General features: G+C 39.6%; 1 protein-coding gene across 1 annotated transcript; it reads right to left on the bottom strand.

The window, feature by feature from the left end:
• Window positions 1-25,396: 25,396 nt before the first annotated feature.
• Window positions 25,397-103,924, bottom strand: TNFRSF11A (TNF receptor superfamily member 11a). The gene is made up of 10 exons (XM_075212948.1): window positions 103,348-103,924; window positions 47,445-47,529; window positions 44,470-44,595; window positions 41,279-41,422; window positions 37,855-37,948; window positions 33,746-33,831; window positions 32,677-32,781; window positions 29,140-29,192; window positions 27,624-28,215; window positions 25,397-26,052 (listed from the first exon to the last, which is right to left on the bottom strand). The coding sequence occupies exons 1-10, from the start codon at window positions 103,414-103,416 to the stop codon at window positions 25,658-25,660; spliced, it is 1,749 nt and encodes a 582-aa protein (XP_075069049.1). The 5' UTR covers window positions 103,417-103,924; the 3' UTR covers window positions 25,397-25,657.
• Window positions 103,925-144,179: the final 40,255 nt, after the last annotated feature.

Here is a 144,179-nt window from a genome sequence, read left to right as displayed (position 1 = left end):
CAGCCACAGGTGGTGAAAGTGAGAAGAACAGGTAGGAGAGAGCAGCAGAGTGTGTGAAATGTTGTGATTCTAGTAGGGACAATGGCAATTTTTGGTGAGTGTTGTGCCCAATGTAAGGTGCAGGCCAAGACTGAACTCTTTCTGTACACACTGCATTCTTTCTATACTACACTGTGGTGCTAGATGTCCTGAAAGTCAGGAGTGCTGGGACATATTTCACGCTCCGGTGAATTCAGGACCTAGTGATTTTGATGTGCTAACCACGCCCCAATGGTGCATTTCCACGCCCCCAATTCTATGACCACACCCCATGCGCTATTTTTTTTAGCTTCCTCGACTATAAGGGGGCCCCATGAATTTGTTGTACCGGGGCCCTGAATTCCTCTTGGCAGCCCTTTATGGCAGGGACAGTTTTCAAGTAGCTCCCTCTTCTTGAACTGAGCAGTATGAAATGAGACATATCTCTAGACTGTCCTTGCAATCAGGACAAAGACATGGCAGCACAGATCAGTCTCCCACTAAAAGTGCCCAAACTCCACATCCTGGCACCTACAGTCTCAGGGGCACTCTCATTTTAAAAGGGCGAGGCCCCTCTTACAAACAATGACACCCCTTAGAAGTTACTCTATGATGGTCATGTGTGACCACCAGACAGTAACACTCTACACTACAGAAAATTAAGTGCCCTCTGCTGTGGCTCCTTAATAGTTATTGCTTGGTGATGACATGTGATTAGCAGACTAGAAGTATCACCTATGTGTGTGGAGACAAAAATGTGAAGAGACGCACTGTGCAATGATGTAAATATTACATCACACGTCCAACCTCATATCACTGTACTACCATCCCTTTCCCTAAAGTAAACTTCAGTTTGCAGAATACAAAGACTTGGTGCTGGTCATCTGCACATATAACATTCTGAAATCCTTTACCGATAATTGGCATATGGTAACCAATACTTCTCAATATCATAAAACCACTCAAAATTATGCAAAAAATAATATGTGCAAACTGCCCACAGTTCATACACAAGGAAACTCCAAACATATAACGAAGTTCACAGTTCATAACAGCAGTCTTCTACTTCAATAATTTCCAGAATATAAAACCAGCAGTAAGTATTTGTATTCTGCATTAGCTATTCCATTAGCTATAGGATTGCCTATATGTGCAGCTGCAGAAATGCATGTAGCTCATAATTGGAAACATTTCCATCTATCCATTATTCAGGGATTAAAAAAAATTAAACATATCTATCACATGGAATATTTGTTCATACTACATGGGATTCTCTTTTGGTCACACTTCTAGTTACTATAGAACTTGATCCCTCCAGTAGACCTTTCTCTGTCTGTCTGTCTGTCTGTCTCTCTATCATTTATTTATAGATATACACTGTATATTTATTATACTGTTTGCATGTTATTTAGATTTTATTCAGCAATCATGTTTTTGCATTGCTTCAAAAAATCTCTTAGAAAAACATTTGTATGCAAAAGCCATAACACCAATGTTTCTGCAGCAAATTGTCAATGTATGAGGAATGGGTAATGAAGCCTCAACATATACATCATTATAATCCAACCCAAAAACCTCCTACATGAGCCTCTTGATTTTATCTTGTCTATCTGTTGAACACTGTAAACAGTGTTATTGTACTTAGTCGACTGTAGTTACTGGGCCTCACTTATGAAATGCATAATGGCTCAGTTTTAGGTTCAGAGTGAAAAACAGGCTGCACCTTAATAAGTGCTTGACGAACCATTTAGGCATACCAAGGCAACACCAAGGCATTTTTGCTGCACTTTCATTTGCACATTAGAAAGTATTTATGTGCATATGTCCAGTCGGATGAATCTCAAGATGCGCTCAAAACCAGTACCATCTACACCAAGCATATATCTGTTATGCTCAAGAATGTTCTCTCAGTCTAGATTTACAAAGGCCTAGCAAGGCACGGAGTCTAACAGCCCCCCGGTCTTCTCCAAGAACCACTGCAATGTGGGATGGGATTAGCTGCTAGGAGACTGCAGGTTGCGGCCTTTGGTTCAGTCCCTAGACATGAGAGGAATAGGAGAATTGGCAACAAAGCAAATAAACAGAGGAAGTACTTTGGGAGATGCTTGAGTGGAGAGATGATCGGTACAGCTGACACTCTGCAGAGAGGAGATCCAGAAGAGGTGGTCAGAAAACAAGCCGGGTCCGGTACATGATTCAGATGGCCGACTTCACACAGGGATGGAGCAAGAGAATAGTCAGAACGGTAGCTGGGTTCGCTACAGAGGTCAGTTGACTGAACAGCAGAAGGAAGATCCGAGGAGAGTTAACAGCAGGCAAGCCGGGTCTGGCACACAGGATCGAATCGGCAGACTGTTGTCAAAGATATTTTATTTTGGATGAAGACAATTTATTAATATGAAAATATTTACATTGTTTTATCTTATTTTAGTATATCATTTATATTTGATGTGGTTTTATTATGTCAATTGGATCCTAGCGTGTGAGCTGATGAGAGGGATATGAACAGGAAGGAGTTAATTCAAAGAACAGATGTTTCTAATCAGAGATGGTGGACAAAGACTTGTATGAATTTCTCCAAAATCTCCATTGAATCCAGGGGAGCAAAAAGGACCTTTTGGTTACTGATAAAAACTGTCTGGTCTGTGAACGGGCAGAGTTTTCAGAGACTGAAAATGATAGTGCTATTATCACAGCGCAAGCTTTTATTTTGTAAATAAACAGTGATATAATTTTATTCTTAAAGTTTCTTTTGCTGAAGAAATTAAATTATTACTTTAACAAAATTGGAAGCACTGCTGAGATAAAATCTCTACATAATTTGATTTGGAAAAGACATTTGGATTTCTAGTTTTGAGATGTATGGTCGACGATTTTCTCTTTTATAAAGGAAGGTAAGTTATTGCCGATCCTTTTGAAATAGAAAAAGAATGTACACCATAGATTGCAAACTGGTTATTTTGTGTTTTTTCCCAATGAAATTTGTGTTGCAGAAATGAGAACTTTTAGCTTATTATTTTTGTTTATAGTAACTGTTTTAGAATTTAAAAGTATGAGTTTAAAGTGTTACATTTTTCTGTCTGCTACTTTGCTAAACAGTACATCATATGTATTTCTGTTATTGGAATGTAGGCAATATAAATAATATTTGCCTGAGTTCAGGGGAAGCTGCTTTGTGAACTGCTTTGTGTTAATGAGTGTTGAGAAGTTAAGAGATAAAATAAAGAGTCAATAAATCTACGTAGTCACTGAATACATTGTTGAGATTGAGGTTATCTCTCAGACGTGAGGCCTAATGGACTTTCTGGATAGTGGAACTGCGGGGCCACTATCGATTGATTGCGCAGTGCGGGACGCATTCAACTTGAGAAAATTGGACTTGCGTACTGCAGGGTCCAGTTCTTAAAAAAATAAAAATAAAGATGAATATAAAATATAATGAGCGATTTATGTACTGCGGGGGATAAATCCTCAGTGAAGTATGAGAAATAGATTGTCCATAGATTTAGATAGAAAAAGAAGTTATATGCTTGTAGAACTGTGGGGCTACAAAACAAAAATGTGTTTTTTGAGTGATTTGTGTAAGGCTGTATGAATACGACTAATCATTGTGATAAGCAGTTTCCAAGTGCAGGGTCCTTTGATAAAAATATTTTGGATAATGTGCAAACAGAAATTGAGAAATTGAAATATCAGAAAACAATTGGCATATTGAAGTATTGTTTGACAGAGTGAAAGGGCTGATACAAAAAAAAGTGTTTTACAGTCACCTGAATCTGATCTAGGTGATTCTGAAACTGTTATGTCTGAAAAGACACAGGATAACAATAAAATAGTTGAAAAATTATCCCAATACAAATAGTTTAATAGGGAGTGGCTGCAATACCAGAAGTAACCAATAGATGGCGCAGGGGCTGCTTTAGTATATCAGAAATAGTTAAATGTAAATTTAATTTAAAAAAAACAAAAAAAAACCCATATTTGTTCGGTTGTCAGAAATTTATTATGGGTCTTGGAAATTTCCATGCCACAGGGACATTGTTCAATTTTGTGATAATTCTAATTGCTGTGCATGAATGACACTTTTGATCATACTAAAATTACTAATATTTAATATCATGATGATGATGATGATGATGATTATGTTGCTAATTATGTATTTTCTCCTGTGAGTTGATTAATATAAACTTTTCATGATTAAGCTAAAGAATAGTAAATATTTTAAGGATTATTATGCATAAGATGTAGCTAAAATGTCACATTAGATGGGTATAGGTATGTATATATATATATATATATGTATATGTGGACATAGCAGAGCATAGATATATGTCTGTTAAAGTGTGGAGCTGAAGTGATGGCAGAAACTTTGAGAAGCATTCTTCAGAAGGTTTTTCTAGGGGTGTGATTTTGTATTTATCTTATATGTTGATAACTTACTTTTGTTTTTTGTTTTTTTACAGTCTTTCTATACACTCATTTTAGCTGTTAATATTCCTATATCAACATGGCTACATGGTTTCCAGAAATAAACTGCAATTTTGCCAGTTCAGGTTAAGTATTTGGGTTATTGCTTGACCCAAGGACTGACACATCTTTCCTCAGAAAGAGTGCAAGTTATTCTGCATATGCACTTTAGATGTTGAACTATTAATTTTATTGTCTGATTCTTCTGAGACTTTTATATCACACTGTGATTTTGTGATTTCTGACCAACAGCAGAGAACTTTAGATGTTGAACTATTAATTTTATTGTCTGATTCTTCTGAGACTTTTATATCACACTGTGATTTTGTATTTATCTTATATGTTGATAACTTACTTTTGTTTTTTGTTTTTTTTACAGTCTTTCTATACACTCCTAGGGGGGTATTCAATTGTTTGTTTTAACGCGCTAAAACCAAAAAAAACGAGCGCTCTAAAAAAACTTCATATTATACGGTAAATTTGCGCGCGTAAACAGTTAATACGGTACTTACTCGCTGCCAGCGGGCTGAATTTCAGCTCGCTGCTCAGGGAGCTGCGAGATGAAATTTAGCGAGTAATTACCGTATTAACGGTAATATTTTTAGAGCGCTCGTTTTTTTTGGTTTTAGCGCGTTAAAACAAACAATTGAATACCCCCCCTAGAGTGTAGGAGTAAGAATTTGTGGAAATTAGAGTTGATCATTAATCGTGATATATTAATATTAGTAAGGAAAAGGAAGATTTGAAATATACATTATTGACTGTTCAATTAAAAGCCTTTAGACACACAGAGAATTAATAGCCCAATAATTTTAAAATATTCAATGTGATTGTGAACCACATCTAAAAATGTCTGGTAACTATTTTACATGTTGACAAGAATTATTCCTATCATTGTTTTTTTTGTTAGGACAGAGAAACACAGACCCATCCCCCACACCTTTCACTCGTAGTGGAAGGTCCCTTTGTGCCCAGCAGAAAGAGAAGGGGGGCCATGTGCTTTGAAAAAAAACAAACACATGTGCAGATTTCTGACCAACAGCAGAGAACTTTAGATGTTGAACTATTAATTTTATTGTCTGATTCTTCTGAGACTTTTATATCACACTGTGATTTTGTATTTATCTTATATGTTGATAACTTACTTTAGTTTTTTGTTTTTTTACAGTCTTTCTATACACTCATTTTAGCTGTTAATATTCCTATATCAACATGGCTACATGGTTTCCAGAAATAAACTGCAATTTTGCCAGTTCAGGTTAAGTATTTGGGTTATTGCTTGACCCAAGGACTGACACATCTTTCCTCAGAAAGAGTGCAAGTTATTCTGCATATGCACTAGTCGCTAAATAAATCACAAGTGCATATCTTTCTAGGGGTGTGTAGCTGGAGTTTACATGGAAACTATCATAGACCTATTGTTTATTATAGTGACGAATTTAGACATAGATGCTCATTCATTGTCAATCTGTTTAAAAGTGGTTGCAACTGTAGCATTATTCATGGATAAAATAAAATATCTAGTACTTAGTCAGAAATTATCTCTTTTCATACCGTATCCTGTTTTGCTCTTGATGAATTTTGCACAAACATGACAAGTCTTCGCTGCCAGATTCGTAAATTGTAAATGAGATCTTATGGCTCTTCTTTATCTTACCAGTTTTTGGTGTAATATCTTTAATACTGTTATGTTCTCAATTAGTGTGCATAGGAATGCACAGAGGGTGGATGAGAGTATTAATAAGTATATGAAATTTTTGATGAATTAATGCCTATTTATGACTGTATGGAACTTTTGGACTAGAACCTTTACTGCTAGATCTGACATTGAGGATACACACTTACTAGGAGTAGGTATAATTTTTTATACAGATGGTAGTTATCATAGATAAAATGAGACTGGAAAGTTATGTATAAGATATGCAAGTAGCACTCACATCATTGTGTGAGTTGGTGCAAGGCAAAAGTATTAAACATCTAGACAGATAGTAGATATGTATTCTGTGCATTGTGGTGGTTTAGAGATTGTCTAACTGTAGTAGGTACTTCGATAGCACATTTTCAACGTGTAAAGAAGATGCTAGATGCTATTCAGATGTCATTGCAGGTAGTGATTAAGTGTTAAGATCACACAAGTAATACTGATCAATTGCATTAGGTAATAAAAGGACAGATGAAGTTACAATAGGTGTAGCAAGAAGTCCATTACTAATTAACATTTCTTCACAGGACTTGAATTTGTTGTTTCAGTTAATTACTGATCAGAAATTAATCAATGTAAAAGTTTTATTATCCACAGGAATTGGCCCTCTGGAAGTTGAAGGGATGTGTACAAGATACCAATGGTACATGGAAAGATGGTAAAGATAGATCAGTGGCCCCAAAGGCTTACCTACCAGCACTGGCAGAAGCAGCCTATGGTCTGACTTATTTAGATAAGTATGGTATGTGTGGACTTGAGGCCTACTGGTGTGCACCTGGCTTCTCTTCTCATGCAGGTAAAAAAGACTGGTTCATGCTTTATTTGCCTGAGGGAAGAATCCAGGTAAAGCCATATCTGTAGAACCATCACATATCCCTCCTGCAGAGACTTATTCCAGGTAATATAAAATTGACTTCATCCAAATGCCAAACAAAAAAATAATGTCATAATCTACAGTATGTACTAATGTTTGTAGACATGTTTTCTGAGTGGGATAGAAGTGTAATTCCCCTGCAAGTTGCACTGCAGTATTTGCAGCAAAGAAATTGGTATATGAATTTGTTTACAGATATGGTATATTACCAATGATTGAGAATGACAGAGGTACACATTTCAATGCATAAGTTTGTTTTTTAAAAAATGTATTTTACTAGGAATAAAAAAATATTGAAACAATTTAATGGTGTATAAAATACACTGAGTAAAGTGATGAAGAATACAGGGATGATTTGGTTAGAGGTTTTATCTCTAATATTTTATAGTATCAGAACAACTCCCAGACTTCCATTCAATTTTTTTCACCATATGAGATTTTGTTCACAAGACAACCCAATATTATTATCAGCCCGCAAGAGACTTTTAAAATGCATTCAAGATGTAACTGTTAAGTACCTGAATGAGATGAGTAAGCAGTTACAAAATCAACAAGAGACTTTGAAACTGATTGTACTACAAATGCCTATTGAGAACTGTCAGCATATACAACCAGAAAAATGTTATGGTCAGACATTTTTAATGTTCTAGTTATTTGACAGATGAATGGGAATAACCACAACATTGAAAGTTGCTGAAATAGATACTTGGTTTCACATATCCCACTGCAAGAAGGTAGTCGATCCGACAGTGACCTGAAAAGACGCAGAGACTAATAAAGTTTTGGAACCATATATAACAATTTTGTTTCAGGACTTGGATAAAGATGTGGTTGGGGAAGAAGAATCTGACCCAGAAGTCAAAGAAAAATATCCTTATTATTGTTGTCACCGCTATAGGCATGATTTATTTTTATTGTTATACCTTATATTATTTTTTATGGACATTTGGATATGAGGACCTGATGGTAAGATCCGGTAGTGGTTTTGAGGAAATGAGGGCATATAGTCGTAAAAATAGAGAATCAGAACTGTCTTCATCATTCATTCTACTCATAACTAATAACACATACAATAATGACACATATAAGGTAGAATTAAAAGATAAGTAATTGGAGATGAACCTGAAGATTATAATGAGAGACTGTCAACTGAAATATGTATATGTCAATATTATAATAACCTCCTGAAAATGTGTACAATGGTATGATAGGACGAGCAATTAAACTAATTGTTGGATATGTACACATACACTACATGGACACCAATATGTTGAATTGTTGACAATACCGTTAAATCTTACAGAGTTGCTTAATTTGCCAGAGGAAAGACCAGTTGCTGGGAAATATAATGAAACACGACCTCTTTACTTAAAATTGTTGCCACATGTATTGACTGAAATTGTTATATGTAGAAACTTTACTAATAGACCTATAGATGAGAGAAATGAACATCTAGGTAAAATTGGGAAAAGTCCTGCATTTAAAAATAAATCTAAAATTTAGATATGTTGGATCAAATAGATCTTTGGGAACAGTAGCATGAAAATACAATATTATAATGTTACAAGATGGCGATTGTAAAGAGCAGTTAGAGAAAAACAAGTACGGAATGTTTATAGATATTGTATACATAGATATATTACATGTAGAAATACCATGTATTTTATCAGATAATATATTACAAATGTGGAAGTAAGGTATATAAGTGTATACCATTGAATTAAGGTAGAATATGTTATCTAGGTTAGGTGATTCCAGTTGTTAATGTATTTACACAAAATGATTTAAAGGAAATTGTATCAAAAAAGTATATAATTGATATTTGACTATAAAAGAAAGGAAAGAAGTAATGAAAAGAGTGAACAACAACCAGTATCATAACGTATTAGTGAATCAACTGGTGTACAAGTATGGATTACATTAAAAGTTATAGGCATTGCACATAGAAATATGAATTGGTTTTATATCCAAGATTTAGCTACATTGATCGATAAAATATCAAATGTGTATGATGAAACCTTTTGTTATGTTGCAAAAGAGCTACAAGTTTTCAAAATATAGTTAATAGAACATAGATTGGTCTTAAATTATTTTACTGCACAAACAAGAGGTTATTGAGTAACATTACAGATGAAGTATGAAACATAAAGTTTTAACTTTTTGACAAATAAAACATAATCTAGAGAAGATAATTATATGGATGAAGTAGTAAAAGTAAAGATAGATTTTGCAAAGATACATAACATGACATTATCTGCAGTAGATACAAGGTTTTCGTTGTTAGATTAAAAACAATATATAATAATAATTTTTCAGGTTTTGGTACACGGTTTCAATCGTTGATGCATTCATTAGGAAGATTTCTTCCCTTTATATTAGGAATATTGTTAGTTATCTATTTAGTATTAAAATGTATACCAGTACTGTTGAAATTTTGTAAGAAAACATTAAGAAGAGAAATTAAGAGAGTGAATAATACAGGGGAAGAAATTATAGAACTGTATGAACAAATTAAACCTCATAGTCATAATATTGTGTGATAGTTTAGAGAACCATCAAACCGGGGACTGTCAAAGATATTTTATTTTGGATGAAGACAATTTATTAATATTAAAATATTTACATTGTTTTATCTTATTTTAGTATATCATTTATATTTGATGTGTTTTTATTATGTCAATTGGATCCTTGCGTGTGAGCTGATGAGAGGGTTATGAACAGGAATGAAGGAGTTAACTCAAAGAACAGATGTTTCTAATCAGAGAGGGTGGACAAAGACTTGTAAGAATTTCTCCAAAATCTCCATTGAATCCAGGGGAGCAAAAAGGACCAAGACACGCCTATATGCCCTCTCAGCCAATTGTAATATGACATTTGTGAGTTGTAATACAACCTACTTTTGGTTACTGATAAAAACTGTCTGGTCTGTGAACGGGCAGAGTTTTCAGAGACTGAAAATGATAGTGATATTATCACAGAGCAAGCTTTTCCTTTGGAAATAAACAATGATATCATTTTATTCTTAAAGTTTATTTTGCTGAAGAAATTAAATTATTACTTTAACATTGTAGAATCACAAGGACAAATAAAACTCACTGGAGTCAGTAGGCAAGTAACCTGTTACTCTGACACAGGTTTAGCGTCAGAGCCTCTCTTTCATACAGGAAGGGATTTCAAACTCCCCACCGTGGGATCATGTGATCATCCCCGCCAAGGAGTCATGTGACCGGCCCGTCCACAAACATGGAAGTGTTGTGTGACTGTCAGAACGGGACACAGGAGCGTGAAGAAGGTAAGAATCCTCACAATATCAGGATTAGCAAGTGTTTATGTTTAGGCCCCATGATAGCGTAGGGATGTCATAGAAACAGCATAGACATGTGACTTCTTAGTAGCAAATGCTAAAGCCCTATTTATATAGATGTGTTACATACACAAAAGAGAATAATGCCTTGACAGTTATTAAGAAAAGTTCAATTTCTATATAAAATGTAACTAATTACAAACACAAATAGAAATTACATTAAGTTAAACTAAATAAAAACACCCATATTTTCCCCTTTAGAAATCCAATAGCAGTCTTCATTTTTGCAGTAGACTAAATATAAATGTCAATTGAGTAATGTGAATAGACAGATATAGCCACATTTGAAGACATCATTACTGTGTATAATACAAGAAAACTAAACCTGTGCTGAAATATCTAATAATAACTACATATGTAAATGCTGTTTGGATACAGCAGGTGCATCATCATTTGTGGGATACTTTGTGTAAATGATTTGGTTACCTCAGTAAGGATCTGTCAGTGTCAACTATAGAGCACTTTGTGTACTAATAAGTGACATCAAATGTGACTAATCATTTTTTCCTTGATCCTTCATTCCTATTTATTCTCCCAGGAATCTCAGAACAAAACACAAATCTTCTCTATATCTAGAACAAAGGTAATTGGACATCATTAAATCACTTGAAAGTGAAAAAGTAGATCTGTCTGATTTCATCTTTTTAAAAATATTTGCAATTTTTCAAAAATTCATATAATAAATATACATTGATAGGAGTGCATATAATAACCTCCTATGATTAGATACCTGCATATTTTGTGGGCCCCATTTCCCCAGGGAATTCTGCCCCATGCTGAGGGCTGAGGCTGATTTTACATTATGACAGGGGGACATCACACTGTGTGTCAGCCTGTTATAGTGTGACTAGTCTAGCCACAAATTTACACTGTATTTGTCTGAATGTATCTTTTACTTTATTTATTTATTTACAAATATATTTTATTGCGATTTAGTAGGAGGTACTGAAAATGAGATGGGACTAAATCCCAGGATATTAGAGAAAAACATTAAATACATTACAGATAAGTTTAAATTAACAGCACAAATATTTTGTATATAGCAGTCTAGAGCAAAGCCATGGTGATTGTCCAGATTGAGTTATATTTGTGTCCCTGACCATCGAGACTAAAAGGTCCCTTAGGGAGCAAAGGACTTCGTACCCCCTTCACGGCAAGGCTAGGAAATGTCTCTTTTTGCTCTTGGGTCTGCTGAGGTTTTCCCCAGGGCAAGCAATAAAGCATTTTTAAAACAATTCATAAGGTGTCAGGCCTCTTGAATTGCCCCATAAGTGTGAGTTCCAGGAAATAAACCATGAAATACCAAATGGTATAAAAGGCAATTCCTTTCACACTGCCCTTAAGTTACCAAGTACTGATGATGCCCACGATGATGACGAACCTCCAAGATGCGACTAATCTCATACTCCACACCGTCAGAGGATGAGATGGGAGGAGGAGGACGGGAGGGAAAATGAGTAACCTTGTTGAGCACTAGGGGTTTCAACAGAGAAACGTGAAATATATTGTGAACCTTGAGAGAAGGAGGAAGAAGAAGTCTGTACGTGATGGGATTGATGACTTGAGTAACGGGAAACGGACCAATAAAACGAGAGCCAGCTTCAAGGATGGTACCCGTAATTTGAGGTTTCGAGTGGAAAGCCACGCTTTATCTCCAGGTTGAAGAACAGGAACCAACCTCCGGTGTTGGTCAGCAGAACATCTGTACTGTAGAGTGAATTTTAACAAATTTTTCCTAGCAGCAGATCAAATGGCACTGAAGTCCTGGACGAGAGAACGTGCAGCAGGAACTGTAGACGCCAACGGAGAAGAAAATTCTAGTAAGGTGAGATGAACGCCAAAGACGGTGTGGAAGGGGGAAAAGCCAGAAGAGCTATGAACATTCTAATTGTAAGCAAATTCGGACCATGGAAGAAGCTTACTCCGTTCAATTGATTGTTGGCAGAGAAACAACAAAGAAATACCTTGAGGTCTTGGTTTACACGCTCGGTCTGGCCGTTGGTTTGCGGGTGATAACCAGAGGAGAACTTCAGATCGACTCCCAAGTTCTTGCAGAAAGCCCTCCAAAAGCGAGAAACTAACTGGAATCCACGATCAGATACGATCTCTCGTGGGCATCCATGGAGACGGAAAATTTATTTAATAAAAACTTGAGCAAGATTGGGAGCAGAGGGTAACCCATAAAAAGGGACAAAGTGAGCCATCTTGGAAAACCTATCCACCACCACCCAAATGGTATTGTACCTATTGCTCAAGGGAAGGTCGGAGATGAAATCCACGGAGAGGCAGACCCAAGGACGATCCGGAATGGGTAAAGGAGAAAGTAAACTGGATGGAGGTTGTCTAGGTGTCATACTTTGAGCACAGACTGTACAGGCAGCCACAAATTCACGAGTATCAGAGCGGAGGCTAGGCCACCAATAGTGTTGAGATAACAAGGTAATAGTCTTCTTGTAACCATCATGCCCTGCGAATTTGGAGGAATGAGCCCAACGAAGTCTAGGTTCTAGGTAAGAGCAAACCTGCTGATGCCAGAAAGTTGCTACCAGCGCCTCGTTGTTCCACTTTAGCTCGGAGGATAGTGTACGGAATTGTACCGCATAGTGGCCCACGGTCTGGAAACCCTGACATAGATTTAGGAGGCTGGAAGTAGCAGAGAATCACAGGGAATAGCCGAAGAGTAGTCAGGAAAGCCGAGTCGAAGCCGGGTAGGAAGTCCACAGGGATGAGCCAAGAGTTATCAGGGATAGCCAGGTCAAACCAAAGGAAGTCACAGGAATAGCAGGGATAGGAAGAATGCTGGAGCTCTAGGAAGACCAAGATACTCTGGTACCCTAGAGGTGCCAGAATATACCTTAAATAGTGGGAAGGGGAAGCTCATTAGTGGCAGCGGGGTCGGCGGTCAGAATCAGCTGACCGCCGACAGGAAGCAGAGACGGGCATCCCGTTGCCTAGCAACGGGGGTGCCGCGGCTCTGCGCCGGCGCCTGCCGGGGATAGACGTGTCCTGTTGCTTAGCAATGGGGCGCAAGGAGGCGGAAAGGGAAGGCTTCTGTCCTCGGCACTTCCTGTAAGTGCGGGGACGGCTCCTGATAGAACTATCACCAGCATTGGTATGAAGCCAGAAAGAGGTTAATAAAGACAGCAGCACCAATCAGAAATTGCAGGATGCTAAGCTGCCTGAGTGTATCAAGTGAATGCACAGCTGAATCTGCCAGACTGGGAGCTGAAGGGAAGCTTGTAATTATTTACCTGGCAACCAGCTGAATTAGTGAAGTGCTGACTACATAGAAGGAGAGGACACTAATTTGGTAGTTAGGCAACCATACTTTGTGCATCGGCGGACATCCTGCAGACATGCAGAACGTAGTAACTTTTACTGCTTAGCAAGGAGAATGCTGGTCCCATGATCTGAAAGGTAGCAGTGATCAAAAGGTTTCTGGGCACATGTATCAATCAGGTATGCAGCAATGATCACATTACACATTAAAATACAACCTGTTGCTGCTGCCTGACAGGGAGAGGACGCTGGCCACTGTTGCTAAGCAACTAATTCGGCGTGCTAGAGTGATCACCATGCTTCTTAACAGTAAGGACCTGGCACTGAGAGACGCCGGCCAAGATGAACTAGTACACATTGCGTCCTCTTAGGACAATATACACTCCATTATCAACTTAATGTTAGAACAACATATATCTATGTATCTCAGAATCTTCATACTGTCTCGGTATTCCCCCTTGTCAAGATGTTAGCGTACAGGGCCAAAAACTGGTTTCACAATGCCTGGCTGCATCCAAAGTGTTGATTGCTAAAATTTGAAAGCAGCCAGACCTCCAACATTAAGAATTAAGTCTGGCATACTGCCTGAATGGAAAAAAAATAATTTTCTTTATACAAAGGCATAACCAGGTACGCTCCCATTCTCCCTCTGATTCCACTGTTGAGCAGAACTGAAGCACCAGTTGATGCCTAAAGAGTGTACTGATTTTTTTTTTCTTTTCAATCCTCTATTGTATCAATTAACGTATGTCAATTAGACATGTAGTTTTTATTCTGTACTTTCCCTCACTCTTCAGATGCCAGCCCTTCCCCTTCCCCCTTTGTTATAACAACAGATACAAAAAAACAAAGAAATGTTACTGTTTCATGTTGAAAATATTTATTGTTAACTTGCTAAAAAAATTCCACACGCTTGACCGCAATTTTGTAGCCGTAGATTTACGTGTACTTTCTGGCCACTAAATTTCTGCTCTAATCAGGCTCTTATCAAATAGCAGATACATAATGATTCAAGAGTCAAAACCAGACAGCCTCATTACTAATTAGGAAAAACATAAAAAAGAAAACTACATGCGTTACAGCTTTGTACAGTTTATTGGCACAGTATTATGTATTGTTTCACTAACCAATCAAACAGGATGAATTGATATATTTAGTAGTCAGCTTCTTCAAAAAGTTCAGAAATTAATATTAAATTTTGATTTTATCCAGTATAGAAAAGTTGTATGTCAGGTGAGAATGTAAAAGTTAACCAGTGTATATAGTTCCTGGCATCAGCGAGAGGACCGAACCAGAGTGAAATTTGATATCCACACACTTTCAGAAACTCAACCACAGTTGCTCGCTATAGAGCTGCACTAGTCCGTTGTTAAACAGTATTATGCTGTAGTAAAGCATAATCATGGACTGCAAATCTCTAACTGTTGCCATTTGTTAATAAACTTGTTCTCCCCCTAGAGATAACAGCATAAAATATATTTGCATAACAAAACATTTTGCATGAATTCTGCAGCTTCTCAAGTCAATTAGTTCGAGTATGAATTAACATTATTATTATTAGTTTTAATACTAGTTGTGTTAATTCAAAATAGAAGGGAGTACTTTGATATATAGGATAAAAGGCTCAGAATGTATTTTTTTTTAGAAATTACGCTACTGGCCATTAAAGTTAGCAGATAATATACTCCATCCTTCAGTGGATTCCAAGCACAATTGTGCATCTTTATCTAAAGGAAAACATGGGAAAATTGTATTGTCCTCTAATGTTACCATATCAATAAACAAATTTTGCCACATAGTTGATCCATATGCATTTATCTAATAAAATACTTTATTTTGCTATTGATTAGTCTGATCTGGTAAGTACTGAAGTCCGTTAAAGATTACAGATCAGTATTTAGAGCAGGCTGTCCAACCCGTGGCCCGCGGGCAGCATGCGGCCCAGTGCACCTGTAAATGTGGCCCAGCAGGAGTTTTGGTTGTGGCAAGGGGGAAGCGCTGTTAATAAAAAAAAAATCCTGGGGAAAAAAAAGAAAAGAAAATACTTACCTAGCGGTCATGTCAGCTGGCGCTCCGGCTCCCTCCCTGGTCTCCTCCTCCGTGCGGCACTCGCAGTGAATGTTGGGTGTGACGTCATCACGCCCAACATCCATTGCGGAGCGCAGCACAGAGGAGTCACCAGCGCGAACTCACGATCAGCAGCAGTGCATTAAGAAGAATTATACCAAAGAGGAGAAACGTAAAGAGAAGTAACAGAATAAAAAGGTGAATGTAATAAGGAAAATATGAACAAACTTAATAAATGCAGTGAGAGTGGGGAAAACACAACAACATATGGAAGAGGAGTTATGAGTTTCCACCGCATTTGATGCTTCACTTAGATGTGCATTTTTTTTGGCTTCTTAGATCTCATATACACTTTCATTTGGTGTTGCGTGACAAGACGCATGCACAAATTCCAGTAAAAATGCATATGTAAAGGAAATCTATTTGGCAAATAGTTGTTAATAGTGTTTCTATTCCTTGCTGTATGGTGCTATGGAATTTGTTTGGAAAATGATGATGTTCGGGAGGTCACCTAGGCTTCCCCATTACATACCCTTGTGGTATATATTGTTTGTATTTTATGTGCGGCCCAAACCAACTCGTCGTCTTCCAATGTGGCCCAGGGAAGCTAAAAGGTTGGACACCCCTGATTTAGACATATCTGTAGTTCTTTAGGACCTACTGAGGATCTGTAATCAAAATTATTTTTTTTGCCTACTGCGTCTTAAATAATTAAGGGTAACAATAATGCAGTTCTCCTCTGTTGTCTATTACAAATTACGCAATTCTTATCTAGTGTCCATAATACCATACTCAGCAGTCATCCTGTGATGCCCACCGTACAGTAAACAGCTCCCTTCTAAAGTCCATCATATAATGCTCAGCTTCTGCACATACATTACCCTCAAGATCTGGCTCCGATTGCAGTACAGCTTCTTCTCTGTGGATGCTGCTTTTCCTATTCTAGATCCTGAATGCAAGGGGTTAACTTCTCATCATTAGACTTGTATCCTGATCACCTATGTCTGGCCTTTATAAGACTACCTGTTCCAGCAAACTGAGCCAGTTCATCAATTGCCTTTGTTGTTGATCTCTCTGAGTAACTGATGTGATCTGGTCCTGAATTGTCTCCTAACATCTGACTCCTGTTTGTCTCATCATATTGCACCTTTTCCCTAACTCAGCTAAACCTGGATATCCCAGTATACTGTACCTGCAGTTCTCTAACCATGCCTGGTATCCAGTAACTCCAGATTTTCATCTAAACCTGGAAATCCTGGTCTCCTGTAACTGCAGCTATGCTATTGTGCGTGGTGCCCAGTAACTCCTACTTCTCAGCTAAACATTTTAATCCTGGTATCCTGTACCTGCAGTTCCCCATTTGTTCCTGTTATTTCTAAGGACATGTGCTAGCTGTTTTTCCATTGACTGCATCTAATTTACACCTGTGTGTAAAATAAAGACACTCTGGGCCTGATTTATTAGGGCACGTATCTGCCAGTTCTGAGCATGTTAGCCGCAAAATCACTGTTATGCGCATGCTCAGAACCGGCAGATATGTCTGGTAAAAGAGCTGTTTTCTGTGCTCTAGTGAACAGAAAGGGCTATTACTACCACCTACGTGAAAGGGGACTGATCGGGGCGGGGAAGGGGCACGTGGGCATGCCAAACACGAGCACACGCAGTCACAGCTGTAGCAAGCTCTACAGCCGTGGAAGTAACTTTCAATTTCACCCATATCTCTTTTTCCAGCTTCGGTGCTAGTCTAAGTTTGGGGGGCGAGGTCTACCGGCATTACAGTCCCCTCTCCTATTAACCCTAGTGCTACTAGGATAGTGCTAGTTGTGGCAAGATTAGGGGATAAAAACGTGGTGGGTCCCCCTGATTTTATTGCAACCAGCACTAGGTCAACTAGCCGTGTTGGGTGGTACTATAGCAGGTGTTTCCCTGCTATAGTGACAAACCAACCCCAGACTATTCAGCGCTGAAAGCACTAGGGCTCTTTCTACACCCTTGGGGGAGTGGGTGTAAGGCAGGGGTGGGCAAACCAGTCCTCAAGGGCCATCAACGGTTCATGTTTTTAGGATTTCTTTAATCATGCACAGCTGAGTTAATCTATTTGGCTGGGTCAGTAATTATCCCAGCTGTTTCTACAGACAGAAATCCTAAAAACATGAACTGTTGTTGGCCCTTGAGGACTGGTTTGCCCACCCCTGGTGTAAGGTAACAAAATGTGTGACAAAGTTAAAAACATAATTTTAGTTTGTGAAACTAACTTAACAGTCTGGGCAAGCTGGCACTTGGAGAACCACAAGTGCCACAATGCCCTGACACCAGGGCTTGCTGAGCCATGTAGTGCCACAAACTAAAATGCAAATAAACCACAACACCTTAATTATTGCCACATCACTTTACTAAAAAATGTAAAAAAAACTAAAAGGCAGCATAATTCCCTCGTTATAACCACATCTATTTAATAAAAATAATAAAACCACAAATACTTACCATCAGATGTCTTCATCTGTATGGGCTTGAAACCATAACCAAAACAAACCATAATATTCCAAAGGCTCTGTAGCTGTCCAAATAAAATAACATTCAAAGTCCTGGAGTAGTCCAAAAAATGTATAATCCAATAGTCCATGAACAACATCTTCTTTTCTTCAATACAAAGGACTCCATATCATATCCAAATGTCCATGTAAACATCTTCTTATCTGCTGTCACAATGACCCCAAAATATTCCAAAATGGCTTGAAAAATCTTCTGTTCTTCAGTCCAAAGGACCCCAAAATAAATCCACTGGAACAGGCTTGGCAAGATAAGAAACCAATAACAAATTACTGGACTTAGCTCTTCTATGGAAGAACACGCAACGCTGAATGAGAAATAAAAAGACAAAGTCTACTTATACTGTAGGAGGATTTCCCACATTTATACAGTAGGTGGTTGGCTATTACTGCTAATGGTTATTTTAAACACTAGTGTGTGGGGTGTTATTTGCTTCATGTAATACTACAGCCCTTAGAGCATTATTTGCACTTGAAAATATTGTATTTACATACTACACTATATATGTTTTGTAATTCTTTACATGTCAGGGAGACTCTAATTGAATACAACTATACAGAAGAGTAAATGGATCTGCATTGATACTGGACTATTTTACAGTTTTGGTTTGTTATATGGTGGTATTGTGTAGCGCCCATCAAGGTGAATTATCCTGGTATATTTGTATGTGATATGGTTAGTGTACTAAGAAAGTGATTACAATAATTGTAATAAAAATTTGTTTGTAACCGGGTACTTTGGTTACATTGTGTGTTGGGGATTGGATATCGAGAAAATGACTGATACTTGGATGGGACTGGATTAGAAAATGATTGATACTTAGATGTGTGTGGTCAGCATGGTGGCTTACTGGTGGCTTAGATAGCAAGGAGAATGTTAAAAAATGGGTTCAGAAAGTGCATATATGGTTTGTTAAAGAATATAGCTGAGATTGTAACTGTGGAAAGAGTGTTAAACATAGAAAATAAAAAAGTGTAATAGTTGAGCTAAGGGAGTTTTGTACTAAAACAGTACTGTACATGAATATATTGTGGATTGTGCAATGAAGTTTAGTGTTGGATAAATTGAGTGGACAAAATGGCTCCTGTGTGAGCCATGTGACAGATCTGTGTGTTGTGCTTTTCTCCAGAGCCAGGGCCATGCTGTCTGGTCTCCATTTTGTAATGTTGTCCCTTGTCTGTTCTCCATCTTGCTATACAATGTGGCTTATCCTCTCGTGTATGCTCTTCCTTGTCTTTTATTAACATATACACACACACATATGTACACATACACACACACACACACACACACACACACACAGCGACATAAGAGAACTGGGTTTAAACTAGAACCTACCCTTTGTGAGTGATGACGAAGGTAGGTATTAAATGGTCATTACGATATTCGCATTATTAGTATATTTGCCTCATCATTGGATCCTTGTTCTTTCAGATAGCAATAGCAGATTCTCAAGGAATTCCACAACATTATAGGCACCCTTTTAAAGGTATAAACTATGGTGAGTTGAAAGCGCTAAAGGACAATGGTGATTTTTTTTAGAGACAAGTTAAATTGAGATGAGTGCTTTCAGCGGTTGGGAACATATTCCAAGAGGAAATTGCATATGTAAGATGGAAAAATTTTGAATGGGACAGGGACTAATTTGAATGACTACATAACCTCTGTACAGCCCAGCGTGACATGAATTGTACTATATAAACAATAATTATAATCCAGCACTATCAGAAGCCTAAGAACAGCAACATAGCAGCTAACTAACGCTATACTATGTTATTACATAAATAGAATCCCAGCCATGATAGTGGACAGGCAAAGAAAAGTAAAAAATAAATGAACAACTAAAAAAATTGATCCTTGCCATCAATCCAGCGCTTTTGCAAAGCCGTCAATACCATGTAAACCCATTCCGCATGACACTGATGTATTTTCAGTAATGCATGAATGCCTCACAGAGTGTATGTTACCTCAAGCCCACAAACATTGCTTATGCCCCCCAATTTATTTCTACTTACCTCTGGCCCTATCCCACCTTACCTGCACCCAAAGTAATTTATATGTAAGCAAAGAAAGCATTACAAAATCGTTTGAAAATAAAATGAGTCCTATAACGTCATACTTAAAGTAAATTTCTGGGTCTGCACTAATTGTATGAGAATAACTATGGAAATAATTGAAATGTGTTTTTCCCCCTATATTTGCATGTTTTCTCCTATAAAAAACTTATAAAATATAAAACTTGATGGAAAACAGGGAACATCAACACTATACAGCTGATATGGCGGATATTTCCCACTCTGCCAGTTCACAAAAGAGTCAGCAGAAGTGTTAACACATTATTATTATTAATTATTATTATTATCTTTTATTTATAAGCAGATACAGGGCGGAACACAAAGAAATGGTGCTAATTTGAAAAGGTGCTAATTTGAAGAGGTGGAAATCTGAAGTAAAGACAGCTGGCATTCCTGAGAAGAATGACCAGTGGAATCCACCAATGCCACGTTGAGTATCTGAGAGTGCAAGAACCCTCAGCTAATGAATGAAGACCTTACAATTTTAACTGTTTGTCACTGTGACGTCATTTCATTTACAACTGTGCTGTGTATAAATGTAAGCACTGATTTTTGGAGACCAGAGCGTTTTGATTGAAGCTTGAGTTGAAGCCAACTGCCGCACGTGTATGTATTCCAAACTTTGCCTTTTTATGCTTTACTAATAAAACCTTTTGTGCTTTGGAACTACAGTGATCTCATTGGAAAGTCTTTATTGGTAACGAAAGTAGGGACGCAATATATGGCGGTTCGTTTTTGTAGGTTTATAAAAGAAAAAATATTTTGCTGTTTGTTACCCCCACCAATTCAATATAAAATATATTTGGGTAGTCTAATGCATGTATATTTTATTTTTTAACTTTTAATTTAGCTGTCTGTGAAAACATTTTTGTATTGGTTTCTGATAAGTCTTACCCCACTGGGGTCATGAGTTCAATTCCCGACCATGGCCTTATCTGTGAGGAGTTTGTATGTTCTCCCCGTGTTTGCGTGGGTTTCCTCCGGGTGCTCCGGTTTGCTCCCACACTCCAAAAACATACTGGTAGGTTAATTGACTGCTAACAAATTAACCCTAGTCTGTGTGTCTGTCTGTGTGTGTGTGTTAGGGAATTTAGACTGTAAGCCCCAATGGGGCAGAGACTGATGTGAGTGAGTTCTCTGTACAGCGCTGCGGAATTAGTGGCACTATATAGATAAATGGTGATGATGACAAGTCAGAGCAGTTATAAATACAATATGTTGTCTCCCAGTAGATCCTTACAAATTGCACATACAAACGTATGAATAATAGTAATAATATTAAAATAAATATGTAAGTGGAAAACACGCTGACTGAAGAAAGACCAGTTTGTCATGAGTGAGAAGAATGCGAAAGCATGACCCAGTATTTTTAATAGGCAGTGTGTGAGCATGATCCAGCAGAGCAGTGTTGTGTGCACTCAAGGCATTAAAGTTTATGCTGGACCTGAGGTAAGTAAACATTTGAGGTGGGGTATAACTTCTGATTTTCTACCCAACTCTGAATTTTTAGAATTATCCTTTAGTGATCATTCAAATGGGAAATTTGGTAAAACACACAAAACCTAATGTGCACTTTAGACGCATTTTAGTCATGCATTTTTCACACATTTTCCATGACCTTTTCACACATTATACTCTTATTAATACTATCTACTGAACTATTTGTGTGTTTAACATGAGAAAAGAAAGACACGCCCTCGATTTTTTAAAAAACGAATTAAAAATGTTGGAACACAATAGTGTGAGGGAGCCCAAAAGAAACCTTTTATCCTATTTTTATTTGCATTTTAGGCAATAGTTAGCGGCTGTAAGTGACATTAACAGCAGATAGCTTTACCTTAATGATACCTGTAATCACACAGCTGTTGCTTTTTATCCTCTTCTACAAACACTAGAGGGTGCTCAAGTTTTACAATTAATGTGAAAAGCAATGTGGTTTGGGTAATATACATCACATAGTAAAAATGATATATAAAAACTCACAAATTTCTTTTTATTTCAATTACATTTTTGATCATTATTCCCTGAGTGATTAGTGAAGCCAAATATTTACAAAAGTGTTTAAAAGTTTTCAGTATGATATTTACATAGCATACCCATTGAAAAAAAATAATAACTTCAACAATCTTTAAACATATTTAACAAAATGTTTAGCTTTGATACAATGATATATTGTGATTAAATGGTTGAGTGGATGACAGTTTTGTCTGCTGGAATTCACAAAAGAAGTAGCACCATAATCTTGCTGTGCACAATTCAGCTGAAGAAAGTTCTACAGAGGATGTCCAGTAATCATCATTAAAAGCATTAATGTAGGTCTACTCTGTGCAAGTACAGAATTCACAATAAAATAAATACGTTTTTAGGAATACTTTTACCATTTATGTGCAATTTTTACAAATTAACTGCATTTTTAATGCCTTAAAATGCACCTGTCACCTAGACATGGAGGAGGCAGCCATTTTGTATGCTGAATTATAAAATGCCTCAGTAATCGCTAGTTCCTAGTAAACGCAGAGGCTGCTTTCTTGTGGAAAATGTTTAGGCCCACAAAATGGCTGCCTCCACTGTGTTACACTTTAAGAGCTACCTCTTCTAAAAGTCATTACAAACAAAATTTGTCTAAAGAGAGTTTTTATTTTTTTTATAGATATTAGAATGTATCAATAAGACTTCATTAGCCTTCAAAAGAGTCCAATGGGGTAACGATACAATACACACTTCAAAAAATGAAGGCATAAATGACTTATTCATCAATGTTTCATACTGGCACACACAGATATATTATAATATTCCTGCACTGAAACTTATGCACTGATTTGCACTTTGGTGTCCTTAGCATCTGTACTGAGTGCTATTTGTTTGGTAGGCTTTGGCGAGTATGGCCTAAGACAAAACAGAAAAATATAACTACAATGTATTTACATTAAATACAGTCTCTCAAATTCATACCTTTTTAAAAAAGTTACTTAAATAAAAAAGCTTTGATTTAGTTTTATGGCAGATCAAACCCATATTTCCTACATAAACATGGGGCACAGATGCCTAAGATACTGCCTCTAGCTGAAAGCTTTAATTCAAATTTTTGTATAATTTTGTATTATTCTCACAGCCACTTATTGAATTATCTTAATGTCAGCACAAAGGGTAAAGTAGCATAGCTGAGAGTCCACTAGGTACATGTTGGCCATTACACAGTATCATGTTAACCAGTATTGTATGTAAAATTAATATGTTGCTACTTATGAGTGTAACACACTAATCTTTGCGCTGTGCTATATGCTGGTCATTGTGGAATTAAGATGCTGCTCACTGCTTGTTACAATATCCTATGTCAGTATGATGTGCAGTGCATGGGCCTGATGCTATGTTGGACGCATGTTGGGCTTAATTCACGCTGAAAAGGGCACCCATAAATAGCGCATTAATACCCATATGCTGAGTCATAGATATATCAAGGAACGTCCAGCATCTGCAGCTTATATGCCAGGTTTACGTCAGGCATACGTACACCCAAGGTGTAGCCAGGTTTTGAAGTGAGAGGGATCAAAGGGTAAAAATAGGCAGAAGTTGTTTAGAATAGTAGAATAAAACTTTCGAGACAGCCAGCACTCAAGGCTCCAATCTTAACTACAATTGTGTTAGGGGGAGCATTCACCACTGACGTGCACCCAACATATGCATACACACAACCAGGTCATAGGCACAAGAACATTTTGTTAACATTTGTTTTGATAGTAAAAAAAACACAGTCGCTTTTAGGATTGATATAATACAACAAATACAATACTCCTGTACAAATGAAAGTAGAAAAAACATATTTTAAAGAATATTCCCCATAATCCTATAGTGCAGAAAACACCTATGAGCTTCAGAGGTCAATTTGCAATCAGCAGCGGCTAGCTACTGCTGGCGATTGTCATAGTCATCACCTGCCCTTTAACAGGTGCAAAAGATACAGCTACTGACAGGCGTATATGTGTTTCCGTGCTAGTGTGCCTCAGCTACATTTGTGTGAACTGTACTCGAGCTATGTTAGACCACCCCTTCTTTTCCCTATTCTGCCTCTCCAGTCGTAAGGAGGCGCAAGTGTCAGATACACACAAGCCTGCATGTGCACATATATGTGCGCTTTATTTGTGGGCATGCACAGTGCAAATGTTCATAAATTTTGCTGCATAAAAGGGTGTACATCCAACCACTCATGGGCATGCTCCAATTCCTGCAAGGGGTATCAGCTTTCAAATTCTGAAAAGGCAACATAACATTGAAAGAAACCCCCTGCATGGTAGGATTATATAAGCAGCAACATTATTTATCTACCACAATCCGTTTTCTCTAACATCCCTTGTCTATGAAATATTTCCCTCTATCAAACTGTCAGTTAGTTATGCTTTGTTTCATGCAGAGCTGTATTTGCCACCTCAATAATCCTGCATTAGTGCTCTGTGCTATTAGGACCTCCATCCAGTCTATGGCTTCTCCGCACTCATATCATGACACAGGTCACTGCCACACACAAGATCAGCAACTTCATCTCCTGCTGCTGCAAACCTTTCTATGATCTGATTGGCTAATAAGTATTGTATACACAGACTAGGAGGAGGGAAAGATAGACTATAATAACGTGGAAAAGGCTGAGCAATCAAACCTTAAAAATGAATTCTTCCTGCAGATTAATTTCCTGCCTTTAGGTGTAGATCCTTTTTAAACTATTATAATATGTTGTGTAAATTTAAATATAGTTTCAGCATAAAGATAATGTTTTGCTATAATGCCCTTCCACTGCAGCCAGTCTCTTCTTTGTAACCTGTGGATGCTGTTACTACTGCTGTCCTTGAAGAGGTTTAGCCTGTTACTAAAAGCTCTCCGCACATAACAATATAATAAGAGGGAACATCAAAACAAAACACTAAAGTATAATTCAAACTAAATATGTTTCATTGCAGTGAAATAAATTACAATGTTAAAAATATCTAATTTTACGCAACATTTAAAAATGTAACTTGATGGTAGTTATTTAATGTACATTTCCCTTTTCAAAGGCAGATATTTTTGAATAAATAACTGACATGTTGGAAACCCAGCAACAGAGAACACAATTGTCAGATATTTTGCAAATTCATGTCCCACATGACCTTTGTTCCCAGGTCAGACAGCTTTCCTGGCTCTTACTGCAACATACAGTATCTATGTATATGGCGCTCAGTTCACAGTTTTATGGAGACCATAAAAGTAAATGTTTTACGTAGTAAAATAATTTACACAATTTCGGAGTGATAAAATTCAGGCTTTCCTTCCTCTTGCACAGGTAGAAAATGTGTATTTTGACAGAACATAGGATCAGGTTGTTCCTGACTTAAGATGACTGGACTGTCTGGGTCTCTTAGGTGATCTGTAGCTGTTTTACTGCCTTTATCTGACACTGAGCAGCTGGGAATATCCGTGTATCGGTGAGTCTGTGTGTTTGCCACAAAGCTGTCACAGCGGCTCTGGCTCTCCTCCTGCATTGGCCGCTTCATGTTTTCATCATTTTCAGGGGCGGTGGGTACATCCTGGGGACCAGCATTATAGTACACTACAACAACATCTGTTTTAATGTTCATTACTGGGGCACTTGAAATAACTGTTGTGTTATTATTCCCTGTCACATTTCCTGCATTGAGAAAAACACAATTAGTATCCACACTTTATCAAGCAAATAATATTGCAGGATTCCTTAAAACCATGAGCAAGAAACACAGTTCTTGTCCTGATGCTTTAATCCTTTGTCAAATTGTGCCAATCTTTCACTTCAGATGGTAAGACCAGTTTTAACTGTAATAGAGTCAGTTAATAATCATTTTAATTTCTTACTCTCTCTTAAAGGCTTTTCTATTTCTTCTGGTACAATAAGTCTTTTTTTTATATCATATTGTTATAAATACCCTTAAATTTTTTCCATTATATAAGGCAAATGGAACATGAAAAGTAAAAAAAACAAAAACACTTGGCCATTATTCAGTCCTCCCACCAATTCACTGGACTGGTCTAATGGGTAGATGACCACTGGACAACTTTAAATTTAATCAACACTCAATGTAGAGCATCGACTGGCAGCTGCTACAGGGCTACAACCACTCTGCTGAAATTGATACCCTAAATTGAGTGCTAGTGAATGAGAGAGGTGGAGGAAGAGAGTATTTCCTGAGCCATGGGAATCCAGGCATGAGGCACCCATGGTTCTGCTGGTTGGCTTGAGTAAGGGCTTGTGGAAAAACATAATTCTAGGTAGGGGCTTTCCTATTTACAAAACCACACCTTATGTCTGCAATCATGTACCTGTGACCTATGGGTTATGATCTACAGAACAAGCATCTCTTCACACTTATGAATGCAGGACAACCATGGATGTGCAAGCCTTCTCATAGACAACCACAAAATATTGGAAGTATGTGCCTTACTCAATTCATGTAGAGACAACCCCTGACTGTTTTAAGAAATGTCACAGTGAACATGTGCATATTGCCAGACCCTGCAGCTGTTTAAACCGAACACAAACCATCTTTCACACCTCTCCTATTTTACTTTTTACCTTTTATGCCACTCTTTTCTGTATACCATTTCTCAATGGCTGCTTTTTATATTTTACAATTAGATTTCAGAATTTTGCTTTCAGAATTTGTACAAACTGTTTGAAATTGTTTTACTGGCTGAATTGTGTTATTTAATTTTGAAACTTTGTAAATTTTTATAATTTTGGTGGTTGGTTGTGCCTGAAAATAGGCTATGTCTAGTACGCCCACACCTTCACCACAATGCATCGAAAATAAATAAACAATGGCAAGCGATGTATCAGTTCTCTGTACACTTTGAAAGAAAAAAGTATTTTTCTAGGAATAACTGTTCTTTTACAACCCGATATAAAACAGAGCTAATAAAAACAAATATAGGTGATACTAACGCACTATGTGGTAGGACACATTATGGTGGTACAAGGGCTGACAGATTAATAGTATCTGAGACAAGTCTTTGCCAACTATGACTGTCAATGTCAGGCATGTATACATATGCCAAATGTTTCTGTTTGAACACTTACAGGGATGGCTTTGTTTCATTGCCTATCCAAATAAATACATATTATACTAAATATAACTTATTGTTACCAGGTTGAGTTTTTTTCTTTAAGACAAGGGCCTTAGATGTTAGAGTAATTGTGTATTACAGCTACCTGAGGCTTTGTCTCACCTGATGGAGGTGGTGGCGTATCTGTAGTAGGGCAGCTGCCAGCACTGCTCCTACTTCTTGTGTACTGGCTGTCAGTAAAATGGGAACATGGCTCCTCTTCGAAATTTCTCTCTGAGTTATGCTGGGTTGCCTGCGAGAATAGATGGAATGTGTGCTGAGAGGCACAGTGACCACACAAGTTGTCCATAGGGTCTGTAGTAAGGTTTTCCTCTGTCCATTTCCTAGGAATCGCTTTGGCAGACTGACCACAATGATGGTGGGAAAGCAATGGAATACTGATGCCCTCCTCTTGGGAAGGAAACAGCAATCTATCTGAGCTAGTATCCAAGGAAATAGGGAAGGTTGCTAACGAAGAAACATCTGATGATGAGTCCATGCCTTCAACCATACTTCCATTCTCAGGATCAGATGACCCTCTCTGATCCATGTATTCATCTTCTGTTGGGACCATTCTTCCCTGGTAAACCACTGATTCTTTGAGATCACTTGAATAAAGAGGATTGGAGTTTTCCCCATCAGGTGAATTTGATATTTTTATGTAAGCGGCATCCTTTGGCTCAAGCTTAACTGGTTCACTGTAGGGAGATTTTTTCTAAAACAGATGAACAGGACATCATGAGTAGAGAATAACATGTAATCAGACATTTCTAAGCATGTTATGCACAGCACCATTATTATGAACAGGGATAATATTGTGTTGGTTGTGCTGGCAAAACATAAGGCATTTTACACATCTTTATCCACTGCAAACTGGGGTTTAATTTCTCTTACCATAGACAAAAGGATATTACTTTATCAGATACAAAATAATACACAATTAAGAGAAAATACACCTACATACTGTATGAGCATTGATTCAATTATGGGAAACATAATGACCGAACACAAAATCTGGGGGACGAAGGCCAAGCACTAAAATAGTCCGACATTTTATTGGTTACAAGTCATTTGGATGTTCCCCCAATGTTGTTAAATTAGTCCCTATTCTACAGTGGTAGTAACATGTTGTTAACCCAACTGTTAATACAAATGTTATTATTGAAGAACATTTGTCATGTTCAAAGAATTATGTAAGCAGTGTTATTTTTCTTGTAATTTGAAACAGTATTAAATATAAAACAATATTTTACCTTCATAAACTGGAGGTAAAATAGTGTTTTATATTTTAAGAGTGATAAAGTTAATTTAAGAGTATTTTAAATGACTTTGCTCCTTTTCTACTGTAATCCATGAAGAGAATACCACCTAATACAATTCTAAACATGGATTTAACATCATAACATTTTTTGTAAGTATACTATATGCAATATAGTGATCAGGGGTGTTTACTACAAGAAACAACTAACACGTGTTGATGGAATTCAGCAATATAACATTGCAGCTCTTGCAGCAGGCTGTCTCATTGGAAAACCTCATTACCACACTGCTGAGAGCATTTTGGTATTGTAAACTAGAAGAAATGATTTTTCCAAGTATACTGTTACCTAGATTTAGCTGCATATCCACATTGTCTTACCTCAGATCTACATAACTGGTCACATTTTCCATGTACCCACTCCTGCACAGTCTCTATAACAAATAAGAAATATTACAATGATTGGAGAGCTCAGTAATTGAACATGTAAATTTTGAGTTCTACAGGATTATGCAGTCTATTTCTGTCTTTCTGGCCATTCAAGTGGCTTTCTAGGGTCATTTACAAAGTTCACAAAAAGATTCAGCTGATAACTTATTGCAAAGGGTAGACCCAACTAACTAGACCAGTAATCATGCAGTCATGTCTCACACAGATTATTATATTGAATAACAAAGGATCCACATGTGGACACTAAGCATAATTGGGCCCTTATCGCATATTTCTCTGGTATCATATACACCCTGCCAACTAACTCCACAAGGACTGATGTTATGATTCAACATTCTCTGGAAAGCTCTGTGTTATATCAAAATAAAACAATGATAATAATTATAATATAAAAGATATTGTTTCTTCATGGTATAAAAATGTGCGCAACTTATGATTATTCTTTTTAAATCTATTCTCAGGAATTCACTGCTTCGATAATTTAGCAACTGTGGTGAGCATTATTGATTGAAAACATTTCTTTGTATAGCATATTTTTCCCCAACTTGGAGACTAACATTTTATTTTATATATTATAAATTGTTAAAAGATTATTTTGGGGAATGTTTTATTCAATTAAAACTGTTTGTTTATTTTTACTATGTTGGTCTTAGGGACTGTCATATGAAAAGTAATTACTAGTCATAAAACTGCAAATATGTGTTAGTGAATTTAATTCATAGTATTAGCTTGGTGCAAATCAGATGAATTCTGTGTCCAGCCATGGGTTTAAATCAGGGTTGTCCAACCGGTGGCCCGCGGGCCGCATGCGGCCCAGCATGCCTGTAAATGTGGCCCAGCAGGAGTTTTGGTTGTGGCAAGGGGGCAGCGCTGTTAATGGAAAAAAAATCCTGCAAAAAAAAGAAAAAGATAAGAAAATACTTACCTTGTGGTCACGCGGTCCCTCCCTGGTCTCCTCCTCCGTGCGGCGCTCGCAGTGAATGTCGGGCGTGACTTCATCACGTCCGACTTCCATTGCGGAGCACAGCACATAGGAGTCACCCGCGTGAACTATCAGCAGCAGTAAAACGGAAAAAACAAGAGAAGTGGATCAGAGAACAAGCTGATTAAAAGGTAAGTTAAGGGTTTTTTTTGTTTTTTTTTATTATTTCAAGGGACGCTGACCAGTGCATAAACTCACTTGGTCCTGGAGCATCACGGACCTTATCTTCCTGTCTTAATGACTGCTGTATTGAAGCCCTTCATAAAATGTTGTAACAATATCACTTGATGTTTGACAGCAGCTATTAGCATGTCATTGAAGCAGAGCCGTAACTTAGAATTCTAGCGCCCTGGGCGAGAAAGGCAAATGCCGCCCCCCTAGCCCTCAATTTTAACCAAATTACCCTAAAATATTCCTAAATTGCGCCCCCCTTCAGCGTTGCGCCCTGGGCGGTTGCCCCTGTCGCACAGCCCTAGTTACGGCCCTGCATTGAAGCACTGAGCAACAACAAGGAGCATTAGCAATGTTTTCTATGGTTTTTTTGGATGATCAGCTATCATTAGTGCTAGTGTATTTTATGTGCGGCCCAAAACAACTTGTCGCCTTCCAATGTGGCCCAGGGAAGCTAAAAGGTTGGACACCCCTGGTTTAAATGGAGTAAAGGGGGCGGGGGGAATTTTTTTATCTCTTTTATTTGGTTTCTAAACTCTTCCGCTCTACCTATGAGGTATTTATGGATAGAAAGTTTGAGACACATCGTGACAGATGAGTGCCCAATACCAATTTATGGCACGGTGGTAAAAGCTAAAGCCCTTGAAATCTCTCTCTAAGGTTATATTAGTATCAATAATATCCCAATACAGGACACCTCATCTGGGTGACTGAGCAGCTGGGATAAGTTTTAATAAAGGCGAAAAAGGCCACAGGACAATGTCATATGTTCTCAAATATCATACTTAAAGGCGTCATGTTTGGTATGCAATGGTATGCAAATGAAGGGAAACTTATGATCTGTTGTATTGAGGTAATATAACTTTTGTAGGACATTCTGGTAAGAAGTTAGGCCATTGTAAATAAACCCTGATTTGAAAGGTGTTTGAAAAGAGGTCATAAAAAACTAAATTTGCATTTACACAGACTTTCTAGGTCTGATATCACAGGAAGGGGGGCTGTGGATATCTGCAGCCTGTTTAAAATGCCTTGTAAATGTAACAGATTTGTTCACTTTTGAAAGTCAATCTTATATTGATATGTATCCCATTATTCTTGTTCTCCTAGCTAGCAAAAAACTTGTTAATTTGTGAGTTTACCATTTTCTGCTATTTATTCCTTTTTATTTTACAAGAAACTATTATACATCTTTGCATGTCATTTTGTTCACCGTTTTCATCTTAAGCATTGTGGATTTATTTTCCATATTGAATTACATTTAATAAGTTCATGTCTCTGTGTATTTACAAATTCACATGTCAGACTTAGTTTGGTTTTAGAACACTACATAGATGGAACAGGGAGATTATTTTGTTTATGATAACTGATGAAAGTAAATTGTGTTAGATTAGTTTAAATGGAGAACCGAAGGCTTCCTGAGTAAGTGTGTCAGCTCGTCACAAAAAATCTGGGTGGCGGCATAATTGGTAAGGCAAAGTTAGTGTGTGGAGTAGACAAAGAAAGTTTAATCAATTTAAACAGACCAGGTGGTTGTTTTTGATCAACCCATTGTCACACACACGTCACGCTGGATTGTGACAGGGACATGTGTCCACTATGTTGGGACCGCTGGGGTGGCAAAGTTGCCACTCCAGGGATCGCAGTCTTAATCATTACCTTAGCCCCCACAGCCCAGGGATGCTCAGGAAGAGCCCCAGTGAATTGCAGGCCTAACCTAGGCATGCTGTTTTGTGCACCCTCTTTCCCTGTAGAGACACCAGTTCTGTGCTGACAAGCCTGGGGCTGGTTTTCATGTTTTTCATGTCAGGAGGATTTCACACTTATGGTCTTCCAGTTATAGTAGAAACCAGTAGGCTGGCTACTGTTGGGGCTAGATGACAATGGAGATGGGGGCAATGCTTGTTTCTAAAATTTATTTATTACCGGAGCATCTCTCATTCGCTTCCATATAGAAAAAACACTTAAATTAATGTGTCATTAAAATGAATGGAAACATTACTGATGAAATCATGTTTTCTAAATCAATAGAAAACAAAAAACAAATTACATGAATGAAAATAGCTATTTAACAGATTAGATAGTTGTGACAATTAACTCATCTTTTTGGTGATCAATTTAGCATAACACCCCTCCCCTCCCCTCCCCCCAAGCTTCTCAACTACATGTATCATTTTATAGTTGCTGGGCAGTGTTTCAGTTTAATTCACAAATATTTTGTACATCCTATGTATTCTTTTTTTAACCAGTGGATATTTCAAGCTATTTGTTGTTTGTGTTTAAGAATACAACATGCAGATAATACTTGGAGCATTTACCTCTCAATGTACTGAATTTGTTCCTACAACACATAATGTAGATGCAGAAAATCATTATCACTGATACCACAATGAGGAAAGTAATAAGGATTACCACTTGTTTCACTGCAAACAGAAAATAAATATTAGAAAGCAATTAAAAACTACAATCAATGTACTGGTAAAGATAAGTAAAACATAACAAAATCCTTTACTATTATACAACTAGTTCTGCATGTCTTGAGTACATAATCTGATACACACTACTGGCTACATAAGTATACTAGAAAAAGGATAGCGAACTGCACGCAGGAGATCCCAAACAATTCATGTGTGCAGATTGAAATCCTTTTTGTTACCATTGTATATGAACATATGGAGGTAGAACTACCACCTACTGGCCCCAAATTATCATGATGTACTTGAAACCGTAGCTTAAGCTGTGAGCTGTTACTTCAACATAAATATGTCCCTAGTTAGACTACATTTTAAATAGGGAGTGTAGTTTTGGGCACAACACAGTAAGACAAAGGAAAACTAAAGATGGTTCAATGGCAGGCCACTTGCAATCTCTAAGATTAATGGAAATTGAATGGTTAATTTATAAAGGGACGTTAGGACTGTTTATTTATTTTTCTAAAAAAGCCTTAGAAATGTTCGAGGTAAACACAAAAAATATTTTTCATACCAAGGACAAACAGAGGACATTGGGGTCATTAATTGCAGAAGGAAGAAAGGAGACTTAATTATCACCTTTAAAAGTGGTCCTTTACCGTATGGGTGGATGAGATATGGAATTCCTTACTTCATGGGGTGATGATGGAAAATTCATAAACAGAATGTAAAAATGTCTTGCTTACAAGAAATGGTGTATGTAGCTGCAATTAGTAAAGGACATTATAAGAGTGATTGATCAAGGGAATTTATCTGATTGCAATTTTTGGGACAAGGAACAAAATGTTTTTCCCATGTGAGATTGAATGAGCAAATGTCAGACTGTTGCCTCTCTCTGGATCAATGTTATTAGTATGGGCAGTCAAACTAAATAGACCTGTGTCTTTTATCCACCATACTATATAACTATACCTACAATCAGGTAAGTTGAGGGGACGGTCACAAACAGCATCAGAAATAATAGTGCCAGGAACAGTCTCTTCCAGTCCTGCACCTGTACAGCTGTTGGAGAAGACATAAAAGGCTGTTACAACACACTTTAAATGAATAAAGCACACACATTTTTTAAAAGCATTAAAACATATCATAATATTGGTGTATAGTATAACAAAAAATACAGTTAAAATACATTGTACATAAAAAAAAAGGATGGTGAGCATTGCAAGTAAATGCCAAAAAAAGAAATCACCAGATAATCAGTATGCGCTTATAGAACCAGATGCCTATCATTTACTGAATGTTAAGCAAAGAAAAGCAACATGTTGATGGGAGCAATCCCCTTCGTCAGGTCTTCAAAGATGTGTCTTATACTGGAGTGCCATGCTGACTTTTTCCTGGCCATATTACTACCCGTGATCAAAGGACCTAGATAGCAATTGGTGAACACCCTTATTAAACTGTGGCAGTGCAGTGCATTATTTATTAAATTCTGACTAAGAGCAGCTAAAAGATTTAGAAAAAAAGGTTGCTCAATAGAGAAACATTCTGACCACTAATGAAAATGACTGTGGTAAAAGTCTAAACTATTACTATGGTTATTATATGGAATAATCATAAAGCCTGTGTTCAAAAAATTTAACTAGCATTGAGAATTTGATGAATATATACATAGGTATATGTATTGGTAAAATATTTGCTAAATATTTCGATCTTTATTTACATAATAATATCAGCCAGGAATTTAAAGCAGAAAACATTTGAGATCATTCCCATGCTAAACCAGAAGCTATAATTCATGGCAAATGTAAAATAGGAGAGGCAGCTTTTAAAATGTGTTAAAGGCAGAGTAATGTGCGATCCTAAGCTGCAAGAACCTCTTCATGAGATGTTCACTTTTAGCAGCCCCCTATTGGAGGAACTAGCTATATTCTACAGTACTCGACTGCCTCCAGGACTTAAGCTCGGGTAGTAGAAGTACAAAAAGGGCTTCACAGGCAAGGATATTGCTGCTAGTAAGATTGCACTTAAATCAACCATTTATCGGATCATCAAGAACTTCAAGGAGAGAGGTTCAATAGTTTTGAAGAAGGCTTTATGGTGCCCAAGAATGTCCAGCAAGCACCAGGACTGTCTCCTAAAGTTGATTCAGCTGCGGGATCAGGCACCACCAGTGCAGAGCTTGCTCAGGAATGGAAGCAGGCAGGTGTGAGTGCATCTGTACGCACAGTGAGGTGAAAACCTTTGGAAGATGGTCTGGTGTCAAGAAGGCCAGCAAAGAAGCCACTTCTCTGCAGGAAAAACATCAGGGACAGACTGATATTCTGCAAAAGGTACAGGGATTAGACTACTGAGGACTGGGGTAAAGTCATTTTCTCCGAAGAATCCCCTTTGATTGTTTGGGGCATCTGGAAAAACGCTTCACCGGAGAAAAAAAAAAAAGATGAGCGCTACTATGAGTCCTGTGTCATGCCAACAGTAAAGCATCCTGAGACCATTCATGTGTGGGGTTGCTTCTCAGTCAAGGAAGTGGGCTCACTCCCAATTTGGCTAAGAACACAGATATGAATAAAGAATGGTACCAAAACATCCTCCAAGAGCAACTTCTCCCAACCATCCAAGAACAGTTTTATGATGAACAATGCCTTTTCCAGCACGATGGAGCACCTAGCCATAAGACAAAAGTGATAACTAAGTGGCTGGGGGATCAAAACATCAAAATTGTGGGTCCATGGCCAGGAAACTCCCCAGACCTTAATCCCAATGAGAACTTGTGGTTAATCCTCAAGAGGCGGGTGGAGAAAAAAATCCACACATTCTGACAAACTCCAAGCATTGATTAGGCAAGAATGGGTGGCCATTATTCAGTATGTGGCCCAGAAGTTGATTGACAGCATGCCAGGGCGAATTGCAGAGGTCTTCAAAAAGAAGGGTCAACACTGCAAATATTGACTCTTTGCATAAACTTAATGTAATTGTCAATAAAAGCCTTTGACACTTATGAAATGCTTGCAATGTTATATCAGTATACCATAGCAACATCTGACAAAAAGGTCTAAAAACATTGAAGCAGCTAACTTTGTGAAAACCAATACTTGTGTCATTCTCAAAACTTTTGGCCATGACTGTTTCGCAGAAGTCAGAATCAGATAGGCAGAGGCTAATGCAGAGTAGTCCTGCACTTGTCTGATGGCAGTGGACAGCTCACAGTAACAGGTAGTGAGCAACTAGAATGTATTTGGCAGAACAGGCTGGGGTTAGAAGTAGAGGAAAGAGAAAAGTCTTTTAAACAAGCCAAGGGTCAAAGCAAGTAGAGATATGAGAGCAAATCCCTTTAACAAAGCCAAGAGTCAGCAGTGGAGGAGACAGTAGAATCCTTAGAACAATCCAGATCAAATATACAGAACAGATCAGAATACAAGGCACAGTAGGCCGAGCAGGATAAATCACTAGTATTCGTATGCTGCCAGTAAGAGGTTTATAAAAGGCAGCAAGCTCCAATCAGAACTGCAGGATAATTTGCAGCATGGGTTTGGTGAGTAATAGCACAGCTGTCAGACTGGAGCTGAAAAGATGCTTGATGATAGGATTGATCATACACATGGTTGCAGCACTAATGCACATCTGACAGCTCATACAAACAGGAGAGATCCTACTTCTTAAAACTTTGCAAACTGAGTTGATTGGAAAATAAGTACATTTTTTCATCCGAATCTGACCACCTATGGAAATGTAGATAGTTGTGTATATGTGTTGCTATTGGGAAAGTTTATTGCAATATATTAGTCACACTAACTCCCCACTGTATGGGATAGGTCTACAGATAGCAAGTTAATGATTTATAGGATTTTAATTAAATTTGAAGTCTAGTTTAATGGATACAATACCCATTGGTATAGGACTATCCCGGGGCTTAACCAGGTGAGGTATCCTCAAGTGACTTCTGAAGTCTACCAAACATAGTCTGCACTGATTGTGCTTATAGATGGATGTACACACACCTGATTGTTTCCAGCATTTTGGTCCAGCAGAAACCACAAACTCTGGCCAGTCTCAAACCTAATAACAGTTTACATTGCATGGGTTGGATCTATTGTATCACTACCTATCCCACCGTACTAGGTTTCGTTGTAAAATTCCCCAACAAAGGGATGATAATGGCCAGCCTTATGTAGGGGAACTTGGACTAGGTTATGGGCCCACCGTGCACCCCCATTTGAAATCCCATTGAGACTCTCTGCTGAGTTGGTCCTTGGAGACAATAACAGGTAAACAAAAGGTAGTATTGAAACAGAATACCTGAGTGTCTTTTTAGAAATTTTATTACGCATATGGGTTCAACTCAGTATCAGCCCCAATGACTTGCTAGATTAATAGGTTCACTAAAGCCACTAAACTTTATTTATGAATTTATTTTACTTTTATTTTATTTTAAGGGGTGGAGAAACACGTCAGTGACGCCAACGAACTCATGAAAATCTTATTGCCCCTCTGTTTACCCGAGATCCTTTATAGTTACTCCAAACAGCTTTGACAATCCATTCGGCTTCTACAGACAGTTCCCCCCTTTGGATCGGGGGATTGCTTTTCGGTGGTGTATTAACAGGAGCGACACAGTATGCTGCACATACGGAGGTGCACATCACATTTCAATTGTGCTGGGGACCTGTCCCTCCATCAGTGGAGAAATCAAACTGCAGCTAAGTACCACTGGGACCATCATTTTCAAATTGGGAAGCATATTTATAAAACTGTTTTTCAGCCACTATCTGATTGCCTTGGGGCTAATTTATGTGAAATAATTACCCCAAAATGAAGAAGACTGTGGACAATAAGCAAATTTATATGCTGGATGCAAGTTATTGATGCTTATATGTGCTTATGAGAAGTAATTTAACAATTGTTGAGCCTTATGAATTATTTTAATACATTTGTTATTTTTATTTATTTGTCAGTGCTCTCATAATTTTATTATTTTTCATTATCTAGACACAAAAAATAACAGCCTTAATCACAATCTTTTGCTTAACATATTGTTGTTATGATAATTATATACTTAGAATTACAAATACAATGTGAGAGACTTACTTTGTCCAGGGCTTGCACTGCTCTGTTGAAGATGAAGAGTTGGAATAATATCCCGCGTCGCAGGGTGCACACAACGTGTTTTTATTTCGCTGAACTACAGGAAAAGACCAATTACAAATCTTTAGATACATGCTTTAAGGGTAAGGATGCATGGCTGAGAACACATGTGTATTCCCCAATTTGGATTCAATGTTAAACTGATAATAAGATGAATATAAGTACCATGCAAGAGAGACGAAGTCTAAAATAGTACCACATTGTTATATGCAAATAATGCCTTGGTCACAGATCAGTAGTGGCTGTGGTTACCTGTTTCCCAACTGAAATATTGTAGAATTGTTTAATGGTTAATGAATTGGCTAGGGAGAGGTAATGAATTGGCTAGGGAGGGGTAATGAATTGGCTAGGGCAGGGTTGGGTGATGAAATGTATGGTGGGATCATACACTGTCTGGTGAGAGATGATAAAAATGGCTGTGGGGCTCAATTGGCTAGCAGGGAAGGTGATAATATATGTTGCGTGGGGCAGACGTGGATGCTCCCTCTGGCTTCAGCAGTCACTGGAATGCTAAATACTAGACAGATAGGGTTGGTAGATGTTTATATATATATATATATATATATATATATATATATAATATGTTTTAATTGGTCATAATGGGCAGCACGGTGGCTAAGTGGTTAGCACTTCTGCCTCACAGCACTGGGGTCATGAGTTCAATTCCCGACCATGGCCTTATCTGTGAGGAGTTTGTATGTTCTCCCCGTGTTTGCGTGGGTTTCCTCCAGGTGCTCCGGTTTCCTCCCACACTCCAAACACATACTGGTAGGTAATTGGCTGCTAACAAATTGACAATAGTCTGTCTGCCTGTGTGTTAGGGAATTTAGACTGGTGATAATGATAATGGAGCATTGTGTTTGAGTTTGAATGATTCAGAGTTTGTTAACATTTTGCATTATAATACAATTCTTGAACATTTTCAATACAGGACTCTAAGTTTCCAAAAGTCTGCACACGGTCAACAACACTCCAAGAACAAGCAAGAGAGAACATCAGGTAGTCTATGCTGCAAGATCAGGTAGCAGAAAACAGCAGAAATTATCCAAATTTAAAAGTGGAAATTTACTGTAAATGCATTTTAATATATATATATATATATATATATATATATATATATATATATATATATATATATATATATATATATACACACACACACATATATATACACATAAAGAGAAGAAGCGCCAAACATAGTGTAATACCATAAGGTTATAATACATAAATTATGTGCTTTAAAAGCCGCGTACCTTTTGATAAAGTCTTCCTGACGAAACGCGTTAAGGATTAAGGAGGCACCGCTTCTGCTGTCTATTTATGGTCCCCTGCATAAGAAGGATCCTTGGGATATCTGTACTTGAGGACTTGATCAGATAAGCTCTATACCTTATGTTTTAATGTACGGGCATTTATTTGCTTATGCACCCGGATGTGTAATAAAATCTTTTAAATTGATATATGGGCATACTACACTATGTTGTTATCCTTTGAGTTCTAGTGAATTTATGAACCCGTCATCTCCTGAGGAGGACCTGGAATCGGATTGAATTATCAACCAGATAAGCCTGATTTATTTATACATTTGGTATGCAGCTTTTAAAGCACATAATTTATGTATTATAACTTTATGGTATTACACTATGTTTGGCGCTTCTTCTCTTATGTTCATTTAGGTTGTCTGCATCGGCAATTGGTGCATGTGGAGTTGGAGCAGCATACTGTATGTGTATATATATTTGAGCACTTTAAGCACTTTTTTGGTGCTATACACTGAGCGCCTTTTTGGTCTAAATCACTAATATATATATATATATATATATATATATATATATATATATACACACACACATACACACACACACACAGTGGTCGAAGTGAGACAGTATACGATGGTATGTCCTACCGCCACTTCTCCATATCATTCTAGCTTTCCCCCGATCGCTTTTGCAATATTAGCAATAATAGTCCAAATGTATCTCCCTAAAGGTACAACACAGAGCACTTAACTGATCTCTGGCCGGCACTACACTGGTTATTTTGCATTAGAAACTGGGGGCACAGAGGTCAATTCTGCTGCTGTACAGAGTGGTGCACACAGGAAAGTGCTACACAAACCTCTTCTACCGGACACTGCACAGACTCCTCTGCAATTGTTATTGCTCCTGATTTCTTCCTATCACTGATTAATCTGTGTGGAGCTGCCCTCCACAGACGTGCCTGCCTGTCAGATTGTCTTTGTAACTATTATCAGCCCTGCAGAGCTGCTTTTGATGAATGTGTATGCCGGGTAAGCCGTGTACTTTGGCTTATGACACTAAGAATTTCTAATGTGCCGGCTGCCCCAAGTTCACAGTATCTATGTTATTCAGAGAGGCTTCTGAGATGGACTGAAAATAGCCTCAGATATGACACTTTTCTTGGTGTATAAACGGGTGAAGTGACTACCAGTAAGTAACTGCTTTGGTTCTCTAAACATTTTGTCAGTGGACATCAATCAGTTGTAATATCCAATATGGATTATAACAGTTGAATGAAGCAGAGATCCTCAGACTGAAATTTTGCCTTCCAGAAACCCTTTTTTTCACATTCTGTTACATTGTATCCAAAATAAGTACAATCTATTCAATATACCACTGATAATTCAGCACTTAAAAATTGCTACTGTTACCAATAAGAAGTTACTACACATATTGTACTGAAAAAAAATGTGTATTTTTCTAACATTATTTTTAAAATTGACCTCTTAAGTTTAATATTTCTAGATTATTTTATACACTTTAGTAAAACTATTATCTATTGTCATTTAATATGTCTGTGTATGTTACAACAGAGTTAAAAAAAAAAAAAAAAAAAAAGGTGCTGGCAATTGTCATTCTTAATACATTGCACACATGTATTTTTTCGTTTAAATATGGGAAAATTCACCTCCTACTGTGCTAAAATAGTATATCTGTGACTGTGAGTTCAAAGTGAGAAAGATACAGTATTCAGTGACAGTTGTCTAGAGCATGTTCATTAGTATTGTATTAAAAATAAAGATAGATGATCACTTCATGACAGGACACAGAAACCTGAGGTGACTTCTCTTAGCTATATATTTTACTATATAGGGTTGCATACATTAGCAGTAGCCTCATGACAAATAAATGAAAACATTTTAGAATTGTAATTACCACTGTAATAAATTAAGTTTTAGTCTACTTAGTTTTTATGTAGTTATATATCTATATATATATATAACTTTTTGCTTTAGTGAAAGCAAGGAAGGTGGACCTGGTTAAGTATGACTTAATAAGCGCCATAATTCAATATAATATTTCCATTAATGACTTTTGATAGACAGACATAACTAATAAATATTCACCTAAGGACTGCACTCCAAATCCAGGGGCACAGTTTCTATTTTCCATGCATATTTCTTGTTTTGTATCAAAGTGGTATCCCTCAGTGCACACACACTCCCGGGGATAGGTAGTGTTCCCATTGTGAAGCACATGCAAGGCTTTCCCTGTTAAAAGAAAAGTTGATTGCTTATAAATATAGAGCTACAAGTCACAGCCAGTTAGTTATACATAAGGTGGATTTCACTAGCCACACATTTCAAAAGTGCAAAAGAAATAAATATATAAAAAAAAAAAAAAATCTTTTTTTTTAAATTAAGCATCCAGTCTTGGTATCCATTTGTTCTGATACCGATTTACACTTAAAGTCCTTAAAAACCAGGAAAATGTGGAGGGACAGTATGTATTTTTAAGCTTATTTTTCCACTTAACAAACACTCAGGTGCATTCTGCGATTCTGGTTTTTGACGAGCATTTGTGCTGACCTACTGAGCTACAGCCTGCTAGATTGTGGTCCATGATAGGAATGCTCATGCAAGAAAAAGCAAAATGTCACTTCAAAGTACTATCTATTATTATTTATGGATCTTCACCTAAATTATTTCATTTTAAACTGATGCAAATTGACATAAATCCTAAAACTGAAGCATATATTTATTTCAGTCCACAATATTTTTGTGGTGAAGGACTGTGACATTATTAGCCCAGCAAGAAAAGTTATAGCCACAAATTAGCATAAGTAACCTCTTGTATAAACTCTCTCTCAAATAGCAATGTTAGAAAGCTCTACAAAAAACACTGGGATTAACACACATAATGCACACTCAGGTTTGTAAATTCACAGTAAGTTACAATAGTTCAAAGTCACTGTAATTTGAACGCAAACTTATTGATAAGTCATTTGAACATACGTTTAACACTACTTCAAGTAGAAAGTTAAAGATGATATATTTCTTCACATTTCAATGCACAATGACTATGTATTTCTTGAATTTGACAGTTAAAATAATTAGTAAATAAACAAGTAGCACAGTGCGAGCCTGATTCATCTTGGAACGCACTTTTTACACAACTTGGGTTTAAAATAATTGGACGTAGCTTACACACAAGTACTTGGATCTGAAGAACAGAGAAACTGTAAAAATGCATTTCTGTACATTATGCACTAATAACTGATTTATATATTTCATGTAAAAAAAGTAATATTTTTAAACTTATATTTGTAATAATGATTATAGTTTTAATAGTTGTAAATTAATTTTATAATTTTCTGCTGTTGCATGCATTTCGCCAGTGGGCCTTTAACGCTCCAGTCCGACAATGTACAATCCTGAGAGTTTAGAAGGGTCAGGCTATTTATTGTTTACTGTAATTGTTTTCAGCTGGCTTTATTTAAGGCCTAACAAGCAAGTCTAGTTTTAAGACCTAAAAAGAAAGTATTAATGAATCAGCTAGAATTGTGTTGAAAGTCTTGCAAATATCATTATCTGCTAAATTCAGCAAATAAATATAACTGACCAATTTACTAAACAGACATTTCTCGTTGTCTTGCTTGAATTTAACAGCTTTCCTTAATTTCCATTTCTTAAAGGTGTTTCTGACAGAGGAAATTTCAAGCTGGAAGCAATTTGATAACATTTTTGTGCATTAAAACACATTGGGCCAGATTCATCAAGTTGCTCATTTTGAGCGCACCGTGCGCTTGTTCAAAAACGCATGTAAATCATACTTTTCCGACTTTCTGACTCTGGGAGGACTTTCTGTGCTCTGGGAGGACAGGTCATGTGACAGGGGTAGGAGGAGGGGGCGTGGTGATGTATTTGCATCACCATAGCTCCATCTCACTAAAAATGCAGGAATCGGCATGGAATAGTGGGGGGGGGGGTTTAATGACACAATTAAGCCCCACCCCTGATATTCAATGCTGTGAATATTGGCATTTTTAGGATCCGGGAGGACTCCCCGAAAATCAGGAGCCTCCCAGAAATTCCGGGAGAGTAGGCAAGTATGATGTGAATTGGCTCTGCGTACTCCCGAATTCAACAAGGAACAGAACTGAAGATATGTGCTCTGATGAATTCAGATTTAGGTCTCCTGTGCTCTACTACACAAAACACAGCAGGGTACATCCAATACCTATGTGGATTATAAATTTGCAACAAAAGAATGCACAGAAAAAAATATTTTCTGCATAAAGTACATTTAATAAGATATTATGCATGCCTACTGAGCATAAAGTACATTTAATAAGATATTATGCATGCCTACTGAGCATAAAGTACATTTAATAAGATATTATGCATGCCTACTGAGCATAAAATACATTTTTACTGGTGCTCCTGATTGCAAATACGTTACAGCATGCATACGAGACTGTCATCTCTACTGATCAGGACTTTGCGATGCACAGAGCTTGATTGAGACGTGGCTGCGCGTGCTCGATTTTGGCACGGCCTTACTGTACATTGGCTACAGCAAAACACCCCTTCCCTGCCCTGAAATCGTAGGCTGTAGTAAGTGTCCTTTGTGTTCGAAGATGGAGTGGCAGCTTTTAATGGCGTATGTCCCGGATCTAGGCATGGGCGCATATATATATCTATTAATAACAAAAATGGATATATGAAGGAAGACCATGGGAAATCTGGAAATTTAATTCTGGAACAAATGAAAACATATCTTCAACACAGCTACAGCGAGAAAAGTCACATCTATTCAGATACAATTGATACATCTAACAGTCTACACTTACAGTTGCTCAGATGTTTAGACACAATGAGGGCTCAATTTAGCTCGAGGTGCCTCTGGAACATTTGTGGAGTCACCTCGCGCCGATGTACTGTCTGGAATCTCCTCTCATTTTGAGTGGAGAATCTTACCACAATTGACGGCAACGTGTGCAGTGCGATGTTTGCTTTTTCCTGGCAATTGAATCTCCTCCAATAAGGGACATTTATGTACCTTCATACAATAGGAGAATGAGATGTCCATTGTAGCCGATTTGAGGCTTGATATCATTTTCTAAACTATGTTTGATAAATGATATTTAAAAATTAATGGGTTGCTATAAGCAACACCAACTTTTTCCTTTGCATCCGATTTAATTAATGCATATAAAAATATCCTTCTAAATGGGCTGTGTTATTTACTTTATCACCTTTACTATGCAATTACAGTTGAATAAATGCAAAGGTAAGGAAGTAAATGGTTCACTTACCTGGATCACACAACATATGAACTGCACATTTGATATCATCATTCCAAACACTCATATACTCATTTGGGCCACATGGACTGCAACTGGTGTTTTTAGCAGAAGTGCACTTGGTAACCATGTGTGTTCCTGGGTTAAAAAAAAGCAAAACAATTTGTACTTAATGTAACTGATTGGACAACTGCTATATACAACATTTTTCGGAAATTGTTAAAGCTACATAAAAACCATTATCTGTCAATGGGCAAAAGTCCTATGGCTGAAGAAAATAGGTGTTATCTCTGGCGATAAGGCTTTGCCTTATACATCAAGGGAGTACTCCTGCCGATAGCACTGCTATCGCTGGCAGTAACCTCTGCCAGCTGTAATATTCGTCAGGGCTCACCAGTATTGCGGTTCTGCTGCAAATCTTTGTTATGTTATCGTCATCTCAGGATGGGGATGACAGAAGATAATAAAAAAAAGGTTTTCTTCTTTGACAAGTTAATAACAATATTTATTTGGAACAGTTGTGTAACAAATAAAATGGCATACTGTAAATTAAGTTCTGGAATCTCACTTTAAGTTTTGCACTCTACATAAAATAACTTCAGCGTTTATGACGTCACTGAACTGGATTGGTCTGTGTCACAACCATTAGGGTCAGAGGGGTACCCATACAGTCTGCTCATGTTGGCACTACCTCCTAGAAGGCACGGAGTGTACCGGAGTGGGAGGTGTTCGCCAGAGGGTCCTGCAAAGGCGCTTGGTCTTCGCAGCTCCCTGACCGCAGGTTGCAGTTCTCCTAGGAGGTGATGAGCTAAACTGTGAAGGGAACCATGACTACAACTGATGATGCTTCGAATGAGGAATACCAGGATGGCTGAGAGATTAGGAGACAGTAGAGCAGTGTGCTGATTAACACAGGAGTCTATTAGCGATGGTAGCAATAACTTGCAGTGCGTTTACCACAAGGATAGTGAAATAGACACAGAGGCTGTGATGATTTGCAGATAGATGTGCTGGAGACTCAGAGAACAGGTAGCAATAATCTGCAGAGCTTTACCACAGGGTATAAATAAATGGTAATGATGATGACGACGACGACAACGACAATGAGGGTAGTGGAGTAGTCACAAAGGCTGTGATGATCTGCGGATAGATGTGCTGGAGACTCAGAGAACAGACAGCAATCAGGAGCCAGGGAACAGGACATCTGAACAGGAGAGTATACCTGAAGATCTGACAACTCGGTAGAGAAGCAGGTGCTTTAAATAGACAGAGCTGACAGGTAATTAGCCAATCAAGAGACTGCAGGAAGTATTGAGCAGACCAGGTGTGTGCCTGCTCAGTTCAGCCCAGCAAGTGAATGCAGAAAGAGGGAAACAGGTGAGAACAGTGACCATAACGCAGGTTTACCTTCTGCAATGTGTGACAGCAGGGCCCTCTTAACAACAATATGGGCCCCCGAGCAAAGCAGTGCACTTGGGCCCCTACCTACAAAACCACTCACAGGAATAAAAATGTTATTATCAATAAAATTAAGTTTATATTTACTGGTACCTGCAACAAAAATCAGTGTTTAAACAGAAAATAACATGCTATACAGCTGTGCCTTGATACATGGGAGAATAGATTTTTTTTCTATTGGGCCCTGCCTATAGGGCCCCTATGCTTGTGGGGCCCCCGGGCAACTGCCCGGCGTGCCCAGGGGGAAAGACGGCCCTGTGTGACAGTCTGTAATGTATCTGCTTGATTATAGATATTTATTAACAAGTAAAATAACATATTCCCACAATCTCACTAATTATCTCCTTGATTCCATAACTTTATACATTGTTGCTCATTAGATAGTATGTAAGTTTAACACGTCCCTAATGTTCAGATATGGCCACATAATCACTTTATTACCCCTAATGTCCCCCATAATCATAATGGGCAAAAGGGCTTAAGACTGCCGACTTTCAGATTCTGTCTCAGAGCATATTGATGCCCAGCACACAGTGTATAATTTTTATAGGTGCCAGTCAGGCCATTGTCCAGGCTGAAATGCTAAAGGTATCACTTACATTTACTATTATACGGTCTCTATATATGTTCTGCAAACACAAAATACAAAGAAATAATCTAAAGTATTGTTTCTCAAACCAGTCCTCAGGACCCACAACAGGGCATGTTTTCCTGGTCATAAGGGAAATAATTATACCACCTGTGGATCTGTTACAATGTGTCAGTAATGAATACACCTGTGCTAAAGCAAGGAGATAGGGAAAAGCTGCACTGTTAGGGGTCCTGAGGACCAGATTTAAGAAACACTGATCTAAATGATCTAGAGGCCTCCACATGCAGGCCTAGTTAGAAGAAACTACAGGAGAATCAAGCATCTGAATGTTAGAGACAACTTGTATGATCGCAGGAGTACTTAGCTTGTGCTACTGTGCATATTAATGTTTTCAAATGAAAGAGAAACTACATCTTGCTTCTTTTTTTTTTTTTTTAAAAAACTTGGGTATCACCTGGGAATTTGGAAACTGTGCTCTCTAAACCATCACCAAGGTCATTAATAAATACAAAGTGGCCCCAACACGAAACCTTGAGGTCTCTCTCTCTCTCCCTCTCTCTCTCTCTCTCCCTCTCTCCCTCTCCCTCTCTCTCCCTACTTTTGAGTACGGAGGAGGCCAGGGCATGTTAGGTTCAATTTTATTAAACAAAAGTATCAAGTCACGTGTAGTGTTCTATGGCTGTACTGCAAGTGATACATAATTTTATTATAATTATATACAATGGTCAGGTCATGTGAGGCAGGTGTAGTGTTTTATTTTTACATACATGTAAACACAATTGTTTTGGGATAACGTCCAGTGTCAGTGTCATCTTTTTGCCGAATTACACTCACCTGCTTGTTAAACAGGCAATCTACCATGCAGTTACTAAACAACAAATGTGGCTACTTAATTTTAAATAAATTCCCTAGCAACCAGTGGTAAGAAAATACATACCTGGCTGACATTTATTGCAGCATTGTCCAGAATTTTCAAACTGCTTCTCTGGGTTGCAACGCAGAGTGTTCTGGTTCTGATGCACCTATAGAAGAAAACATTTATATATATTATTTACATATATGCTTATATCAGCTCATATGTAGATCACAATCATATGTCCACAGACATGTCCAATGTATATTATACACTAGAAGGGCAGTCTGTATTGGTTTTATTTTCTATAAATGATCAGTAAGACCATGTAAAATTGCTTGCTTTTCCAAGATCAAAAGTAAAATGAACAAATAATCAACATAAAACTAAAGAGCTGTTTGCCAAGTGGAGGCATCACCCTGGCACTAACGTAACTGACTGAAAACACTGATATTCACAGCCAGACATTAATATCTAGTGCAGGGTTTCTGAAAAGTGTATTAAACATGATCAACATGCTGCACAACATGAGTTAATGTGAATTCCTGTTTTCTCAATCTCATAATAAGTACCTGAATGGTTATATCATCAACCTTTTACATAACAGTGAATAAGAAACTATTAACATTTGTGAATAAAAATGATATAAACCAAATTACGGATTGACCATACATTATTTTGCTATGGCTGTAAATTAAGGAACGTACATTAATTCAATCACTATACTGAAGATCAATCATTAGTAAGTAAAATACAAATTTAATCACATTTTTATTAAAGCACATGAAATGCAATCAATTACATTTTTCACTCATCAGTCATATTTACTTATTTACTAGAAAAGTGTGTTTGTGGTTTTTAAAAGTCATTTTAATAAGCCACATTGTCAGCCACCACTAACTGCTTCCCTGAGCCAGTGTTTCCCACATCCAATCCTCAAGGGACACAAACAGTGCACGTGTTCCATATCTCCTTGCTTGAGCATAGGTGTATTGATTAGTGACTGACACAGTTTAAAAGATCCATGGGTGCATTGTTAGGGGTTCTGATGACTGGGTTTGGGAAGCTAAAAATTAAGCTAGAGAAGACCAAAGCAATCTTCAAAACATATTCACAGATGCAAACTCCACAAAGTTTAAAAACTCAAAAGGGGTCTATTTAGAAGCACAGTCACCTACGCAACAGACAAAAAGAGACACTAAACTTCGCAAGAAAACACTGTGCGGATATGTATTAGATGAAGCAACTGACACTGTCGCTCACTCAATCGGATGCTTAGAAATGGTCCGTACTTTATTTCACTAGTTTTCTGGCATCTAGTCGGTTGCTAAGCAGCAGCTGCTTAGTTTTGTGTTTATAGCACAAGTGTAGGAGCTAAATAAGTATTATGGGGGCGTTTATTAATCCATCTCTTCCTACCACCAATTATGTTGTTAGTTTAGTCTGACCCAGTGTGTCGCACCCTGTACACCCACATTGTTATTGAACTTTACCCTTGTCTGCCACCTGTCTTTGGACCCTTATCCTCTTGCAGCATGCCAAGGTTTCGCAGATGTCATCTGTAAAGAGGCAGCAGACTATTTACCATCCCTCAATATGTCATATGATGGTACCAATGACTTAATACCTGGGTCTATATTACCTAAGGGTCAATTTGTCACTCCCTGAAATCAAAGCTCTAGAAGTCTAAATAACAACCTGGCACAAGGGTTCATCAGACTCTCTAAGTCTTCATTAAAGCAAGTGTATTTTTTTGTATCTAAGAAGTAGGAAGGACTCTGTCTTGCATTGAGGTTTGAATTCTATCACGGTTATAAACAGATACCCTGTCCCATTAATCCCAGAGCTCTTCGACCAATTTAAAGGAGCAAGTATATTCACTAAAATAGAACTTAGAGGTGCCTATAACTTGTTATGTAGACAGCGATGAGTGAAGGGCAGTGTTTAGCGTTCATACTGGGAACTACAAATACCTGGTCATGTCATTTGGTTTGAGTAACACATCAGCAGTATTCCAAGACCTTATTAACAATATACTCCGATATTACCTAGGAAGATTTGTTGTTGTCTACCTGGATGATATACAAATGTATTCTAAATCCTTGTGGAAATATCGGGCATATGTTTACCATATTGTTCACAAATTAAAAGAGAACCAATGGTTTGCCATATTGGAGAAGTGCGAGTTTGAAATTTTAAACTTCCTTTCTTAGGATATATTATTTCTGCATGGGACTTCTCCAGGCAATTCAAGAATGGGTAAGGACAAGTAACCTAAAAACCCTACAGATGGCTCTTCGTTTTGCCAATTATTATTGCAGATTTATATACTCTATTTCATCATCTCTGTCCCACTTACCCCCCTGAGCATAAAGGAGCTGACCCTGCAACTGCATCCCTTTCAGCAATAAATAAACTGGCCTCCCTCTTTCAAATGAGGGCACCTCTGATTTATTTGAACCCAAGATGGGGGAGATCTGTGTCCTCCTCCTCCATCCCTGGACTTCTTAATTTCTGAAGTGTAGGGGGTTTTTGTTTGGTGATCACATATGACCAGACAATAGCTATTAAGAACATATCTCATTTGAATGAGGGGACTCCCCTCTTCCCAACAAGGGTGCATATGAGTTTCTATGTAGCAGGATGGGGGAGATGACACTTATAGTGCCCTCTCCCTCATCCCCTGGCTCTCCATTATTTTTCTGTTGGTAGTTGTGAGGGGGTAGGGTTAATTAGGTCATCATTAAGCACACCTCTCCATCATCCATCACCTGACATGGCGAGAAAAGAACATGGACTGTGATGGTACCTGTACTGCCATAATCCTTGTTAATCCTTGTTAAATAGGCTTCTGTTTGCCCTATAATAAATACACTATATGGAAAAAAGTATTATGTTAATTATTGTATTGAGGTGTTTCAATCAGACTCGTTGCCAGAGGTGTATAAAATCAAGCACCTAGCAATGCAGTCTCCATTTGCAGACATTTGTGATACAAAATGGTTCGTACTGAAGAGTTCAGTGACTTCAAGTGTGGTACTGTGATAGAATGCCACCTTTTCAATAAAACGGTTTATGTTTAGGAACAACAGCAACTCTGCTACAAAGCGGAAGACCACATAAAATCACAGAGCAGGGTCAACGACTGCTAAGGCGCATGGTGTGTAAAAGTCACCAACGCCCTGCTGATTCCATAGCTGAAGAGTTCCGAACATCCACTGGCATTAATGTAAGCACAAAAATTGTGCGGCGGGAGCTTAATGGAATGGGTTTCCATGGCCGAACAGCTGCATGCAAGTCTCACATCACCAGGACTAATGCCAAGCATCAGACGGAGTGGTGTAAAGCACACCGACACTGGACTGTGTAGCAGTGGAAACGTGTTCTGTGGAGTGACAAATCACGCTTCACTGTTGGCAGTCAGATGAACAAGTCTGGGTTTGGCGGCTGCCGGGAGAACAATACCTGCCTGACTGGATTATGTCAACTGTGAAGTTTGGTGGAGGAGGGATAATGGTATGGGGCTGTTTATTATGGTTTGGGCTAGGCCCCTTTTCTCCAGTGAAGGGCAATCTTAATGCTTCAGCATATCAAGTCATTTTGGACAATGCTATGCTTCCAACTTTGTGGCAACAGTTTCTGGAAGGCACTTTTCTATTCCAACATTACTGTGCCCCAATGAAAAAATCAAGGACTACAAAGACATGGTTTGATGGAAGAATTTGACTGGCCTGCACAGAGCCCTGACCTCAACCTCATTGAACATCATCTTTGCGATGAACTGGAACAGAGATTGCGAGCATCAGTGCGAGCATCCAACATCAGTGCCTGACCTCATAAATGCTTTACAGAATGCATTGGGCACAAACTTCCACAGAAACACTCCAACATCTTGTGGAAAGCCTTCCAAGAAGAGTGGAAGCTGTTATCTCTGCAAAAGGGGACCAACTCCATATTAAAGTATATGAATTCAAAGTTATTACAGTCCCTGTTGATGTAATGGTCAAGCGTCCGAATACTTTTCTCCATATAGTGTATATCCCTTTACCTCTCATTTTCATTGCTCCTTGCAACTGCATTTAGACCATTAGGTATACAGTATTCCCCAATCTTGCACATCATTCAGAGAAACACTGAGCTTCTGCAAAAGCTGTTATATTTTTTTATATTATTATTTATTTATTTATGAGGCTCCACACGTCCCGTAGCGCCAGACACTGAAGCTAGTAAAAAATAGATGAGGTAATACACATATGTAGCACAGAAGAGTGTGAATAGTGCTCTGGGGACTCACACGGAGTGCAGCAAAATACATGACAGGACGCACAAGGGAGTCAGACAGCCAACATACATGGGACAATAGGTAGTGAGGACCCTGGCCATGAGAGCTTTCATTCTAGATGGTGGAGTTGTGAGAAACAGTAGGACTAGTTGGAAGAAAATGGAGATGACAGGCAAAGGAAGAGGAGGTGATGAATTAGATGGTCAGGAGGTGGTAGGATAGTTGAGCTCGAAAAGGTGAGTGATTATTTGAAGGATGAAGGTTGGGGGAGAGTCAAGTGAGGCGGGGTAGGGATTTCCAAAAAATGGGGGTAGCACGGCAGAAGTCTTGGAGGTGAGAATATGGGGAATTAATGAGAGGTGAATTGAGGCGGAGATCAGAAGCGGAGCGAGTGGACGGGTAGGTATGTACCTCGAGACAAGGTCAAAGATGTAAGGTGGAGAAGTGTTGGTAAGGGTTTGCAAGTGAGAGTAAGGAGCTTGAACTGAATTCTGAAATGGATGGGGAGCCAATGAAGGGATTTACGCAGAGCAAAAGCGGAAGAGGAGTGATAGTAAAGGAAGATGAGCTGAGCCTCAGAATTCTGTATGGATTGAAGGTCATACAAGTGAGAGACAGGAAGGCCAGTGAGAAGGAGGTTGCAATAGTCGAGGCGAGAAATGATGAGTGAATGAAACAGGATTTTGGCTGCTCCCTGAGAGAGAATAGGATGGATTTTCATGATGTTACGGAGGAGGAGGTGGCAGGATTTGGTGAGGGACTGGATATGATGGGTAAAGCTGAGGACAGAGTCAAGGGTGACTCCAAGGCAGCAGGCTTGGATGACAGAAGAGAGAGTTATGTTGTCAACCAAGAGGGACAGCAACATTGGTGGGAGGAAAGATGATGAGCTCGGATTTGGAGATGTTGAGTTTGAGGAAGCGATGTGACATCCAGGTAGTTACAGCCGAGAGACTGCTAAATACTTGGGTTAGGAATGCGGGAGAGCGGTCAGGGTAGAAAAGATAGATTTGCATGTCATCAGCATAGAGGTGGTATTGACTGAATAAGTTCACCAAGAGAGATGGTGTAGAGAGAGAAGAACAGAGGACCAAGGACAAAGCCTTGGGGGACTCCAACAGAAAGAGGTAAGGGGGGAGCCGGAAGCAGAGACGCTAAAAGAGCGGCCAGAGAGATATGAGGTAAACCTGGAGAGTGAAGAGTGGCGAGGAGAAGAGAATGATCGACAGTGTCAAAAACAGCATAGAGGTCGAAGAGTGTGAGAAGGGAGAAGTGACCTTTGGACTTGGCTGAGAGCAAATCGTTTGTTACTTTAGCAAGGGCAGGCTCAGTTGAATGAAGAGAATGTAAGACAGACTGGAGATGTTCAAGAAGAGAGTGTGAGGAGAGAAAATGAGTCAGACGATTGAAGAAAAGTCGTTTGACAATTTTAGACGCAAAGGGAAGCAGAGACAAGGGGCGAAAGTTGGAGAGAGATGATGGGTCAAGAGAGGGTTTTTTTGAGAATAGGGGAGATGAGAGCATGTGTGAAGGCCAAGGGGAAGATATCAGTGGAGAGAGACAGGTTAAAGAGGTGATCAAGGTGATGACAAGCATTGAGAGAGAGGGAGTGGAGGAACTTGGAGGGGACAGGGTCAAGAGGACAGATTGTAGAAAAACAGGAGGAGAGAAGAATGAGGACTTGAAAAGTCTGGCTCCAAGGCACAAAGGGATTTATATTGAGACACAATGGCATTTATATTGAGACACAAGGTCAAGGGCAGATACAAAAAGACAGGCAGGGACACCACAAAACAGGCATCAAAAAAGGTTTCTCACTGTGCTGGTCTGTTGTAAATAACACCAACAATGTTTGACCTCCTCCATCAATACACATTTTCCACTGTAAAACATATCAGTATGCTAGCTGATTACTTTAGACAACATCCTGATAGCAGTAAAATTGTAAATTAATTATGGTTCATAGCACAAAAAAATGCTCTTGAGTTCCCAACTGCTACAATATAAAATCATGTAGATAATATTTTTTCCAAATTATTACTTACATCTTTAAAACATGAAATTGAAAACAAGAAGACAATCCAGAAAATGAAAATGAAAATGAAAATTATGATAAAACAAACAAGAGCAATTTTTGCATCTGGGTGCCGTAGGGAAAAAGTATGCAAAGCCAGCTGAATTTGAATAAACTATTCAGCCCTTGGGGTGTGTCCTGATCAGCCATGTGGAAGATGGCAAAGTGTGTTAGCTTATTCCACAGAAAATCCTGTTTGCCAGCCACAAACTGCCAATAATTTACTAATAACACAGGCAGAACTACAGAAAGTTAACGCAAGAAAACAACCAACTTGGTCCAGCTCGCTGTGTCTCAGCAGTGGCTGCTTGTTTCATTGAAATGCGCTAGTATGCTCTTTTTCTGTTGCAGGAAAACAAAGGCGGTTTTCCATTGGGGCAATGCACAACAGAGGCTGTAACAGCCATGTGAATGAGAGAGGGATATTGATATCCTTTGAAGTTCTGGCGATAATGAGACCGGCATTCTATGTACTTTGATGCATGGCATGTACCATTTTGGAGAGAAGGTACCATTACAGCAGAGGTACAATACATTATGTGTGAACCCCCTGGTACTGTATGCAGTTTTGGGATGTCAGAAGCCAAGGTGTAATTATGACATACCCCATTCCTTTACCTCTCCTTAGCTTGGCTTGCTGGTGGGTGAGGGCATTAAAGGACCAGAGGTCCCCCTCATACATGGGTGTTTAATACAATGGGTATGATTCATTAAGGAAAGTAAAGCAAAAAAATTTGTATGTTTTCTCCTGGTTACAATGCAAGGGGTGCATATTAGTTTATTATTTTGCACATAAGTTAAATACTGGCTGTTTTTTCATGCAGCACACAAATACTTTATAGCTTTATTTTACACTTACAATTTAAAGTTGATCTAGGACATGCCCTATCCCAACTATAAATCTGTCCCCACATTTTAAATTTAGCTCCCCTTCCAATGCAACATGGTTTTGCCAAGATACGAATTTACTAATTTTTTTGCTTTCCTTCCTTAATGAATCAGACCCAGGGGTAAATGTATGAACCTCCGGATTCTTCAACTCCGGCGAGTTCAGCGTCTTCAGTGCTTAAATTTAAAGCGGCGCTGCCTTGTAAAGGGAAACTTTCCTTTACAATGCAGCGCCGCTTTAAATTTAAGCGCTGAAGACGCTGAACTCGCCGGAGTTGAAGAATCCGGAGGTTCATACATTTACCCCCCAGTGTCACTTAATTGTGAGCACAGGTGGTGCAGTGTAAAAGTTGAGTGCTAGCCCATCTCTCAAGTCAAACTCTCTCAAGTCCTCACTCCTCCTGCACAGCACTTTAGCACAGCAAGTTGTAATAGTGGCAAGTTACATACCAATGCTTGCTGGGTACAGTAGTTCCATAACTGCTTACAGGATTCAACAGCCTCTCCCTTCTTATCATGTCTGTAGGCACACAGTGGTTAATTTATACAGACTTCTCAACACCATCCCTTAATCCAGGGACTGTCTTCCAACTTGTTACCATCCACTTTCCTCTTTACTGTAACCACCACTCTCCATAGATTTGGAAGAGTCTGATTGATTATAATACACATATATTTTTATTTCTTCATTCACAACTTTCTTTTATCAGTTTTAATATTTCGCCTGTATAATCTTTGGAATAAAAGCTTTTTGCCAATCAATGAGCTAACAAAAGTTGATTTTTAATCAGATAAAATAATAAATTATTATTGGAATGCTTTTTTTATTGAGTGTTTCCAACTCTAGTCTTGATGTTAATAATGTACCCCCTCAATAATAACATTTGGGAATTTACCCTACTATTATGATAATGAGGAAAGTCCAATTCCTTTCATGATTACAATCTTTTTCTGTGGTCCAAGTGAATTAACACAGCTTACAGTTACATGGCACATTAGTTGTGGAGTCTCCTGGTGCCCACAGTTCAATACCCACTTCTTCTAAATAGGGGAATTTTCACTATTTATTTACCTGTCAGCTGAGTACTGCTAACTCTGCAAACTTCTTCTTACCTGTTTAGCCAGGTGGCATTGAATTTTCATTCATTTATAAAACAGCAATTCCAAACAGTGCACACTAGAGGGTGCCCCATCCTTAGAATGTTTTCTTATCTGGAAAATTAGCATCCAATAGCTTATGTTGCCTGCCTGTTTGATATGACTCCCAGAATATGTCAAATGGACAAATGGAAAAATGTAGAAGGGTTGACTAGAATTATATCACCACTTCAAGAGGTGACCCAGAACCATACACCCTTAAAGTACAGATGGTGGTTTTTCAACAATTTGAAACTACACTCATCTTGTGTACAAAGGAAATAAAATCTAACGCATCCTGAAATTGTCAAGCTGCTCCAAATACAAGGGAAAGAGTCACTAAGGCTAGGTACACACTACAGTGTTTTCAGCTGATTATTGGGTCAGTCAGACGACAAACGACTGATTGGCCCTATATCGCAATAGTGTGTACCCTGAAACAATGAACGATTATCGTTCCAAAGCACATGAAATCATTGATTGAGATTTTCAAACTGACTAGAAACTCTTGTTCATCAATGGAACAATGTCGTTCCAATACTGCAGTTTGTATGCACTAACGATCAGGATCTCCATAAAGTTTACACAATCATGATCTTTGCAGCAGATGGTTATGACAGACGAAGAGCACAGATCTGAAGGTAAATCTTGTAAAACGTGTTTAGTGTACACATGAATCGTCATGCTGTTTGGGGCCTTTTTAATCAGTTGTTGGTAAAATCTTTATAGATAACACATTGGGAGAAAATTTCTGTAGTGTGCGCCTAGCCTAAGGTGGAACAAAGGGGCTCTAATTTGCGGGATGATTTCAGCTACACAAGCAACGCCTTGCCAAGGTGCGCACCCAACTCTTGGACCTGCAAGAAAATAGACAGTATCGGTGTAACTTCCTTTTGTTGGTCTCCCTGAGTAGACTGATCCATCCCTAATGTCAACCAAGGTGTCTACTATTATCACCCCCCAACAGAACTTGTTTGGCTAGTACATATATACCTCATTATACGGATATGCTCATGTATCTTCCAAGTTACCTGCCTTGATCTTTAGCTCTTTATTTTTCCAGGTAGTGCATATCATTAATCTCATTCACAATTTGCGTTGTCATCATATTCCTGTATCTCTATCACTGGGGTATCTTTCTGCAAGTCGAGATGAGTGAAGATGGAACTGACCATAGTAGGGTGGGGTGCATAGTATAGAATAATAGAGTGGGATGTGGGGTTGTATTCAGTTTTGCCCTTGTTTTTATAGTTAATTGCACACTATGATATAGTGTTTATTCATATAGGTATAGCAGAACTGACATTAAATCCTAGTCTATTTTATGTACCTGTGTAAAGGATTAATCTATTCTAAAACTGTTGACATAAAGAATTAAGGTCTAAATAGTAAAATGGAACCAGAAAAAAAAGACCCCTGATATTGTGCACCTGCAGGACACCCACCTGCTTTGGAGCAGACTACTGTCTTTCAGTAGAAACTGGATTGGTTAAGTATATCATGCCACTCATTTACAGTATTCTAATGAGGTGTTTATAGGTAAGTTAAATACATTTTGGGACAAAGATGGGCAATATTTCTTTATCTATAGTGCAAAAAATTAATTTCTTCTCCTGTACTGTTGGCAATTTACATACAACACTTCTATCTTATTATCATTATTTATTCATTTATTATTATATATTTATACAGCACCAATCGTATTATGCAGAATTATACAGAGAATATGTAGTCAACCATCAGTCTGTGCCCCATGGGCGCTTATAATATAAATTCCCTACCATACTGTCATGAACTGCATCCTGCCTGTAGTACCACTGTGGTACTCAGACTGCTCTCTTACCTGCCAGAGCTGCCTCATTACTCCGGGATGCTTAACACCTACCTCTGGCCTATAAAAGACTGCTTGTCTCTGCAGTCTTGGCCAAATCATCTGTTGCCATTACCTGTGTTCTATCCTGATTGATCCCCTGGTATTGACCTCTGCTCGTCCAACCTCTTCCTGTGACCCCTGACTTGGCTTGTCTGTGACTCTGTACCTGCTTTCAGCTCTTCAGTGTTTCTGCATCATCTTGCTGCAGAGTATTACCACCAATACCTAGTTTCAGCTCCCCAGTGTTACAGAGGACTAACCTGTTACAGATTGTTACTAGCAGTCTCCACTACTTCATAGTAAAGCCCTGCAGATCATCGCATCCTGTGCCTGTTACCTTCAGTGCCTTACTCCGCATACCATCACACCTTGTGTGTCATCTCCGCTACTTCGTGGTAAAGTCCTGTACAACATCGCACTCTGCATCTGTTGTTTACTGAGTTCTTTTGCTATTTCTGCCATACCCTACTGTACTGCATCCTGAAACCTTTGTAACCGGTGTTAAATAAAAACCACTTCGTTCATTACGCTCTCTCAGTGGTTTTAAATTGGGAATTCTGTCACACACATATTATATGACATATGTAGAGACTCTTGACATATATTTCATGGGTGTACCTGGGTTTAAACCCAGATCATTGCATTACTGCAAGGTAGACTTTGTGCAGTGAGCCACAGACTCAATTAACAAATTGTGCCAGGATTATGTTACCATTAAAATAAATGTAATGAGCCCCATAAATGTGTCCCTCTGTTTTACTACATTATAAAAACAACCAGCGTGGTTAAAGATGAGCTGTGCGGCCAAAAAGGTGCACATATTTCTGAGTATACACCACAACTGAGAAGGCATTTGTCATGACAGTATGTCATCGGAAAAACCCTGTGATTCTTTAGAAACAGAGCACACTGTCTAAGTTTGTCTGAATCAAGTTTTGCTCATTTAAATAGCAGCCCACTATTAACAGGCCTGATCTTTACATTTCTGTAGCACTTGACAACTTTATATGTGCCACTCACCCCAACATGGTCTAAGTCCCTACAGGATCCAATTTGTAAAAATAAAAACATTTTTGTAGTGCACCCCAAAGTCTGAATTGACCTACTTGGGGACACTGTAATAACAAATAATAAAATGAAGAGGAAAAAGTGTCAAGATAACTTCTAATTTCTAGCCTCTACAACTTTCACTAAACTAAAGAAATTACACATTAGGTATCAAAAATAAATTAGGAAAAGTAGGGAATATATTTAGTGACATGTTTCTAAAGGCACACTACTTGCTTGAATATAATCACGAGTATAGAAACATGTTTTTATTTTTATTATTTTTGTTGAATTCAGCTTTTAGATTCAAAGCAGTTTCTTTTCTGTTTTCAGCAGTATGGGGCATCCACATCCCTAAGACCTGCAGCCATCAATTTATAGAATCAAGAAACACCTCTTTCCACAAACAAGTCATGTTGCACATTTGAATGAAAATTTATTTTCTGCTGGTTGTCATGCCAAATCCCACACACCCCACTTTTTACTACACTCCCCAACCTATCCTCAGTTCATTCTCTCCAGTAACCAAAGATGAAATCTCTGCACTCATCTCAATATGACCTGCCCCTCTTCCCTCCCAACTTCTCTGCTCCATCTCCCTTACTGCATACCCATCTCTAGCTCACTTCTTAAACCTGTCTCTCTCCACTGGCACATTTTCTTCCTCCATTAGACACAAGCTCATCGCACCAATCCTAAAGAAACCATCTCTCCACCTGGCTTTTCTATCCAACTACCTCCCCATTCTCTCCTCCCCTTTGCCTACAAACTATTGATAGACTTGTTCACAACCACCTATGCAATCAGGCTTCCGTCCCCAACATTTCACTAAGACTGCACTCACAAAAGTGGTAAATGATCTACTTAAAGCAAAGTTTAATGGTCACTTCTCCATACTCATTATCTTTAACCTCTCTGCGGCTTCCACCGCAACACATTTTTATTCCAGCAGTGTCTCCTTCAAGGGTTGCTTCTAGTTGGGACTGTCCCACCTAAATTGGTACATTTGGGGGGTATGTTAGAGAAACATGATCAATTCTGGTGTGCAGAGCAAGGTGACATAGAGCTTGTCCTCAGATGTGTTACAACTCCAGCAAGAGATGAATTACATACAGCAATGTAGTGAGGACCACCTAACCTGCAGCAACATTCATGTAGTAGGCCTCTCCAAGCGTGCCGACGGCTGCAAACCTGAAGGGATGGTTAAGCTCCATGTATTGTGCAGAAAGCCCTTTCCACCACATTTAACTGTTGAAAGTGGCCACCATAACCAGTCCACCCAGGACTTCAACTCACCATCATCGTCATCATCAACTTTTATTTATATAGCGCCACAAATTGCATAGTGCTTTACAATTCGGGACAAACACAGCAATATACAGTACAAAACCGGGTAATACAGACAAAGAAGTAAGAAGGCACTGCTCACAAGCTTACAACTCAGACCCTAATTATGAAATGAGTGAACTATAGAGAACAATGTTTTTTTTCCAATTGTTCGTATATATATCAGATACATTGAACGTCTGTTTCAGTGTATCTCGACCTCTGCTTTCAGTTCAGGGGACAGCACATCCAGTCCTGTCACTCAAAAGGAAACTGAGGGTGTTGAATATATTCCTATTGAACCCTCTACTCAGATACCACACAAATGGATCGAAGGATACACCAATAATTAATGAGTGCAATTACACAGACTATTTCTGCATGACATTCCAAAATAGGTGTTACGCCTGAGGAGCTGTCTGTACGCAGACTGGGTGGTGTCTCTGGAGTTAGGCTGGTGACTAGATACACAAAACTGGGCAGTCTGATTACGTTCCTTTGCATGAAAATGAAAGGACCGGTACAGGTGGTGATAGACTAGCAGAGGAGACCAGGCAGGAACTGGATTGCTGAACCGGACTGGAACCTGAATGCTGGTAGCACTCTGAGTTGCTGAGATAGATCAGGTGACTAGATCCAAGATGGAAGGCACCCAGGGACTGGTTTTTGGAGGGAAACCTGGAGTGGAGACTTATATCCCCTGATTGGCTGAGAGGAATCATGTGACTGAATCCAAGATGGCAGCACCTATACACTGATTCTGGATGGATCTCTGCAGTGCAGACAGATTGGGCAGCATCTTGCAGAGAGATCTGAAACCAGTAGAGCTTGTGAATCGCAGGGACACCTCAGAAAGACATCGGAGATGTAAGTGACAGGACCTGAGAGCCTGGTGTGTGACAAATGCTGTACATATGCAGCAATGGAATATCAGCATTCTAAACATTGCATACCTTATTAGGATCTCTCACCAGCTTCTCTGATGTTGTTTTATTGCTTTACTACATATTAACTAGTGCTCTATGTAGTTATCTCTCTATGCAGAGAGTAAAGCAGAGCTGTATTATAACCAAAGGTAACCAAAATGAACAGTTGTCTCTGATGATATAGATGTATGGCTGAAAGCAGAGAAAGCCATAAATATAAAGCAACATATTTATCACAAATTGTAGAAGGGAGTGTACAACACATTATTAGTCTGAATGTAACAAAAAACCCTTTAAGACATAAATGATGGTTGAACGAGCAGTGTTTCAGAAGGTTAAATAAGAGACACTAAATGAAGAGTGGGCAACATGTGTTAGAAGACAGATTTTTTTACTTTTACTAACATGCACATTTCTGTCACTGACCAAAAATCTACAAAGTGTGCCAAACTTTCACCTGTGGCTCCCAGATCCTTGCAGGTTTATGTCCCCACTCTGACTTCTATTGAATAAGTCACTGTGGGTCTGATTTCATGTGAGAGTGCAGTGGCTATTTTGGGGCTTAATTTTTTTGCACTTTAGAAAAAAAATATTTTTCATTTAGCGAGGGGCAAGCTATGCAGAGGGGGGAGGTAAAAAGAAAAGCGCAGAGTACGAGGAGTTGTGTGCCTTTATATGTACCTTATCTGAGATTAATGGTAATGTGTAACTCTTTTGAAGGCTAGAGGGCCGCACATGAGGTTCTGTGAAGTATATCACTGCTGTTGATGAAAATCAAGTAGTATATTGATAGGCACCATTTCCACATTTTATACGGTTGCTAATGTATAAATTCAGATGCTGGATTTGAGACTCTCTGGTTTGACCCAACTCAGCAAGACAGCAACAGCTCAGTTCACTGAGCGGTTTGCTGTCATGCTACATTGCACAATAAAAACATTGCTTGATGGTAGTTAGTGTATCAAAAAACTGAATGATGCAATTCATGAACACAAAGAACTTTTAGAATTTGATAGAAATGTAGCTTTAGCTCCTCTGATCATTTCCTCAATAAGGTATACACTAGTGTATATCATACAGGATATTGTAGTGAAAAGTTGTTTACTTTGGAATCAGTATGTTCTTAACTCTCCTTGTTGACATGAAAGTGGGCAGAGTTTTGACCAGAGTGAGCTTGGGTGGTTGTAGCATGGCTGTTAATTGTGCCCTGATTTTGTAAATGTTGGGAGTTATGACAAGGCTGTCCTGTAGAATTCATGCACTGTCTTGGTATATGGTTTTGAAATCCCAGAATAACACATTTTGCATAAATATGGATGTATTTGCATAATTTATGACATTAACCAATGGTAGTATTATCCCAGAAAAACTGAGCAGACCAATAAAAAATCCCATGGACTGGAAGCAATGTGTTTACCTGTCTATATACAGATAACGGTATGAACAATTGATTTTTTTTAACAATGGTTTTCCTTTAAGTATCTTATTTTCTTGCAGTAGTTTACTTGAGATCTTGGGATTTTTTTCTTACATTCCTCCATCCCTTAACAACTTTACCTAATCTGAAAGAATAAACAGAAGTTGGAAAGGTTATACACAGAGGACAGTAAATAGCACAGGGTATTTCCATGTAACGCTGACACACGGGTGTAGTGTCTCAGCTAAAAATGAAAATGTAAACCTGAAGTAAGAGATGAATATCTTAACCGCAATTAAATGACAGTACGCACCTAGCCTACATGTCACTTTTAGTTATGGGTGAATGCTTTCCTTTAATTTCCCATAAAACCAATTCAGAAAAAAAACAGAGAGGAAAGAAAGACCATGGGAAACACAATTTATGTTTCCCTGAGGACATGCAAATTGCACAATTCCACATATTTGGCAAACACTCCATTTCTTTTGCAAATATGGACACAAAGTAAAAAGTAAATTTATTCCAAAACACATCAGAATAAGAAGTTCTATTGCTGTGTGTGGCAGGCATTTCAACCTCTAGGCAGATGGAATGAGACTAGGGGGTAAATGTATCAAGCTGAGAGTTTTCAGACGGGTTTGAAAAGTGGAGATGTTGCCTATAGCAACCAATCAGATTCTAGCTGTCATTTTGTAGAATGTACTAAATAAATGATAGCTAGGGGGGTATTCAATTGTTAGCGAGTTTGGAAGTTCGAGCGTGCAAAGTAATTTTTTTGCTATTTTACCTTATTTTCGAGCGCGAAAACTTCTCACGCAATTCTAATCTTTTTTTTTTTTTTACCGAAACGGTGTTATCACGCTCCAAGCGTTTGTCAATGTTAAAGTATAGGCTGGCTGCGAACCCTCAGCGGAAAAAGCTATTCAATTGTTTTTTAACGCCGAGTGTGAAAAAGGCAAATATGCTGTTTTATCTCGCACCTCCATGGTCTGCTAAAAGAAATTTTTTTTTTATTAAGTTAAGAAAAATATACATTAAACTGAGAAAATAGGTGTAAAAGTTCATAAAAGTAACCTAAAAAAAGACAAGTACTAAAAAAAGTGTATAATAATAATTTTTGGAAATTTCCCCCTTTAGAAAAAACCATAGTGGTGCATGTATTTAAACTTTTTTATATTATTTTTTTGTTTTTAAGGGGGGGGGGGGGGGTGGTTGTGCCAAAAAGTATCATGTTTTTTGGGTTTTTTTTAAAAGCAAAATCGTCTGCTCCCCACTCTATTTAGTCTTCGCCCTAGTGCTGGCAGGCTATTGATGTGTGAAAAATTTGACGTAGGGTTCCCCCTAATTTAATTGAACCAGCACTAGGCAAACCAGCCAGGGTGATAGGCACTATAACAGGGGGGGGGGGGGGGGAACGCAGTTTGGGTCCCACGGCCATAATGACTAAACACCCACAGACTGTTCAGCACTGGCCTGTGATCCCTAGGGATTGTGGTCCGCTGAAAAATGTAAGCGGGCCACCCCCCCTAGGGACACCCAGGCCAGTGCCGATAGCACTAGGGCTCTTCCTACTACCTCTGGGCTGTGGGTAGCAGGGTAATAAATGGGGATTTTGTATGAAAAAAAACAAAAACAAAAATTTTGACTTGTGGAACTACATGTCCCAGCCAGCCATGTTGTCCTAAATAGTGTGGGCATGCTGCTACTTGTCTAACTACAAGCACCAGCGTACCCATAGCACCCAGGGCATGTTTGCACTTGTAGTAGAACCACAAGTGCCAACATGCTCTATGCTCTTACACCCACGGCTGGCTGTGATCTGTAGTTCCACAAAGCAAAATGTTAAATAAAAGCACAACACCCTCATTCCAACCACAAATCTTTATTAATAATAATAAAACCCCAAGAAATACAGTAAACACCCTCATGTACACCATAGATTTTAATTTAAAAAATAAATAAATAAATACTCACCATGGACGAAATCCTCAGTTTTATGATGCTTTACTTACACACACTCATTTACGCAAATTCCCAACAAATATTTTACCTTCGAAGAAAGGTCCGGCTTGCCTACTGTCCCACAAATATTTGTACCTTACAAATGTCCATGCCTGGCCAGTGTTCAAATGTTTGTAAATTTCAAAAAATGTACCTCCTTGTAAAATCTTTAATTCTGCTGTACAGGGGGGGCCATTGTTGCTTGCAGTGCTGGGGCCCTTCTTCATTGCAGTGTGGGGGCCCATTCTCTTGTGCAGTGCTGGAGCCCTTCTTGATTGCAGTGTAGGGGCCCAATCTCCTTTGCAGTGCTGGGGCCATTCTTGATTGCATTAATTTACCTTTATTTTTTTATAGTAAAATGAGTGCCTTAACCACTCCTCATTTCAAACTCGCTAGGACCAATAATAGAGCGTGAGGGGGTGAATGCAAAAAAACAATTGAATTGAGGGTTTGTTTTTTTTTAAACGCACGTTTGAACAGAAAAAAACGAGAGCGTTTTTTTGGTTTTTTTTCGAGCGCGAAATTTTAACGCATCTCGCTAACAATTGAATACCCCCCCTAGAATCTGATTGGTTTTTCAAACCCGCTGGAAAAAACTCTCAGCTTGATACATTTACCCCTAGATGGTGACGCCAGCAAACAAAACATGCCACCAGCATACAAGGTTTTACTGTGGCCACACTAAGATGCTAAAGCATACTTGCCAACTCTCCCGGAATGTCCGGGAGACTCCCAAAATTTTGCGAGAGTCTCACGGACTCCCGAGAGAGTGTGGCAATCTCCCGGATCTGCCCACTTCACTAGGAAGTGCCCACTTCCTAGTGAAGTGGGCAGAATTAGGTCCTAAACGCCGCGATTCCCGGTGAATCGCGGCATTTGGCCCCGCCCCCCGCAAATGACGCGTTTGCGTCATGACTTCACGGGGGTGGGTCCAAAATGAAGCGCATTTTGGAGGTCCGTCCCCATCACGATCACCTCCCCCACAGGCTCCCGGATACCAACATTTCAAAGTTGATAAGTATGTGCTAAAGGTGCTGATGACCTTATCAAAACTGGTGGCAAGTTGCATCCAATGTAGACCCACTTGAGAACCATTATTCTATAATGTATTTTTGCACATATTGGGGTTGATGCACAGTGAGTACTACGCTAGTTTGCATATTGTATCTTGCATGAAAACGCTGTGCACATGCCCAGAAAGTGGTCATCATGCTACTTATTTATGTCAGCCTGCATCTGGAGAAGCGGGGTGCGGGCATTCTAACATAGGCCACATACAGTAAGGGTGTGTTCACATAATTGCGAAAAAAATGCAGACTGGGAAAACAACGCATATACACCTGAGAAAGCAGCATTATTTGCGGGTGGTCTAGGGCAGGTGCAAAGAGCGGATAATGATGATGATGTCATTATGAAACCGCCTGTGATTGGCTGTTTGTGATTGCACCGCTGACGCTGCTTGGTGCTTTATTTGTCCCTCAAGCATATGTTATGCTTTTGTGTGCGTGTTTAAGCAAAATGCTTTGCCTTTTTTTCATACACGAGATGCATGAATCTTTTGTGCTGTATTAGAGAGGGTTTTACGTTTTATTGATGCCTAATAGCGAATGCATTTGTTGATGCCTAATAGCGAATGCATTTGTTGCACTTGCAACAAATTGATAAAAACAAGGGCGCTAGTGGAACATTGGTTTCTGTGATGTTTGTCTGGTGTAAACCAAGAGCATATTCTACCAGTGCAGACTTTCATGAATGACTGTGACTTGGTGTAAATACACTATTTTTAGCATAAAATTACACCCAATTTGCAACCAACTCTACATCAGGCTCATTGGGGCGTATTCAATTGTTAGCGTTAACGCTAACAATTGAGCGCTCAAAAAATCTTGCCGTTAATACGGTAATTACTCGCGGAATTTCAGCTTGCATCCCTGAGCTGCGAGCTGAAATTCAGCCCGCTGGCAGCGAGTAAGTACCGTATTAACTGTTTACGCGCGCAAAATTACCGTATAATATGACGTTTTTTTCGAGCACTCGTTTTTTGGTGTTTTAGCGCGTTAAAACTAACAATTGAATACCCCCCATTATGTCTCAATTCTTTAGGATACTTTATATTGCTTTATTTTTCAATAGTTGAAAAATAAATTCTTCCTTGCAGTGGTTGTTTTGCAAAATATATTACGGTTAAATTTAGCAACAGACTCTTATTTACATTAAACAATGAATACACCAGTTAAAAACAACATACACTTTTTCAAAGATATACAAATGTCTGGAACTTTTCCCTTGTATCACTGTTTATGGTATGCAATACTGATTTATAATTAAAGTTATTTCCATAGGCTTCTGGGTGTCAAGTGTATGACAGGGTCATAAATATACTTTCTTTTTTGTTATTTTTTAAGTGCTTATTAAAATTTGCCCCAGGTGGGGCTTGTCAGGCTGTAATTGATTACAGTATAAGCAGATCTGGCACACACATGTCTGATTGGTATCCTTATACCCACTTTGTGAAGAAAACAAACACACTATTTAATATCTAGGTTCTTATAAGAACACTTAATCCAGTGTTCTGACAATGTATGGGGACATAAATCCAGAAACAACATGAAATATAACTGGCAAGGAAAATGCAGAGATTAAATGCCTGCCAGGAGGAGTAATAAACACTCACATTACACCACTTTTACTCCTTCTGGTTAATGATTACCCCATCTATGACTGTAAAAATAATTGGGATAGAACACAATATTAAGTGAGTGGGAGACCTGAATAGCAGAGCAATTTCCCTAGCTGGCAAACAACTTCAATGCAGAAGAGACTATGAAAAGCCTGTGACATGGTAACCCTTTAAACCAATCCTTTACTGACTTGGCATTCGGAAAATGATTCTGGCTAATGTTGCCTAATTCCACCTATACACTTATGTTCCCTTATATCAATTCACCAGCAATTCATATTGGGCCTGATTCATATACAGACGTAAGTCCCGGTGCGTGCCGTTTTCTGCGTGAAATTACTCTGCGCATGCACTTTCCATCTGATTTTTTTTTTTTTTTTTTTAAAAACCGCAAATTGCGTTCACGCAGAAAATATGACAACAGAAACAGTCTGCCTGTAAGTAGGATCTCTGCAGTGGCACATGTCGCACTTTGTATAAATAGGCATTGTCGGAAAGGGATTCCATGTAAATGGATATTCCCCGTTCAGAAATTGGTTCTTGTCCTTAAGAAGTTATTTAAAATCTCTCTAAACCTTTTCATTACTTTAGGGATCCTAACTGTTAGGACTATCTCACTTGATGAATACACAGTTATGCCAGTGATTTGCACTGACCCCCGTGTTCTGGTTTTGGATCTGGATTAACTTTGTGTTTTGGCTTTTGCAAAACCGCCCTCGGGTGTTTTGGTTTTGGTTTTGGATCTGTATTTTTTAGAAAAAAATCCAAAATATGCTGAAATCATTTTGCTCTTTTTTTGTTCCTACATTATTATTATTAACCTCAATACCACTAATTTCAAGCCATTTGCAGTCAATTTTGACCACATCACAGGTCACAATATTATTTTCATACACTTTCAGACAATGACTGAGGCGACCTGGCTGGATGCTAAGCGACAGAGCAACGACACAAACACAGGGCACTTCACAGCACATCTAGGAAACACTGCCACACAGCAGTGGCAGAAAAGAAAAGTGGTGCAAATTGGAATTGTCCTTTGGCCCTTCCCCCCACCCTTATTGTAAGATATTGAAAAGGACATGTACAGTTTAACAAACCAAGCACTCCAGCGACAAGGAGTGCCACTCTAGGAAATATTGCTACACAACTTATGTAGACACAGGAATGGATATTACAACTGGAGTGGCATTAGATCTGCTTCAGACAGACTGTGACATGGAACATGTGGGCAGCATTGAATCTGTCATGTTGGAATATGCTGCATTGAACACAGATTTAAAGCAATATATAGATGCAGTTGAGGAGACCGTACTTAAAATAAAATGTGACCCACCGAATGAGATCCTTGATTTAAGAGAGCTTGTACACGAGAGATACACTGCGTTTCAGAACTATAGTACAGAGAAGCTAACCATGGGCTTAAGGCACCTAAGGTAACAGTGCTGTTAATGAACGCTACTGTGGCAAGATGTTGTTGTCATCTTCCTCAGCCTCATCCTCACCCTCATCAGTGTGTACATCATCCTCACACATTATTAATTCATCACCGCTGGAATCCACCATTACAGAAGTCTCTGTATTTTGATGTAATTGGCGGGAAAGGCCTTCCTCGTGGAAATTTCAGTTAATTTTTATGAACATCATCTTTTCCACATTTTGAGGAAGTAACCTCCTCTGCCGATCGCTGACAAGGTTTCTGGCTGGGCTGAAAACTCTTTCCGAGTACACAATGGAGGGTGGGCAGCTTAAGAAGTACAAAGCAAGTTGGTACATGGGTCTCCAAATTCCCTTTTTTCCTCCCAGTATGTAAAGCGACTGTCTGATGTGTCTATTTCTATGCTGTCATTAAAATAATCCTCCACCATCCTTTGGATGTTGACAGTAGGATCAGGTGGAGTTACAGCAAAGGTGTCACATTTTTTGGTCAATTCTTTTAGACCAGATCAGATGTCAAAATGTTGTGCTGAGTCATCCGCATCATTCCTGGGTCTCTTGGGAAAGCTAAGTTTTTTCCTAGCAGCAGTTGAATGAGAAACTGAAGGAGGAGACGCCGTCTTGTCACGTAACACTTGAGCTGTCATCTTGCTCACCAGGAGCTCCTTGTATCTCTTGAGATCTGAATCAGTTGGAAACAAAGGGAAGACTTAGCTCTTAAACCTAGGATCAAGCACAGTCGCCAAAATGTAATGATCTGATATCAAGATTTTAATAACTCTTGGATCCTGGTGAAGCGAATAAAGTACTTGATCTACAAGTCCGACATACTTAATGTAATTGCTTTGTTTAATCTCCTTCTTCAGATGCTCAAGCAAAAGTCTAATTAAGGGAATCACTTGACTCAAGCTAGCAGTGCCTGAACTCACTTCACAGGTGACTACTTCGAATGGTTTCAGCCCTTGCACAAAACGGAATGTATTCTCCACTGCGCTTGGGTAAAAATACACCCCCCCTCCTTTCCAAAGTCATGGCTTGTGGAATAAGTGAGGATGGCTTTTCGCTGTTCCTCCACCCCCTGAAGCATATACAGGGAGAAATTCCACCTTGTCATGACCTCTTGCTTCAGTTGGTGGCAGGGCAAATTAAATTGCTCTTGTAGCTGCTGCAATCTCCTACATGCTGTTGCCGAATGCCGGAAATGTCCAGATATTTTACGGGCCACAGACAGCATCTCCTGCATGTCCCTGTCATTTTTTATAAAGCTCTGCACCACCAAGTTTATTTGTGCAAGCAAAACAGGGAATGTGATGTAATTCACCCAGCTCTAATGGTCTCACAATATTGGTGGTGTTATCAGGAATTACATATCCTGAGGAGAGTCCAAGCGGGATAAGCCATGTTGCAATGACATCACTTAGTTTTTGTAACAGATTGCCAGCTGTATGCCTCTTAGTGATGCTGGTGATACACAGAGTAGACTTACTCGGAAAAATGTGACTAGATTGCAGTTTTGTTTTCTTTACCAAAGTAAAAGGTGTATTTTTACATTTTTGTTTCCCTGACTTAAAAACACTATGCACTTTAACATAGGCTTTAGCAGATGACGTAGAGGGATTACTATCATCATGACTGGTGCCAGCAGCTGCTTGGTGCTCCTGGTCTTCTGTGTACTGCTGTGAATCCATTTTGACAACACAGTAAAATGTGACTGCAGATTTTGAAGATCACTGCCAGCCCTATTATTTCTATTTCAGCATTGACAATTGGCAATGGAGCAATGGAGCTGTCCTGTTTGTGTTAACTATATAATTCAGTACAATGTGACTGCAGATTTATAACAAGAATGCCAGTCCTATTATTTCTATTTCAGCAATGACAATTAGCAATGGAGCTGTCCTATTTGTGTGTTAGCTAGATAACACAGTACAATGAGACTTTAGATTTAGAACAAGACTGCCAGCCCTCTTATTTATATTTCAACAATGATAATTAGCAATGGAGCTGTCCTGTTTGTGTGTTAGCTAGATTACACAGTACAATGTGACTGCAGATTTAGAACAAGACTGCCAGACCTATTATTTCTATTTCAGCAATGACAATTAGCAATGGAGCTCTCTTGTTTCTGTGTGAGCAATAACTCAGTAGAATGTCACTGGAGACTTTGAAGAACACTACTACCCCTCCTCTTTCTTTTCTAGCTATGACGCTGACCAACAGCACCAGAGACTGCCAAGAACCGGCTACCCCTTCTGTGTCTCGCTGAATCGCCGTGGAGGACGGTACTTATAGAATCTAAAACTCATGAGATACGACGATGAAACTTTGACATTTTGCCTCGTTTTCAAATTCCGAAGGCGCGCAAAAGTACCGAGCCGGCTCTGCACAGTACTCGGATCTGCTAAGTTCAGGTGGGTTCGGTTCTCGGGGAACCGAGCCTGAGCATCTCTAGTTGAAAGGCTTGTGGCAACAGTCAAGGATACTATCAAACTATATTATTTAAATCATGTTGACTTGTGTTAAGAAAACTGGCTTATTACAATATGTCTAATAAATTGAGGCGGAAGTGAAAGGAAAACTATTAAATCAATAATGTTTCAGTGATAAGACTCCCTGTTTAGCAAGTTGTGTGCACCAAGTTTCTAAGTTCACATTTCTGTTTCTAGAACATTGTGGCCGGGTTCTGAGTACCTGCCGCCGCACGAGTGCGTCGGCCATCTTGAAATGCACTCCGGCGCCAGGGGGGTTAATACCCGACACCGGAGGGGATAAATCACTGGCGCTAGGCGCCACGTGAAAAGTGTTTAATAAAAATATACTTTATTAAAATAAAAATGTACTTTAATGTGTGCACTGTAGTGCTGGCTGAGTAGCACCCAGCACTGCAGAATACAAGGGGGTTAAACCCTGGCGTTTTGTGTCGGTGCTGCACCGCCAGTAGTTAACCGGCGTGCAGCACCAGAGGGGTTAACTCCCGGCGCCGACTTGGTGTATTAAATGTATAAATGTGTATTTTAACCAGCAGCAATGTTAAGGGTGTTAAACCTCTCTGGATTGATTCACGTGCAGGCATGAATCAACCCAGGTTGGTTTAAGGGACAGGAGGACAGATTACCTCCTGCTAAGACTAGTCTCTATAAAAAAAGACTCTGTTTTGTATTAAAAGTTGTTCTTCTGATCTCATATGACCTGATCACTGGTACCTTTTACCAGTGAAGAGCAAATAAACATCACTTGCTTCAAAACATGCTTGGAAACTGCTCTATGCTGATTCCTATGACCACCAGATTAGACCCAACTCTAATCCGCTCCTGGCTGTTATGAGGTTTGGACCCAGCACCCAGTACCACCGCTACCCAGCAGCTCTGGCCATTGTGATAGGCCAGGGGGGATCCATCCACAGCAACCCTGATCCATAGGAAGAGGTCAGGGGTACCAGCCCAGGTACACCAGTAACGGGGTACACCCACAGCGTCAGTTACCCAGAAGAAACCCGATTCTGGATGCCGGTAAGGAGCTCAGTGGTGGCAGCATTGTAAGTCCCTCCTACTGCGGCAGGAGGGCGCACTTGGGATAACAAAAGGGAACTGTGGCAAAGTAAGCCCAGCCGGTTCCCAACAGCAACAGACAGGGTGGCATAGGCAGTCCATCCTGTCATAAACATAAAATCCAAACAGATCACATTTTACAGAGGTCATTTAATTTTATTAAAATTTAGTGCAAGATGAAGTTTTGCTTAAATATCTAAGATAATTCTCTACTTTTGTATTATTACAATTATTTCTAAAACATAATGAAAAATGAGAAATGAATATTTTTGCTGATGAACTTTCTTTCCTCTAATTACATGTAAGAAATACACAGACACATATTTATCTGCCTAGATAAATAAATTCTAAATCAATTGGGATGAACTTTTTCCAGTAATGCATTCCATACAAAATGCTTTTTGTCTTTTTCTTGTTTTTCCCAGCTGCAAAACAGATGTACATTAGGTTTTCTACTCTGTTTCCAGTTTGCCCTCCCACATCCGCTACTAAAAATGGATACCATAGAACTGTTTGTGTTTGTTTTTTCCACAGCAGACATTTTTGGTGAGGACAAATTAAAGTCAGCCTGTCAATCACTTATTAAACTACACACTGCCTTTGAAATATCAAATAAGGAATTTTCTAGCAAACCAATACTCATTGCGAAGCACTGAAATCTCTGTAATATAGTGACTTTCCATTAAATATAAATGTATGAAAATTACAAAAACATGTATAATAACTCAGCAAATAAAAACGGTGTAGCAGGTGTGCAGTGTTATCTGTAGTGGTCCCCTTTTCGTCTGTGCAACCATCTGAATCCAACTCTTCCAGCCAGCTCCATAATCCAAACTATAATCCACTTCAGAGATGCGATAAACAATAATGTGCAAAACTAAGATAGATAGATGGATAGATAGATCGATCTACAGTCTCTAGAGTTTACAGTAAATGGTTTGCAACACAAAAGACATCCAGTGAGCGTCAATACTGTTGACGAAAATGCCTTGTTAATAAGAGGGGTCAGTGGAGAATAGTCAGATTTGTTCAAGCTGATAGCAAGGTGCAGTAACTGAAATGACTGTACGTTACAACAGTGGTACACATAAGGGCATGCAGCACGTCGAAGTGGTCAAGCTCAACAGCAGATGACTACATCGGGTTCCATTCCGTTCAGCTCACAGTAGAAAACTGAGTTTACAGTGGGTACATGCTCACGAAAACTGGATAGCTGAATTTTGGAAAAGTCATCTGGTTTGACAAATCTCAATTTCTGCTGCGACATGCAGATGGTAGGATGAGAATTTGGAACAAACAACATGAATTCATGGATCCTTCCTGCTTTGTGTCAACTGGCAAGTTGGTGGTGGTGTAATTTTGTGCGTAAGGTTTATGTTATGGTCATTGAAGGCAACTATCAATCAGGATTGGGGCAGACCTTCCTGTGTGGAGTCTAAAGGAACCCTGGGCTTCACCAAGAACCACCGCAAGGCAGGATGGATTTTGTTGGCGGGAGTCCACAGTTCACGGCCCTCATGTTAGCCCCCTCATGTGATAGAGGGTAGATGGACGGATGTAGCTGGATAAATACAGGCAGGTACAGAGGTGGTGGTCAATATGTCAAGCCAGGTTGGATACAGTCTGAAGTACACGGAGCCAAGGATAATCCAGAAAACGAGGTCAGTGAGCAAACTGGGTTGGATACACACTGAAGAAAGCAGCACAAGGGTTAATCCAGGAAACGTAGTCAGACAAGCCAGGAGAAATTCACTAGGAGCCAAGGACCAGAAAGCAAAGCAGAAGCCAGAAGCAGGAGTTAGCTCTGACACAGACAATGTCTCAGAGTGGATCTTATACAGTGCAGCAACTGCCCTTGATCAAGTGGCTCCAGCGACTCCGCGTAGACTTTGTTGTCAACTGTGGCACACTAAAGTAACACGAAATCTACAAAAACGTTCTCATAAAGCTTAACGTCACTAGCCTAAATCTTGTACCTCTAATGATTTCAACGCATATACTGCTATGTACCACTCCTATTGAAATGCTCTTGACACTGTTAAACAAGCATACTTCCAATCTCTCATCTATGCTCAGGCTTCAAACACCACACGCGTTTTCCACACATTTAACTACTCAATCCTCCCACCCCAAACCCTCTGACTACCATTAGTGCCCAGGAGCTTCCTAATTCAAGGACAAGATTGATAAGATCAGATTTGAAATGGTGTCATCTCCCTCGACTAGCAATCAGCTCAATTCCTTCCCAGCATCCTTTGACACCCTCTCTTTATTTGATCCCACAAAGAAGAGGAAGTTTCTACTCTCTTCTTATCTTCCCACTCTACCTCCTGTACTCTTGATCCCATACCCTCACAAATTGGTAGGTCCTTGTCTCGTGTGCTCATTCCACCTCTAACTAAAATCTGTAATCTATTTATCTCTACTGGTATCTTTCCATCACTATTCAAGCATGCAGTGATCACTCCTATTCTAAAAAAGCAAAACTCTGACCCAAACTCTCTCTCAAATTACCGCCCCATCTCTCAGCTCCCATGCCACTCCAAACTTCTTCAGAGAATTGCTTACACTCACCTCACACGTTTCCTTTCTGAAAACAACCTATTGGACCCTCTTCAATCAGGCTTTCGCTCTCAACACTCCACAAAGACTCTGCTGACCAAGGTTGTCAATGATCAAATCACAGCTAAAACCAAAAGTGATTACTCTCTTCTAATTGTCCTGGAACTCTCTGCTGCATTTGACACTCTCTCCTCATACAGATGCTACAATTCCTAGGTCCTCAAGACACTGTCATATCCTGGTTCTCATCCTATCTAATTGCTCCTTCAGTGTTAATTTCTCTGGAACAACCTCCGCTTCACTTCCTTTATCAGTTGGAGTACCACACAGCTCAGTCCTAGGTCCTCTGCTATTCTCTATCTACACCACTTCTCTTGGAAAACTAATAAGCTCCTTTGGATTTCAGTATTATCTCTATGCGGATGATACACAAATCTATCTATCCTCTCCTGATCTTTCACCATCTGTGCTGTCTCACGTTACTGACTGTCTTTCTCCCATTTCATCTTCTTTGATATCCTCTTGCCAACTCAAACTTAATCTTTCAAAAACAGAATTAATAATATTCCCAACCAAAAATATAAGCTTCCTGCCTGACATTTCTATTTCTGTTGATAACATGACCATAAATCCCACCCCGCAAACTATCTGCCTAGGTGTAATCCTTGACCCACAACTATCCTTAGTTCCCCACATCGACTTTATATCTAAATCATGTTACATACATCTAAAAAGCATTTCCAGAATACGCACATATCTCACACAAAACACTGACAATTCATGCACTCATCATCTCCCGCATCGACTGTTGTAGTTCCCTCCTTACTGGTCTTCCCAAAATCAGACTCGAGACCCTACAATCTATTTTGCACGTAGAGGCTAGATTGATTTTCCTTGCAAACCGTTCTTCCTCTGCTGAGCCACTTTGTCAGTCTCTACATTGGTTGCCTGTATTTCAAAGAATCCAATAAAAAATTCTTCTACTAACATACAAGACCATCAACAAAACTGCACCGACATACATTTCCTCACTTGTATCAAGATATCTCCCAACTCGACACCTCCATTCTGCACAAGATCTGCGTCTCTCTATTCTCATCATTTCCTCCCATTCTAGGTTACAGGACTTTTTTTCGGGCTGCACCCACTTTATGGAATTCCCTCCCTCGCACCACAAGACTTTCCTCTAGTCTTCAAACCTTAAAGTGTTCTCTGAAAACCCAACTCTTCAGACAAGCTTATAATATTCCTCTTCCACCCTCTTAATCTCTCTAGGTTACCCTATTACCACCATCTACACAGCTAACACAAGACATCAACCATCTGACCAACACAGTTGTGTGACTGAGCATACAGCCACTAAATACTTTGTAACCGTTGCATTCTAGCTGGACAAATATTCAATATGATGTAGCACTTACCCTTGTGTATCAAACCATTGCGAGAAGGGCCCTCTTACCTCTCTGTATGTATGTATTACCCAGTATTGTTTTATTACTGTGTGTTCCCAATTGTAAAGCGCTACAGAATCTGCTTGCTCTATATAAATAGATGTTGTTGATGATGATTGTGAAGATACCGGGTTTTCTGGCCCAATTCTACCCACTTCACGCTGGCTGGCCACCCATGGGTGCTTTTCTATGCCAGGGAAGTCTACCCAGTACCTTCTAAGGTTCTTATTAGTCTTTGAGGCAAATACAGTTAGAAAAATACAACACTACATTTATTGTAACAAAACAATCACTAGATTATTATATACGCACAGTAAATAAATTCCAGGCAGGTTTACCACATTATCTGTCCCTTACCCCACTAGCTTAAGGAGTTACAGTCATCTGGCTGTCCGGACTTGACGACCCGTGGATCTGCCTATGTATTTCTCCGTAGAGAACGGCAACTCTAAAAACCAGCCACCCTGCAGCTTCCAGTCTCAGAATGAATATCCCCACCCCCCTGGAGTGGCTCCTTATATCTAGGGTCTACTTTCCACAGTTATTTTCCCCTCCCTGGGCAAACCCCTGGGTCTATCCTTCTTAACCATTGGTGAGTGCTGTATCAGGGGGTTAGAGGGGGAGTGGAGATGAGCTGTACTTCAACAGAAGGTCCCCTGCTGGGCTCTAGACAAAATGTCTGAACTAGTCATGTTGAGTATAATGGATACTAATTGGTCTTCCCCCTCACCTGTATCCTGCAACCTGATCCCTATCCATAACCCCTCTGGCTTCACTTTAAGGACAATGAATAACAACCTCACTGCCACATCATCAATATACAATACACAATATACATATTTACAATAAGCTACAATGTCCCCTTATCCACATGTAATTAGACGCTGCAGTTGTAGTCTGTTGAGCTGGGGACAAAAAGAAAGGGCTATAGAAAGTATTTGCTATAATCCACATTATGTGAGAAACGAGAAACAGGATGGTTACAGTGTTATCAAACTCGTTTTGTCACAATGATGATGATGATGATAGTGCAGGGCGTTTCAAATTCCCCGCCAAGAGTCACATGATCGCAGCACCAAGCAAGAAGTAAACAAGAGCGTGCTGTTATCAGGAGTGTGGAGCAGGTAAATTCCTCACATATTCACACATTAGGCACTTAATACCAATTGACCATCATTTAAAAGCCACTGTCTATCTTGACCATTGTTGCTGACCATGTGCATCCCTTTACATCTTCTAAAGGCTACTTCCAGCAGGAAAATTTACCATGTCACAAAGCCCGTCATCTCAAGCTGGTCCCACAAAATAACAATGGCCCCCACAGTCATCAGATCTCAATACAGTACAGAGTCAAAATAGAATAGAGTCACTAGTAACACTTTCTAAATATGAACACCAACGTGAAAAGTGAAAGTATTTATATTATCCAGATACAGATTTCTATCAATTCTGGTTTAAAAGGTATTTCACACAACTTTTCAAGTCTACTTGTTCAACTCCCCAGAGAACTTGGACTCAAATGAAGGAGGAAAGGTATACAGTGCAATACAGTTTATTGAAACTAAACAAAAAGGAAACAAAATAAATATGTGCACAAAAGTGACAGCTGAACAGAATCCTGTGACTCACGTTGCGCAGTGTGAAATGGACTGGAGACTCAGACCTGTTGTCTGCGCTTTAAGAGTCACAGAATTCTGTTCTGCTGCTCAAGCTGCTGTTTATATGCCTCTCCCACCTCACTTTTGTAAGTAAATTTATTTTCTCTTTTTATTTTATAAACTGGATCGCTCAATATATTTTTCCTCCTTCATTTGAGTGCACCTTGTTGGGGGATTTTAAGTGACAAATAGTAAGGAAAACGAAACTTATAGACATTGAACAGTATAATCAAAATGCTCTTTCACTTTGCTATTTGTTAGTACACTTACAAGACTATAGTTAGTGTGTCACTACATACACAGAATTGTACTACATAGCTTTACTCCTTCTCTTTGAAAGCCAAAAATAAATATTATTTTGTCTATCCAAAAACACAGGTACATCATTTTCTTTTCAACAAGGCAAGCATGTAATACTAGTTTTAAACTACAGAATAAGCACATTTTTTGTTACATTTTGATCTTTTCCATTCACAATTTTATTTTGAAATCCTACATTTAAAATTAAAAAGTAAATCATCAGCAAAACATTTAAAGGAAAGTCTTGTAAACTCTTTGTACTCTCTTATTACCAAGAATGAAACCAAGATTTTTTTAACATTTTTCTTTTTAACAAATAGTGAGTCAAGCATTTGTTCACAAAAAATTAAGCACAAACTTGTTTAACACATTTTTGTTGCCTTGCCCAAAAAAAATATATATATTTCTTTCCTCATTTAAAGAGGCATTATTATTTATTTATTCACTTGAGATAATAAAATACAACCTCTGGTAACACAATTTCTTACACTTACGCTAAGTACACACTACAGGTTTTGCAGCCAATTATCGGGCCAATCACCCGATAAACGACCGTTCTGCTAGATATCGCATTAGTATGTATAATTACATAATAAACAAGAGTTGTTCCAAAACACCAATCGTCGTTTCATTGATTGCTCGTCCTGTTTAAAAATCTTGTTCCAACCACCTTCCAATCCTGCAGTGTGTATGAATTTGCGACCGATTCCTTGACCAACTGCCAATAGTTCCTCAAACAGCGGCTCCTTTCTGGGCATGTGAATTTAAGATGTCTCTACCTCTTCCACGTGGTGTGTTGTCATAATTTCAGGCAACTGGGAATAATGTGCTTTTAATGGAGATGCAATAGTAAACCTGTTTTACACACTCCATATGACATTTATGTGTTGCTCTATGCAAGTGTATAAAACATGTATTCTTACCACATGTGAAAGTTACAGTATCATATATTTCCTGAAGTGACATGTGACCTTATATTTGATTTCTTATTAAATGTAATTATTTTTTAAATACAACAACGTAATAATATTTTATTTATGTATATTGATTTTACATATTATATATAGTAAAACCTCTAAAGTCATTAAGGAGAGCAAAGCAAAAAAAAAAGTAGTAAGTTTGCTCCTAGACAAACCATGTTACAAACTATGTTACAATGCAAGGAGTGCAAATTAGTTTATTATTTTGCATATAAGTTACTGGCTGTTTTTTATGTAGCATACAAATACTTGGTTTATTTATACACTGAAATTTAACATTGATCTAAAACATGCCCTACCCCAATTATAAATCTGTCCCCACATTTTAAAGTTATCTCTTCCTCCAATGCAACATGGTTTTGCCCAAGTGCAAAGATATTCCTTTTTATGGACTCAAGCCCTATGTGTATAGTACTGTATTAAAATATATATATATATATATATATATATATATATATACAGATTTTGCCGTTGATGTTCTCTATTTAAATTTCTTCGGCATACGGAATCACAATCTTTTGAGCCGATGTTACGCCTGTCAAAAATCGCTGGCCGGACAGTTGGTCTTGCAAAAATCGTTTAAACATGTATGGTGTGTATGCATGAATCAACCGACCGATCGGACCTTCAGTCATAGGTACAATCATAGAAAACACATTGGTCTGAAAATTCTGCAATGTGTACCTAACCTTAGTCATAGGTCAAGTCACAGTTCAAGTCAAGGCCAATCAGTGTCATGCCTCATACTTATGAGGTGAGTGTTTTCAGCACTTGTCAAATGATGTTGTTGATATCAAAGGTGTTACATCCCCAATGTCAACTTCTTATACTTGCCAAAGAGCAGCAGCTGTCTCATTGAGATGTACCTCATAGGTATGACACTGATTGGCCTTGACTTCACCGATGACTAAAGCTGGGCACACACTACAGGTTTGCCACCCAGTTATTGTGCCAATCACACGAAAAACGACTGTTAGGTCAGATATTGTATTAGTGTGTACGCACCCATGACTATTTTTAATTGTACCAAAGCACATTGTATAGTTTGATTTGAATTTATAAACTGGGTAAAAATCACTATAAACGCCGGAACAATGTCGGGCAAATTCTGCAGTATGTATGCACTAATGACCAGCAGTGTAAGCAGATCTCTATGGAATTTACAAAGTGACAATCTTTTCAGCTGATGTTTATGATAAATGAAGAGCAATTCCTGACCATTGCCTTATCTTGTGTGGAGTTTATATGTTCTCCCCGTGTTTGCATGGGTTTTCTCCCACACTCCAAAAACATACTAGTAGGTTAATTGGCTGCTATCAAAATTGACCCTAGTCAGTCTGTGTGTATGTGTTAGGGAATTTAGATTGTAAGCTCCAATGGGGCAGGGACTGATGTGAATGTGTTCTCTGTACAGCGCTGCGGAATTAGTGGTGCTATATAAATAGATGATGATGATGATGATGATGAGCATAGATCCGAAGGTAAATCTTGTAAAACGTGTATAGTGTGTACACATGAATCAGGATGCTGATCAGGACTTTCAGTTGTTGGTAAAATCGTTAACAGCAAAGACTGTTTACACCTAGATGTCTAATGTGGGAAATTAGCTTTCATATTAGACACCATTTGTGCAGGACACTTATTTTTGATACATGTGATCACTTTACTTTGCTGTCTTTTAATTACATATACATTGGTTTATTTATACCATTCTGACAACACTTATTAAATCTCACTGTCTTGTTTTGCGTTATTTTTGTTTTATTTTCTTTTACTCCAGTCACAGCTGATGTGTGTCCTTTGTACACTATTATCAACCATGAAAAAGGGTTGAAAGCTGTGAAATATTTTTAAAATCTAGCTCAAATGGATGGAAGCTTGAATGAGTTTATCATAAAGCGCATAGAGTTCATTCTGAGGAATAATTTCTTTTGGTTTGGTGACAAAATTAGGGGACAGCCATGAGGACCAGATTCGCCCCCCAGTTATGCGAATATGGTCATGGGGTGGTAGGAGGAGACCCACGTGTGGAACCGTCAGGATATTGGGGCAAATCTGGTCTCCTGGTTTAGATATATAGATGATGCCTTGTTTATATGGCGAGGAAACAATGTATCCTTAAAGGATGTTTGAGACCAGTTAAATTATAATACTCTAAATATTAAATTAACTTATAACATTAGAAAAAAGAAAAAATTTTTAGATTTGCGGATATATGTTAGTAATCAACGTTTACTTACTAGAAATTATAGTAAACCGAATAACTCTAATTCTTTTATTGCCAATAAAAGTTACAAAGTACAATACATATCATAAGGATATAGAAAAAAATCATTAAACGCCATCGGCTTGTATTTGGTAATGATCCTCTCTTACAATCATTTCCGAGTATCCTAGAATTATTTACAGGAAGGCCCCCTACCCTTAGGAACCAACTGGTCATCACCTTAGAAAACAAATGTCAGGCGCCGTCCGCACGGCCGCCTGACTGTATGATCGCGCGTCTGGTTGCTAGGCAACCAGACGCGTCATTTCCGGATCCTCGGCCGCCTGACCTCTGCAGACAGCGCGACCCGTTGCTAGGCAACGGGACGCTATAGTGATTCCCGGCGCTGAGGATGACAGCGCTGCAGCGCTGATTCTATTGGAGCACTCCAGTATTTAAACCTTCTCTGGCCCTCCTACCAGTGCCAGAGTATCAGGTCTTCCTGCCTCCAGCGTTTCTGTGTACCAGTTGCTATATTGTTCCTGACCTTCCTCGTGCTGCCTGTGACCCTTTTGACCCGGACCGTTTGACCACCCCTATCTGGATTCTGCCTTGTACTGCGCTCCCTGTAGATTACCGACCCGGCTTGCCTGACCATTCTTCTGGATTTCCCTTTGTACCTCCTCTACTTGAACGTTGCCGAACCGGCCTGTCTGACACTCCCTTGTATCTCGCTGTGGACTCTAGGAAGGACCGCGACCTGCGTGTCCCTGCAGCGGAGTCCATACTTCCTTGCGGGGGTTCCTGGTGAATACCAGGGGCACGTTAGACTCCGCGCCTTCCTCTGAGTTGCGCCAACAACAGCAGGTACCTTCTACCAGTCAAACACCCACTACAGTCGTGACAGTATACTCTGGCCATGACAACGGAGGGGTCTGGTGAACCGTCTGCTCGTGACCTACTCCTGCATTTGGCCCAACGTGTGGAGCAACAGGAAGCAGCCCAAGCGCATCTTCTACAATGTGTCCAAGGGATTGCTACCCGCTTCGATACATTTCAGAATGCTGCACCCTCTACACCAGCCATAACCTCTGCGGCATCCACAGCATCCAGTGTGGTTACGGTCTCTACAGCGGCCTCCGGTGTACGCATCCCGACACCCGAAAAGTTTGACGGTGATCCCAAGAAGTGCAGGGGCTTTCTGAACCAATGTGCCATCCAATTTGAGTGCAACCCAGGGGCCTTTTCTTCAGAACGCACCAAAGTAGCTTTTCTCATCTCCCTCCTCAGTGGTCAAGCCCTTGCCTGGGCCTCACCTTTATGGGAACAAGGGGGTCCACTTCTTCATAACTCCAACTCTTTCATTGAAGCTTTCAGGAAAGTCTTCGATGATCCCGGAAGAGTTGCTTCTGCAGCTACCAGCTTGTTAAACCTCCGCCAAGGTGACCTGTCCGTAGGGCAATACGCAGTTCAATTCCGAACCCTGGCTTCCGAGTTAAAATGGAATAATGAAGCACTGGTGGCAACCTTTTGGCAAGGTCTGGTGGATCGGATTAAGGATGAGTTAATTTCCAGAGAACTCCCGGCTGAGTTAGATTCTCTCATCTCCATGTGCATAAAGGTGGATTTGCGTTACCAAGAGCGCACGCAGGAACGCTCTCCTGGCAAACGGTTCATACCACGGCTAGCACCCCAGTTCCAAAATCCCATCCTGCCAGTGGACGAACCAATGCAAGTAGGACGCTCTAAATTATCCCTTGAAGAGAGGGAGAGACGCTTCAAACAACGCCTGTGTCTGTATTGTGGAGATCCGGGACACCTGCTAAGAGTTTGTCCCAAGAAACCGGGAAACTCTTCCTCCTAAATGGTGGCGGGGAGGCCGTTTTAGGAGAATCCACAGTTGCTCCCTATTCTAAAGAAAATTCTCCGGAATTTCAGATGGCTGTCATCCTGAGCACCCCCAAGGGTACCTTTTCCACCACGGCCTTTGTGGACTCCGGCTCCTCCGGGAACTTCATTTCGGCGGATCTAGCTTCGCAGCTCCAGATACCTCTGAACCCGTTGCCCCAACCGTTATCTCTGACGGCAGTCGACGGAAGTCGTGTCACTCACGGCTCCATCTCATCCGTGACTTCTCCTGTTCGGTTGAGGGTAGGAGTACTTCACAGCGAAATTATCCAACTTTTGGTGTTGCCGAGGTCCATTAATCCCCTCATCTTGGGGTTACCATGGCTGAGAAGACATTCTCCTCAGATGGATTGGGACCACGCTCAAGTTATGTCGTGGGGTGAAGGATGTCGCTTTGAATGTTTGTCTAGAGTCTTGCCTCCTAAATGTCAAGTAATGGCTCATTCCGAGCTAACCCACCTTCCTGAGGCTTATATGGAATTCCAGGATGTATTCAGTAAAGTGGAAGCGGAGATCTTGCCTCCCCATCGTCCCTGGGATTGCGCTATTGTTTTATCTCCTGACCAACCCATCCCCAAAGGGCGGACCTACCCTTTATCTCGTCCAGAGACGTCAGCCATGTCTCAATATATTTCAGAAAACCTGAAACGGGGATTTATCCGCAAATCTACTTCCCCAGCGGGTGCAGGGTTTTTTTTTGTTAAGAAGAAGGATGGGTCTCTTCGGCCTTGTATTGATTATCGTCCTCTCAACCGCATCACTGTCAAAAATCGATATCCACTACCTCTCATCTCCGACCTCTTTGACAAACTCAGTGGATCTCAAATCTTTTCCAAACTAGATCTCCGTGGGGCCTATAATTTGATTCGCATCAAAGAAGGAGACGAATGGAAAACGGCCTTTAACACCAGAGATGGACATTTCGAGTACCTGGTGATGCCCTTCGGCCTCTGCAACGCCCCAGCCATCTTCCAAACCTTCGTTAACGATATCTTTCATGACCTGTTATACACTTCTGTGGTAGTATATCTAGACGATATATTAATATTTTCTAAAGATCTGAAGACTCATCGGGAACAAGTAAAGGAGGTCTTACGTAGACTTCGGGAACATCACCTCTATTGCAAGCTGGAGAAATGTGTGTTTGAGATTAGTCAGGTATCTTTTCTTGGTTTCATCGTGTCGGGTCAAGGTCTTTGTATGGATCCCTCCAAGGTGTCAGCTATTCTGGACTGGCCTCAGCCACAAGGCCTTAAAGCTATTCAAAGGTTCATCGGCTTTGCAAACTATTATCGCCAATTTATTCAGGGATTCTCCACCATTATAGCCCCCATTACAGCGTTAACCAGGAAGACTGCCAACCCTAGGGTCTGGTCTTCGGAGGCCATGTCTGCCTTCATAACGTTAAAGAAAGCATTCTCTTCAGCCCCAGTTCTGTCCCAGCCAGATCAAGAACGACCTTTTTTCCTAGAGGTAGATGCATCCTCAGTAGGCATTGGGGCGGTGCTTTTTCAAGAGTCTCCGGCTGGCTCACACAACCCGTGTGGGTTTTTCTCCAGACGATTTCTTCCAAGCGAATGTAATTATGGAATAGGGGACAAGGAATTACTGGCCATCAAGGCGGCTCTGGAGGAGTGGCGACATCTGTTGGAGGGGGCTATATTTCCTGTTACTGTGTTTACCGACCATCGGAATCTAGTGTTCATTCAAGAGGCTCGTTGCCTTAATCCTCGGCAAGCCCGCTGGGCATCCTTCTTTGCTCGATTTGACATGAAGCTCACATTCTGCCCGGGAGCCAAGAATGGACGTGCTGATGCATTATCTCGCTCATTTGACGATTCCGATCGTTTAAGACCATTGGTTCCGCAGCATATTATTGATCCTTCTAATATCGTAGCCCTTACTAGGACCAAAACGTCCTCTCCTCCTCCAGGCCGGTCATTTGTGGAACCCCATCTCCGATTCAAGACCTTGCAGTGGGCTCATTCATCCCGCATTGCCGGCCATGCTGGAATAAAGAAGACTACATCGCTGCTTTGCCGACGCTTCTGGTGGCCTAATGTACGTGCCGATGTTGAGAGATTTATTGCTTCCTGCACTACCTGTGCTCAACACAAAACTTGTAGAAGAGTCCCGGCAGGCCTTCTTCGTCCACTTCCTATCCCCGATGCTCCTTGGGAAAGTGTGGCCATGGATTTTATCACAGACCTACCCCTCAGTGCAGGGTTTACCACTATCTGGGTGGTTATTGATCGATTTTCGAAGATGGCACATTTTATTCCTCTAACTGGACTGCCCACGGCCAGTCGTCTGGCAGATATCTTTATCAAGGAGATATTCAGACTACATGGGTGCCCGAAGGAGATCATTTCGGACCGCGGAGTCCAATTTACATCCCAGTTTTGGAGAACCTTTTGTAAGAGAGTAAACATAGAATTGAAATTCTCTTCGGGATACCATCCGCAAACCAACGGACAGACGGAGCGAATCAATCAGGATCTCGAGACATTCCTCCGCTGTTTTACCTCCGACAACCAGAATAAATGGTCTCAATTCCTTCCTTGGGCGGAGTTCTCCCATAATCAACACATTCATGAGTCTACCGGATTCTCTCCGTTCTTTATTGTATACGGAAGTCACCCTGTGTTTCCGGATCCTTTTCCAGTGTCCTCTTCACCGGTTCCAGCTGTAGATACTCTTTATCGGGAATTTTCTCTCATTTGGGCTAAGACTAAGACGGCTTTACTCAAGGCTACTCAGCATCACAAGATCTTTGCAGATCGTCATCGGAGGGCCACTCCTCTCTTAAAGGTGGGAGACCAGGTATGGCTATCCACCCGGGACCTAAGACTAAAGGTCCCTTCTATGAAGATGGCTCCTCGATTTATTGGCCCGTACACCATCATGCAAGTCATTAATCCTGTATGCTTCAAATTGAAACTTCCTCCTTCTCTGAGATGTCATAATACTTTTCATGTCTCATTACTACGACCACTGGTACTCAATAAATTCTATCGACCTCCCGGTCGTCCCCCACCAATACAAACCTCTTCTGGAACTGAATTCGAAGTCAGTCGGATCTTGGCTTCTCGCATTCTTCGTGGCAAACAGCAATTTCTGGTCCATTGGAAAGGATTTGGCTCAGAGGAGAGATCATGGGTGGACAAACAGGACCTTCACGCTCCTAGAATTCTCAAGAAGTTCCTTCAAACAGGAGGAGGAAGAGGAGGGTATACTGTCAGGCGCCGTCCGCACGGCCGCCTGACTGTATGATCGCGCGTCTGGTTGCTAGGCAACCAGACGCGTCATTTCCGGATCCTCGGCCGCCTGACCTCTGCAGACAGCGCGACCCGTTGCTAGGCAACGGGACGCTATAGTGATTCCCGGCGCTGAGGATGACAGCGCTGCAGCGCTGATTCTATTGGAGCACTCCAGTATTTAAACCTTCTCTGGCCCTCCTACCAGTGCCAGAGTATCAGGTCTTCCTGCCTCCAGCGTTTCTGTGTACCAGTTGCTATATTGTTCCTGACCTTCCTCGTGCTGCCTGTGACCCTTTTGACCCGGACCGTTTGACCACCCCTATCTGGATTCTGCCTTGTACTGCGCTCCCTGTAGATTACCGACCCGGCTTGCCTGACCATTCTTCTGGATTTCCCTTTGTACCTCCTCTACTTGAACGTTGCCGAACCGGCCTGTCTGACACTCCCTTGTATCTCGCTGTGGACTCTAGGAAGGACCGCGACCTGCGTGTCCCTGCAGCGGAGTCCATACTTCCTTGCGGGGGTTCCTGGTGAATACCAGGGGCACGTTAGACTCCGCGCCTTCCTCTGAGTTGCGCCAACAACAGCAGGTACCTTCTACCAGTCAAACACCCACTACAGTCGTGACAACAAAAAAGGGATATTAAGACTAAAGGTTTTTTCCGATGTTGGTCGTGCATTGTATGCAGAAATACTCCAAAGGAAATTAAAAGTAGAATGGAAATTCAATCATCATCTACAGGTCAGGTGTATAACATTACGAATTTCATGACTAGCAATTTTATGCATTGTGTATACATTGTGTAGTGTACATGTAAAAAACAATAAAAAACAATATATTGGCCGAACCTCCACAAAATTAAGCGAGAGGTGGGCGGAACATCAAAAAGGGCTATGAATTGCATTCCTTGTCATCCCATTTTAAGGAGTTTCATAATTGTGACACCAAACACATAGAATGTTTTTGTGGGCTATTAAAGATTGAAGGTGATTGGAGAAAAAGATGTTCCAGCACTGAATTAGCCCGCGCTGAAATGACTTATATATTCAATGGAAACTTTATGCCCACAGGGTTTAAATAATAATTTTGAGACAAAATGGTGTATGTAAGACTACTGGACGGGGAATTTTTTGGAAGATTATCTACAGCTACACCACCCAGGTTGGTCTTGTCAGATCTTGGAAGCTAAGCAGAGTTTGGCTGGGTTGTTTTCAGGATGGGAGGCCATCTAGGCCCTATAGGTGGTTTAAGATTTTTGTATTTTATAAATTGTGTTTTTTATTTGCCTATATGTACAAGCTGTAGAATTATACTGTGATACACATAGGTATGTGACCAGGTGTTCTGAATGAGTATTTTATAAGAACCACAAATAATAATGCCTGGTATAAGTTAAATGACATTATGTATTTTGACATGAATATGACATATATTATACCAACTAAGAAATGTAGCAACAAGGGGTAAATAGACAATATTGTGGTATTATTAAGAAGGCTGTGTTTGCTGTATTCTGTATATGGCTGAAGGGTCCTAGCAGATTTGGTATAGGTTTTAAATAGATCTGCTATGGGTAAACGTACCAGTTTTGAACAAGCAAAGGATTTATACATTTAATTGCTGATACACAAGAGAGAGTGTATTTAGACTGAAAATGTTATAAAACCTTATGGCTATTACAGAGTGATCTCTAGATCATGGAGGCACAGAGGTGTAGTATAGGTTTAATAATTATTCTCTATTAATTGAACTATTTAAGAAGTTAGAACAGAGAACATAATCTGATATGGGCGTTCCTGGACAGGTGTGCATGATCCAATTAGTTAATGATTGGCTAGCTTTAGTTTAAATAGGAGGAAAAGGTAAGAGCCCGGTTAGCCTTGATAAAGATCTTAATGATTGAAACTAGAGATGAGCGGGCTCGGATTATCGCAATCCCAGTCCACCCGAACAGTGCGGATCCGACGGCAATCCGAGCACTGTTCGGGTATTTTTGGCGGGGAGAAACACTGAAAGTGAGGCTGAGCTCCAAATCCCGCCGTCGGATTCTCGCGAGACTCGGATTGCCGCCGCCATCTTCAGTTTGTAGGCAGACGCAAGGATAGTACGAAAAAGAGATCCTCTCAACTGAAGAACGAGGTTAATGATTTAATGGTTTTAAAAAGCTACCAATGTCTGTGGGTAAGAGAAAACATTTCTATGATATGGTCAGATATATGATATGGTCAGATATTGGAAATGGTCAGATATATGATATGGTCAGATATTGGAAATGGTCAGATATATGATATGGTCAGATATTGGAAATGGTCAGATATATGATATGGTCAGATATATGATATGGTCAGATATTGGAGATGGTCAGATATATGATATGGTCAGATATATGATATGGTCAGATATTGGATATGGTCAGATATTGGATATGGTCAGATATATGATATGGTCAGATATATGATATGGTCAGATATTGGGGTGACACTAAGAAAGAGCTATATACTGCATATTCTCTTCAGAAAACAATTGCACAGTCATTAATGACATAAATGTTTGATCAGATACTGAAATGTCTACGTGTAAGTGTAAATGTCACAATTTCACATATTGTCACTATCTGCTATATGTTACTTTATATGTACCTGAAGTTCTATTTACATTTTCGTACAAAAGTCATGTTAAACTTCTCTTAAAACAACTTTTAGAAATGCTGCAAATTACTATTGTGAATTTCAATACATATTTTGATATAACTCCACTTTTTTTAATTTCTCCGTGCAAGCATGCCCAGATTGTTAATGGCACTCTGGGCTTGCTGGGACCTGTAGTGCACCAACTCAAAATAGTGTTTATTCTAACTTTAACCATTTATTACCCCACACCTGCCACCCTGCGGTGTGGGAAGAGCCGTAATGCTTTCAGCATTTTAAGTGTGGACCCCATCTCCTTAGGAAATCCAGCCGTGTGCATATGCAGTTTCCCTGCTATAGTGTCACCAGCCCCGAGTGCTGTGCTAGTGAAATCAGGGCAACCTTTTGGCCTAAAAACAATATTGTGAGTTGTGAGGTGTTCAGAATAGACTGGAAGTGAGTGGAAATTAATGTTATTGAGGTTAATAATAGCGTAGGAGTGGGGGGAAAAAAAAATAGTTTTTAGCACTTTTTATGCTTTATTAAAAAAAAATCAGAACCCAAAACCCTAAATCAGAACCAAAACCTTGAGTGGGGTGTTTTGGCAAAACAAATCAGAACCCAAAACCTCAAGCTAATCAGAACCCAAAACCCAAAACACTAAAAGTGGCCGATGCACACCCTTAATTGAAACGCGTTGGATGTTGGATTACACACTCAGTCCGGTACAACTCTTTTCCTGAGGTGGGCGTCAGTGGAGAAAGCTGGCTCTTCACTTCTTGTTTACATGCTGTATACCATCTGCCTTATGGTAAGAGTCCACCTTGAACGTGATGTGCTGATATTTTTCACTGAAGTTTTTATGTATTTTTGTACATGTGCATTTTTTTTTAGGTCTACTCTTTTTTTAATTGTGAGATGTTGGATACCTGGAAATAAATTATCCTTTTTTTAGTTAAAAAATAATGCACTATAAGTGCTTATTGTTTTCTCACATATACATGCAATATACATACACATATACTTGCTAACCATTGAAGTGCAATGAGAAGGATGAGCTCCATGACACAGTCTTGCTAAATCTTGTAAGCTAAGCAGAGTTTGTCTGGGTTGTTTTCTGGATGGGAGACCACCTAGTGCAATAAGAAGGAGGAGTTCCATGACACACTATACGTTCCATACTACAGGCTTATGATCCGAGATAATTCTGTTAAGTGTGCACCCCTTAAGGGGGATTTCAGAAATTTTAAGAAATATCACTGGGAGACGTGAGATGTTGCATGTTAAGAATCACGATTAGTACAAACACAAGTTGCATTTATAACAGTCTGCACTATGATGTTTTCTCTGTGATTTTTTTCTGCCTCTATATATAACGTCATGGGAATACATGAGAATAAAGAATGAGCTTCCGTTATCAACTATTCTGCCTCTAGACTGACCCGTACTTATCACCATCGGTTTATGTCCATGTTTTGACTGTTGGACGGTCGTCTGTTATGGTTTGAAGCGATTGAAGAAACTGTATTTCAGTTATATCTGATAAGGACTATATAAGCATCATTAGATATTGATGTAATATTGTATGTATTACTTATATTAGCGCCGTGCCTATATATCTATGTTTGTTTGTAGCATTCATGTGTGGAGTTGCTCCTCAGCTAAGGGAGTGGACTCACTCACAATTTTGTCTAAGAACACAGTCATGACTGAAGAATGGTACCAAAACATCCTCCAAGAGGAACTTCTCCCAACCATCCATGAACAGTTTGGTGACGAACAATGCCTTTTCCAGCATGATGGAGCACCTTGTCATAGGGCAAAAGTGATAACTAAGTGGCTGGGGGTTGAAAACATCGACATTTTGGATCCATGGCCAGGAAACTCACCAGACCTTAATCCCATTGAGAACTTGTGGTCAATCCTCAAGAGGCGGGTGGACAAACAAAAACCCACAAAAATTCTAACAAATTCCAAGCATTGATTAGGCAAGAATGGGTGGCGTCAGTCAGTATGTGGCCCAGAAGTTGATTGACAGCATTCCAGGGTGAATTACAGAGGTCTTCGAAGAGAAGGGTCAACACTGCAAAGGTATTCTCCCTGGTGCAGTGAATTTAGTGGTTGCAGAGGTAAGTGCAAGGTGTCATCATAAGTATGGCAAAAACAATGTTTATTCACAGTATATGATAAAATATAGACAACCTCAATAACAGGTCCGGACCAATGATATAAAAAACAATGGACATTTAAGATATAACCTGCTGAATTACAGCTAGGATGTGTCAACAGCAACATCTGTCTCAAGTAAAACCATTAGGTATCAGATTACAGCATAATATCTCAAAAATAAAGTGCCAATAGACAGACTGCGGTCTCTCAATTCTGTCACACAGTCCTGATGAAAAAACAGACAACTATGTATCAGGTTCAAGCATTCAAAGTGTCCTAATGGAGAAGTGGGTGGTGGTGTTAAGAGCAGAATAGATGAATATGCAAGAGAGGAATCAATACTGAATGGGTACTGCACTTGTGCTGTAAACTGAGAGTCCAAATAGAATGAAACATCCCAGGAATGAAAAGAAAAATGGATGGAGAAACTAGTATAAACCCGGCAAGGCCCTGGACAAAACGTCAACTTCTAGCAGCCCCCAGGGCTCTGGCTAGAGGGAGTGGTGTGTTAGTAAAACTCTTTTTGTAGGTGGAAGCGTATCTTTAAAAGCAACTTTATTACTATGAAAAGAGAAAGGACTGTAGGAGTATAAAATAATATTGATCCCCCTACCAAGCATATGCAGTATCAAATAATGTAAGATTTATAAACCTATTTATAAATCCTGAAAACAGGAAGAAGAAAGAGACACAATTAACTGCACAATGGATATTTGCAAATAAATTATTACGTTTATACGTTAGATGAATGCAATCAAAGAAATGAATCAATACTGACTACAACACCTAAAGCAGAGTTTCCCAACTCCGCTCTTCTTGCCCCCCTCACCCCCAATAACACATTTTTAAATATTAAACGCGAGTCATTAAGGCACGCATACTGAGTGCATTGTGCGTTTGTTTTAAACTGCATGTAAATCAGCTCTGTATACTCCTGACGTCAACAAGGAACTAATCTAAAGGTAAGTGTGGAGTTGACTATGGGTGTAGGTTTACTCTGCTCTACTAGACCAGAGACTGCAGGATATGTACAAAAGAAAGCACAGGAAAAAAAATATTAAGCAATTAATGTAACCTGTTAATAATGTAATCATTTATTATTATAAATGGAAATTTAAAAATATATATATATATATATATATATATATATATATATATATTTTTTTTTTTCCCCTTGCTCCTGATTGCAAACACATGTTTTCGTATACATATTTAGCCGTCAGCACTAGTATTCATCATCATCATTTATTTATATAGCGCCAACATATTCCGTAGCGCTTTACAATTGGGGACAAACATAATAAACTGGGTAAAACAGACAAAGAGGTGAGAAGGCCCTGCTCGCAAGCTTACAATCTATTCAGAATTTAAATTAGCCCCCCAGTTGGAGCAAGAGATATGGCAGAAAACCAGTGTACTTCTGTGTGCCTGAGTTTGAGGTGGACATGGCTGCACGGGAATGGTGGTACTATAAATTGCCTAAGTGAATCCGCCCATTCCCCACCCTGTTCACTCCCCTAAATCGTAGGCTGTAGTAAGTGTAATTTGCGTTGGAAGCTGACTTGGACCTGGTTGCGCTCTGTTGCATATCATCTGGCTCTGAGCATGCACAGCGTGATTTTTAAGAACGATAAACACAAAACCGGCAGATACGTATGTCCCTTAAAGGCCCAATGTGTTAAAGGGGGTAATAATTAAACTACTTCAAACTCCTAGTTAGACAACATGTTTATGCAGAGAAATAGAAATCTACTGCAACCCTAATCATAGAGAATCTCAGCTACTGAAAACACACATCATGGGGTATATTCAATTAGCTTTTGGATTCGCGGTAACGCGCCGGAACAGCCGCGAAACGTAATACACGGTACCGCAATAACGTGGATTTTCGTTCGCAGCCCATAGGGTTGCGAACGAAAATCCGCGTTAATGCGGTACCGTAATACCCACAAGAACGCGCACTTTTCGCGGCAACGCGCGTTACCGCGAATCCAAAAGCTAATTGAATATGCCCCCATGAGTCAAACAGGTAATCAATGTTTTGCTATCTGGACTCATAGACAAAGCCAAATAAAGAAGGTTTGCTGCATTCTTAGGCAATTTCTGACCCAAACACATCAGACTATTCATATTTCCATATTGTCTTATAACCAAACTACATTTATTAAACCACTTCAGCATTTACTTAAAATAGAACAATATGGGGAAGTACGGATTTCACAATTCGCATGATCAAGGGTCTAGCAGGGCAGAAAGAATTAAATAAAAATCTGCGTGCACGTTTATCACTTCATTTTTTTTAGCATGGTTACTGATATTTACCCGACTTTGGGGTATATTTACTAAACTGCGGGTTTGAAAAAGAAGAGATGTGCCTATAGCAACTAATCAGATTCTAGTTATCATTTATTTAATATATTCTGCAAAATGACAGCTAGAATCTGATTGGTTGCTATAGGCAACATCACCACTTTTATAAACCCACAGTTTAGTAAATATACCCTTTTGTCTTTTGGGATCCAAAAGGAACATATGTCAACATGTCCAGCAGTCTCTTGTGTGAAAGAAAACGAATACAGTTGTTTACATAACTTGAATGAAAACAGGAACACATTGTTTACATGTGTACTTTAAAATGTAAATGATACTTTCTGCTGGCATTTTCTTCTAGCCTTCAGAAGGGGGAGCACATAATGTTTTATCACTGTTTAGGTTGGTTAACCACTGGTGTTGCTTCAAAACTATACTGACATTGCAAGTCAAACGCAACTGCATATGACGAGGTAGTAGCTTACACGTGCACTGCGGTGAACACAAGTAAATTGAGCATGCGGCATCCGAAACAATGTGCCACAGCACAAACATCCCTACCACAAGAGCAATTGCTAGTGACTATGCGGTCAATGAAACCTGAGGGTTCCACTCCCATACCTGTTTAGTCTTTTTTGATAACCGTAGGTAAAATCTCCTATAAACACAGCAATGAATTATTTAACTGACTTAGCAATAAATATGATACTGTAAAGTTAAGTACAAAATTTGCAGATAAAGTAGTTTTTTCTTAAATTAAAATTATTCTCTAGTTCCCAAATGACAGCTCTGAATAAAAATGCTGCTACTGCAAGTGTCAAACTGCTTAGTTTCTTGAGACTTGCATTAGAATTTTAGTAGACTTCGTTATGATTTACATTTATTGGTAACACTGGACAATATAAAAATAGCAAATATTTTATGATACTGTCATTATAAACCCAGTTGTAGCTTCCTCTATCAAAATACGCTCTACATGAAACAGTATTTTCATTGTTTTCCTCACCTAATATTAATTTTCTGTGCTATTGTGTAACACACCTCTTGGGCTCATTCGCTTTAGAATTTTGTACTCCACCCTTAGAGATGCAGAATTAAGGTCATAGGTGAGTAGGAAACAGGAAAACGTGTTCCACAGGCAGGAAAAAACATCTGCCCTGCTTATTTGATTGTTTCCCACATGCAACAATGTTTTCCTAAGGATTATGCATTCAACAGTCTCACACACCCACTCATAACTGCCATTTATCCCTTTAAAAATAAACCCTCATGAAAATTGTTCAGGATGTTATGTTTAATACAGCCTTTAGTAGAAGAATTGTTCTGATAATGAATGTTGCTTTTAGATTGAGTATAAAAACCTATTTGAGGTATAAATTAGAGATACAGGAGTGGATTTCAAGCTAAACATAAAAGTTGCCTGTTTGCATATGGATCTGCACACTTAGATTTCCTCATCTGTATTTTGAATTACATGCATCTTAAGCTATGTGCAAAATTACATCTAGCATACAGATATGCCCAGAGGAAATATGTGGTAATCATCATCAACTCAAAACCTGCACCAATTTTATGTAGGTACAGAGGTAGCATTTATTAAGATGCATTTCAGCGGGGCATGCTTAACTTGCGTCTGTACGCCCTTACTGTACTTCACTTACACGTAATTGCCTATGATCCAGGGGCGCATGCTCCGTTTCTTCAGCGCTGTCCTATACAGCAGCCGCGGCGCTGTCTAAGAAGCGTCCGCGGCGGTGCTGTATACACTACAGCACCGCCGCCGCGGCTGCTGTATAGGACAGTGCAGCTATAGCGGCCACTTAGTTAGCGCAGGGGGGGGGTTTCTGGAGACTCAGAAACCCCCCTGCGTGCGCCACTGTGATCTGCCTATTCCAGGGTTTCCCAAACCCAGTCCTCAGGGCTCCCTAACAGTGCAGGTTTTCCATATCTCCTTGCTGGAGCACAGGTGTATTCATTACTGACTGACACATTGTAACAGATCCACAGGTCCTAATTATGTCACATGTAATCCAGAAAACCTGCACTGTTAGGGAGCCCTGAGGACTGGGTTTGGGAAACCTTGGCCTATTCACAAACAAGGAGCCACGAGTGTTAGATACTGTATGTGCAGCTCATAATACTGTTGCAAGTTGTGCGCATCCGCAGTGTGACAAATTTTGCAAAATTATGACACACAGATGGTCTCCTGTAGATCACCCCATAGGGTAAATCAGTCTATTAGTAGAGTTGAAGGTTACAAGTAGATATCCATGTACAGACAAAAGGGCTAGAAATTGAAAATATGCATTTTACTCTAGACCAGAGCAGCTTATGATTTTTCAGAAAGGTGAGGTTTGAAATAAAAAATATAATGGACCAATATTGAGCTTTGTGGAACGCCAACTGAGAGTATAATAGTTGGGCAGAATTTGACTCATGAAATAAAGGTAGAAGAAATGGATAAATATCACAAATTAGCAGACACTGTTGTTTTGAACAAGAAATATCAAAAGCAGTCGTCAGGTGTAAAAGGATGTGCTAATATCTAGGATTGGGTAATAGTGAGAAAATATGTTAATGATCATTCAATAACTAATCCTGTTAATTTCTTTAAGTAACCACTCGCAAATACAGTTTCCAGTTTACCAAAGAAATACAATTAATTTCTGAGATATACTTTATGTAGGATGAATAGTCCAGTGAATGGTCATTTTCTATTTTAATGCATTTAAATGTTATTTAATACACCATCTATGTAAGTTGATCTGTTGCCTTTGTTTTATTAAAGGAAGTCACATTCTTTATTCACTAGACTTATGTGTTCATTTGCTGGCTTTGGGCGTTCATTCACTGGTAATGTTTCTATCTCTCCTGTTTTTTGGTTGTACAATTCTAACGATTACTTCAATCTTTAAACCAAAAAATCATTTTAAAAGTAGACATAGTATGTACAATGGTACATGCCTAAAAATTGTTTTTATGTTGTATCTTCCACATACACAATCCACTTAAACAAGAGAATTCCTTTAAACATTCATTCACTGGACAATTCACCCTATATGTTGAAGTGATCACATTCTAGAACATATTTGCCAGTGCCTAACTCAAAAGGATTTTATCAAGGTTTTTCATACAGCTTAAATTACAAGTAATAATGATGTTCATATATTATAGAAATTACAATAAAGTAATAAAAGGTAGAAAACATTGAGAACAGGGGCAAAATTCTACTAGGGAAAGGAAAAGGAGGAGGAGGGGAAGTAGGAGTAGGATACACCAAAGCGGGTATTTCTGAAGTAACGATTTAGGCATTCAAAACTTGAAGTACATAACACCGATGTAATGGTTTCTAGGCTTAGCCAGAAGAGGAGGTCAGGACCAGATGAATAGCATAGAGTTCGTACCAAGAGTTCCACTTAATCAGAGGGAAGGATACCGAGGTGGAATACTTAAACCCGATGGTTTCCACAACATAACTGTTCTGAATTTTTTCAATTACTTTAGAGAGAGATTGGTGTACTGGGTTTTTCCAGTGTTGAGCTATAGCAGCTCTTGTCGCTATTAGTATATATCCAATAATTTATCTGTGGTAGGTTTGGAGTTTGGGAGGGAAGAGGTGGAGAGGGGCCAGAGCAGGTTGAGTAGTGAGGCTCGTGGAGGTGTCCTGACGTATCAAGACAAAGACTTTCTCCCAAAGAGGGCCAATTTTTGGGCAGGTCCAGAAGACATAGAAGAGGGATCCAGTTTCGCCACCATCTCTCCAACAGAACCTAGAGGTAGGCCAAACCCTATGTAATTTATCTGGTGTGAAGTACAATCTATGAATAATCTTTATCAGCATCTCCAAGTGAATTATGCATCTAGACATTTTATAGCCCTTTTTAAATATTTTATCCTAGTCCCCATCCAAGATAGACGTTTGGAGAGCCTGTTCCCATTGAGATTGGGAAGGCAATTTTATGAGGTCTACTGCATTTAAAAGGAACATGTACCATGTGGATATACCTCCAGAATGACAAGAGGAGATTTGCAATCTCGCCAGAGGGGAGCAGGGGGCTTCAGGGGAGGTGGGTGAGATCTCAGGGACTGGATCAAGTGGCGTATCTGTAGGTGTTTATAAATGTCATTGTTAGGGATTTGATACTGCTCTTGAAATCATGAAAACAGTGCCAATGTTCCGTACTCAAAAAGGCCATGTATCTCAGCAGCATCTTGAGTAAGCCAGAGGTCCAGTCGCAGATTTGGGATTGATGCTGATAACGCTAAAAGTAAAAGACAGGAAGAGGAGAGAGAGAAGTACTGAATAGAAACCAAAATCTTATCCCAAACAGCAAGGGAGTCTCTAATACAGCTCAGGGTGATGGCTCACACAGGTCTACTTGCTTTATCTAGCTATAGTAGGTCTTCTAATGGAAAAGGGAAAACATTATGAGCCTCAATAGTAACCCATGGCTTGCAGGGGTGAGGAGCTACATAGTCCTTATGTTGGTCTAGCAAGGAAGCCTGCTAGTAGGATTCTAATTTAGGGGCAGCAAGGTCAACCTTCAATTATGTCAAAACAGAAGTCACAAGCCAATTGGGGTATTTTTCTTACCTCTTCACATAAAGTTAAGAGTTATCGTGTAAAACTTTTTTTATCAGATGTTGGGGGACTTTACAGGGAATAGAGCTAAACAAATACAAGATCTTTGAAAGAAGCATCATCTTCAATGCTGCTAATCTGCCCAACCAGGAGACCTCAAAGAAGCGAAGTGTTGTAAGAACGGTACGAAGCTACACTCTATAATGTTTAGGTGGGTTGGGGGAATAGAGATCTCCAAGTATTTTAGGGAGTAGGAACACCAATGAGGTTCCGGGGTCAGACCGAAATTAAAGTAAGTAAAAAAGTACATCATCTGCGAAGATGCAGACTTTATGGTGCATGTTACCAATTCGCGTACCCTTAATAGATTCAGTTATTCTGATTCTTTCAGCCAAGGGCTCCACTGCCAGAGCAAATATGAGTGGGGAGAGTGGGCAGCCCTGTCTCGTCCGTTTGAAATTGGAAATGACCATTATTTTCTATTTCTTGGTCTGCACAAGTTTCGTTTATTTTGGATTTCTGATGGTAACACATTATAATAAATATGGTTTTAATTTATTTAATCTTATTCTATGGTGAAAAATAAGCTACCATTTCATAATACATTTTGTTTCCATAATTAGTTTTACATAATTACAGAAACCTAAGATAGTCACATTAAAACAATACTGACTGGTTCTTTTGATCGTAGGGATACCAAATATGTGTACTTTAGACAAGGTTTGCCATGGTTTTATATATATTGTGACAGAAGCAATGGGAAAGTGGCAGATGGCAGGTATGTGTCCCAGGCTGCCTGTTTCATGTGCTTTAAACACGAGGGAGATTATTTGTCTGTGGAAAGGAGTTTCTCAAAGTTGTCTTCAGCTATAGGAAAAGCTGGTAAGGGTCTCTGGGGTTATGAGAGAGAAGGATGGGCTCCATACATAAGGCCCATTTCCGGGACTTCTCAATTTCCTGTCAGTGCTGGCTAATCAGAAGTTGCGCCTGATAAGGTGTTGGTAAAAGGCTGCAAAGCAGTTCATTCACTCTCTCACAGTATGGAGAGGCAGTTGGATGCCTCCTGAGAGACACTGCAAACGGTGACCAGTAAGTTTGGTATTTTGTATGTGTGTGGGACACAAGGTCCCTGGTTTGAGAGAGGGTGTTACTATATGTTTAGTTAGTGCCGGACAGGCAAGGATTTTGCATCGATTTGTTTAATTTTATGACTGGAAACTAAAACTAGCTGCGGCTAGTCAAACCAAAACAATATACTGGTAAGTTATCCTTGGCTGGTGTGTCTGAAGTGCAGAAGACTGTCCCCAATCTGATTACTCACATATGATGGAGTAATATGTGCACTTTGCTGCCATTAAAAAATTGCATGGAAAATTTAAAGTAACAGACACAGTGGAGAAAGACATGTATTTAAATGTCTGTGCACGTTATGTGGATAACAGCAACTAAAAACTGGATTGTTGTGCACAACAGCAGTGGGAAGCTGAGAATCACCTGAATGTGAGTGACAAATCCTACTATGAAGCAATGAAACAGAGTATTTGCTGCATATACTAGATTCTATAATGTATTCTAGCGCCGGGTCCACCCATTGCCGCCTTAAAAGCGCCAATCGCACTGTGAACACTGTAAACGACGAGCTTAGCAGTCGCAGGATTTTCTCTATTCGCAATTTACAGATGACAGCTATAACTGCTGCTGGAGATACAGTATTTATTCACTGCCGCATTGATGGTCATTGTGATGTTTATGTTGGTGTCATTCTTGTCGTTTATTGTGGTCATCGGGAAACTGACTACCAATGACACTCCCAGAGATTCTGTCCAAAAATATTATATATATATATATATATATATATATATATATATATATATTCTTTGTACTTTTATGTCCAAATATTTAATTTGTTCATAATTAAAGGAGGAGTGAAACATACATTTACATATGCTTAATTATATCATACCGAGTCTTCAGCCTTCCATTCAAGCATCAAATAAAACTGCAATATTACTCTTTTTACAAGTGGGTGGCTATGATAACTGATTTGCTGATAAGCCACACATATTTGAATTATTTTAACTAACTAAATTGAGTAAGTAATGTCATTAAGTAATAATTCATTAATTATAATGGTACAATTGAATATATATTACATCTTTAGTGTTTTTCGGTTGTGAGCAAGACCATAGAAGTTTTGGAATGCAGCACTAAGGGACTGATTTTTCTGACTCTTCCATTTAGCTTTATTCCACCTATTAAATATTACTGGGGCTTGTCTATAGTAACTTTAGGCAGTTTCTACATATTTAATAGGCCTCAGTGCTGAAAGAGCTTAATATACATTACACATTCTTGTGTAATAGTTTTCTCACAAATCACATCATGAAAATATAAAAAATAAACAGTCATAAAAGAGAGAGAACAAGAAAATTAAACATTTATACTTGACTGTTTTTTTTAATCTCTGTGAAACAGTTACAGTGATACTGTTGGCAAAGTTGTATAAAGACACTAACGTTAGCAAGACTACAAGGCTGAAGTTCACTTGTTTTTGGGACAGTTCTTATTTTTTCCTTATGTGTGCTATAGCTTTTTTATTTAAAGAACTTATATTTTTAATGATTAAAGCAAGTTGGACAACTGATTTCACAGTGGAAATCCAGAGATAAGTCCCTCATATAAAACCCTTTGGCTCAAATGATTCTGGGAATCAGAAGAACAAGTAGCTGTAGTTTCTGAAGGGTTAAATGATTTTGGGTCAGCAATTTTACAGTGGAAATCCAGAAAATGGGTCCCTTACATAAAACCAACTCGTAAGGTTTTATGTAGACGAACAAGGGACATAGGATCATCTTTATCAGTTTAAATAAGTAGGGGTACTTTTTCAAAAAACGTTTTAACCAATTTAAATAAACAGCAATACTTTTTCAAGGGGTAAACCATTCAAGGCCAACAATTTGACAGTAGAATCGGATGGGAGCTTATGAAAAAACTCACCTGAATACATAAATCACAGATTCTCCATAAACATATAAAAATACCTCAATAGTGTGTGTCGCATATCACATGACATGACGTAAAGCTACTTAGTTCATTTGAACCTGTCCTTTATCTGCTTGTTTTCCACAAGGTATTCCCCTCAATAGTTGTTAAGCAACAATAAATATACCATAAACCTATATTTAAAAGACATTACATTAATACGCATGTAAGGAACAGTCATGTTCATGTGAAAAGTCTGAATCGCAGTCCTGATTTCCACAGGAAAGTAACACATTTTGGCACCCAAAAGAGGCATGGTCACATCTTTTCTAGATGTGGTGTGTACAGACCAGGGACGCGGAATAATATGTCCTGCTTTCAGAATTAAATCTACTTATATTTGTAGCGCATAAAATGCTTTTAATCTAAACCAGAACCAAAAGATTAAGGCTGGTTACCCACTAGCTTTAGGAAAATGGCGGTGCATTTGGCATCAATTATCCAAATGCGTTGGGGTGAATGCAGGTAAACAGAGAAGGCTTTGACCAAGAGTTCATTCTTCCTATACCAGTTTGGCAGGAGATTCACATCATCACTTTGTGCTGTTAACATTACAGATTCTCAGGTTTGATACATGTTCGGCAAATCCCTCCCACTTCAAACACCCAGAGTTACCATACTTCCAAAAGGGACCTGTTATATGCTTCATGGTTTCCATGTCATTTAACAGTATCTTTTTTAGCAAAAAAGAGGAACAACAAGAATCATAACTCCTAATTCCTGGAATAAGTCAGGGGGAAGATACAGAGATAAAGATATATATGGAAAACTCATTGCTGCATAAATTCTTCATTTATCATTACACATGTGAAGTGAACTATGCTAGATCCTTTTCCTTCTAAGTGCACAATCATAGGATGAAGGGAGTTTCCATAGCCTTAGCTTTCTTGTAAAGCATGTGGCTTTTACACATCATTACAGTGTAGTAGAAAGGGGTTCTCCATTCTTATGCATCTTTCACACATTAGTACATTGTAGAAAACGGAGGTTTACAATTCCTGCTACAATTACTGAATGCATGTCTGAACACACTCTGTGTGATGCCCCCTTTGGAGCGTTAATACAACTAGTGTGCCATGCCATCCTGCTCATGACATATGAGGCACAAAGTGGACTAAAGAGTCATCTGGCCTTGGCCCACGACAAATGAGAGGGGGTATCAGGTCTCTGTAGGTTTGTTCTTGCCAGAGGGAAGCTGGCCTAGGCCCCAAAGACATAGGTTTGAGGAGAGTGTTTGTGGGGGTGGGGGTGGGGGGCACTGCCTGCAGAATCCTGCCAGCAGTGAGAGGCAGGGAGAATCCAGTTATTATAAAGAAAGCACCTTTAGACAGAGGCAGTGGGTGCCAAGGGTAATGATCACTTGAGACAGCATATGTTATGCAGCTTGTGGACTTACCGTTCTGGACCTGTGCTACTATTAGATGAACCTAAGCAGTTGCCAATGGTGCCAATGGTTTGGAGGCACCTAAAACACTGAATGTGTGACATATCGTCACACATCAAGTTTTTTTAATACCCAAGCGGGATCCCCACACAGACTGCCAGCTGCTGACATGTTAGGGGAGCAGCTGGTTGTCTTACATGTAAAGCTGTCAACTGTTGCTCCTCAATGTCAGTGTAAAGCTGGGTGTTTGGTGCTTGGCTATTATGTCACAAGCACCACACTTCCAGTCTGAAGAGAAAAGGATGCCGCACCCACCTCCCGCTTGCTAAGCTTAGAAGAGGTGTATCTCCTGATGGGGCGAGGGAAATGGGGCATCTGGGGGGTGGCACCACTTCTGATGAATTATGGGGACCCCCAGGGCTTGAGCTGGGCCTGTCAATCTATTGTGATACTTTGTACTGCACCACCCTGCTACAACACTTGTTTCCACATATGATAGATAGACTGTTGCCAGATCCATATGTGTGGGAATTCCCCAGGTCACCTATGCCCACACCCAAGAGATAGTCATTGCAAAAGGGAACACAAGACATGAGGTGCATTAACAACAGATGCACCACTGCACACTCTACATCTAAATCTAAATAAACAGTGTTTATTGTGGTAGCTATGTCCCCCCTCATCCAATATATTTTCCCTTCATCCACTCCAGATATCTCAATGCAGAAGTTTAAAAAAAAGGTAAATTGTTGTGTTCCATAGGGAAGGCAAGATAACATCAATTTATCTGATGGAGCAGTGTGCTTCCCACGTCTTAGGAGGAATCACTTGACCCTGTCTGGTCAGTGACACAGTTATTAAGTAATTAAATGTGTCAAACAGTTAGTTACAAATGAATACAAGAGACTTACAGTTTGCACAGCCAGAGACATGCTGGTGACAATAATCCATATTCTAGCGATAGATACAAAGCTTTTCATCCTGGTTCTTTTTCCACACGAGGTTGTTGCTGCTTAATCCACTGCAAAACACGCTTGTCAGCTACCTCAAACACTTGCTCGCCCTTAGTTCACACAACTTTGACGTCTCTCTAACCTTGCTCTCTTATTCGGCTCCCTCATACGATGCTCTCCCTTGTTTGTACATTGGACTCTTGTAGTTATTCCTCCACAGATATGTTCGCCTCTTCCTTCACAAGGACTTTCTCCCCTGATCTTGTGCCTCCCATTACATGGCAGTCTCTCAAGAGACTGTACTTCTACTGAATACTTCCGTTTTCTTCCAAAGAAATGTTTACACGTCCTCTGCAAACACTGTCTTTTTAACCCCGTGTCGATGTCTTTATTCCCTCACAGAGTCGTTTGTTGCAGATACTCACTTCAAAATGTCATAGACGCCTGTAAAGGGACACTTATAAGTGTTATTATCTCTGCGTGACAGCGCCCTCAAGCACAGACTGCAGACTAGATTTCTCCTTCATTCTCAGTTGTCTGTTCCCAGATGTGCCTGCCCCTGTCTCCTCCCCGCAGCACTAGCCCTTCAAGGTCTGGAGAAAGGAAAATGCACATTGCTACTACGAAAAAAGGACAAATTATTACAGTCCACATTTCTGTGGACTTTGGAGACATTTTATGATTTATGAAAGATTCATTAAATACCCTACTATTATTTAGTGTTGCAACTTTATAGAATGTTTTTTGTTGGTCTTTGATACAGTACTTATTTTAAAGAGCAATGAGGAATATTGATTAAATCTGTAGCACTGGTAACTGCTACATATATGGTCTAGAAAAAACACCACATTATTTATTTTATTTTTGTAATAACCTCCTGCCCCACTTGCTCCGACTGCAGATCTGATGTATACCAGAGCCTGATGTTGACCCCATGGGGCCCTAGGAAACATTCAGGGTTTGGCCCTCCTCTCCCCTCCATTTGTCAAAAACTACACACATAAAAATGTGTACATTATGCAGCGGTTGTTCCTCCATAGAGGAACATAGTTCTCAGCTTCTGACCTGTTTTTTTTATTTTTGGGGAATCAAGCTTTAAAGCTTAAAAGCTTACAAGACTGACTCCTTACATATGAAGAATCCAGATGTAGTTAAGTATATCTGTTTTTTTATTTTTAATAAAAATGTGTAGTATAAATGAGGTGTGTGTTTTATTTAAGGATTAGTTTTTGGTACTACATGGCTCAGCGGACCAAGGGTGTCAGGGCATGTTAGCACTGTTCTCCAAGTATCAGCATGCCCTGACTGCCATAGGTATGCTTGTGCTTGTAGTTCTACGAGCACCAGCATGCCCAGATATTTAATGGCATTGGACCATGAACAGTATAAAATCATATGGTCGTGGAACTCTTCATAGCTTATAACATTATTCTCATTACAAAGTAAATTGTATCGACTGGTTATATCTATATCTAATCGGAATAATTTATTATTTATCATTCAGTTCATTAGGATAAACGCATTTTATTGATTTGTCATCGTATACAATGTACATGTTCTTAATACTGTATTGATACATGGCATATGTTTTCCCAATGAAATATTATTAATTTGTTTTTATATTTACTTATTGATGTTATATATATATCCAGGGTCATATGACATTAATTTAATAAATATTTATTTATTTGTTTTTTATATGCCGATTGTTTTTTATATTCATTTACATTTTATTTCCTGGTAATTGTTTTACTTTTATGGTATCTCCAAAACAGTTGGTGTCAGTAGCTGAGGGGGAGTGCTGGCATTGGATTGCTGCTTGGAGGTTTTTGTGGTACTTCCTGGTAAGTTAGCTCTCAATTTAAAAACACATATATGTTGCCACGAATACAGGAATACATCTATGGAGCCACGAATAAGGTGAAAAACATTCAATGTTTATTTGCTGAAGAGTATGAACATAAGATGTAATAATGAGCTTTGCAGTAATTACCAGGTATATGGCAGATGCAGGTAAACAGGAGGTATGGAAAGATTCCAGGCAGCAAGTGCAGGGAAATGCAGAGGTAAATACCAGGTTCACAGATGATACAGGTAAGCAGAATGTATGTAGAGATCCTAAGCAGAATAAACCCAGGAGCATAGCAGGAGGAAGTAACAACAATGAATAACATGATGTGACCACAGAGTGTAACATCAATAACCAGCAATGTATGCTGGGAGTGACAGGTATAAATGAAACACACCCAGGTGCATGGGATAATAGGTGAAAAGGTTAACCCCTGATGCAACAAGAAAGCCACAATAGCAGCACCACTGGAGGATAGAGGTACTGCTGCAAACACACAATAGTAAAGTCTGATAGTCCAGGAGGCAGGAGCTGCCAGGTAAAGCCGCATGCTCTGCAAGGGCTTGCAGGCAGATCCTGACAATACCCCTCCTTAGGGCGGATTCCAGATGTTACCAAAAATGTCTAAATTCTTCAGAATCATAGTCCACAATTGGGGACCCAGCAGAAAAGTCCTCGTCCATGGGTGGAAGGGCAAAGGACACCATGCCAGCTGCCAGTTCAAGCACCGTAGACCCTGCTCTTTTCTTTCGCCTTTTCTAGTTGCGAGAATTCCCTGGAACAGCAGTTTGAACCAATTGGGAGGAGCACAATGGAATCTCTAGGCCAGGTGAGATGGGTGGGACTGCTGACAATACAGAGGCCCCGCAAGATTGCATAGCGGGAGGTGTTGGTGAAAACTTGTTGATCACTGCCTCAACAAATAGTTGTAAGTCAGATAGGATGGGGTGATCAGTCTCAACCAAAGGGTTTGCCCATTCTATAGCCTCTCCTCTAACATTTGCTAACAAAAACAAAACTTGCCTCTTTGGGTCACTGACAAGGCTAGGTACTGGGAGGAAATAAGAAGCACAAAACCTCAGTAGAGCACTAAATTGAGAAAGGTGCTCCTCAAAGGTAGGTGACAGTTCAGACTTGGCACCATCGGCAACGAATGGTTCAGACTTGGTGGCAGGCTTGACTGCAGGCCCGGACTGGGCGGCAGGCTTGGCAGGGACAGCGCCGTGAGGAGCCTCGGGGCAGATAGTGCTGTGACGAGCCTCGGGCAGACAGCGCTGTGAGGAGCCTGAACCGCATAGGGTAGCAACTCGGGCTGAACCGCATAGGGTGGCAACTCGGGCTGAACCGCATAGGGTGGCAAGGTTTCTGGAGCGGACTGTAACTCTGGAACAGAGACAGCGGCTGGAGATTCGGAACTGGAGGCAGCGGCTGGAGACTCGGAACTGGAGGCAGCGGCTGGAGACTTGGAACTGGAGGCAGCGGCTGGAGACTCGGAACAGGAGACAGAGGCTGGGACCTTGGAACAGGAGACAGAGGCTGGAGCTGATGCCTCAAGACAGGTGGCTGGAGCTGGTGCCTCAAGACAAGCGGCTGGAGGTGGCACCTCAGGACAGGCGGCTGGAGCTGGCAGATTGGGTCTCATCCCAGAGAACAGAAATGGTGGAGGGTAAACAAATTCAGAATGCAGAGAGGAAACAACAGAGGATGGATCAGTAGGCTGTTGTAGTCTGCGGAGAGGACAGTCCTGTAAGAAGTGTACATTGCTGGCACAGTAGAGACACAATTTGTTTGTTATTCTGAGAGATGGGGGCATGGACAACCTGTGAACTGAGAATTAGTTACACCATAGTTCTTAGTAAACAGCAAATTTGTAGGAGCACAATTAAAAGGTGCTGTTTGCACAGATTCCACAGCAGAGAAGGTTGGTGGAGACAAATTACCTGCTTCTACATTAGGAGAGACAGAGTCTGACAGTCTCCTGAGTGGGTCCATAAGCAAGGTAGAAAATTTAGCCAGCTGGGAGCGTAGCAGGATTATATCCATCTGTAAAGCCTGTAGTCGTGGCAATTTAAAGGCTGGTAAAGCAGACATGTTCCAAAATTAAAAATGAAAATGAATTGCAGAACAAAAAGGTCCCAGAATAAAAAGTTTTCACCTGACTCCTAAGCTGTTTTTTGGGCTCGTTATACTGTCACGAATCAATGCAGGAATACAGCTAAGGAACCACGAATAAGGTGAAAACATTCAATGTTTATTTGCTGAAGAGTATGAACAGAAGATGTAATAATGATCTTTGCAGTATTTAACAGGTATACGGCAGTTGCAGATAAACAGGAGGTATGGAAAGATTCCAGGCAGCAAGTGCAGGTAAATGCAGAGGTAAATACCAGGTTCACAGATGATACAGGTAAGCAGAATGTATGTAGAGATTCCAAGCAGAATAAACCCAGTAGCACAGCAGGTGGAAGTAACAACAATGAATAACAGGATGTAACCACAGAGTGTAACATCAATAACCAGCAATGTATGCTGGGAGTGACAGGTATAAATGAAACACACCCAGGTGCATGGGATAATAGGTGAAAAGGTTAACCCCTGATGCAACAAGAAAGCCAAAATAGCAGCACCACTGGAGGATAGAGGTACTGCTGCAAACACACAATAGTAAAGTCTGATAGTCCAAGAGGCAGGAGCTGCCAGGTAAAGCCGCATGTACTGCAAGGGCTAGCAGGCAGATCCTGACATATGTATTGCCCAAATATATGGGACTCTCAAAAGTGCTGTGGAGTGGCGGGTGGCTTTAACATACATTTGCAAATGTGTGCAACTAAAACTTTTGCATTATTATCTACAGAAGAAATGGCAGGTCTTTTACTGGCCATAGCAGTGTACTGGTGGATCTCTCTGTGTGTTTGTTCCTTTTAGGATAACTCCACTCTTTCAAGCACCTGCTATGAGCCTATAAATTGATTGAGCAACTTCCATTTCTGTATCTCCAAAACAGTTTTAGGTTGGATACATATTCATGTATAATAGCATACAGTATATGAGTAATATTAAGTAATATTTATGTAATATGCAAAATATCATGTACAACATATTCTTATATTTGATGACGAGTAATGCATTGCTTGAAAAATCTAAGGTATATTTGGTAGTTATGTAACTTTTGCCTCATGATTCATTTTTAAAGTGTTCTGTAATGGAATGCATAACAGCCAGCGAAGGTAAAACACACCTGGTTATGAGGATCATAGCAGATTCTTTGTATTAAACCTTTTTATAGGAAATAATGTGCCCCTTACTGTGGTTTTTTATTTTTTAAAGTTCCATGACCAGTGTAAAATTATATGGTCGTGGAACTCTTCATAACTTTTAACATTATTCTCATTACAAAGTAAATTGTATTTGTCTTAACAGTCATGCACTTAGGCATCACTATTATGATAAATTTCACCCTTACTGTGTTTAACACCTTAAAATACATTAGCCTGCAACTGCTTATAATTAGAGATGCCCAGTCTTGGTTCCCCAAAAACCGAACACATCCGAACTTAGCAAATATCGGTACTTTTGCGCGCCCTTGGAATTGAAAAATAGGCAAAACGTCATCATTGCATCATTGGATCTCGCGAGTTTTGGATTCTATAAGTACAGTCTCTGTGGCAATCCAGCGCCATTTCACAGAGGGACACAGATGAGGTAGCACAGTTCTTGGTAGTCTCTAGTGCAGTTGGGCAGCGTCATAGGTAGAAAAGAAAGAGGAGGGGTAGCGGTGTTCTCCAGTGACATTCAGGAGAGCTCCATTAATCCATTGCTAATTGTCATTGCTGAAATACAAATAATAGGTCTGGCAGGCTTGGTCTTCTAAATCTGCAGTCACATTGTACTGTGTTATATAAGTAAAAACACAAAGAGGAGAGCTCCATTGATAATTGTCATTGCTGAAATACAAATAATAGGGCTGGCAGTGTTGTTCTTCATCTGCAGTCACATTGTACTGTGTCAAAATGGATTCACAGCAGTACACAGAAAACCAGGAGCACCAAGCAGCTACTGCTACCAGTCATGATGATAGTAATCCCTCTATGTCATCAGCTAAAACCTATGTAAAAGTGCATAATGTTTTTAAGTCAGGGAAACAAAAATGTAAAAAAATACCTTTTACCTTGGTCAAGAAAAAAAGACCTAGCTGGAAGAAAAAAGCAAGGCATTAGAGGAAAATGTATGTTCAGATTCATAAATGACACATATCCCTGAGGAGAGTCTATCCACGAGTGCTATGTGTAATCCTGACCTGTCTTATAGTGTACCCATAAACAATTCCCTTTCAACATTTCTGCAGATGTGTGCACGAACAGCCCAAGTGTAGCCGGTGATACACAAATTGAGAACGCCACTTTGGAATTGCAACAGGATGAGGGGGATATTTGTGTAGCTGACAAGGGCGCTAGTGAGGATGTTGATGAGGATGATGTTGTTTGTGTAAGTCCTGCCCTAGTGGAAGCAGTTCCTGCATGTGATAAGAAGGCTATTGCCATGCATGGGCATAAGACCAAAAAAACACCTCTTATGTGTGAAATTATTTTTACCAAAATCCTGACAACAGTTGTCTAGCCATTTGTAGCGTTTGTAAAGCCACAATAATGTAAGCATGGATATCTAAATAGACGTGTATATGTAATCTGCACTTACGTCAAAGGTACCTAGCTATATTATAATTTATGAACTTGCTTTTTGCTGTGAATTACAGTGGGTTTTTTTAGTGCATTGTCAGGCGCCCTGTATTGGTCTGGGTCTGATAAAAGCATCCCGGGGAATGGGGGGGGGGGGGGAAGGGTGGGTCAGTGCTCGCCACCATATATTAGCTGTAGAATTACCACAGTTATCCAAGGAACAGGTGGAGCAATCAAATGAACCATAACGGATTTCATGATCCAAGGACAATTCCATCTTGCACCACTTTTCTTTATTAACACTGGTCGCTGCAGTCTTTGTTTAAAAATAACATTGTGACCTGTGATGTGGGCAAAATTGACTGCAAATGACTTGAAATTAGTGCTATTGAGGTTAATAATAATGTAGGGGGAAGCAAAAATATGTGATTTTAGCAGAAAAAAAAAGAGATTTTAGAAAAAAATCGTGATCCAAAACCAAAACCAAAGCCAAAACACGAAGTTAATCCAGATCCAAAACTAGAACATGGGGGTCAGTGAACATCTCTACTTATAATGATCCTAGTATATTCTACTCTTCTTTTCCCAAACTGTTTTACCCATATTCCTTCATTCTTACCTCGGAGAATACATTGTCATTGAGTTAGTTACTTGTCTATTTCCTTAACTATCACCTTTACATATGGCATTTTACTTCTTTCCCATTCTAGTCTTATCTCAGTCCCAATCCGTTCCATTCCCAATTGTCAACTGTTTGCAAAGCTCTCCTGACAAGTCTTCTTTGATACGCCTGTTTTTTTTAGACTAGTTTTGTCTCTTCATTTGCAACATGCACAGTAACTAATCTCTTCATGCCTTAAATTTGATTTACTTTATATGACCAATACAACATACGTGGTTTATTTGGTTTACTCTCAATTGGTTTCAGAGAAAGAAAATAAACCTACTAGAATGGCCCAGCCAATCACTTGACTTGAATCCAATTGAAAATCTATGGAAAGAGCTAAAGATCAGAGTTCATAGAAGAAGCCCACGGATCCTTTAAGATTTTAAGACTATTTGCGTTGAAGAATAGGGCAAATTTGTGCTTTGGTTTGGGCATAACCGCCCTCGCGTGTTTTGGTTTTAGATCTGTATTTTTTTTTTTAGAAAAATAGCTAAAATTTGCTACAATCACATAATTTTGCTCTTCTTTTGATCCTACATTATTATTAACCTCAATAACACTAATTTCAAGTCATTTCCAGTCAATTTTGACCACCTCACAGGTCACAATATTATTTTCATACACTTTTGGACAAAGACTGCAGCGACCTGGCTGGATACTAAGCGACAGAGCAATGACACAAACACACGGCAGTTCATAGCACATCTAGGAAACATTGCCACACAGCAGTGGCAGAAAAGAAAAGTAGTGTAAGATGGAAATATCCTTGAGCCCTCCCACCTACCCTTATGTAAGATATTGAAAATGACATGTAAAGTTTAACAAACCAAGCACTCCAGCGACAAGGTGTGCTACTTTTGTGGTTGAAGTGCTTGGTTTGTTTAGGCCTCCACAAAACAAGCTACCAATAGCTTAGCTGCCTTAAGCCCAACAGTGCTGTCAATGAACTCTACATTATTAAACCATGTCTGCTCGTGCTGCATCTTTAATCTCTTTCACTGTGGATACCTTCCTCTCATCCCTGAAGAACTGCCAAGCTTATGTAGACACAGGAATGGATATTATAACTGGAGTGGCATTAGATCTGCTTCAGACAGACACGGAACATGTGGGCGGCATGGAATCCGACATGTTGGAATACACTGTATCAGGGCCTGATTAAGGGTCACAGCCGCCCTAGGCTACTACACTGGTTGCCGCCCCTCCCCCTCCCCCCGCACCAATGTGTGGGTAAATAAAAAATAAAAAAAAAAAAAAAAAAAAAAATATATATATATATATATATATATATAGAGAGAGAGAGAGAGATATATGTAAACAAAATTGTAAAACATTAATTAATACATAAAACACACTTCATTATGCACTTCCTCTCTTACCTGATCTTGCAGCGTAGACTACCTGGTGTTCTCTTTTGCTTGTTCTTGGAGCGTTGTCCGTTGCCTGGCTTCTGAACACTTGGGAGTCCTGTATTTAAAATGTGCAAAAATTGTATTATAGTGCCAAATTTTAAGAAACCCTGAATGATACAAAACAACCCCCTAGTACAGACATAGACAATAAAATATATGAAATTTATTTACACTCATATAGTAACATTTACCAGCCCTGTCTATCTAGTATTTAGTATTCTAGTGACCGCTGAAACCACAGTCAGCATCCACATCACCGCCACACAATACAGAGATCCTTCCCCCACAAGCTATTTCATCACCTCCGCCACCAGCTAATTCATCCCCCCTATCGACCCGCAACAGACAGTGTATGACCCCCCTATCCAATTCATTAACCCCCCCTTGTAGCCAGTTCATTACCTCCCCATTTTCACTTCATTAATCCCCTCCCCTAGCCATTTCATTAACCCGCTCCATCCAATTCATAAGCACCCCCCTATCCAATTCATAAGCACCCCCTCTAGCCAGTTCATTAATCCCCATTTGCACTTCATTAATCCCACTAGCCATTCCATTAATCCCCCCTATCCAATCCATACTAGCCAGTTCATTAATCCCCCCCATATCCAATTTATAAGACCCCCCTTGTTAGCCACATTAGCCAGTTCATTAGTCCCCCCAGTCATCTCCCCCCCTCCACATCCGATGTGTCTCCCCCCCCCCCTGATATTTAACAAGCTGCACTTACCTTGCTGTCTTCTGTTCCTCCTCTCACCAGTCGGCGCTTCTGTCATCTTCACACGCAGCTAACAGCATCCGACGCTGTTAGCTGCACTGTCACTGCGGGCGCGCTCTCTGTGATTAGTGTGGTCACGTGAGATGTGAGATCTTACGTGACCACACTAAGCAATACACTGACTAACAGCAGCAGCTAACAGCTAACAGCTGTTAGCTGCGTGATTGGGTATAGGAACATGCGGGACCACCCCCTTGTGGACAGGGGCGGCCCCATCAGAGGAGAAAGAAGCCGATCGCCGGCATTTGAATAAAAAAACAAAAAGAAAACAAAACAGCTTGCTAGTGTGCCGCGCTGCGCCCCCCAGGACTCAGCGCCCCAGGCTGCAGCCTGGTCAGCCTAGTGGTTGATCAGGCCCTGCACTGTATTGAACAGAGATTTAAACCAATATATAATGCATTTGAGGAAACTGCACTTAAGTTAAAACGTGACCCACCGGATGAGATCCCGGATTTAAGAGAGCTTGTACAAGAGAGATACACTGCACTTCAGAAAAATAATACAGAGGAGGCCCTGAAGCAGGACGATAAATATGTCCAGTTTATAGAACAGCTAAGAGACCAGAGAAAAGAAATGGGTGTGTCACTGACCACTGCAGACAAAGCTTTGAAAGATGAAGACAAGAGATCGCCATCACCCAGAGCACTCCTATAACACAGTTGGAGATGGTAAACGCAGTGAAAAACAAAGAATGTGGTCACACATAGGAGAAAGAAACAGTTGAAAGGATGATTGAAAACAAGCTACAGATGGGTAAATCAACCAGGTGTCCAAAAATTGGCTGTGATCACTGTGACATGAGTATATCGGATCCTGTTCCAGACAATGCACTAAAAAGAGCCATTAACATTAACAGCAAAAAGCAAGGTAATCACTGAGCTTCGAATCTCACCCAATCCAAAAAAATTAAAATATAGTTAGGTACCTTTCACGAAAAGTACAGATTACAAACACTTTGTGCAATACTGATGAAACAGCAGCAAAGGGAAAGGTTTGAGTAATACATATACATGTTTATTTAGACATCCGTGTTTACATTATTTCTGCAAGCAACGTTGTTCTTTGTTAATAAACTGTTGTCTTTATATCGTTAAAAAAAAGTAATAATAATATTCCACCATTCCACCACTTTGGGTGTTGATAGTTGATAGTAGGATCAGGTGGAGTTATGGCATAGGTGTCAGGGTTTTTTTGGTCAAATCTTTTACAGTGGACCAGACCAGACGTCAAAATGTTGTGCCGAGTCATCTGCATCATTCCTGGGTCTCTTGGGAAAGCTACGTTTTTTCCTAACAGCAGTTGAATGAGAACTGAAGGAGGAGACGCCGTCCTGTCACATAACACCTGTCATCTTGCTCACCAGGAGCGCCTTGCATTTATTGAGATCTGGGTCAATTGGAAACAAAGAGAAGACATAGCTCTTGAACCTAGGATCAATAATAAAAATAATAAAATAATAAAAAGCCAAAAAAGACACTAAACACCTTCATTTATACCAAATAATTTTATTAAAAATAATAAATCCCCAAAATACTCAACATTTTTATTAAATGTATGTGGTTTGAATGAAGGAGTTGTGGTTTATTTAATATTTTAACATTTTGTATTGTGAAACTACAGGTCCCAGCCAGCCGTGGGCATGTTGGCACTTGTGGTTCTCTAAGTGCCAACACGCCCTGGCTGCCATGAGTATACTGGTGCTTGTAGTTATACAAGTATTAGCATGCCCAGACTGTTTATGGCACGCTGGCCTGGACTTGTAGTTCCACAAGACAAAATGGCGTCCATTTGTTTTTTTAACACAATAATCACCATTACCCTTTACCCACTGCCCAGGGGTGTCAGAAGAGTCCTAGTGCTTTCAGCACTGGTCTGGTTATCCCTAGAGGGGGGCTTGCTCATTTTTTTTTGTGGAACCCACTCCCTAGGGAAACCAGCCCAGCGCTGAACAGCCTGGGGTTGGTTGTCATTATGGCAGGGGAACCCCTATCGTGTGTCCCACTGCTATAGTTCCACCCACCCCAGGCTAATTTGCCTAGTGCTGGTTAGGTAAAAATTGGGGGGACCCCACGCAAATTTTTTCCACGATTTTCACGTAACCAGAAGTGGGCTGGCAGCACTAGGGTTAATAGTACTTAGACGGGGGGACATTTTGGCCCATGAGATAACCAGAATACAGTCACTCCACCCAACATTTATAATAGGGTCTTATGGAGAGAAATGCAGAGGTAGAAACTCAAGAGAATCCAGAAACTATATTTACCTATTGAACTGTCACCATAGTTTATTGCCAAAAAATATGACCAAATCTCTTTTTTGTTAAAAACAGAGAAGTCTGCTACAGAAAGTGAATCCAAGGTATTCCAGTTCCTGAAATATACTTTACAGAGCTGTTCTTTTCCAAAATATCTATTACAGCTTGTACATGTATTCCTGTGTACACTATTGATATCAACCAGCAGATAATACACAGTTCTTCAAAATAAAATTCTTTAAAACTAGATACCACACCTTGTTGACAACAAAAGTACATGCATTCTTGTGGTCCCAAAATACTTTTCATACATTCAAGTGTAAATGTTCTATAATAGCCATGTTAGCCTAGAAATCAATTATTTCCATGTTTACAGCAAAATACTGTGTGTACATTTCAGGCCTCACTCCTAGAGATAACAAGGACAGTGTGAATGATTCCCCAATGTGTTATCTGTTTATATTGCTTATCAAGACCCAACATTGGCAAAGCCATTTCACTGTGTTCTCTTGCTCATTGCTGTCTTAGAATTAGGCTAGGTACACACTGAAGAATTTTCTGACCGATGTGTTATCTGCAACGACTTTACATTTGACCGAAGGTCCGATCGCTCGGATGATGAATGTGTACACACTAGTCACGTTTTAGATCATTAATGAAAGACCGACCCCTCCGCACAGTGACTTTTCACAGCCATATTGTCGTGAGCAAAGATTAGAATTTTGTACACACTGAAACTACTTATGAGGTCCATGTGACAATATTTAGATTTTTTTGGGATAAGGGGCAGAACATGTTCAATAGTAACCACCCCAAACCTCATAAAAAAGCGAAAGCAACACACTTTCTTCATACATTCGTTAGCCAGTGTACGTTCGTTCGCAACCGCACATAAACAAATTATTTTTTACTAATACGGATACTTTTGAAGAACAACAAGCAACTGCTCTTTTTCTGCTCGCTGTGGCAAGAAGACTGCAAGTACAGACCCGAAGGTAAAAAAGGAGAAAGAATAGATCTTGTTGGATCAAAGAGTGGTTCAAGAGGAGAGACTCATTCTCTCATATATCCCTGCTGCAGGAGATACGGGACAACAACCCCAATGACTTCAGGAATTTCCTGAGAATGAATTAACCCACATTCCAGGAACTGCTCCAACTAATCACCCCCATCATCCAAAAAGAGGACACCCTTTAAGGAGACCCATATCTGCAGAGCAGAGACTGGTTGCTACCCTAAGATTTCTGGCAACAGGAAGGACACTGGCTGACCTGAGAGCAATTTCACCGCAAGCTCTGGGTTTGATAATACCTGAGACTTGTAATGCTATCATTGAAGTTCTCCATGAACAGTATATGAAGGTTTGTAAACATAAATAGTCTTCTTTAGATACAAATGTATAATTGTATTTACATATATAAAATTTACAATATACATTACATTAATAAAGTGGAAACCAATAAAAGCAGCTAAATAAACAGTTTATAGTTGTTCATATTGCAACACTTCACTATTGTCCATTTGTGATGAACTTCCACTGAACTGTTGAATGTTTGAGCTGGGTATGGGGGTAGAATTCAGGTATGGTTTTGACATTAAATATTGTGCTCCCATACTACCATGCTGCATCTGTGTATGCCAAAGCATATACAATGGTGTCTGCCTGTGGTTTGCTGGCGTTATAAATGTATCTGGGTACAAATCTTCCTTGGTAGCCCTACACATGAGGTTGCACACAAAACGCTCCATTTCCCCTTCCATCGGTCTATTAGCACTTTTCATTTTGCTTGCTAGCGTTGCTCCAAGCAGGTCAAAAGTGTGTGGTTCAGGTTTTTTGACATCAAAGTGGTTGCGCATTCCAGCATCTTTTTTTTTCCTTTTCTGTTGCGTTTGTGGTGGAATTGCAACCTCAGGTACATCCTGGCTAGAGATGGGCGGGCTCGGTTCCCCGAGAACCGAACCCGCCCGAACTTCACCTATCCGAGTACCGAGGCTGACCAGGCGCTAATTCGGAATGGAGTCGAAATCAAGGCAAAACGTCATTGTGACGTCGTCGGATCTCGGAGCTCGGTTCTCGCGATATTTGAAATCCATAAATACCCGCCTCCACAGCAATCCATCGCCATTTGACAGAGGGAGAGAGCAGGGTTAGGTCGCAGGCAGCATTGGAGCAGGGACAGAGCAATTATTCTATACATTATTCTTGCAATTATTATTGAAATTCTTCTAGCAATTCTTCTAGCAATTGTTATAGCAGGAAGAGAGGAGGATAGAGTAGGCATTTTTGCAAACATTACCAACTGTTTGGGGTGTTATGTTCCCTCCTACAGAAACTATTTTCTGGCTGCAGAAAGTACTATCTAGCAGCACTATCTATTTAATATTTTACACTACAAGTGTTTTGGGGTGTTCCATATTCCCCAGTGTGAAACCCCAATTTTTCTGGTGTTGAAAGTCTTATCTAGCAGCACTATCTATTGAATATTTTGCACTATAAGTGCTTTGGGTTCATTAAAATGGATTCAAAGCAGTCCACATATGAGCAGGATCAGCAAGCAGGTGCTGGCACCTGACCTGATGGTAGTCTTCCCTATACGTCATCTTGTAAAGGCTATGTAAAAGTACATAGTCTTTTTAAATCAGGGAACAAAAAAACACCACAAATTTTTTTTACCGTGCTGAAGCGAAAAAGAACTGTAACTGAGGAAAAGTTAACTGCCGATAAAAATTTTTTTTGCCAACATGTAATTCTACACACGCAGTGGCAAAGAATGCATGAGGCCTTCGCCTTTCTCTATTACTGGCAGATCTTGTATGGTCACTCATAATTTGGAGTCCAAAAGTGGTGCACAACTACTGTTACATGTGAAAGCTGAACTGCAAGAAAACAGTAAGGCATTAGAGGAAAATATATGCTCAGAATCAGAAATGACACCAATCCCTATGGAGAGTCCATCCACTAGTGGTATGTGTAATCGTGAGCATTCTGTTAGTGTACCCATAAAGAAGGGCCCTTTCAGCATTTCTGCTGATGTGTGCCTGAACAGCCCGAGTGTAGCCGGTGATACACCAATTGAGGATGCCACTTTGGAATAAGAAGAGGATGAGGGGGAAATTTGTGTAGGCGACGAGGGCGCTAATGAGGATGTTGATGAGGATGAGGTTGTTTGTGTAAGTCCTGCACCAGTGGCAGCAGTTCTGGCATGTGACAAGAAAAAGCCCATTGTCATGCCTGGGCATAAAACAAAAAAATCCACTTCTTATGTGTGGAATTATTTCTACCCAAGTCAGACAACAGTTGTATAGCCATTTGAAGTGTATGTCAAGACACAGTCAGCCGAGGGAGGGACCTTAACCATCTTAGAACCTCATCCATGTTACACCATTTGACGAGAGTTCATGGCAAGGTGTTGGGAATAGCTGAAAGTTCTTCACAAAAAATTACAAGCACTCCATCATCAGCTAAGACTCTTTGGTCACCGACATCGCGATGGCTACAAAATACCTCCACAACACCATCCTCATCAATATCCTCAGTAGCGCTCGGACTTGGTCCTGCATCCCACTTAGTAAGGCTGGATGACTCCTGCACTATAATTGATTCCTCTGAAGAAAGCATTAGTCCCACTGCTGCTACTGTTGCTGCTGCTGGGGGTGAATCGTCATCCCAGAAGAAGGCCAAGAAAAAGAGCAGTCCCACATTACAACAATTAACTGTGAAACAATCATTTGCTAGGGGAAGCAAATATGACAGCAGTCACCCAGTCGCCAAGCTACTGTGTTAGTGTTAGATCTGCGTCCAATATCCACAATAAACGCAGCTGGTTTTTCACAGTTAATTGAGGTTTTGATCCACGTTCCACCACCGCATTTTTCCCGTAAAGCTATTCCACAACTATACCAAAAAATGTGTAAAAATGTAGTGATTGCGCTGAAAATGCCATTCTGCCCACTGTCCACTTAACCACAGACATGTGGATAAGTGGAAGTGGCCAAACCAAAGACTATATGACTGTGACAGCCCACTGGGTTGGTCATTCGCCTTCACCAGCAGGAACAGCAGCAGCATCAGTGGCGCACGCAGGGGGGGTTTCTGAATCTCCATATACAGCATCTCCGCGGGCGCTTCTTTGACAGCGCCGCAGCTGCTGTATAGGACAGCGCTGCCGATATGGAGCTGCTGCCAGGATATGTCATTTCTGATAACGCCAACAATATAGCGCGAGCATTACAGCTGGGTGAATTCCATCACATTCCCTGTTTTGCTCACACCATAAACTTGGTAGTGCAGAGCTTCCTAAGAAATAACCGTGAGGTGCAGGAGATGCTTTCGGTGGCCTGTAAAATTTCACGCCATTTCAGGCATTCTGCCACAGCATGTAGGAGATTGCAGCAGCTCCAAGAACAGTTTAACTTGCCCTGCCACCAACTTAAGCTAGAGGTGTTAACAAGGTGGAATTCCACCCTGTACATGCTTCAGAAGATGGAGGAACAGCGCAAAGCCATCCAAGCGTATTGCACAAGCCATGACATTGGGAAAGGAAGGGGGATGTATTTCACTCTTGCACAGTGGGGAATCCTTTCTGTGCTATGCAAGGTGCTGAAACCATTTGAAGTTGTGACGTGTGAAGTGAGTGCAGACTCTGCTAGCTTGAGCCAAATTCCTTTAATTCGACTATTGGAAAAGCAGCTTGAGAAACTGAAGAAGGAGATGAAAGAAAGAAATTCTGCAAAGTATGTTGGCCTTGTAGATCAAGTACTTAATTTGCTTTGCAATGATCATTGAGTAATTAAAATTTTGAACTCTGATCACTACGTTTTGGCCACTGTGCTTGATCCAAGGTTTAAGACCTACATTGACTCTTTGCTTCAAAATGTGCGAGATGTGAACCTTTGCAAGGGACTATTGGTCAGCAAGTTGTCCGCTGAACTGGCCTTGGCTTGACGACATGTCCTCCTTCAGTTTCTCAGGCAGCTGCTGCTTGGAAAAAATTTAATTTTCCAAAGCGAAGCAGGGAAGATGCAGGGGGCAGATCAGAACAGTCTAACATCTGGGCTGGTTTGAAAGATTTTTAAAAAAAATGTGTGACCTTGCCCATAACTCCATCTAATCCGAGTATTAACATGCAAAGGATGGTGGAGGATTATTTTCAAGAGGTAATTGATATGGAAATGTCAGACAGTCCTTTTCCTTACTGGGAAGAAAAGCAGGCCATCTGGAAATAAAACTTGCTTTGCAATACCTAAGCTGCCCACCCTCCAGTGTGTACTCTGAAAGAGTGTTCAGCACAGCCGGGAACCTAGTCAGTGATCGACGTAGGAGGTTACTTACGAAAAATGTGGAGAAGATGATGTTCATAAAAATGAACTACATCTTCCATGAGGATGGCTTTCACCATCAAAGACATCCAAGCACTGACAGTTCTCTAATGGCGGATTCAAGCGGAGATGAATTGATAGTCTGTGATGATGATGTACACACTGATGAGGGTGAGGATGATGCTGAAGATGATGACGATAACATCTTTTTAAAAATTTCTATATAAGTGTAGGGTGTAATCTACCCCCAAATAGGAAAGGGACTTGGGCCATTTCTATATCACGTACAGTCTTGAAAGGCTGCTGTTTTGTCAATTTCATGATAAGGGTAGGGTGTCATACACAGGCCGACACCAAACTGTCTTTGTCCATTTCTATTTATATTCTACAGTCTAGACCGGCTGAATTGTTTTCTATTTTACTACTAGTGGAGAGGGGGTCTGATGCAGACAGAAACCAAACTGCATTTGTCCATTTCTATTTATATTCTACAGTCTAGACCGACTGTCTTTTTTTCTATTTAACTACAAGTGGAGGGGGGGGGGGGGATATAGACTGACACCAAACTGCATACAGTCTAGGTTTGTTTTTGTATTTAACTATAAGTGTAGGGTGTATTGCCAATAGTCAAATATGGAGAGGAAGACAACCAGGCTTGCCTGTATAATTTGCAGGCAAGTGTTAGAATTAAGGACAGCCTACCGGGGATTAAACTGTTTTTTTTCCTAACTTATTAGTTTTAAAATTACCTCACTTATCCAAGGAACAGGTGGAGCACTAAATTAGGTTATTGTAGACCAAAAAAATTGTATTTATTACAAAAATTGCAAAACAAAACCAAAACCAAAACACGCAAGGGCGGTTTTGCCAAAACCAAAACCAAAGCCAAAACACGAAGGTAATCCAGATCCTAAACCAAAACCAAAACATGGGGGTCAGTGACCATCTCTAATCCTGGCTGATGACTGTCACCTGTGTTCCCTATACAATAGTTGTACTTGCCTCTTTTTGGTCAGCAAATTCCAACATGAGTTCTTGTGACAGGACAGCAGGCTGAGTAATGAAAAAATGAGAAACAAAGAAAAAAAAAAAAAAGAGTATGATATTAAATGCATGTAATTTAACTATTTCACACATCTTTATGTCTCAGTTTCCTGCAACAATAGAGCAATGGCAAGTCATTGCAGAAAAATTTGAGAGGCAATGGAGTTTTCCAAACTGTTGCCATTGATGGGAAACATGTCCAAATTATACCTCCATCCAACAGAGATCTTTTTATTATAATTACAAAAGATTTTTGAGCATCATTCTAATGGCCATAGTGGATGCGAATTATGAGTTCTTATTTGTGGACATTGGAAAAAATGGTAAAGTGTCTGATGGCGGTGCATTGGAGCAGACTCCCTTTCATGCAAAACTAAAAAACTATGCACTTTATATTCCAACTGGGTAATACAAAATATGGACTAAATTTTGTGTTTGTGGCTGATGGAGCATTTGTATTGCACAATAATGTATTAAAACCTTACCCAAAATGCAATCTGTCTACAGAAAGGTGGATATTTAATTATAGACTGTCACGAGCTAGGTGTGTTGTTGAAAATGCATTTGGAATTCTCAGTAGCAGATTCAGAGTTTTCCATTCTGCTATTAATCTACGTTTGGACAAGATAGACAAAGTGTTGATGGCCTATTTTGTTCTGCATAACTTTCTAAGACATAAAACCTCCTGTGTATGCAGTTTACATACGTATGAGGACAACAATCTCTAATGACAACACCTCTAGAGTCGGTCCACCTTAGAAATGCAAGTGCCAGTGCAAAATTAAACAGAGAGGCATACCTTCAATATTTTAATGGGAAGGGTGCAGTGCCATGACAGAATGAGTTTGTATAACAATTGTGCATAAGCATGTTATGTGTGCAAACTTTGTTAGGTATTTCTACTTTAATAAACCTGTTACACAGCAACAGAAAAATATACTTTACTTAAAGTTCCACTAGAAGGTATGTTATCTGCTTGGACCACATCTGTAGGAGAACTACAGTTCGTATCCAGGCTGCAGGTGGACTGGCGTGTAATTTCATTTTCACGGATGAAGTGCAGAAGGTCAAAGTACCATAGCTCTGGCACATAAATATTACCTGCACCTGCCCCTGATTTTTTTGAGGCCTCAACCTTATTTCGTTTTTTCTTGTATACAGTCCAAAAGTTCTGTATTTTGCTCTTCGCCCATTCTAAATGTAGCAGGCATGCTTTTACAAGTTCTTGCATAGCCACATTATGTAACATTCAGTTACAATATTCCTTTGATTTTATCTTCCACAAACAGGGGTGCGCCCTATAAGTCTCAATGAAATACTTCATGAACTCCACAATGCGGTCATATGACATTTTCAAGTTCTCTTTAAAAATAAACATAGTCATGGTAATCTTTTGTCCACTGATGATATCAAAGAAACTACAATTTATTGTAATATATTTATCAAATATTTTCACTACTATTATAGCCAATGTGTGTATCATAAATAATACTAATAAGTATAATAAAAGTATTTTGATTATACACATATTAACATTCACAAAATATATATTTATGCAGTTGTTACGATAAGCACAAGGTACAAGAAAACATTCATAATCCTATAATAAACAATTTACGTTGTATGGCGATGGATGTAAGGTGTAAAACACTCGTAGTATCCATTCTTATTTACCACTAGGGGTTTAATTTATTGATATATTCACCAAACACAAGGTTATTATATACGAATGGCCTTCACCCACAATGCTCCATTCTGTACAGGTACCATCACTGATTGATCCACAAAAGAAATGAACGCCCATGTCTGAGTGTATAAAATTACTGAGGAGTCTGTCTGGTGCCAAGGGATGCGAGAAAATGGCCTATGAGAAGCAGGTGTCGGTGGGGGTGCAAGGAGTAGAGAAAAAATTTGTAGAAGTAGTGGAGGGTGATGGAGAAGAAGAATAAATACCATTAATAGGTGTAAAAAAATCAAAGGCAATGAGCCCGAGAGAGGTGGAGATGATGGTAAAAGTACTGGACCAGTACGACTACGACTGCCAAAAGAAAAAATACTGAATAGTTAATACCAGAAAAGAACTAATAATGCAGAAATTACTAAAACAAATTAAGCAGAAACTTAGAAAGAAAATAAATAAATTTCAAGTGCAGAAGCGTTGGTCAGAACTAAAAAATAAAGAACAACGGAGACTGATGCGAATTCGTAGAAACATTAAATAAAGTGAGTTTGACATGTTGTGCAACTGTTCGAAGGGCTTGTTAGTGAAAATTGTAGATAAACGATTGACAATAGTATATAGTATATTGAAAATGTATCATTTCCAGAAAGAAGAATGCACAATTACATGTGCTGCGTAGGTACCAAAAAACACATACTTGTTAAACCAGAAAAAAGATACCAAATTAGAAGAAAAAAAAGATGTTTTAAAGGTAGGGATGTGCACCACCCACTTTTGGTGTCTCGTGTTTTGTATTCGGATTTGCTTGAGGTTTTGGGTTCGGATTTGTTTCGCAAAACACCTGACGAAAGGTTTTGGTTCGGATTTAAGGTTTTGGATTCGGATTTATTTTGAAAAAAAACATAAAAAGTGTTAAAATCAAGTTTTTTTGGTTTATTTTCACTCCTACGCTATTATTAACCTCAATAACATTCATTAGCAATCATTTCCACTAATTCCCAGTCTATTCTGAACACCTCATACCTCACAATACTGAATAAGATGCTGTACAGTACTCACAACATACAGTGGTGATGTGAGAAGCTTATAAAGACATGACATAGACAGCAATCATGCACAGCGAGTGTAAAAAGCGAGCATAAACAGCAAGCATAAATCACAATGTATATATATCAAGCTGATGGTATGTCAGGCTAGTGATGGATAAACCCAGCACTGTGGGTGCTAGCACACAAATACATCACACACCATTGGTGTATACAGGAATTGTCCAGACCATAGATATAAACAGTCCATTCCTCCTATGTGAGGATGTCAAACAAGTGGGAAACATTTCCCACTTTATGCTCGCCTTTTACACTCGCTGTGCATGATTATTGTCTATGTCATGTCTTCATAAGCTTCTCACATCAACACTGTATGTTGTGAGTACTGTACAGCATCTTATTCAGAGTTGCAACTCGTGTATTTCAATAAAATTCACTTTATATGCCACAATTGTTTATGCGCCCAGGGATCACTATTTACCAACGAAAGGGGATGTGTGTTGCTATTATGGAGGGAGGATGTAAGCTGCTATTATGGAGGGAGGGGGGCGATGTAAGCTGCAACTATGGAGGGAGGGGGGCATGTAAGCTGCTATTAGGGAGGGGAGGGGGGGATGTGAGCTTCTATTATGGAGGGAAGGGGGCGATGTAAGCTGCTATTATGGAGGGAAGGGGGCGATGTAAGCTGCTATTAGGGAGGGAAGGGGGCGATGTAAGCTGCAACTATGGAGGGAGGGGGGCATGTAAGCTGCTATTAGGGAGGGGAGGGGGGGATGTGAGCTTCTATTATGGAGGGAGGGGGGAATGTAAGCTGCTATTATGGAGGGAGGGGGGTATGTAAGCTGCTATTATGGAGGGGTGATGTAAGCTGCAATTATGAAGGGAGGGGGGTGATGTAAGCTGCAATTATGGAGGGAGGGGGGTATGTAAGCTGCTATTATGGAGGGGTGATGTAAGCTGCAATTATGAAGGGAGGGGGGTGATGTAAGCTGCAATTATGGAGGGAGGGGGGTATGTAAGCTGCTATTAGGGAGGGGGAGGATGTGAGCTTCTATTATGGAGGGGGGGAGTGTAAGCTGCTATTATGGAGGGAGGGGAGGGGGGGATGTGAGCTGCTATTATGGAGGGAGAGGATGTGTGCTGCTATTATGGAGGGGAGGAATGTGTGCTGCATCTTGCTATTATGAAGGGGGGGATGCTGCCATAATGTGTGAGGGAAGGGGAGGTGTATTAGTATAATGTGTGATATGAGGGTAGGGAGGTTGAGCGTCTTAGTACATGGGTGGGAGGTAGGCTATTAATTTAATGGTGACATTTAGGTGGGGGCTAATTATTTAATGGGTACTATTTTGTTTGTGGGGTGCTGGTGGATCAATTTAATTTATTGATGGGGCTTTTTAATTTAATGGTGGGGTCTATTAATTTCAGGTGAGGTATTTATCTGTATTGCAGTCATAAGAATGCTCTCTGTATTGTATGGTGGTCATAGGAATTCTCTCTGTATAGTATGGCAGTCATAGGAATGCTCTCTGTATAGTATGGTGGTCATAGGAATGCTCTCTGTATAGTATGGCGGTCATAGGTATGCTCTCTGTATAGTATGGCGGTCATAGGAATGCTCTCTGTATAGTATGGTGGTCATAGGAATGCTCTCTGTATAGTATGGCGGTCATAGGAACGCTATCTGTATAGTATGGTGGTCATAAGAATGCTCTCTGTATTGTATGGTGGTCATAGGAATGCTCTCTGTATTGTATGGTGGTCATAGGAATGCTCTCTGTATAGTATGGCGGTCATAGGAATGCTCTCTGTATAGTATGGCGATCATAGGAATGCTCTCTGTATAGTATGGGGTCATAGGAATGCTCTCTGTATTGTATGGTGATCATAGGAATGCTCTCTGTATTGTATGGAGGTCACAGGAATGCTCTCTGTAAGGTATGGCGGACACTAGGAGGCTCTTTATATTGTATGTGTGTATATGTGTGTGTATATATATATATATATATATATATATATATATATATATATATATATATATATATATATTATTCATTTCGTGTGATGGTGATAAGGGGGCACAATGTGATAAAGATGGCTCCATGGCACAGTGTGATAAAGGAGAAACTGTGATGGAGGGCACCGTGTGATGAAGGGGCAGTGTGATACAGATGGTACCGTTACATTTATGTTTTAATTTGTTTCAGTGAGTTTTATTTCAATAACCAATTCATTTTTATACAGCTAGCATGTAATAGCTGCATTTAAAGTACTTTGATTCTATGGAGGCTTATTACATAAAGATCCTTACAAAGCCAGACGGAGAAGAATGGGGAGGGAGGGGGCTTCAGTGCGGTCTAGAACTTGTAAAGCGCTAGCTACGCCCCCACAGTAGGTTGATCACGCCCACTCGACGATTGACACTCCCACTTAGATGGGGGGCGCCGGTTCCCTGTCTCGCCCAGGGCACTAAAATGGCTAGTTACGGAACTGGTTAAGGGCGCAGTTCCTCTTTTTTGTGACTGCACAAACAATTAACGTAGTAATAGAAATGACAGGTTTTCTTTTGTTTTAAATATAGAAAGAAAGAAGGTAGTACTAGAAATGACAGTTATTTAGTTTCTTTTAAATAGAGAAAGAAAGAAGGTAGTAATAGAAATTAGGTTTTTTTTTTGTTTTAAATATAGAAAGAAAGAAGGTAGTACTAGAAATGACAGTTATTTAGTTTCTTTTAAATAGAGAAAGAAAGAAGGTAGTAATAGAAATGGCAGTTATTCGAATCCCCAGGAGAGTCTAAGTGGGGTGAGCCACAGAGAGATTATTTCCCTCAGTTTCTCTAACAGGTTGTCAGTGTTGTGCCTCTTCTTAAAACCTGTGATACATAACTACACACACTCGGCAAAGCTTTTACAAATTATCTGCGGCACAGGAGAGTACCACTGGACTGTACTTTAATAGCAGTACATATTATTTTTGGGTACAGCAACAGTGAATGATCGTAGTTAGACTTTTAAATAGCAGTACAAGCTAGATTTTTTTCAATTTTGTAATATTTTTTCCAATTAATTTTGGAAAATTTTTTAGTTATTTTTTTTAAATTAATTTTTTATAATTTTTTTTATAAAAATAAAATTATTTTTTGGTATCTGTCTTCTGTCTGCATCATAATTATCAACATCCTCCTCAGCGCCAGCTACATCAATATCCTCCTCCCGTTGTACAACATTCACACCTTCATTAGCCAAATCTGTAACTGGACTGTGGGTGATCCTTCCAGCATATGCAGAGGGCGTGCTGCAAATGCTGGTTGGAGTCACCTCTTCCCGTACAGTGATGGGAAGGTCAGGCTTCACAACCACCAACACCCTTGGACTCGCCTTGGGGATTTGTGATGTCATCTGTTTAGAAGGCAGAGTTCTTTGCTGTTTTGTTGTTGTTGCTGACAGCATAACTCTCTTAAATTTTTTGTAGGGGGGGGAGGAGGAGGGCTTAGATCCTTGGGTGAAGCTGGACCACTAGTCATAAACACAGGCCAGGGCCTAAGCCGTTCCTTGCCACTACGTGTCGTAAATGGCATATTGCCAACTTTACGTTTCTCCTCAGATGATTTTAAGTTTCTCTTTTTGCTACTTTTTGAGAACTTGGGCTTTTTGGATTTTACATGCCCTGTACTAGGAGATTGGGCATCGGGCTTGCCAGACGACGTTGATGGCATCTCATCGTCTATGTCATGACTAGTGGCAGCAGCTTCAGCATTAGGAGGAAGTGGGTCTTGATCTTTCCCTACTTTATCCTCCAAATTTTTGTTTTCCATTATATGTAGCACAAGAGAGCGTACTCCTAAGCCACACACACTCGGCAAAGCCTTTAAAAATTATATGCGGCACAGGAGAGTACCACTGGACTTATACTGCTGAATCAGTGAACTTTGTAATAGCAGTACCACTGGACTTATACTGCTGAATCAGTGAACTTTGTAATAGCAGTACCACTGGACTTATACTGCTGAATCAGTGAACTTTGTACTAGCAGTACCACTGGACTTATACTGCTGAATCAGTGAACTTTGTAATATATAAGTACCACTGGACTTATACTGCTGAATCAGTGAACTTTGTAATATAGCAGTACCACTGGACTTATACTGCTGAATCAGTGAACTTTGTAATATAGCAGTACCACTGGACTTATACTGCTGAATCAGTGAACTTTGTAATATAGCAGTACCACTTGACTTATACTGCTGAATCAGTGAACTTTGTAATATAGCAGTACCACTGGACTTATACTGCTGAATCAGTGAACTTTGTAATATAGCAGTACCACTTGACTTATACTGCTGAATCAGTGAACTTTGTAATATAGCAGTACCACTGGACTTATACTGCTGAATCAGTGAACTTTGTAATATAGCAGTACCACTGGACTTATACTGCTGAATCAGTGAACTTTGTAATATAGCAGTACCACTGAACTTATACTGCTGAATCAGTGAACTTTGTAATATAGCAGTACCACTGGACTTATACTGCTGAATCAGTGAACTTTGTAATATAGCAGTACCACTGGACTTATACTGCAGAATCAGTGAACTTTGTAATATAGCAGTACCAATGGACTTATACTGCAGGATTGTTTTGGGATATTTTTTTTTTTTTTTTATAATGACTTTTTTTGTAATTTTTTTTATAACTTTTTTTGAAATTTTTTATAATTTGGGAATAATGGGGAAATAACAATGCCCTTAGAAGGACAGAGCACAGGACACAGCACCACTAGACTGAACAGGACACAGCATAGGACCCAGCAGCACCACTGAACTCAGAAGGACAGAGCACAGGACACAGCACCACTGGACTGAGCAGAACACAGCACAGCACAGCACAGAACTGAACAGCACAACACAGCACAGCACAGCACAGCACTGAACAGCACAGAACAGCTCAGCACAGCACAGCACAGCACAGAACTGAACAGCACAGCACAGCATGAGATATAGCAGGACAGAGGACCACCTAACACAACCTCCCTCTACCCTGATCAATGTCCGAGTGAAGATGGCGGCGACTAGCGGGGAATTTAAAGGATCCGAGTATTGCGAGATCCTACAGCGGGATTATGACTCAGAGCCTCGGTTTCAGTTTTGCAATTGGCGGGAATACCCGGATCTGTCTCGGATCGGCAACGTTCGGGTGGGCTCGGATTTCAGATATCCGAGCCCGCTCATCTCTAATTAAAGGAAGGTATTTGGAATCACATGTGGAAACTGTAAATTTTTATTGTGAGAAATGTATACCGTTATAATAACCAAAATGGCGCCTGTTTTACAGAACCTATGGAGGTAAATGGCACCTTTGCAGAGATGCAACAAGAGGGAACACCACATAAAGTTATTACGAGCAGTGTAGAAGGTGAGCACATTGGGACTTTACTTGGTGTTGGAAAAGAACTTAACTTTATTACAGATATAGAAGTTACATGCTAAACTTTTTTTTCCTTTTCTCGCAGATACCATCATCATATCGGACGAAAGTTCTGAGGGAGAAAAGAATGTTGGTAGCCCTATGCAGGGTGTGCTAGAAAAGATGGGAAAGTTTGATGAATATTTTAAAGAATTAAGGGCAAACATCAGTGATGTAGAAAAAAATAAAAGAACTAGAAAAAAACTTCATGGAGATGTTTCAGTTTTTTTCAGAAGGTTATGCCACAAAGCACAAGCCAGTTTATCCATTAAAAAGTCAAATATTATAGTAATAATATAAATATGTTGAAACTTTTTCTTTTTCAACTGTTAATTTTTGCAGCATAATTCAAAAATAAATCACTCGGATTTACAATGTGTGGTTTATTCTGTGTATTTTACAAATATATGCATTCACAAGTACATAAAGGTTCGATTATAAAACATGAGGCAGTACCATTTACACAAATGTACTAATATGCAACCAGACATATAAAAAATACACACCTATAGGAAACACAAAAACTTGTACTATACAAAAATTTATATAATTATGCAGGCAGACAAATGTAATACACATATTTTGCCTTTTTATTAATGTGTATTGAGTGTACAATATAGTGACAGATAGTTATAATTAAGGAGGCAGACATAAGCAATACACATATAAATGAAACATTGTTTTTCTGTAACACTATACTGATAAAGGTTTATAACTAATCGGCGGACATATGCTATACGCATTAATGCAATAGACACCTGTTATTGCTTTACCGCTAGAAGCACCTAATTACCAAATGAGTGACCTGCGGACACCGCACCACGTGGGACAGGTACAGGCATCAGAAATTAATATACACATGCCCCCAAAGGAGTCGCAGTTCGAGGAACTATCGGCAGTTGCTCGTGGGTCGATCGGAAACTTTTACACACTACATGATCGTTAGGTGGATTGGTCGGAAAATATTAAACACTTCACCTTGAATGTTCCTACTCTTTCTGAAACTCAATATTTCTAAGACTGTGATCATCCAAAACTTATCCAAGACCCTTTCTCACCATGGAAGCTACCAAAACTCTTATTCACTCCCTTGTAACTTCTCGCCTTGTAACCTCCACATCTCTGGCCTAGCCAACTCCCAGCTTGCCTCTCTTCAGTCTGTCCTCAATGCTGCTCACCTTATTATTCTCTACCACCGCTCTCTCTGCTGTCCCTCTCTGCCAGTTGCTACACTGGTTCCCCATGTTCTACAGAACTAAATTTAATCTCCTCACCTTCACTTATGAGACCCTCAACCAATTCCCCCCACCATCTCTATCGTCATCTCTAACCATACTCCTTCCCGCCAGCTCTGCTTTGTTAATGACCGCTGCCTCACTACCACACTGATTACCTTTTCCCACTCCCATCTCCAGGACTATGACTGTGCTGCTCCTCACCTGTTACATGATCTGCCATGCCCTATCATATTAGCCTGTACCCGCCATGGCTTCAAGAATACCCTTAAAACTCATTACTTTATGCAGGCCTATCATCCCTCATCCTAATTCTTTTGCCTCTGCTACCACCTGTGTCTTCCCCTTCCCTTTAAGATGTAACATCTTTCATTGTTTTCACCTTCATTGCATCACTCACTGTACCTCTAGGCCTGCTTCCCTAGCCTTGTTTTCTTATGCCCAGGCCTACTTCGCGTTGTGTATTCTGTTAAAGTAGATGTCTGCTCTTTGTATAATTATGCTTAGTTCAATAATGTATTTTCCAATATATTATGTTTGTGTACTTCTGTAAATTGAATGTACAGCACTGCAAAATTTTGGCGGAAACGTATAAATAAAAGATAATAATAATAGTTGACAGAAGCAGAGGTATATTAGTCTGGAGCAAGGGTATTAAATAGTAACCTCATTTGAGAGGTAAGTAAATGTGTTAGTGTTGTAAATGTCTCACCGTTATTGTAGTACTAATAATTACCATTCGCTGATCTGAATGGTGGGGAGCAGCTCACATAAGGCTGCTCAGTGTCTATAAGTTAAACAAAATATTGCATAGTGTTAATTTATTAGTTCTGTTTGTTTTCACAGAACGATGATTTCCTGAAGATAAAAATGAAACAATAAAACCTTGAAGAAGTTTTCCCTAAATTCTGAAAAGCTTCCTGCTGATTGTAGTGGAAGGCTGCAGCTGCTCCAGGGAATACATCAGGCACACATTTGTGGGGGGTTCCAGTTGCCCAGAATCTCTCCTGCCCTTGAATCAACACCTTCTATCAGCAACTATGCTGGTGGAGCATACTGCTGCCAGATGGCAGGTGGAGGAGGACCTCCACACCGTGGGCCATGCACTGCCTATTGCCAGAAGACAGCACAGACCATGTCCATACCTATAGAGGTATGTTTTCCCAGGTGGCGAGAGAACATATATACACACAGATAATAGGCAGCTTAATGCCTCTCCACTACACTGTATACCACAAGCAAATGTGTACACACCATGGGCTACAATGCTATATGGTGGCCAAGACACTGTGCTGCTGTGACGCCATCGTCCCTGTAGTCTGTCATGCAATATTTAACAGTTGAGGGAGCGGCAGAGCCAGATTAAGAGGCATATACATACTGGTTTGGACCCATTTACACCCTCCATTTTTAAAAAAAGCAAATCTAAAAATGGGTGAAGGTAATCTGGGCCCCTCAGTGCCCAATGGGGCTTAGGCAGGAGCCGCGGTTGCACAATGGAAGATCTGGGTATTGGGAGGTGAGGTGAGAATATTTTGCACTGATCCATATATACTAAAGAAGATCTATAAGAGATTTATGTTATATCTTTCAATAAAATAACATATACTGTATGTATAGTGTATATCTCTCCTTCTGCCCCCTCCCCATGTATGCCCCCATCATTTTGTGTGTACATATCTCTCTCCTTTTTGTGCGTGTATGTCCTTTTCATTCTTTCCCTTTTGTGTGTCTGTTTTCTCTCCCCGTGTATGTTTCTCTATGACCTGCCCTTATGTTTGTGTGTACCTGTCTCTGCATTGTGGGTGTCTGTCCCTTACTTTCTATCTCCGCCTTTGTGTGTATAGCTGTCACAGTTGCCCTGAACCCCTCCGTGCACAACTCACCCCCTCCTGATCAGCATTGGCACATATTACATTTATTTTTGTTTAAAAATGAGACAATATATAAAATCCTTTATTCATTAAAAATGCCTTATTCAAAGAATGAAGCACCTTTTTAATGATATTAATCTGTTACTTCCAACCTGAGATGCCGATAACAGACCAGGTATTGCGAAGGTACATGTACCACTGGGATACTTGTTAAATAGGCTTCCCAATTCAAGGATTTGGAAACCACCCTCTAGAAATCCTACATTTGCCTCTGTACATATTTATATTGATTGGTTCATCCATAGAAAATGACAATTTCTAAAACATAAAACTTGTTTTAGAATTTCCCTCACTGTAAGGGCATTAAACCTGCTTTTTACACTGTTTTTTGAAAGTACCACTTACATCGTAAAAAACAATAGCAGTTTTATAGAGTTCTTTTGGGAACTTGGATAATACTTACATTCCATCGTTAGCAAGGATGCCAAAAGACAAACTTTCAATAAAGTTCAACTTTTCTTAGTCCTGTCTGTGGTGATTGACAAAGCAAAATGGCAGTGTGGTTGTCGCCAATTTATCCTCACAGCAGGGAAAAAATTGACCCCAAAAATGGTACTTTGTCTAATGCCCTAGATGACCCCAATAATGCAATTTCTTAATTATAGTAATTAAAGAAAGAAATCCATTACATTTATAAATCCAGTTAACAGATCTGCCATCAACACTTTCCTTGGTAGAGAATTCCATATTCGGAGAACACTGGCAATGAAGATCCCGTTTCTATGTTGGTGGTGAATCCGTCATACCTCCAGTCACACTGTATGTTACCTTGTCATCTGCATGGTTCATGGTTTATTAGACAAATCTTGGCATTAAACTTGAATATATTTGGAAAAGTCTCAGGTGCCATTTTTCAATGTAAACAAGCACAATTTCTGTAATATTTCTTTATAATGTAAAAACAATCCTTTCCTTTAATTAATGATGCCCAACTCTGAACCTCTGGAGCTTCCTATGTTCTACACCCCATATTTAAGGGATGACTTGTGGTAAACGTAAATGGATTACACAAATCTATCCCTTTTTAATGCATCCCGGAATGTTATTACCCAGGCAGCAACTGTCTGGAATTGGTGTTGTTATTTAGCTTTCCGTCAAATAGCATTCTAATGGGCTTATTTATTGATAAGTGGCAATAATGAGATATTTCTTTTGCCACTTTTCGCAGCGATAGAAAATCTGTTACTGATGCCATTTATCAAATAAAATATCGCTGGGGCAGCTGAGAGATTCTCAGTGGCAGGGCTTAACTTACAGTTTCTCCTGTTGCAGTTGAGCTGAGAGCCCAGAGGCTTTCAGTTTCACTAATCAATAAACAATAATAATAAAATAATTAAAAAATAGATAAAAATATAAAAATATATATATATAATTTAGATATATAAATAATAAAGCATTTGATCATTCCGATTTTACAACGGTACTTGTTAAATAGGCTTCCCCTTGCTTTGCCACGCCAGTGGAATCTGGCAAATCCTATTGCTGGCAGGGGTTACCTTCAGCGGTAGCAATGCAATCTCCATCGGTAAACCCTTAGAAGATAGGGTGAAGCAGCAGTTTTTGCTGCCCACAGGGCTTTTTGCCCTTTGATAAATAGCCCAATAGCTCAGTTTCCATTATCACGTAAATGTCCCTTGCCTATACCTTTTGTATGATATATGTACTTAGATAACACCAATCCTAATATTCATTCTTGTTGGTTCTTCCTGGAGAATGACGGCTTTCTTTAAAATTAATACAGTACTACATAATTGTCCAGTACTGCTCTTTTTGCCCTACTCTACATTTGGATAGATTAGATAAGCTTAATTTGTCTTTGCTGCCCTTCCAATTTGCATTACTAATTTAACATATACTTTATTCTGGATGATTTATAACAAACAGTCAATACATTTGTTTGTGTTATGTATGAATTAAAATTCAAAGTAGAAATAGAATTAGGTTAAGGTTGAAACATTGGCACAGCCTCACCGTGAAATTTACATTGGATTTATAATATAATTAGTATCTTAGTTATACCCTTTTGTGACTAGACAGCATTCATAATATTCTTGGCACACTTTGCAGAAAAGGTCGAGAAATTTGAAATGTTCAGTATTGTGTAATATATCTTTAGCATTTAATGCCATTGTCAGCACATTTTAATTTACTAATCTTAGGTTCTGCAATATATACATATAAGTATTGTTTTACGTACAATTTGCTGAGCAAGCTACAATGTCTACAGATGTAAAGTTTTAAAAAAAATAAGTACTGTATATCTCATTAAACAAAACCATCTATCCTGATTAAGTCATCGTCACTGGTGGCATTGGGGATTTCCAGAGGTGTGCTGTACACGTTTCAATTGGACAGGAATCTGTGATCATAGTGGGCTTAAAGTAACAAGATGATCATTTGACAAACAGTGCAAAGTACATTATAATACGTAGCAATATAGTTGATGGCAAAATTTACTATACTTTTCGTAATTACAAAATAAAACAGAAAGAATGCTTGTGCTAACCTTCAAAGTATCACTTTGTTACAGGAGTGCAGAATGTGCACCAGCAGTGGCCAAGCTGTGGCTCTCGAGCTGTATACGGCTCTTTGTGGTGCTTTGTTCGCCAGCAGGGCAGATTAAATCCCTACCAGCCGACTGCCCAGTCATCTGACCTTCTCTGCACAACGTAGGGAGGTGACATTGTCACAGACAATCCAATCAGGAAAGAAGGAGGAGAGTGCAATGTGCTTTCCCCCCTTCCTCTACAGATTTTCCAGCGGCTGTCTGGGTGGTGTGAGAGGTAAGTAAGGGGGCATGTTGTGAGAGTTAATTAAATTTGGGGAGATCTTATGGTTTGTGGAGATGCTGATGGACATATGGGAAATATAACTTTATTAATGAAATATTATGTAAAACCCCCTCTGGTGGTGTTCACACCTTCCAGTAACTGAGTGTGTGGCCCAGCACTAAGACCCAGAGAAGACAGACTGGGAATGTTGCTTAGCAACGTCAGGTTGGTATTAGCTGAGGGGATCTGAAACTTAGGAGAGAGAGTCAGCCAGGGACCCAGGATAGAGGGGCGGAGGTCCTGGGAACCCCCCTTATAATCTGAGGACCTGGTCCACCGTCTGCTGCCATGAGGGGCCATAGTACAACATCACTAACATAAAACTAGTGACATGGGGCAGATTTCAGGGATAAATTACCTCAGAATGTGAAAGGATGATAGAAAGGAGAGGCAGCAAACATTTTGGACGGGAGAGAGATATCACCCCCGCAAAGGAAGTTGAGTGATATTACCTCTGCAGAGGACATGAGAGAAATATTATTCTCCCAGAGGATGGGAGAGAGATATTTGAATATGAATTGCATGCAATTGCGTTAATTTTCAGAAGTCCAGCTCCGTGCATGCAAAGAGCAACTTTCACACAAGATACAGCACGCGAATGGCCCTCCATCTGAAGATCAATCGGGCCCAATGTTACTAGAACACCTAAGACTTAACCAAAGTTCATAAGAATCTCCCTAAACCACTGGGTAGAACTAACTTATCCAGGATAGGGGTAATAACCTCAAATTTATCCCAATATGTTGACATCTTCCTCCAAGACAAAAAACAATCATCTTATCTCATGGATGCAACACAAACTGTACATGCACTGAAAGACATAACATGGGCAAAAGATGACTGGCTAGTATCTAGCATCGTAACATCTCTTTATATATTAATTATAATAAGGAAATATAAAGCACTGAACACCTATATAAAGAGGAAGTACTCAATAGGGAACAAATACATTTCATCTTGGATGGTATCGATTTCATTTTTTTAACACAATTATATTACCTACAGTTACAGGGCACAACAAGGGGCACCAGGTTTGCCCTGAATTACACCAACCTCTTCATGAATAAATAGGGGAAGGACTTAATTTGGTCCAAGCTCAAGGTAAACGAGGTGCTGTGCCGAAGCTACACTCATGATGTTATAGTCATATGGAAGGTTAATCATGATTCACTAGAGCAATTCCTACAATACCTGAGTGACAATGGTTGTAATCTCAAATTTAACTTCAAATACAGTCAAGAGAAAATAAAATTCCTGGACCTGGAAATATACATAGCCAACAACAAAAGAGAGACCAAAACCTACCTGAAACCGGTTGATGTCAATGGAAACATACTGGCCATAGTTACCACTTTCCAGATCCGTTGGTCAATATACTAGTGATTCAATACAGGGCCAACAACTTAAACTGAAGTTTATAGAAAAATCATATGATCCCACAATGGTTCAAAAGGCATTTGATGACATCTGAGATATAAACAGAGAGAGCTTACTAACATATAAAACAAAGAAGGATAAGGCAACAAATGACCAAATTTACTTCACCACACAAAATTCAAACCTCGGCAAACCAGGTGAAATGTATTCTGTAAAAACACTGGCACATTAAGATGGTTGATACACTTCATAACACATTACCAACCAATTGTTAGCCAAAAAGCACAAAATCTAAGCTGTAAACTCCATAGGAACAATATCCTCCTAGACAACCTGTGGCCATATGGCTAGAGCAAAGTAGGCCACAGAAGGGGTTTACATCTCTCTACGTGAGATGTTAAACTGCAAATTCCTCAATTACAGAAGTAAAAAAAACACACTTACCTTCAAGTCTCAAAACACACATGAAAACTTTTGCAATTAAGCAAGTCATTACATCAGTAACTGATATTTTCTACATAGTGTATCACACCACATCTCAAAAGCACATGGCTGTGAACCCAATAGTCTGAGGTTCATGCTCATTAAAAATGTAGAAAGGAATTGCAGAAAAAGAAACTTTCTAAGAAAGATAAACAGAGAGAGTCCATGTGGATAATACAAACTTACAACATTAGCCCCAAGTGGCCTCAACATTGATTATAACATTAAAACAATACTGAGCCATATAAAAAATGAGTAGGTCCTCACACCACTTTAGAGATCATGAATCTAAACTAAGAAGGAGCTCTCACTACCTATTATAGCATTTCTGTATAAAGAACATATTGAACCTGATTCATTAAGTGTGTAGGGTACTAAATTCCGCCAGTGGAAATGTTAGCAGTTAACCTGCCGACATGAAAATGTCAACAGGCTAAATGCCAACATTTCTATTGTGAGGACAGCTTAACAATGTAGACAGTGTGATTGTTGATATTCACAGTGTCGACAATCACAATGCAGACATTAAAAGGCCGATGCCGGCAAGTTCGGCGTATAGCCCCCACATTTGCATAATTCACATATTTTACAGTATGCTACAATAGATGTTACGTGACTTCTGTTCGACAATACTGGGCAGGATGCCTGAAATATTGCAGCGATTAATACGTATTATTCTGCTTAATTACGTCAGAATAACTTTTGCTCGATGTTCCCATTTCACTGGTTTCACCTCAACTGAGGATCACATCTACTACTCTCCTGTTTATGGGCTAATACCTCCCAGTTATGGCTGAGAACCTTACAGAAATATGTACAATGATACACTATGTCTCCAACCTTACTTTTATCTCTGATAACCTGATCCAGAACCCTTATGTGCACAGATATTTGTTTCTGTACAGTTACAATTTTGCTAACATCTCTTACTAACATATCTTAGTGAAGTCTTCTTCGTACTGTAATTTGTATTTCTAGATTCTAAATTATTCACCTCATTTGTATTGTTCTTGTCCTTTCTGTTCTGATAAAATTGAAACCATAGTTAATTTATTTCTATTTTTGATATATAAGTCCTATTTTTATCTGTTAGAATATAGGAACACTTTCACGCTGTTTCCCCTCCTGCATTGCTATAGCAACCATAGTACAACCCCCTGTGGTCTAGTGAGGAAACAGGAAGTGGGGGGCACTTCCTGTCTGACCAATAAAAATAACGGCCGATTGCACTCAGTATGCCAGCTACACGTGGCATTACGGCTAAAATACACACGTACACACTCGCATTACAACATTTAGTTATTTATATAATTCATATTGGTTCCGTTATACAGTAATTTATGAGCAGATAGTATTTAGTTTATTATTAGTTAACATATTATGATTATATGTACACTTCAGTGTTATTAAAGGTTCAGGTTAAAGGAAAGGTGTCATGTCTGATATCATATTAATCCCCTTTACATCAGCAGATGTCCGGTGCATTCGGCGAAGAGATCGCACATTGCATACTCTAGTTATTGATGTTAGAGAATAAACCTTTAATATGATGCTGACTGTAAAATGCTAATGGACTGGTTGTAATTAGAGTTTTGGCGGGAAGAACAGAGCTCATCCCCTGGAGAGATGACCCCCACCTTTGGATTCCTTAGATTGAACCAGCCTATGATCTGCAAGCCTCTGGACCTTCCTGAAGTCTGGACCTATAGAAGCAAGCCACGTCATCTGCATTGTTCTCTTTGTAACACTGAATGTATATATGATCATAGCTGCGCTCCCAGTCTTCAGTCTACTCTGACCACAGTGTTCAAGGGTGAACTACTGTGCACTGGTTCCCGTGGTAGCGCAGCGGTATGTATGTATCTTTTGGTATTGGCTGTACTGTACTGTATCATAATATAATAATGCATTGAACTGTTAACTATTTACATCTGCTAAAATAAAACACTTTGTGCGTTGGAAACACAATACTAAAGTAATCTTTATTGATTTTGCTTGTTTGTTTTATGTTGTCACATGCTTGCTTTCCTAATCGCTGGCCGATGGTAAAGAATGGAAATATTTGTTTTGTTTGCTGTTTTAAGATAACTATCTTGTTTTTCTTCTCACAGATAAGGGTACACAAAAGAAATATAGACTTAGGGCTAGATTTACTAAGTTGCGGGTTTGAAAAAGTGGGGATGTTGCCTATAGCAACCAATCAGATTCTAGCTGTCATTTTGTAGAAAGCACTAAATGAATGAAAGATGTGAGACCCCCTAGTCAAGTATGGGGAGGGGTCATAGTTTAGCAAATAGCTAAGGGGATTAGTGAAATGAATACAGCCATTTTCCCATAGAGTCCAATCCAGCTGTCATTTTTGCTGTAAAAATCTCCCTTTCTGCATGTATGTTTGTTTTCAAACCCTTGTATTCAAATCTTTGTATTCCTATTATTCATTGCTTTCTTATTTCTCATTCTTTACATCTATGCTACTATCTCTCTATCTCTCTTTCTCTCTGCTCTTGTATAGATACGAAAAGACATAGACACAGTCTCATTAATGGGGCTAAAATATTTTTTTACATAAGACAAACTCAGGGATGTACACACTAGATTGACATGAGTTACAGAAACAGTCAAGGGTTTGGTGTTATGTGTATAGAAGCTGCTAATGTTAAGCAGAAAGTTTTGTGTGAAAAGAAAATGATTCATGTTTTTTATTTAGAATGCATATCTGCTTTTTGCCTCCTGTACAAAGTGTGCCTTTATATTTATGCACAAAGAGTGGAGAGATTGCTAGAAGTTAGGCATACAGATATGCATCTCTGTGTAGAACATTGGAGTAGGATTTTTGCCACAAGATATGACATAATGTGAAACCCTAGAAAATGTAGAATTTTCGTGTTTTATATTTTTTCACTGTTAGACAGACATGTACTGGATACTGTTATATTTGAAGAAAGTGTTATAGTAATAGACCCCTTTGTCTTTCTCATTTGGCATGTGAGTTGGCAGAGGGAAAATCGATTGATATACATTGGTCTTCAGCATTTTTCTAGTCTAGGGGGCGATGTTGAGGTGACTGAGAAATCCTTTATAACAATACCAGCACATGAGTAGGACACTACATAGAGGACCTTATACAGTGACACAGTTACCAACTGAAGTAGCTGCTAGTAAAGTAAACACTTACACACACGACCATACATGGCTGTCACACCAGGGCGAACATAGCTGTCAAATAGAAAACAGGGTTTTATGTGACAGCTAACAAATCTATATTTTGTTTTGTTTTTCATTGTATTGTTTTAGTTTTAAAATGTGAACACACACACACACACATACATGCACGCATACACATATTGGTTAATATTTAAAATTTGGGTTACCAGAAGAATTTCTCCAGGTGAAACAAATCCACATCATCCAATTACCACCTTGCAGGATCCTCAAGTATACACGGGTGTACCGATAAAATATGTCTAGGTAAAGGTGTATTGAAATGTGTCTAATAATGTATTACTATGTCATACTCAAAGCTTTTGTTAGTCAATGTGATAGCCCTAGAGTTATAATAGGTGATAGGGGTATTCATGTTATTGATAATAAATGTATAATGTAGTGGTAACAATTTACATACTTTTTGATTAGCTACAAACCAGTGTGAACATAAAGTAACGGTACTAGGTAGAACGAATTGAATAGAATGAGAGTTGGAACTTGATTGAAGTAGTTGATAGCTTTGGCCACTAGTCCTTCCCCGCTACCAAAGGTCACTCCAGGGCTGCCTCTTAACCTGTCAATTTTTGAGATGTTCTTGACTCTCCTTGAGATGAGATTGTAACTGAGAGGCTAGCTTAGACCTTGAGAGGGAAGGTAAATGGTGAGACAGCAACCGAGAACGTCCAAAACACTGTTTCCTGAAAAGTCACACTAACTGTCAGGATGTTGGGTCGGGAGAGTAAGTTGTGGAACAGTAATTTCTTAGGCTCAGGTTATTTGACAGACAGGTAGCAGGTGTAGGCTACCAGCATCATGGCTTCAAGGGTAGCAGAGACACACTGGTGCCCATTCCACCCACTGCAGAGGGGCCAACACTCAGAGAAGGGTCCAAGGGCACTCATGAGTCTGTACTGGAAGGCCTCGAATGCAGTTAGTAGCACCTGAGCCAAAGGCTAAGACTATTGTCCAGCATGAAATTGTAGTTTTTCCTGTTTTGTGTTTCTCTCATTTCATTCTCTTCTCAGGACGGCCAATTCTTTTAATTATTGGCAGGTGACAGAGGCTGGTTCAGGTAATGATATTGAGGAATTGGGGATGAAGGAGAAGTTTGTAGCATAATCGGTCCAGCCAATTACTCTATTCAATTCAGGGGTAAAGGAAAATTTGGAAACCTTGGAGCTTGGAGAAAGTGCGAGGGGCTATTGTCTGAGTAGCATTACGTCCGTAAGTACGTTGACCACATAGTCAAAAAAAAGAGCTACACCCAGCAGTGCCAGTCCAGTAATATTTGGACTTGAGCAGGCATCCTTGAGAATGATTATCATTCTTGGGTGGGTAAAGTTTTAGATCAAACATAGTGCAGGGCGTACTCACACGTGCCTCAGTGATTATATCAAGTAGGACTAGTTCTCTTTCCACTAAATATTCTTCAGATACCCGAATTATGGGTGGGAGGTCACTAGGGGAAAGGTACAACACCTAGGTCCCTTAGTCTGGAAGTCTCCCAATGCTTTGCAAGCCGATCACTGTTAAACCTGAGTATTGGGAGACTGGAAAGAATGAACAGATAATAGCCCGCCCACAAGGGTTGATGAAAAGAACTGATGACATTATTATAAGTGTGTTTATTAACACAAGCTGAAGGAGTTTGTATATGACATTATTAATAGACATAGGATGATGCTATTGATGAACATGAAGTGTTTAAATGTATTCTGAGCTTAAAGACATGCGTTGGACAGAGGAACCTGTTGAACTTGAAGAACTGTAGTAGAGTATTCTGTATAACTGATACATGTTCTATTGTACTCTGTACCTTTCCAAATAATGTATTACGTGTTTAATTGCACCCTTGAAGGGCATACAAAAGGTTATCTCCAAGCTCCAGAAGTGTACGGTCTATAGTAAAGGAAGAAATCGTTTTGAGGATTAAGACTCTCTCTTATGATAACTTGTTTTCATACACCAAGGGGGACTTGCATTACATAGCAATGAAACGTGGTACTGAGATCCTGCATATAACATCTTTAAGGTGATATTTTATTATACTATCAAAGGGTGAAACTGTCAAAGTCCTATAATTGGACAAACGAAAGTATATTGGTTAATATTGTTTTATTGGCCGATTGCACTCAGTATGCCACACTACACGTGGCATACGGCTATCGCACGGTAAATACGCACGTACGCACTCGCATTACCACATTTAGTTATTTATATAATTAATTTTCATATTGGTTCCGTTATACTGTAATTTATGAGCAGATAGTATTTAGTTTATTATTAGTTTATATATTATGATTATATGTACACTTCTGTACTGCACTGTATCATAATATAATAATGTATTGAACTGTTAACTATTTACATCTGCTAAAATAAATCACTTTGTGCTTTGGAAACACAATACAATCGCCTATGCAATGCTTATTTGAAAACAATAGAATTACTTTAATACCACTTATATAGTGTGATACTTGCTAAAATATTGATATAAAGCTATACAGAAATATCTGTCTGAATCATTTCAAACATCTATGGAATCTTAAAATAGCAACACAGTCCTGAAGAAGCAAATATATCATACTTGCCAACTCTCCCGCATTTTGCGAGAGTCTCCCGGACTCCCGGAAGAGTGTGGCAATCTCCCGAATTCTGCCCACTTCACTAGGAAGTGCCCACTTTCTAGTGAAGTGGCCAGAATTAGGTCCCAAACGCCGTGATTCCCGGTGAATCACGGCATTTGGCCCTGCCTCACGCTGTGAAATGACGCATTTGCGTCATTACGTCACAGGGGGCGGGGTCAAAATTATGCAATTTTTGGCGCCCCGTCCCCTCACGCCAACCTCCACCGGCAGGAAGAGAGCTGAAGAAAGTTGGTAAGTATGAAATATATATGTATATCTTTATGGATATGCAGCTTTAAGGTAGATTGAATATAGGCCCCTTCTTCTTTCATCTCCAATATAAAGTGGTTTGCAGCCTGCAGTGCAAGACAATGTCCTAATCCATATAATAGGCTCCTTGTCAAATAAATTATGTCCTTTCTGTAAATATTTGTATAAATAACAGAACACTTTTGCAGCTTTCTCTTGATGAGACTCAGTCTAATCACCCTAACTAACTATCCCTATCCTCACCCTTGTAATAATATATCAGACCTGTAAAAGGGTGGAAGTTAACTTTCTCCAGGGCACCCTAACAAAACCCTATCTAACAAACAAATATGTCTCAGTCCAACCACCTGTACAATATAAGAAACATTGGTACTTATCAGACTCTGTCTCTCTCTCTCTCTTTGCATCTCTTTTCAGACCTCTCACAGCAGTTCAGCTTATAGGGCCTGCTGCTATGGTACTCTCCTCTACCTATACGGCGCTGGTCTCTCTCATCACCGCCATAGCCATTGCTCAACTCAGTTTCCTCTCCTCTATGCTCCTTCTCTTCTTCTAGCTGCTGCCTCTCTCTGAGTTCCTCTCAGAATTCCAATTGCCATTTGTAACTGCTGATCCACAAGCTCCTCCTCCTACTGCATGCT

Source organism: Mixophyes fleayi, chromosome 5 (genome assembly GCF_038048845.1).
Source record: "Mixophyes fleayi isolate aMixFle1 chromosome 5, aMixFle1.hap1, whole genome shotgun sequence".
Classification (NCBI taxonomy): domain Eukaryota; kingdom Metazoa; phylum Chordata; class Amphibia; order Anura; family Limnodynastidae; genus Mixophyes; species Mixophyes fleayi.
The sequence above is the reverse complement of the archived record's forward strand: the minus strand, read 5'-3'. Positions and strand labels throughout refer to the sequence as shown.

What these genes read in the sequence shown, in the direction of transcription:
- TNFRSF11A (XM_075212948.1), bottom strand. Translation starts at nt 103,416, where the DNA reads ATGAAAAGCTTTGTATCTATCGCTAGAATATGGATTATTGTCACCAGC. An exon ending in TCATATGTTGTGTGATCCAG is followed by an intron (nt 41,423 to 44,469) that starts GTAAGTGAACCA and finishes TTCTTTTAACAG; the next exon opens with GGAAAGCCTTGCATGTGCTT. An exon ending in CAAATTCAGTACATTGAGAG is followed by an intron (nt 29,193 to 32,676) that starts GTAAATGCTCCA and finishes TATTTGTTATAG; the next exon opens with AGACTGTGCAGGAGTGGGTA.